The 142,641-nt window shown below is 37.0% G+C and overlaps 12 protein-coding genes and 3 long non-coding RNA genes across 36 annotated transcripts; 7 read left to right on the top strand and 8 right to left on the bottom strand.

Annotated features, from left to right (window-relative positions):
* The first annotated feature begins 10,529 nt into the window (after positions 1-10,529).
* LOC124303053 (segmentation protein paired-like) lies at positions 10,530-21,201 on the top strand. 3 transcript variants are annotated; one of them, XM_046759792.1, is made up of 5 exons: positions 10,530-10,607; positions 11,362-11,651; positions 15,562-15,996; positions 18,951-19,536; positions 19,618-21,201. In XM_046759792.1, coding segments are annotated over exons 1-5 (1,329 nt in total). In that variant the 5' UTR covers positions 10,530-10,590; the 3' UTR covers positions 19,619-21,201. The 3 variants fall into 3 exon arrangements, with proteins under 3 accessions (XP_046615748.1, XP_046615746.1, XP_046615747.1); XM_046759790.1 differs by having other exon boundaries at positions 18,941-19,536; XM_046759791.1 differs by lacking the exon at positions 19,618-21,201 and having other exon boundaries at positions 18,951-19,605.
* A 6,586-nt stretch (positions 21,202-27,787) lies between these two features.
* LOC124303047 (chromatin assembly factor 1 subunit A-like) lies at positions 27,788-56,004 on the bottom strand. Its single transcript, XM_046759774.1, has 10 exons — positions 55,896-56,004; positions 55,447-55,538; positions 54,240-55,225; positions 54,009-54,139; positions 53,474-53,853; positions 52,571-52,740; positions 30,730-30,878; positions 30,585-30,636; positions 30,359-30,497; positions 27,788-29,860 (listed from the first exon to the last, which is right to left on the bottom strand). Exons 2-10 carry the CDS (start codon positions 55,526-55,528, stop codon positions 28,806-28,808), a joined length of 3,144 nt encoding a protein of 1,047 aa, XP_046615730.1. The 5' UTR covers positions 55,529-55,538; positions 55,896-56,004; the 3' UTR covers positions 27,788-28,805.
* LOC124303060 (zinc finger protein 76-like) lies at positions 32,346-47,265 on the top strand. Of its 4 annotated transcripts, none has more exons than XM_046759807.1 (5): positions 32,346-32,429; positions 41,519-41,789; positions 42,357-42,593; positions 43,206-43,351; positions 43,877-47,265. In XM_046759807.1, the coding sequence occupies exons 1-5, from the start codon at positions 32,406-32,408 to the stop codon at positions 44,180-44,182; spliced, it is 984 nt and encodes a 327-aa protein (XP_046615763.1). In that variant the 5' UTR covers positions 32,346-32,405; the 3' UTR covers positions 44,183-47,265. The 4 variants fall into 4 exon arrangements, with proteins under 4 accessions (XP_046615763.1, XP_046615764.1, XP_046615766.1 ...); XM_046759808.1 differs by lacking the exon at positions 32,346-32,429 and adding an exon at positions 32,568-32,586; XM_046759810.1 differs by lacking the exon at positions 32,346-32,429 and adding an exon at positions 33,920-33,938.
* A 237-nt stretch (positions 56,005-56,241) lies between the features above and the next one.
* On the top strand, positions 56,242-59,600 carry LOC124303054 (G-patch domain and KOW motifs-containing protein). 2 transcript variants are annotated; one of them, XM_046759794.1, is made up of 5 exons: positions 56,242-56,513; positions 56,598-56,982; positions 58,327-58,430; positions 58,558-58,868; positions 59,038-59,185. In XM_046759794.1, the coding sequence occupies exons 1-5, from the start codon at positions 56,374-56,376 to the stop codon at positions 59,058-59,060; spliced, it is 963 nt and encodes a 320-aa protein (XP_046615750.1). In that variant the 5' UTR covers positions 56,242-56,373; the 3' UTR covers positions 59,061-59,185. The 2 variants fall into 2 exon arrangements, with proteins under 2 accessions (XP_046615750.1, XP_046615749.1); XM_046759793.1 differs by having other exon boundaries at positions 56,245-56,513; positions 59,068-59,600.
* LOC124303072 (uncharacterized) lies at positions 59,526-61,312 on the bottom strand. Its single transcript, XR_006907823.1, has 2 exons — positions 61,204-61,312; positions 59,526-60,822 (listed from the first exon to the last, which is right to left on the bottom strand). It is a non-coding gene; the product is annotated as an uncharacterized LOC124303072 (long non-coding RNA).
* Positions 59,738-64,452, top strand: LOC124303061 (omega-amidase NIT2). Of its 2 annotated transcripts, XM_046759812.1 has the most exons (6): positions 59,738-60,568; positions 60,662-60,808; positions 62,322-62,506; positions 63,536-63,704; positions 63,781-64,014; positions 64,262-64,447. In XM_046759812.1, exons 1-6 carry the CDS (start codon positions 60,517-60,519, stop codon positions 64,351-64,353), a joined length of 879 nt encoding a protein of 292 aa, XP_046615768.1. In that variant the 5' UTR covers positions 59,738-60,516; the 3' UTR covers positions 64,354-64,447. The 2 variants fall into 2 exon arrangements, with proteins under 2 accessions (XP_046615768.1, XP_046615767.1); XM_046759811.1 differs by having other exon boundaries at positions 59,738-60,808; positions 64,262-64,452.
* A 1,549-nt stretch (positions 64,453-66,001) lies between these two features.
* On the top strand, positions 66,002-74,018 carry LOC124303063 (omega-amidase NIT2-like). Of its 3 annotated transcripts, XM_046759818.1 has the most exons (7): positions 66,003-66,297; positions 66,379-66,525; positions 67,292-67,476; positions 68,203-68,371; positions 68,453-68,689; positions 68,784-68,903; positions 73,830-74,018. In XM_046759818.1, exons 1-6 carry the CDS (start codon positions 66,291-66,293, stop codon positions 68,873-68,875), a joined length of 837 nt encoding a protein of 278 aa, XP_046615774.1. In that variant the 5' UTR covers positions 66,003-66,290; the 3' UTR covers positions 68,876-68,903; positions 73,830-74,018. The 3 variants fall into 3 exon arrangements, with proteins under 3 accessions (XP_046615776.1, XP_046615774.1, XP_046615773.1); XM_046759820.1 differs by lacking the exon at positions 73,830-74,018 and having other exon boundaries at positions 66,002-66,297; positions 67,352-67,476; positions 68,784-70,948; XM_046759817.1 differs by lacking the exon at positions 73,830-74,018 and having other exon boundaries at positions 68,784-70,948.
* Positions 74,019-77,408: 3,390 nt separating this feature from the next.
* On the bottom strand, positions 77,409-82,367 carry LOC124303071 (uncharacterized). The gene is made up of 3 exons (XR_006907822.1): positions 82,066-82,367; positions 80,422-80,712; positions 77,409-79,018 (listed from the first exon to the last, which is right to left on the bottom strand). It is a non-coding gene; the product is annotated as an uncharacterized LOC124303071 (long non-coding RNA).
* LOC124303051 (katanin p60 ATPase-containing subunit A-like 2) lies at positions 78,961-90,818 on the top strand. Of its 10 annotated transcripts, none has more exons than XM_046759780.1 (10): positions 82,578-82,919; positions 83,002-83,214; positions 84,921-85,006; positions 85,521-85,591; positions 86,154-86,345; positions 87,568-87,868; positions 87,980-88,148; positions 88,448-88,560; positions 89,176-89,381; positions 89,442-90,255. In XM_046759780.1, the coding sequence occupies exons 3-10, from the start codon at positions 84,947-84,949 to the stop codon at positions 89,827-89,829; spliced, it is 1,500 nt and encodes a 499-aa protein (XP_046615736.1). In that variant the 5' UTR covers positions 82,578-82,919; positions 83,002-83,214; positions 84,921-84,946; the 3' UTR covers positions 89,830-90,255. The 10 variants fall into 10 exon arrangements, 9 of the variants coding, with proteins under 9 accessions (XP_046615739.1, XP_046615744.1, XP_046615736.1 ...); XM_046759782.1 differs by lacking the exon at positions 84,921-85,006 and adding an exon at positions 84,379-84,736; XM_046759781.1 differs by lacking the exon at positions 84,921-85,006 and adding an exon at positions 84,379-84,736 and having other exon boundaries at positions 83,002-83,273.
* Positions 90,819-91,163: 345 nt separating this feature from the next.
* On the bottom strand, positions 91,164-94,004 carry LOC124303064 (survival motor neuron protein). 3 transcript variants are annotated; one of them, XM_046759822.1, is made up of 7 exons: positions 93,703-94,004; positions 93,500-93,587; positions 93,215-93,409; positions 93,031-93,145; positions 91,565-91,859; positions 91,415-91,485; positions 91,164-91,325 (listed from the first exon to the last, which is right to left on the bottom strand). In XM_046759822.1, the coding sequence occupies exons 2-7, from the start codon at positions 93,545-93,547 to the stop codon at positions 91,270-91,272; spliced, it is 780 nt and encodes a 259-aa protein (XP_046615778.1). In that variant the 5' UTR covers positions 93,548-93,587; positions 93,703-94,004; the 3' UTR covers positions 91,164-91,269. The 3 variants fall into 3 exon arrangements, with proteins under 3 accessions (XP_046615778.1, XP_046615779.1, XP_046615777.1); XM_046759823.1 differs by having other exon boundaries at positions 93,766-94,004; XM_046759821.1 differs by having other exon boundaries at positions 93,500-94,002.
* Positions 94,005-94,957: 953 nt separating this feature from the next.
* On the bottom strand, positions 94,958-97,680 carry LOC124303067 (60S ribosomal protein L17). The gene is made up of 5 exons (XM_046759826.1): positions 97,610-97,680; positions 97,281-97,367; positions 96,658-96,817; positions 95,486-95,656; positions 94,958-95,183 (listed from the first exon to the last, which is right to left on the bottom strand). The coding sequence occupies exons 2-5, from the start codon at positions 97,359-97,361 to the stop codon at positions 95,038-95,040; spliced, it is 558 nt and encodes a 185-aa protein (XP_046615782.1). The 5' UTR covers positions 97,362-97,367; positions 97,610-97,680; the 3' UTR covers positions 94,958-95,037.
* Positions 97,681-97,826: 146 nt separating this feature from the next.
* On the top strand, positions 97,827-108,104 carry LOC124303057 (dual specificity mitogen-activated protein kinase kinase dSOR1). The gene is made up of 8 exons (XM_046759796.1): positions 97,827-98,483; positions 100,218-100,443; positions 100,530-100,642; positions 100,719-100,830; positions 104,909-105,085; positions 105,340-105,553; positions 106,079-106,245; positions 106,381-108,104. Exons 1-8 carry the CDS (start codon positions 98,359-98,361, stop codon positions 106,495-106,497), a joined length of 1,251 nt encoding a protein of 416 aa, XP_046615752.1. The 5' UTR covers positions 97,827-98,358; the 3' UTR covers positions 106,498-108,104.
* Positions 101,418-104,503, bottom strand: LOC124303427 (sodium/potassium-transporting ATPase subunit alpha-like). Its single transcript, XM_046760611.1, has one exon. The coding sequence runs from the start codon at positions 104,501-104,503 to the stop codon at positions 101,426-101,428; it is 3,078 nt and encodes a 1,025-aa protein (XP_046616567.1). The 3' UTR covers positions 101,418-101,425.
* A 3,681-nt stretch (positions 108,105-111,785) lies between the features above and the next one.
* Positions 111,786-117,264, bottom strand: LOC124303048 (F-box/LRR-repeat protein 2-like). 2 transcript variants are annotated; one of them, XM_046759775.1, is made up of 7 exons: positions 116,908-117,264; positions 116,732-116,826; positions 116,111-116,238; positions 115,304-115,593; positions 113,871-114,388; positions 113,228-113,504; positions 111,786-113,132 (listed from the first exon to the last, which is right to left on the bottom strand). In XM_046759775.1, exons 1-7 carry the CDS (start codon positions 116,975-116,977, stop codon positions 112,597-112,599), a joined length of 1,914 nt encoding a protein of 637 aa, XP_046615731.1. In that variant the 5' UTR covers positions 116,978-117,264; the 3' UTR covers positions 111,786-112,596. The 2 variants fall into 2 exon arrangements, with proteins under 2 accessions (XP_046615731.1, XP_046615732.1); XM_046759776.1 differs by lacking the exons at positions 116,732-116,826; positions 116,908-117,264 and adding an exon at positions 116,516-116,685.
* Positions 117,265-127,579: 10,315 nt separating this feature from the next.
* Positions 127,580-129,350, bottom strand: LOC124303073 (uncharacterized). The gene is made up of 3 exons (XR_006907824.1): positions 128,547-129,350; positions 128,222-128,395; positions 127,580-127,732 (listed from the first exon to the last, which is right to left on the bottom strand). It is a non-coding gene; the product is annotated as an uncharacterized LOC124303073 (long non-coding RNA).
* Positions 129,351-142,641: the final 13,291 nt, after the last annotated feature.

Here is a 142,641-nt window from a genome sequence, read left to right as displayed (position 1 = left end):
AATTCTTGCGAATTATATATTTGCACAAAACGAGAACAATCCGAATGAAGGAATACTAGTATTTTTCTCAAGTTATTTTTGACACTTCGTTCCGTGTAAAAGTAGAGAATCAATATTTACAGTCCAGATGTAACAGAGTGATGTAGACGATAAGCAAGACTGGTTCGAAAATTTCCGTGGAAAAGCGATTGGTTCGGCACGAATTTGTCGAAGAAGAATAATCATCGTTGTACATTATGTACGATATACAGCGTTGCAGATAGTTATTGCAACAGTACGAAACCAGAAGAAATCAGCTATTTGTTGAGGCATTCGGAAACCGGTTCATCAGTCAATTAAATACTGAGAAAAATTTCGTTAAATATATATATATATTGATTTTCAGAGATTTTTTTTCGAATATATAAACCATTTGTTAATGTTCGGTGAATATGGGTTTGAAAGAGTACATATCCGGGCACCTTGTATAAAAAATGCAGAATTTTTTGATTCATCTGTTTCCGTTTATCAGTGATACACTGAATTTAATGCTAAAAATGGCGTTTTTAAACGTCCCACGCGCCCCCTATATATTGTCAAAAAATCTAACCATTGCACGGAGACCTTGATTTTGATGATATCTTTGATTTTTAAGGGTAGCCAAGAGTTTTTTAATTTTTCGATACACCCCAATACATGTATGTACGTGTAATCCCTGTACCAGAGAATTCCCGTAAAACGGATGAATCGTTAAAATAACTGTTCGAATATGAAAAATATCGTTGGTAACACTGAAAAACCTCATTCAAATTTTGAACGCAGGACTAAAGATTTTTCGTTCATCCTAAGAAATGAAAATTACAGTTCCCGGATTGTAAACACGACTCATAGATATATTTTTCTCAGTGATGAGGAGATGAAGACACCTTCTGAGCACACAAAGCTCCGAACGTCGAGGTAATTGTTTCACGGTTAAAACGGGGGATGAAAAGAGGGAAGATCTTTCGAAGGCTACCGTCGCAGAAGCGGCCCGGGTACAAGGATGTTGACAAGTTCACAGAGTCGGGGCGACGGGAGGTCGAAGGCAAAAGTCCAAATGTTGCCGGTCTTACGTCCAGGTTGCCGTTAGTCCCGGGTCAACGAGAAGACGGGGGTGGGTCTGACTGGCCCCGGGACGACTGTAAATCTGTGGGTCCCGGAGCGCATTGTTCGGGGGTCGATGGGCATCTCACGAAAAGTTGCAGTGAAGAAATGATGGCTATACGACCCCGTGCCGTAAACTCATCATGCCTGATATACGACTCGGCTGTTGGACTGCAGGCGCAAAATTAACGGAAGCGAGCAGCGCCCAGCTAGGTAATTACTATACAGCCTAGGCTGCAGTGCTCTTCTTGGAGCCGGGACAGTAGGCGGAATACCAACTGCACCGAATTATCACGTCACACTGCCGCAGTGTACCCTGGGATGGAATTCAAAAAAACTCGACTTGTCCACGACGAACTTTACTTTTTACATCGTGGCTGTTCGGGACCGGCTCAAGTCTTATAGTTTGTGAAATAGTCGATGCGGGAATCAAAGTATCGCCGAGGTCAATCGAGTTCATAGCGGATTACGAGCTGGCGTTCAAATATCGTAATTGGGGACCCAATTCGGTCGACATCGGTAATCAATGTCATCGAATTTCTAGTATTGAATGAACTTTCTTGGAAAACTTGCAAGATCCTTGTTTCGAACTGAGAAGAGTGAAAAACATTATCGCAATGAGTTTGGAACGCGATTACTCGATACGCCGATCCGAATTTCACTCTCTCGTAGATGGGAAAAGAGTCGGAAAAACGCGGTATTGAACTCTAGACGGTATTATTAGAAATCAATCTGACACTTGTGATATGTTGAAATTTCAGAATCGACCACAACAATTCTTTTGTACTAGTCCACACCGACCAGTTTCAGTCAATAAGGTAAGTGTACCAGTTACTGACCCTGTCCCAGTCATAGACCTTTTTTTGGTTGTACCTGTTTGATCCTTGGTTCTAAAATTACCAATAAATGAATTTGTAGCCTCTGACAATTTATAATTTTGGAAAGTAGAAGGGTCGATAATTGGGTCTAAACGTGTCGATAACTGGTACACTTATCTTAACTTTGAAAAAATGATCTTGACCTTGTGGTATACGTGTTGTTGCAGGATCTTGGAAATGTAGGTCATTAATTTAACAACAAGTTTTTGCTGTCAACGTTTCGACTCTGATCGGAGTCATCCTCAGGACAATTTAATGCATCTATTGAAAACATCTGATTGTAATACATTGCCGGTACTGGGTCGGAACAACATTATGATATAAATATAGGGGAAAGATAAATTACCACTGGAAAAACAATCAAACTTAGTGTATAAAATCTGTTGCAAAGATTGCAAAAAGCCATACATTGGACAAACTAGCCGTTGCTTAAATGTAAGAATCAATGAACATAAAAACAACTTCAAAGATTCAGACGACCATTATACGGCTTTAACAAAACATGCAATGTCCTCAAACCACAATTTTGACTTTGATAATGCTCAGATATTGCATAAAGAACCTCGATATTATAATAGACTAGTGTTAGAAATGTGTAACATCGCCGATCATACCAATTCTGTCAATCTTAGACAAGACATTGAAAATTGAAGCGAAATTTATATTAAATTAATCAAGGATATGAAGGCTTAGGCAGTTCAACGACCTCTTCATCGTACGGTTAAGGACGACCTTCTCAATTATCTCACACGTTTACACCTCTAATCACTCCTCTTTCTTATCTATGTTCAATCGGCGCAAGAAACGGTTTATCTTATTTACTCATGTCCTTCAACTTTCTTTCGTCAATGTTCGTAACAGAACGTTATTGTATTTTAAAAATTGACTGTTTATATTTTAATCATCAACAAGGTATTCGAACGACCTTCTTACTTGCGTGATGCGAAGGACCTCCCACTTAGCTCACACGTTTATACACATATTTGCTTACTTTCTTCTTATCATCCACACTCATTCTCTTATATATCATAACGTTGTTCCGACCCTGTACCAACAATGTACTACAATCGGATGTTTTCAATAGATGCATTAAATTGTCCCGAGGATGACTCCGATCAGAGTCGAAACGTTGACAGCAAAAACTTGTTGTTAAATTAATGACCTACATTTCCAAGATCCTACAACAACACTTATCCTAACATCGCCGTTCTTAGAGTGTACATCCTACTATCGGTAGTGACCATCGTCGCTCATGCTCGTGACGGATAATTGAAAGATCGACGACGAAGGAAAAGCCCGACGACATTGAGCCCTGATCCCGATCTTCTCCGAGTCTAGGAGTGCGGAATGTAACCAAGAGTGAAAAAAAGTAGAAAGGAATCGGTTATGCCGAGTGCTGCAACGTACCGGAAATAATCAATGTTTGTTACTGTACAACGTGTTTGAGACAACTAGGAGGAGAGATATGGCGTTGGAGAAGACTACGTGGGTCCCGGGGTGAAGAGAATGGGCCCGAGATGCGGGAAGCGGGGCGGCGCGTTATTCGGAGTCTGTAAATAAAATGGCGAGGCCACGCCGGCGAGCCCTTTCAGTCGAGCTTGCGCCCTGGGGCGCGCTAACGTGGCATCACGAGGAGGAACCCGGACCGTTGACATTACTCGAGATCCAAATGACCACCCGCCGAGTCGCCCGGTCAAACAAACTCGCTAATGTCTTCATGCTACTTCACTTACTCGCCGCCCCGGGTGAACAGGTAGCCACCACTCTCGGTTTTCGCTGCCTCCGTCTTGGAAGCCATGCTTCGCAGCTTCGCGGTCCTCAATAATTCCGGACTACCCTCTTGAAACGCTGGTGTTAAAATCTACGAAAATCGGCAGGTTTGGGGGACCGTAATATGAAGAACTTTTAATGGTCAGTTTCGGAATTAGACGCGTCAGGTGGCGTTAAATCGACATTGAATTCCGGTATTTATCTTGAATCTTGGAGCCTGGATACCGAATTACCGGTGATGCGGATCGAGGAAGAGGCAAAAGAGGAAAACACCGCGTGGTAGAAAGTCGCAAGCGTTCTCAGAGACGACGTTCAAGGGTGGAAACTAAACGCGGATGCATCGCGCTACCCGTTACGGTCGTAAATAACGTCAAGCAATGGTGACCGCATCGTAAATACCTGCACACTGCAGCGAGCGAGTGTCAATTGAAGTATGAAAACGAATTTACCATTAGATAAGACCGAGCAGAAAACTGCGGTCGGATGAACGCCGTAAATCTACCGTGCGCTTCAGGTAACAGTCAGGAAGCTCGTGACGCGACGAATCATTGTCCGTTTCAACCATGAATGCATCTTGCGGTCGGATCTTGGAAGATTCTTTATTTGCTCACCCAGCTGTGCTAATCTTTCGTTGCAACTTTTGGAAACAGTACTTTTCCAGGTTACACCGTTGTGATCGATCGATTAATCGTGCACTCGGCGCGGATTTACGATCGGATTGATTTAGTGCCGATTTGATCGACATTGCTAATCAGCATCGCTGCAGCTCATTGACCGGTCAGATTAATTACAGTGATTCACAGCGATCGCGACCTTCTAAAAACAAACCCCGCGACATGATTAATCGTGAATGTTTAACCTGGAAGAATTTTCACACGTCAATGACGATTTCCAATAGGATACGCAACGATATCTATTCTTCTATTTCTCTTTTCACTCCTCTGTCTTTCTTCTGTTTTGTTCTTTTATTCTTTTAGTTACCGAGTTTTAGTTTACACGAAGGAAATGACGCCGCAGTATATGCGGTAACTACACGCGCTTCGTATACCACCGTACAAAAATCGGTTTACACATACAACAGGATGCGAAGCAAGAGTACCGTGACCCAACAACATGGCGCAGAAACACGACTTCCCGTCTAATCGGAGCCAAATGGGACCCGTCAACTACCGTGCAGGTAATTTCGCCGATCAGAACCGAAAAAGCTTTGCTTTTATAGCAGGTTATCTGAAATCGGTAGGTACTCGGAAATTATCGAACAAGAGACGATGTCATCTTCCTTAAATTATTCGGAACACCTAGACACGGCGAATTAACTGAATACTGTGCTGTACCGAGTATTTGATTTCGTTGGATGGCGGTCAGGGTTGAAACGATGCGAATTAAGCATCCAATTTTATCGTTCCGTACGACGTTTCTCCAGGCCCTGCCTACCGTCATCAGGTTTCTTCAATATACAAAAAATCACAGATTTTTACATGAATTACATTTCATCACTAACTGTCACGTTAAAAACATCGAACAGTTAGGAAGTTATCGATATTGTGTTAAACTAATGTTCAATTTTGATATTGTACGTGAATGCCAAGTGTGAAAATTGATCGTATTATTTAAACTACAACGGAAAATTAACAAATTTTTCACTCACATAAATCGACATTCCTTAACACTTAACGTTTATTCCACAGTTTCCGAGAAGGAAGTGAATACCAACTTACATTTACTAAGCTACCTATTCTCTTAATATTTAAATTAACAACAAACTTTGAATATCATCTGCCTGTTTACATGTTTGTTGGTGGATTTGCCTAATTGTTTACGTAACAGTTTATGTCAATTTATAAAGACAATTTTAAATGATGTCCGAATAGAGGTGACTCATCGTCAGGTTTTGAACGTTAGTTCTTCCACTGACAGTATTGTTTTTGGGTATCATTTCTTTGATAAGCCTCAGGATCACGCGTTTTGAGATCATACTTATGATTTGTCATTCTTTTTTTGAAATGCTGTGAGAAATGACCTTTGCAACATTTGTCACAATCTTTACATTCAATTTTTCATAGAATGTTATTTTGTTCTAGTGTGACTGTTTTCGACTTTAAACATGTAAATATATTATTCAAAGTGTTAGTAATTTTACACGAAACATTAATGCACTCTTTCGATAGTATCTTTCTAATGTTTTGTGACAGGCCATCAATGAGAGGAATTGATCCACGACGTATTAAAGAAACCTGAGGATGGTAGGCAGGGCCTGCCGAAGCGTCGTATAGAACAATAAAACTGGTTCCTAATTCTGGTCATTTCAACTCTGACCCTCATCCAACGAAATCAAACAAACAGTCATAATTATCTACACGGTCACGAACTTCAACTCATTCCGCTGTTCACAGATTGAAATTGTGTGCCCAATATTGTACGTACATTGTGTGAATATGTTTATGTGAACTTCCGGAAAATATAATTTGCTAACACTAGACGACGTTAGTTCGATAGAATTGTCTTAGCTGAAATCTAACACTGTCTCATTACGTCAATCCAATACTCTCTTAGGTCATATCTAACATCATCTGTTGATAATCCAATACCGTCTTAGGTCAAATTAAACACCATCAGACGTCAGTCCAACGTTATCTGATACTGAACTTCACAATTGAGTACAAAAAGATCGACGCCACATTTTTGACAGTGTGCCATTCCCTGATCGAGTACATAATCGAAATGGTGACGAGTATGTTGCGACCATGCAAAGGACGGTAACGCAGGACGTAATCGAGGCTGACAGTGAAGAAGCGATGACAAAATGGAAGTCAGGAGGCACAGAACATGGCGGATGCAGCGCCAGGGTGCAGCGAAAGAGAGATTGACAGCGAAGGGGGGGAGCGATTGGAACTGCAGGATCAGAGAGAGAGAGAGAGAGAGAGAGAGAGAAAGAGTTAGTTGTGCATCGTTGTGGGCTTTTGAAGGGGGGCGGAGCTTGCGTGGCGTCAAGACTCGCGGCTGGGACGCCGGAAGAGGCGGCAAGGCCTCGCCCCTCCGAAATTGCCCCCGGAAGAAGAGGGGGCGGCAGCCACCGACGGCCGAGCGGCCGCGCAGAGTCGTGGCAAAGTTCAGTGAGAACGAGGGCGCCGATCTGCGAGGAGCAGAAATCGGTCGGACGGTGAAAGACCGCGAGTTTTACGGTTTCGTATTTGTGCTTGACAGTGATTATCGACCACCCCCCATTGGCAGTGTTCTCCGTGTGTATGTGACCCCTGTGATCAGCGCCTTGCTCTCTGTCACGGATCGCAACCGCGCTGATACCACGCATCATCCGATCATCGACGTGAGATGACGGTTACCACAAACTTCTCCATGATGCGACCCTGCTTCACTGGATATCCCTTTCAAGGTGCCTTGCATAATTTACCTCTTTGTCTCGTTGTCACTGTGATTACTCTGAACGAAATACCGGCTTGACTTTTGTTCACTGTCACTCCGTGCCAATGATATCGATCCGACAGTATATGGTCTTGGATGTACGAATGGACCACGGACACTGTTCCCTGATAACGAGCAGACTTTAACGCTGGTCGCTCTTGACACCGTCATTTTCTTTTTTACACCCTCCAATGTCTTGTCGTACTTTTCATGTACTACTCTGATACGTTCTCGCGCGTTAAAGAGGTAAAACATACCGTGTCGTCGCGATGTTGAAATCGATCGCAGGACGCAATAATTCGACTTCACGTTACAAGTTTTTGATCGGTAGCTTTTAGGCGTCAGTATATTCAAGGCCTGAAGTGATTTGATATACGGGAACCGGGATGAGGTCCTTCTGAGTTGTAAAATCCCTGCAGTTAGAATGATATATTACGGGTCCAAGGAGCCCGGAATTACCGGTCGTATATAATTTTCTAACTCGCGGTGGGTGTCGGGGAAAAATTTTCCGCCTCTTACCGTTTACAATGAGGGACAAACTGGCCGATTTCATGCCGATTTCTTGCCGTTCGCTATTCTTCTCCTATACTCTTTCTTTTTTTGCTTCTCTCCTCTTCGAGACACTGAAAAGGGAGAGAGAGAGAGAGAGAGAGAGAGAAACAGTGAGACAGATGTCGACCGTATTTCCGGTCTAATGACCCCGCTGGTTCGATCTACGGCTGATGTACCATACTCGCTAAAAATTTGCAAACCCTATATTATTATATTTTCTCCAAAATGGCAGCCGCGATAATTAAGCTCTGCATCTACTCGAGTTATGCAATGATTATTATATACGCGTACATTCACGCAAAGAATAATTGCAGGGAGCGCACGCAGAGCCTGAGAAGATTGGATTTTTATTATTCCCGATGGTTTATAGTTTGGTTTGAGCAATCAATCGCCCCCTTATCGTTACCACGTTCGTTATTCAACCTCTCCGTGAGTTTTACGAGCGCCTCGTTAATGAGCCGCAAGTCAATCAGCTGCGCCAAAATATCAACTGCGACAATTGCGTATTGGCTCTCTTCATTGCTCTCTTAATTGTTTTTTACTTTATGCAATATTTTATCTGCAGTATATCGAAGTTATTAATTACTTACGAGAGAGAGAGAGAGAGACAGAGAGAGAGAGAGAGAGAAATTGAATAGTAGCGCAAAATACGGAGTTCCCCAATAATTTGGGTATTTTTTTTTGGTCAGCGCGCGACCGGACAAGTGCATTTGAATTTTCTTTTTCAGACTTGGGCTCGATACCAGGTCAGGGCCGCGTTAATCAGCTGGGAGGAGTTTTCATTAACGGAAGACCGCTTCCTAATCACACACGTTTAAAGATCGTTGAAATGGCTGCCGCCGGTGTGAGACCCTGCGTTATATCGAGGTAAGATCAGCACGCAGTTTATGTATTGTAATATTTGAGTCCAGTCCTGAAAATGTAACCCATGTATCTCCTCGTTTTCTCTGAAGATCATTGAAATGAAAGAAAAATACAAGGCGGTGATTCTGCAAATGACATACCGTTAGTAAGAAATATTCGAAACCACGATGATCTTTGACGAGTGTCTGAAAATAAATTGACATTAATGATTCTCAAGTTTTCCGTGGAGCAAATTTCACTTGAAAATGCGTAAAAAACGATCATATCGCGTGGATAACACTCGGCAAAAATTCATTGATACTGTGAATCTTTGGTTCCCCGCAAAATAATTACGTACTTCACTTTGGCTTAAACTAACTTCATCTCACGAGAAGAATTTTCTCAGCGCTCCTGAAAAGCAATATAAATAATGTGATCAAATGCATCTGATTCTTATCAATTTTGCGAAAATTCTTTTTCACAATGATACGTATGGCATCTAGATAATTGTCTAATTAATTCTTCGACACGCCACTGTACGTGAAATGATTTTTTTAAATCGTTAAAACCCTGCATTTCGATTTAATCAGATTATTTAATAATACATGATCGTAGCAGTAATGAGCAATTTCTTTGCGTCACACAGATTTTTCTTCAGTCCGATCAAAATAAATTGTCTCGTATGTATAGAATCCAAGAATCACGTTTACATGTTGCTTGAGAAATATTGCCCTCAACGAATATCCTGAAATTCTTACGACTATTGAATCGAATGAATACGAGAATGTTTTTGAACATATGAATAAGTTGATGAATTGAAAATCAATGTCCATTTTATTACGAGATATATGGTCGCACATTTAGTACTATTATCCAAATTGATATATTAGCTAAAAGATGCTTCTAAACATGAGATTAAAAGCATCTAAGATTAACATGAACAAGGTGTAAGCCTTAAATAGGTGGCGATTTTTCATTTCGAATCGGTTTAGAATTGTGAAAAATATACTTTATTCGCTCAATTTAATTCCGAAAATTCTTCTCTACAATTCGTAGACATTATTTCATCATGTTCGTATGATCGTGTAATATTCAATTATTCAAGAGTAAGCGTGAATATTGATATTGTTGAAAAAATATAAATATTAAATAGATAATTCAAAAGAAAAAAAATATATATATTTTTCAATAAATTTGTGAAAAACATTTTTCCATACAAAATGACCAATCGTGGAGTGAAAACGAAAAAATTATTCTACTACTCTTCTATGTTCGCAATTATTTCAATGCTATTTGAAGTTGAAAAAACCGATGTATAAACTATCGTTCATTGTAACTTTAGTATTTCTTATTCTCCCTATTAACTTTAACTATCGATAATTTCGTCGGAGAAGGTCAATGAAGGAAATAATATTTAAGCAAAAGCTATCGAATTTCTAACACACTTAACAGCCTTTCCGCAACATTAAAATCTAAAACTTCAATTTCTGATCATATCAACACGGTATACAAAATTAATTGTAAAGATTGTCCAGAATGTTACGTTGACCAGTCATATCAACATCTTAAAACGAGAATTTCCAATCACAAATATAATATCAAATCACATCATCCCGACAAGTCTGCACTAGCTTTTCATTCGCTCACCGTAGTTCATACATTTAATTTTGATGGAGTTAAAATTATCGATAAAGGGGACAACTGGCTTAAACGTCTCGTTAAAAAAATTACACACATCTCGAAAAGTAATACAGTACATAACGGACGCACTGATATTCAAAGCCTTAGCCATTTGTACTCGAGGATCGTTTGATCACATATTTCGACCATTCTGGATTAATTTTTCAAAATTTTCGCGCCTTATGCAATGCTAGTCAAAATTGGTTCTATGATCAATTTCCTACTACGTAAGACGTAATGGATATACGAAAATCAGCCATTTCGATTTCGAAGCAAGGAGATCACTTCCACCTGGTTAGCCAGATAACCAACACCCCCAAGCAGGATGGATAGTCAACTATTGTAAGTCTTTGTTCGTTTAGATTATATTTTACAACCCATCGCAATGTACAATTCTCTTCAACTTAAACTGACCGTTCTATTATTATCAATTTGTAATTTCTGCATAAATTTAAATTGGCACAGTGCTGCACACACTTATAATCTCCAATAACGTTGTCGCTTTATCACCTGGCGTTATCGCATTAAATAATTGCCTGAAGTTTCGTCTCAAAAAATTGTACCCTGAATATGGCTAGCTGGGCCCAGCCGAAACGTCGATAGTTTTTGCTGGAACATCATGTCTTTCCCCGACGAAATTATCGATAATTATTCTCATCGTGTCACGAATCATCGATTCATTATCTATAACAAAAGCATGGAATCAGCTTACGAAGCGTTTAATTTTCATAAATACTTAATAACGCAATCGATGCACAAAAAAGTATAAATTTCCAACAGTGATCCAATCCCTCAAATATCAAAGTATAAATATCGCCGTTGACGCAAGAGAGGTGTGAAAGAAAAAAAAAAAATGTTTTGGTACAATGTGTTCCGTTGATTTGAGTAAATGTTGTGATTCCATTCAACAACCCAAATCATTGTACCGTTGACGTTTGTTCGTCGAATATTCGAATAATAAAAACGAAGAGATACTTTTCTCACCGCAGTTGGTGTGCGGAAAAAATCCTTTTTCCGCCGGTATAAAAATTTTATACTTTTTCTTTCTTTCTTCTTTTTTTTTTTTTATTCTTCTTTTGTTTTTCACGCGGAGCAGACAGCTGCGGGTGTCGCACGGATGCGTGTCGAAGATACTTAACCGGTACCAGGAGACCGGAAGTATACGTCCCGGAGTGATCGGGGGCAGCAAACCGAGAGTTGCGACCCCGGAGGTCGAGGCTCGGATCGAGGAGTACAAACGCGACAACCCCGGTATATTCTCATGGGAGATAAGAGACCGTCTGATAAAGGAGGGGATATGCGACAGGACAAGTGCCCCGAGTGTTTCGGCGATTTCCCGGCTCCTGAGGGGTCGGGACCCAGAGGATGAGGCGAAGCTGGGAGATGGTGAGTGAAAGAAATTGCATTTTACCGACTTATCGAAGCTCGCGGGACCACCGAGAAAGCCGGGCGGATCATCATCGTCTCGTGAAGATTATTATTATGATTTTGATGATGATGATGATGACGGTGATGGTAGTGGTGATGTTGATGATGATGTTTGGGGGGCGCGTGAGCTCGCGGGTTCAGATTTTTATCTGAATCGGTGAATGAACGAATTAAAAGCCTCCATTAATCAGTCGTATTGCTCCGGCTGAAAATGACTGGTCTTTGAAGCACCGAGTCGGTAGCCGCCTTCGGTCTACCCGGGTCTGTAATTTTCTCGCCGCTCATCCGCCCGAAAGAAACACTTAAATTGATCCGTTACGTCAGAATCGGTTGTGGATCAACAGAATAATTTTCAGTTTTCTTCGTCCTTCTTTTTTCTTTTTTTTCTTTTTCTCCTCTATGCCTATATTCCTCGTTTTTTATTACTCCCCGATATCACCGATTTTTATCACTACTACTACGTATCGTGCACTATGTGATTTCTCACGTTACGTGATATCGTAACGTATCCTTTCGTCGCAAAAATTTTATTATTACCCCCGTTCGATTTTCATACGCTTGGTGAAAAAATATCTTGCTTGTAAACTGTGCGTTGAAGATCAATTTGCGTGTTGCTATGTTCAACTGTGTCTATGTAAGAAACTGTAACGTATTTTCCCGCTTGTGTCCGAAACGGAGGTCATGGTTTGTGTATGATTCGAATGACACCAGAGAGGTGCCGGACGAAAAGAAGATTAGCACGATGCGGCGATGCGTGAATACGGAGAGAAAGCCGTTCGATATTTCATAGCATATGAATTTCTTTATTAAGCGCGATTTATATTATAAATGTTAGTCGAATTGGCGTTAGTGTGTTCCTTCGCTTGTCTACTTTGAAAAACGTTTGTTAGTCATAAATTCAAATGCCACCATTTTTCGTAATACATTTATTTATTTATTTATCTGTTCACATTTAATATATAATATTAAATATTATTTACAATCGCTCGAAATTCATACAATTAATTTTTCACTTCGGAAATATTTGAATCAATTATTAGCATCGTTTAATTTCTAATCATTCCTACATTACGAACCGTTCTTTTTTTCGAAGATTTAGCTTCTCGTATGTATATATATACACACACATTTCGGATATCGATCTATTATACACATACCTATGTAAGTTATACCGTTATAGATTATTGCATTTCTCAGAATTCAATTATCCAACTTACATACGATTACTTCGGGATTAAGTTATTAACGTTTATTTTCTTGTTGCTATAATAAAATCGCAGAGAAATGGAAGCGGATAAATCGAACTAACGATTGAATTGCGGCTTTCTGAGAGAACACAAGAAAAAACGAATTGAAAACTGGCGTCTAGAATAATAAAATTGATTGCGAGAATAGACAAGACTTAATTAATGATCGATACACTGTATAACCTGATAATATATTATGTGGTACGGTCGGGGAAACAAATGAACGACGCACGAGTGTATAGATTTTCGTGCGAAAAAAAAATTGAGAAAAAATAACGAGAAAAGGAAAATGAAAAAACAGAGCAGTGAAAAAAACGCCGAAAAAAAAAAACAAAAAGAAAATTGACGGCGTTGGCGAAGTGGGGTGGCAAAAAAAGAAAGAGCTTGGGAAAAAGTCATTGAGGGATCATCGAAAGCGGATCGAGCGGCTAAGATGAAAGAGGCGAAAAACAGCGAACCTTGTAAGCCGATAGCTTTGTGGTGGGACCGTAGGCAAAGGGACCGACCGATTGGAGGGTTCAAAATTCGGTAACAAACGCGCCCACCGCGGTGCGAGGCGTCAAAATGAAAATAAATACTCTGTGGGCCCCTGTGCCCAATTTAATTTCGCTCGAAATTCATGCGGGGGGCGCGTATTATCGCCTTCCGAATTCCCTGCGAAATATTTCATTCCCGGATCGAAAATCGAGAACAGGCAATTACGACGGAGCGAACTTTCATGTAACTCGCCGTTTGTACGAGTACTTTTACAACCGTTGCCCAATTTTTATTTTTTCATTTTATTTATTTTCTTTTTTTGTTTCTTCTCTATGCTCCTTTTAAAAAATATACCGCTGCACGCTTAGACGCGGAGATCACACAGCCAGCTGACCAAGAGGCGGGAACCGCGCGCGTAACGGCGAAATCGAATGATAGAAATTTAGGTGTCTCTGATATAACGCATGCGGAGATGAATGTATTTTTTTATTATAGGTATGTGCATGTGTAAATTGAAATACCGGCAATTATAATTTACCCGACCCGCGAGCGCGTTCTAAATTCTTATAACAGCTTCTTCATCTTCGCAAATGTATACCTGTATCTATTTATTTATACATCTACGTATATTGTGTATATACATATATATATATATATATAATATATATATAGATTTGAACCGATATTACACGGCAGTATTCCATTCCTGCGGCGCGGATCGACGCAGATCAACCGGTGGGAAAAATCGTCGGGAGAATTTATTATTACTCTCTTTTCTCTTCCTCTTCGTCTTCGTCTCAAGTTTTGAACCGCGACTAATCGCTCGGCGACGTCTGACGCCGCGACGCTTCGAACCAGCGCAAATTCGACACGCCGCTATTCCGGGAGCCGGAATTTTTTTAGTAAACCTAACCAGAGTTCCCGCCTGCCCGTCGTTTATCTACTTTACACGCAACTTGCAAGCACTACGGGACACGGAATTTACGCTGTTTCTTATACCTTTCCACAATCTCGAAAACTTCTGTCGTCCGTACGAAAAAAGCGTAAAGAAAATTCGACGATTTTTTTATACTCTTCGCGCGGTCCGTGAAAATTTACTTCTTCGCGATCAGCTGTCAAGGTGGGACAAACTGTTTTCAAACCGAGTAAAAATTTCGGAGAATCTACACCGAGAAATTGTCTTTCCTGAAATTCACTCTCGGATCTTTTTCTCGTCCTTTGCCCGCGTTCAAATTCCCCAAAATTCGTTATTTGATAAGACTCCTGGTCAATAAAATCAGAGTGAGAAATAGATCCCGAGTTGGTTGCAGCAGGTATCACGGTTTCTTTGACGTTGCCCGAGTCGGACGCGGGTCCAGAGTCGCATTTGCTATACAGTTGAGAGAGAGAGAGAGAAAGAGAGAGAGTGAAGAGGAGGGAGAACACCGGGAATTAAAAACTGTTATTATTGCCTTGTGTATTACGATGCATATGAACCCCGCACGACGTGGTCCACCGAACTTACACGGTCGTTAGGCGTTTCCATTCCTTTTGCACCTCGCGCTAACCCTTCGCTGCATTTGTGTATAAGCTCCGGTTCTGCTTTCGAACGGCTCTTGAGGCAAATACTGGTGAATAATCAGAGCTTGCTGCGAGATTCAGTGATTGTGAATTATACTTGGTACTTAATAACCGTTTTCTATGTGACAATCGGCAAAAGCGTGTAATTGCGATCCAAAGTATCGAAAGGCGCTACCAGACGGCAGGAAATGTAGGATATCGTATTTAATTACAAAAGTCATTTTTCACTCTATGTATATTCTACTTCTTATCGGCTCAACGTAACAAAAGAATAGTCTAACACCTCGGACGAACTTTTCTGTGTCCTTTGCAACGGCAAGATTTATGAATTTATAGAAGCTTGAACGATCAGCTGATAACCGAGGCCGATACTTCGGAATCCCGTATTATAAATACTGACGAACGTTGAACGATGACGACGATTTGACGAAATAAAAACACGATAATTTGGACCGTTTTATCGGTAACAACCAGAGTATAAACGACTCGTCTTCACCACGAATGAGAATCGTCGGAAAATCTTTCTTCGGTCAAGGTGAAAACCCGATTTCGATACAATCTGAAGCCTCGATTTTTTTCCGCAGGAAAGACGAGTTCCGGTTCGGACTGCGAGAGTGAGCCAGGTATTCCGCTGAAGCGAAAGCAGCGTCGTTGTCGGACGACCTTCACGGCCCACCAGCTCGACGAGCTGGAAAGAGCCTTCGAGAGGACGCAGTACCCGGACATTTACACGCGAGAGGAACTCGCCCAGAGGACGAAGCTGACGGAGGCCAGGATCCAGGTCTGGTTCAGCAACCGCCGGGCCCGTCTCCGGAAACAGCTCTCCTCCACCACGGCCGCCGGCTACGTCGGCTCCGTCGGCTCCGTCGCCTATCCCGCCGCCTCCTACGTTCTCCACCCCCCAGCAGCCCCCCACGCACATCCAGGGTCTGGCGTATCCGCGGGGCACCCGCACCCCCATCCTCACGGACACTCGCACCCTCAGACGATACCGGAAACAGCCTTCTCCTCGAGCCAAGGTAATAATCGAGAGGGAAATTGTGCACCGAGAAAAACTTCATTTGTTACAGTGACTTGAAAAATTCAGCAAAACAGGTATCGTTAAAAAAAACTGTTTCAACATTGTTGGAGTTACGAAAAACGAGGTACGCGTAACCATTTTGCAATATCGACGATCCTTTTTTGGTTATTGCAACGCAAAATCAGTTTGTGAGGTTTACTCTACTTTTTTAGTCAAACAAGGCTTTAACGTCAATTTATCGTTGCACATGCATTAAATTTTCGCAACAGTTGCAAGAAAATATAGTAACAGCGATCGTAATGAGCAAAGAATAGTAACGGATGGTAGACTTTCCGGCAACAGCTAGAAAACTAATTTTCATTTTTGACCTAGAACTGTATTTTTCGATTGTGGTAAAAAATGAAAATAGTTGAGGACTGGGCGGTAACCGTAACTAAAAATTTCTCTCAGTGTGGAGTTCGAGTCGTTACGTATGCTTCTTTCAGCGACCCCGAGTGTTCAGTTTCTTGAACACGTTGGCGTTCCTTCGTTTGTGTTTGGTTGTGATAAGGTCATAGCCAGTGACTGAAACCTCTTTATGGGGGCTCGTACTGTGAAACCTAGACCTTAATTATTCACTAGCCCGAATCTTCTGGTTTCTTGGAGAGTGATCGTTCCTTCATGACCGTGAACGGTTTTTACTATCACGAATTTTCGACGGTTGCGTCATGAAGCCTGAGCCTCGATTAAAACAAACTGTTGAATATTGTTAGCTTAATTGGAAAATCATCATTTCTCCATTTTTATGAACATACTCGTAGCTTTCGAACATTGTTGATGGTTGTGCCATCGAAGACTAAATTTTTATTCGGAATTGCAGAACTCCTCGATCTCCACGAGTAGTTTTGACTATTCCGAATGGACGATGATTCTGTCACAAATCCTAGCCGAACTACCAAATTGTCCGGTTTTCCTAACCATCCAATTTCCCGAAAAATGATCACACAGATTTCGGCAAAGTGTGATTGAACAGATATAGACACCGGTCTCGCATCCGGGTAACACGGAGTGCTTACGACGTAATCAACGTGTTTCGACGATCGGGATGAGAATTAAAGTTTCGAGGCGTTCGTCTCGACTCGAGACAATAACCGAGGTGTCTCTCACGTGGTTACACGGACACGTATGCACCGTTGTTACAGGTGTACCATGTACAGGTACAACAATTGCCGGAAGCGGGACGTCGAACAATCGATTCACAAGTCATTCCGTATCGCCGCAAGGATTGGGGGGGGGGGAGCAGTTGGTGCTCTCGAAAAGAGCGAGAAAGAGAGCGATAGACAGAGAGACAGAGAGAGAGAGAGAGAGGGAGGGAGGGAAAATTACCAGATGGATAAATGGGTGGCTGGACAGAGAGAGAGAGAGAGAGAGAGAGAGAGGTGAAAATAGTGTAAAAACCGTCCATTCGCAACGTCACCTGTGTGCAATATCCTGTCATATATCCGCGAATAGTTGCAGGACCGAGTTTACGGAGTGTCTGTTTATCGCCCGAGAAACGCTTCACGGATCAACGCGGAATTACATGAGCCACCGATCGACGTTTTCGTTACATATAACATTTCCACCGAACCGAACGCTCGATTCATCGATGATTCGACAAAGGAACGGATTTCAAATTAATTAACCGACGGTATCCACCGTTGCAGGTGTTCCGCAGCCTCGCGCACCGCGATCAGCCGCAGACTCGGCTGCACTCCGTGGGTATAAATAATTACACATCGAGCTCCTTGCGTGTTTAACGGTGTTTCTTTTTCTCTGCTTTCAGCCTACTCTTCTTTATTTGAATTATCGTTTCGATCTACGCGGGCTGTGTGTTTGAATGGGGGGGGGGGGGGGGGTTGTGCAGGAAACTGTTATTAGTAGGTACACGTTTTTTCCATAAATTTCATCAACCCGTTCGCTTATGTTATGTTGCGCCGCAGATTACAATGAGGAGACCGCTCTCTACGCTCAACGGTAGCGGTTTGTACACCGTTTTTCTCTCTAGAACAAATCTCGCTACTGTATAACTATTACACGTCATTCAAGAACATTACCGGGCTTGCTCCACTCTTTTTTCTATACCAGACGTATACTCGAGATAGTTGCCAGTCATTTTCACCATTTCTGTTCACCCATGTTGTGCAAGATTTACCGCTTCTCGACTAAAACCACACTTGTTCCCTATTATCTTTTCGCTATTCTTTCATTTATTACTTGTCTTTTCTGTTCGTAAGTACGGATTTTTAGGGTCAGTTACTGGACTATTTCCAATTTCTCTGACTTGTCTCACGGTTTAGTACATTCCTTACTACATCCACACTTATCCCCGAGTATTCTAAACTGATCCAGTCTATTCTCCGGTTTGACAGATAGTTCACGTTTGATTTAGGCTCTATTTTCGAGTCATTTTCACGGTTTCACCGATCACCTGGTGAAATATTATTAATCCCGATTGAAACCGGACTCATTCCTAATACATATTGAATACTATACCCCGATCTTGTCTTCGATTTAGAATGTCCCGAGCATCTGATACAAAAGTCAATAGAAATAAATTTAGACAGATACAGAGTAGCCGATGAAATTTCGGTATTCCCGATTACAATGCGAATTATTTTCTGCTTCCCATACCGGCCCAGACTTTTCCCTGAGTTGTTAAATCGTAGTCATCTGATTCAAGGCAAACGGACGATGAACTTCGGCGATATTACCGACTGTCCGATGAAATTCTATTATTTCCGATCAAAACCAACTCGTTCCCGAGTAATCTATGCTACTGCGGTATTTTCTTTCGTTAATAATACCGTAGATATCCGATAAAAAGTAAATTAAGAACAATTATCAAATTTAAAGATACAACCGGGCGAAATTTTGACGTTCCCGACTTAAGCCCGACTAATTCCCTACTAACCGATAATCAGTTACTCACAGTTCCAGAGCTCTACTCGTCTCACCATACGACGATGTCTCACCAGCTCGGAACGGAGTCGACGCGTTTGTCGTCGGGTTCGACTCCAACTTACTCGTTGCCGACGTCGGTGACATATCCGTCGCCGTTGCTGCCACCGACGTCGTCCTCCGCGGGTCATATGAGCCATCAGATATCGTCGGCGGGGCCAGCGCCTTCCACCTACCAGCAGACGACGACCCACCAATTGCCACCGACCCCGAATTCCATGGTGACGATGATGGGGCCCAACTCTGGAAACTCCAACCCCGCTTCGGATCAGCTGACAAGCTCCGAGCTTCCGATTGCTTCCGTCTCGCCCGTGAGTCACCAGCAGCAGCAGCAGCAGCAGCAACAACAGCAGCAGCAGCAAACAGAGGGAAGCTCGCCCTCCTGGAGCATCCCGATTCCCGGATCTGGACGCGTCGGGCTTTCCAGCCCACCCTCGAGCCTCCAGCAGGCCCATTCGCACCACCCTTCTCACGGGCATCAGGCCTTCGCCACTCATTACGCAACCCAGGGCTTCCAACAACCGCCCCGGCCAAATCCACACCAGCCGTTCTACAGCTGGTACTGATATCGGGTTTTACTTTTCGACGCTTTGTTCCTACTTTTTTTTTTATTTTTTTTTTTTTATTGTTTTCTTATTAGACGGTGGAGAAACCGAGACTGTCGGAGAATCGAAAGAACGCAATTATCTTGTTGGATGAACCTCGATTTTTCAAATGCTAAAGACATTGAGTGAATACGAAGTCTCGTTACGGCCAGTGCAAGAGCGTGTACGCAATAGTAATATACAATTTAAAACGTTATTATGTCGCGCATACGGGATATAATTTATAACCGTGTCCGCGTATGTTGAACTTTTTTTTCTTTTCCTGTTTTTTTTTTGTTTTTTTTTTTTTTTTTTTTTTTTTTTTGTGTGTCATTTAGTTTAAAAAAATAGCCTTCTGTACATTATTTTTTATCTTATAATTTGAAGCATCATAAATAGAGACGAGTAATTTTTGCATTTCTAAAGTCAACTCCTGCAATACTCTCTGTAGATCTTTTCAACGAGACGGAATAAAAATTGCACGTAGAATAATATTGCCTTAGAAATTTTCGAAACATTTTTTTGGCCTTATTTAATAGAACCTAGTTTAAAATGTACAAGTAGAAAGAAATATCAACTCTACTGTATCTTTCGGGGACATCTCCAGTGATTATGATTAGTTTATACTTATAAATGAGAAGAAGTAATTTTTTTTTCATTTTACAATTGTAAATACATGTATATAAAAACATGTTACAGAGAGAAAGACAAAAATATGTAGTTCAGCAGCACGGATTGACGGCAATTATTAGACCAGCTAAATGTTTTTCAATTAACTATACTTGAGCAATGCTGCCAATAACGGTAATGATAGTTTCAGCATGATACTAATCACAGTTCGCGAGAGCTAATCGCTAATATGTTTTATATTCCACCGAAAATAATACTATGGCGTTTCGCGATTCTTGCCTCCTAACGAAACGTTCCTATAATATCATACACGTGTTCCACCCAAATACAGGATAAATCAATTTCTTTTCAAGCCTTACGGTACAGAGACCAACAGTTATTGCTGGAAATTGTTTGCTGCTATATTTTTTTTTTTTCTTTTGTAGATAGAATTAATTAGTGATATTGGTTAGGTTGATAGTATAGCAATAATATTAAAATAGTAACAATAGTAATTATAACAATATTTGGAAATAAAATAAAAATAATTGTAAATATATATATACCATGATATTTTATGAAAGTTCCTGTAATTATATACCGTACCTCGATCATCGTCAAGCAGATACTCCCATGTAATGAATATGTCGATGAATCGGATCTGGATCACAAAAAAAAAAAAAAAAAAAAAAAAAAAACACCCAAAAAAACGTACAGATCGATTTAACGATTGATGTTTTTTCTCTTCTAATTATTATTATCCTTTACGCGATTTGTACTTTCCTGGTTTGAGAGTTCTTAATTTGATCAACGAATCCTGTATACATGTAACGTGTGAAATTAATGCCCAGATTGAAATATATCGAAGATAAACACGAAGAATAAAATAATAATTATACACAGCGTAGCCAAATGAGCTGATTCACGATTCATCGATATATCAAATGAGTTACTGCAAATTAGATTCAGTCGTTAGAATTTCATTGGACGTATAAGAAAAAGAAAAAAAAAAAAACTTGTACGATTTATTACAAATATTCAATATCTATATACGAATACAGATAAGTTGGACATGGTTGATAAATAAATTAAATAAATAATAAAGACTCGAAATTAACTGTTGCCTTGCATAGGATCTCCGCGATTTTGCCTCACGGTTATATCATGAGATCGGGATCTCAGTCCAGGTAATGATGAGACTCGAATGATTTCAAAAACTCTATTCATTGAGCCACTTTCGTGTCTGCAGAGCATTAATATAGCTGCTTATTCACTAATTTAATCGAAATTGTGAGAAAGCCCACCGAACGAGAGCAACCGAGAATATCGTTAATCGGTATGATGTTGCAGTAAAGATTCTTGACTTTCGGTAAAAGGAAAAGAAAAGTGACAAAAAAAGCTCTATTTTATACGAAGCGTAGTTTGAACGCATCATTGTTATTTAAGAAATATTAGCACCTGCTGCTTTACGTTTATCTGTACTAATCCACCGCAATTTATTTAACAATTACTACACGATGCGTGTCGTTTCTATTGTCTACGTGAAAAAATAAATTGAGGGCAAAAAGGACGGGAGAAACAGGTTGGAGAAAACTCGAGCTCAAAAAACGTGTCAATTTCAATTCAATAGTCGGTTGGCGGAATCTCTTCGTCACGTTGTTATGGATTTATGTAGTGCAGGTATACGTGTATGTTATATTGCGGGGAAATTAGAAAGGATTTTTTAATCAGCGGGCAGGAGGATTGGATAATGCGTAGTCACTACAGAACGTTAGATTGGAACAAATACTGCAAGGCAACAATTATACGGAGAATTAGGAAAAGAGATCTTCAGAAACGAACTGAAAATTACAAAACTGGTATCGATAGATCGGTCACAGATCGAAACAACTATTTGCTGGTGTTGATTTTGCTTGGATCACTGAAACGGGAAATTTACCTTGATAGACGTTTTCGACACTTTAGCAGATACTTAATTTCATGATCTTAGTCCCCCGTATCAGCGAGATTCGAGTCCCGTGGTACGTGGATAAAAGAGGGGACGAATAGAGGATTATATGATAAACCGGTTCAATTATCGCCGAAAATTTGAACAATTTGAATTTGACTCTTGCGAATACCTAATCGCCGAATTCAATCAAGGAAAACACATCGCGGGTGGAATTTTTGTCGAACGATTTTAAAGGTTGATGAAATATTACTGAAATCAATTACCACGTACTTTGTCTGTACGTGAATGTGGAAAATCTCTACAATTAATGACCCAAAAGTTACTGCAGTAAAATTGAAACAGCTTGTTGTATATTCCCATTTGTTAGTTCTACGATGTTTTAAATGCCTCTGCCTCTTCCGAGATCCTTAGGGTCAAATTAGTCAAGAACGATTCGTTCGAATCGGTTCTGATACGAAAAGTTTCCAAGTCTAAGAATAGCAATGGGAGACGGACTAATCGCACCGAATTTTTTTTTTTTGTCTTATTTGGGCCAATATTGAAAAATTTCAAAATTAATTCACGCAAAGGCTTCGTCAGTGTTATAATTTTACGAGACACAACGATCGCGCATGGCTCGAATGAGTTACTGCGACGAACAATAGTTTCAAATTTACCGAGGGGCTCTTCACTCAGATTTTTAGTATGCAAGTGATTTCATGACTCATAATGATTTCAAAGTGAATTTAATACCCATTCCAAATGTTTCTAATTGATTTTATTTGATTTCAGCGCTATTCGGATGATTTGATATACAATATACTGTTATTTCTTTCTCATTTCAAGCGACTTCCGACTGATTTCAAACTATGGCGAACAGCTGGTTTCATTCAAGGGTCAATATCCCTCGAAATTTGCAGCGCAAAAATACAGAAAACTCGCTGTTTTTCTTTTTCACCTCTTTTTATTTATCCTTTGCCTAATGTTCGACTACGTAATGAACACAACATTACGTATAACATAAATAACTGTTACAAGTGTTTTTACCCATCCCATCTAGGTAAAATGCATATCGGCTAATTTTTCAGGTCCGCAAGGATCGCCAGTATTTTGTTTCGCGAATTTTTTGTTCCTCAAGGCTTCTCTTTTCATCGCCATCCTCGCAGCTTCCGCATTACGCTTCATTATCCTGCCTCCCGTCCTTCCGTGAACATCCTGATATCCGGACAACGTCTCGTGGAGAAACTTCGGTCTCATGTATCCGAAAACTGAAAGAGCAGAGCAATTGCATCATTGAATTGGAAAACGGGCAAAAAAGGACTGAGCACTTGTACCAAGTACCTTTTCCTCGTATCCTTGCATCACCTTGGCATATTGAACTTACCTCTCCTTGCCGTCGGTGGAGGAGCCAGAATTTTTTCCTCGTGAGAATTGTTGAACAGTTTATCGATATTTGCGAGAAGCTCACTGCCAAGATTTGCTTCTTCGTCATTCGCGGGTATCGAAGAATTTTGAAACTCTTGACGAGGAATAGCCAATGATTGAATTGCCATACCGCTAAAAAATCGTTACTTACTTCGGTCAGTGAAATCGTTTCTGTAAACTGATCGTAAAGTGTCCAGAATCAGCCAATTCGCCTTTTTTCTAGCCTCGTCGTCAATTTCCGTGATCTTCGATGCTTTTTGAGGATCGATCTGCCAGGATTCATCTACGCGCTCTGCGAAACAGTCACTTTGCCGATTTCTGCTTGGCGGTATATTAAACGATCCCAGAGGTCCAAAATTGGCAACGGAAATGACATCGCAAAATTAATGGATTAAAAGTTACCGATTATGTCAACCGTGTTAATTGAGATACCCGATTTTGCGACGGTTGTTACATGTGCTTTTACTAATAAAGAAAGAAACACGGCCACAGAAAATTAATAACTTACATCTGCGCTCTACTCTGTACTTTTTCAACGTATTGGCTACGGTATTCGGTGGTAAAAAATTGACATGGATTTTCCGACATTTTCCGTAGTTTCTTTTCTATTCAAAATATTGCATGCTTAAGTGAAAGGATGATTCATAATTTTGATTGAACATTGTCCAACGAGCATTTAGGTAGGTATTTTTCGCTCCAACTGACGAAATCTTCGTGACATGTTGATTACCAGTTAGGTATTGAAGTAAGGAAGTATATTTTGCAGACATACGTTTGTAATTTGTTTATACGTCGATAGTCAATTGCGATTAATATTATACATTGATATACAAAGACTTGCAGCCTTGGGTTACTTTTCGTAACAGTTTGGCGCGTTTGAGCGGGTTTAGGTGTATTAATAATTTCACGTATTATCAACCAAGTAACTAATCACACCGTTAAAAGAAGTTCTTCATAACCGACAACTATCGTGTGCAAAATGTTGGTAACATACAGTTGTCATTGTGAAATAGAAAACTTCATAAAATCTCGCACAATAATCAATCGTGCAGTTTTTTGACTAATCATCATACATCATACATCATACATCATACATCATACATCATACATCACACATCATACATCATACATAGTATTAAAGTTCGAAACCAAAGTGTGGATCTTAGGATGTCAGAAAGTGCCGTCACAAAAATTTTTTTTTTCTCTCGACGACATCGATCAATAGTAATCGTAACGACCAAAATCAGCGAGCCGAATTCCTCAGTCTGGAAACATCCGCGCAGTAGAGCGGACGTATGAAAATCGCGCTCCGCAGATTTCGAGTACCGGGTTCTTTACCTTCTGGATCCCGCGCTCCAGGTCCGCTACCTGGTGAAACTCGACCTCCAGGACTCGTGCTCCGTAGTTTTGGCTGTCCAGGTCCTTGACCTGGTAACTTTTGATCTTTACGAGTAATTTTCTGTGGTTCTTGCGCTCCAGGTCCTCTATCTAGTGAAACTCGACTTCCAAAACAAGCGCTCCGTAGTTTTGGCTGCCGAAGTCGTTCATACTATAACATACTGACAATCTAGCTAATTCGACCGGGAGCCAATTTCCATAAAGATTCTGCGGGGTCCTTTTGAACTACTTCATTTTTAGTTCCAATCGTTTCAAGTATGTTCCTATGAAAAATTTTTTTTTTCATTTGTAGTGCACTTTTAAAATCATGAATTGGAAAAATTTAATGTCCCAAGTATTGAAAATATCCGAAAAAATTCTGTAGCACTTTTCACTTTGCTAGAAGCACGTTGAAGATATGACGAAGGTTGAACCTAATTCCTGAGTCTTTCTTAAAATTTAGAAACGGTAATTGGGTTTTGATTGAGAAAAATTTCGCAAGTGTTTGAATAGATCATACAAAAATGAATAATGAAAATAAATCTATCATGAGGTGCGTTGATAATTAACTGGAATGAAGAATAAAAACCTTGTGGATTTATTTTAAATTTTGATAGGATGTTAACATTGTCTTTCAATAACACAACTTTTTGGACATGTGACGTAAGCTAGCTAAAAAAAATTATTTGACCTTCTGCATAATATTGACTTACTTATCGAATCATATTTTTCTTCTCAATTGTTGAGAGGCTAAGTATTGACTATTGTCAGTCCATGGTTCTTCAAAGTGTTAAAGAAAGCAGGAAAAAACCTTGTTCTTATAGGGTAAATTTTGAAATGATCAGAATTCCACAAATAACATTATTTAAAAAACAGCGGTTGTTTTTTCACTAACTTATTTCCAAAGGGAATAATCCGTTGAGTTTCAAATCATTAAATCCTGTTTCCAACGCAACATTATCCGTAAAGTCAATTTTTATCGCTGATGATCCATGAACAAAAAGATATACTTTATTTGTGCGCACGATACGAAACGTATCACTAGAGATCTGAACGACTGCTGAGATTTTACAAATGCAACAAAATACACAGACGATACCCATAGAAGATACTAGGGGTGTGCGAGTACCCGAAATCTCGGCTACTGGAACTCGGGTTTGCATCGGGTTGGGTTTTTAGAAATCCCGAAATCTTTGGGTAGTCCGAAATCTTGGAGTACCCGAAATTTTCCGGTACCTGACCCGACCCCAAGAATTTCAGTACCCGCACACCCCCAGAAGATACATATTGAGCCGGTAGACAATACACTAAATACACAGCTGATATTTGTGTTTCGAGGCACGTCACGGACAAGAGGCAGGATTTGAGGTAGAGATGCCTAATGGGCAGGTAAAGTCTGCACGCGAGCGTGCGTAAATGTCCCGAGGACGACTCGAAGTACCGATTAACACGAAACTGTAATGAGCGGGAGATAATAGTTTCGCTTGAGCTGTTACATCGCCATAGAGGCTATAAACTCTGTGCACAATGTGTACATACATCGCTACTTTGCCAAAACACGCTAAGGTATAATCTGCTATTCCGCATCGAAGGAAGTTGAAGCGAGTATACAGTTACACCTTGCGCTGTCGCATATTTATTTAATTTCGAGAAGTGAAAACTGACTGTATTGTTACGCGTCCGAAAAGTGGGGTTGAAAGAGTTTAAGATGCTGGTCAAAAAGGAGATGTGTGGTTCGTAGCCACCTGCAAGAAAAAGAGTGATGATAACGGTAATCGAAAGCATTATAGCAAGAAGATAACCCGAGAATTTCTTTGAACGTATTTATAAAGGTTTGCCCTATTGCATTTAACGTATCGCCTGCCTTTTGTGGATAGTAATCCTGTGGGGTTATAATTTATTTAACATAAAGATCACTTTTTCACAAGCCATGATCATCCTTGCTGCATGCGATAACTTTTTACCCAATTTACGACATTCTACGGTAAAGAATACAAAGTGTAGAGGACCTGCGGAGGTCTCAGAGACGTCCTAATTTGAACCTAACCGTGAAAGAAATGGAAATATCTGCCAAGTTTAGACCTAGAATAGCATCTCTTTCTAATACAAGGATAGTCCTCCGTAGGTCCTATTTGGCCCCTCATTGAAAAACGAGATCTGTGATCGTTATATATATCTATCTACGTTGGGGCAAAATTTTTGCCTAGACCATTAATTATCATAGAAACATTTTGTGATAAATCAATTATACGTAACGCATGAGCAACTCGCTCCTTTTTTATGCTTTTCTCCTCTCCTTTTTTAATTAGGCCCAGATACATTGCACGAAATATTGTACGGCAATTGTATAAGTGAAAAGAATACTAAATCAAGTTATTTTATTCGCATTAAGTTGCCTCCCATATTGAGGGTAGTGCTGGAAAAGTCGCTGCTCAAATATGTTACGTACGTCATTATGAGGGAGAAAATTGAATCGAGTATAAGCACGATAAAAATTGTGCAAGTTTGGGTAAGGCAGAAGAAAAACGAAATGAAAGCAAAAATTCAGGACCTCCAGGATTCGCTCCTTTCTCGAAAAAGGGTTCATTTCACAAAACACACTTCAGAATACGGCCGACAGGGTGGGCGCTCGAAGGATATCTCTTTAACGAATGAAATAAGTTCGCGATACTAATTGACAAAAGTCTACGGGTCGGAAGCTTGTGGATAATACATCGCTCTAAATGCCAGTGGTTATGCCAAAGTTGCCAATTTCCTTGCGAGTCTAATGGATTACTACACTTTGCGAGGCTGTAACGACGAATCACGTGGGTGGTTTGGGAGATTGAGATTCTGGGTATAAGAGGTGCTTACCTAAGTGCGAACAAAATGTTAGGTAAAATAAATAAGGCACAGTTTATTTGTATCGTTTTTTTTTTCAACATTTTCCTAATAATCTTTTTCATTACGGCTTGCAATTGTGACAAAAAAATCCGTAAAGATAAAATAGTGAAAAACAAATTTACAAATACAAAATGCGTATGGAATATTACGTGTATGTAAACGAGTATAGTAGTAATATAAACCAGTGATACATGCGATGAATCGGAAACGTAAATGGAACGAAAATATGCTCACGCTGAGCTGATTTTTCATTACAACATGGCCAAAATTGGTTTCTCAAATTCTGAAATTTACTTTGACATAAATTTGTATAATATATCGTATACCAAGGATTATTCATCGTCCTTCTCTTCCATATTTCCATCCCCACACCGCTTCAAATACCATTTTCCGTTTACCAACCGAAAGTGAACTCATGAATTGTAAATGACAGGTATCGATGATCATTCAAATATGCTGCCAAGCTAGAAATCGTAATCTTTCAAATTTTAGCCCAGATTTTATTACATTACTCAATGCACACGGCATAAAAACTCGAATAGTATTGTTAAGTAGGACTACGAAAAAATTTTCTCTATAATTCAACATTTCTAGAAGGTATTTTCTAGAGGGATTCTGTCAAATTAGTATCGGCTTTTGTTTCGTATACAGCAAAACAGAAACCACGTAAAAACGGCTACTGAACTGCACGATTTTCACACGAAAAGCTGTTTTCGTACCAACGGCAAATTTCAATTGCACTCTTTCATTTTGCGATGTTTCTCTCATTACTTCATTTTCTCAATACGTGTATAAACTTAACTTCGATAATACTTTGATATGTCATATGTATGCGGTGTGTACTTAGTCTTAATAGATGCGTAAAAATAAAATCAATCGAATGAAACGGCCGCGAGCGAGTCACGGCCGACGATAAAAAGGCACTAGAATTCGTTACTCGTAATATACTGGGAGTATTGAACACCGAGGTGCGAGGGTCAGATTTTGGGCAGGGTAAGCAAAGTTCGTTACCGAATAAGCCTAATCTAATACAACTACGTTGTCTTCTGCGATGTCCATCGACTCTGGCACGGGGCTTTTGTTCTTCGCCTCAATCACCTCTGCGTCCTTGTTTTCCAAGTTCAGGGCTTCGCTTGTATTCATTTTTAGTCGGTCAGCTTCCGAGTTCTCGGCAATTTTGGAGTCTGCGGAAGTCTGCTCGGTCTCCGAAACAGCTTGCCGAACAACGTCTGAGACTTGAACATTGGCCTCTTGACATTTAGTTTCGTTCCGGTCTAAATTTTGAATTTCTCCTGTAGATTCGATAATTGAAACTTCCCGATCACCGTCAGCTTTGTCCTCTTGACATTCTACGCTCTTCGAAGAATCACCGCAAGTTGCGAACTTTGAGAACAAATTGTTTCTCGACAATTTTTGAAACTGCTCACTGCGTGGCAATGATATCAAAGCTGCTCTCTTCGGAGGTTTGCTCTGAGAAGGGGTCGACTTGCTGCCTAGCTGCTTCTGCATCTCCTCCTGGGTGATCTTCTTGGTGAATTGAGTGATCAGTGGTATTCTCTTCTTCTCCTTCTCCTTGTCGACTTTCTCCGTCTTTTCAATGTCGGGAAGCTCGCTTCGCCGGGCGGGCCGCAAAGTGTACTTCCACCGATTCGGTAACGTCACGTCAAGACAATCGTACTTCTTACGAATATCTTCGCGTACGTACCAGCAAGAGCGCGTGTGCATCGGTCCCTCCTCAGGACACGCTATCCAACTGGCGATTTCTCGCAACTTTTGAGAAAAGCTCAGTTTCGATATTTGCCTATCCCCGGTCTTGTTCTTCTCCCAAAACGCCATGAATTCTTTCATCAAGAATATCCTCCCGTTCGTGTTGCCGTGCACCAAACGTATCAGGTTTGGTATCGCCTCTTCCGGCACTTTCTTCTTCTTCGGCCCAGTCGACTGTGGCGTTGGACTCTGACGTTCTGCCATACTCGGAGCTAGATTTTCCGAAGCATGCAGCACGCTCAATGTGACTGGAATTTCGCGTACCCACGCCTGCCGAGACATAAGAGCTTCTATCACGTGCGGGGTAGCTGTAAAAATTGAAAGCTTAAATCATTATTCCGAAGCCTCCGAAGCTAACAGGTCTTAAATGTTCTGTCTTTTTTTATCAAGTTCAGGTTCTGCAAACCCTCCGTTTAATTTACCTACGTTTTATTTGAATGACGCACTTGAATCTTCGATTCTTCAAATAATATGCTGGATTCATAGCTGCGTCTATCATTTTTTTGTTATTTCAGTTTTGGATTTCGAGAGATGTGATAGAACCATTGCTTCATGTACTCAATTACTGATTCAGTACATCAGTAACACTACCTTTGCCACACTGCGTTTTGTAAGCGGAAAATTCCTTAAAAATATGCGTACTTAACGCTTTGTCTTATCGGTATAGCACGAGTATGTGGCAACACGATGCAACGCCTGTTGTATGCAGCTGGGATTACACGCACGTATTAGATTAGATTGGACGCGTAACGAACAGGCGGTGTAACGATATATTCACGCTACAGACTGCGAGGCAGATTACTTACTGTTTTCCGGAAAAGCGTTAATCGATCCTTGCCAAACACATCCTATGACCTTGGGCTTGATCTTGGACGTTTTAGTTTTTCTCTCAGCCTCAAACTGTTCGCCTAGTAGCTTCAATTTTAATTTTTGGGTCTCCGGCGACTGTGGGATAAAAAAATGATTCGTCTATATTTTGATTAACCTTGAAAACGTGTGTTCTTAACTGTTGGCTGCATAGCTTGCTCTTACCATATCTTCACCGTCCTCTTCATCCGCTTTGGCCTCTTCATCCGAAAGATATCTAAAATTAATTTAGAAATTATTCAACACCGACTTCTTAGCGATTGAATAAATGTCAATTCGATTGAAACGTCGAATTATGAAAGAAATTTACCCGTGGGGTACCATGAACTCATTGTCGACATCGTATTCATTTTCTTCCGGTCCTTCTTCCTCGCGCTCATCGTCCGAACCTCGAAGGGATTCGCCCGGTTCCTCTTCTTCCCATTCATCGTCGGAGTCGACGTCGTAGTCGAACCATTTCTGCAAATGAAAAGAAAAGAGAATGACGACATTAGTGAATATATAAATAAATACATACAATTCTGCAACATAAAAACAAGATTTGACTTCAATTTCATTTAGCAAACGCTGATAATACTTTTTTTTTGCCGGCCCGTTAAAACTGTGTGGTAGTTTTACGAGTCATCCGGTTGATAAGCCCATTCTGCGATTATATGCGAATAATTTGATCTTCCGTTGCACGAATTTAGTTATCTATTCTCTTCATACGTTTTATATATACATGAAATTAAAAATGATTTCTATACTGCTGCCATGCAATACGCATTTTTATAATTTTTTCATATACCTAAATATTTTGGATGAATCGTACTATTGATCAAAAATATTATGTATTAATTATTTTATTTAGAGGATTATAGACTTAATAATCTCCGGATGTTAGCCACTATACGAAACACAATGAACAAAAAAAAAGGTTTGTTACTTTGAAAAGTCACGCATTTTTGCAAATAACCGAATGTAAAAGTTATGTGTGTTTAAACGAGCGGGTCTAAATTAACGCGTGTTTTAAATTTCGTATATTCAATACTGAGATTTGATGTAACAATATGTTTTACTTTAATTTCAACAGAATATTCGCAATTTTCAACGCAACTTGAGGTGTCAAAATATTTTCTAAATTGAAAAATGTCAAATTTCTTTTCCGGTTTTGTTAATTTTTAATGCCAGAGATGCCCCCCTACATCAGAGTCAACATTTTTTAGTTCACAAAGTTGATAAAATATAATTATGAAACTTCTTCAAAAGTCACCACAAGTAAAATCAGTGTTATACATAGAATAATTATGTGAAAGGTATTGTTAAAATTATGAATCTACAAAAATATTGCAGATATTGATAAATCTGATTGAGGGAAGATTCTTCGACTTCAAAAATTGAACCTTTCTTCAATTAAATGCTTAATATTGAAATTGACGAAGAAGAGTTTATCAGTAATTATGGCATCATCTTGGCTTACATTGCAAAATACCTTGCTATCCGAAAGAGGTGTAAAACATGGGGTTAATTTTGTAAGTTATAGAAAAAACGTAGCCAATTATTCTCTTCCGAATTATTTTATAAATTTATCTTCACCAATATCAACACAGATCCTGACTCTGAGTTGCTTTTTAATCGATCGTCACTTTTTGTAAAACGCAAAAAGCTTTACTCAAATCTTCAGTTGTAGGGTAAACCAGTCGCTGATACGTAAGAAGTTTTGAAAACCGAGGGAAATCGAGCAACTAATAAATAATACGCGTAATTATCGACATGTGACGCATCAAGTTGTACTTGAAAGTCCTTATGTTACTATTATTCTACCGTGTTGCCGGGATATTTGATGTCTGCGTCAGACGAGGACATCGACAACCGCATTTGCTCGTGAATGAGCAGGACGTTCGTATCAGCGACACTTCCTCAGCGGTGGACAAGACGATAAGTCACCGAGCTGTGCGGGTCTACAGCAGTAGCTCGTTTAATCGGAGAAGAGGAGAGAGCTTAGCCATGAGTTTGAGTTGCGGCAAAAAAGTGAGTGACGTACGAATTATTTTTCTAAGCCTTCGAAATAACCGTGACGTGAGTACTGGCGAATTAAACAAATGAACAAATAAATAAAACGTGCATTCGTCGAGCCATGAGATGCGGATCTTTCCAATCTTCCGCTCGTTGATTATGTAGGTAGACGGTGAGACATATCTAAGTACACAAAATGCGATTGTTCTTGACCTGCATCTGGATTTGTAAATATCGCCTTGGGCATGTTTCGGGTGTGCAGTCAGGCCAAAAGTGGTAAAAACCAAAAAACAAGCAGCTTACATTCATCAAATTGATTTTTATTAAAACAATATTATCTGTGTGAATAAAAAATCCAGAACTTAAACCGATGACGGACTGTAGTAATTGTATTATTTATGGGGTTATAGTCAGTGACGTTAACGTAACGAAACATCGATCAAGAATTTCTATTTTAAAACCTTAGAATGACATAAAAATATAAGTATACGCTGTACTGAATTTCAGACAATCGTACAGCAGCAAAATAACAATTTTTATTAGAATTGCATGGTAACGTTAAGGTTACGGATCTCAACCTCATCATTTGACTATATACAAAGATCATTTTTTTTGTACGTTCTTTTGTTTCATTTGTTCGATATCAAAATCATATCGTTCGTCCGACTCAACAAATTACAGCTAATTAACCACATCACGTGCCCGCACGCATTCGCACAAGGAACAAGGAAAAATGCGAAAAACCTTGTCTGGGTTTATTTTTACCGAGTTCAAGCCTCGGCTTGTAAACAAAACGAATTACAAACCATCGAATTTTAACGACGCATATGTGTTTGGGCTTAAAAAAAACAGTACTTGCAAAACAATGCTATGATCTCTCTAAGCTGATGCGCACGACAACTAACCTTTTTTTTTTAATGAAAATTAATTTGGAACGACTTCATTAGTATACAGACGAATAAAAGTTATACCGCACAACGGCGTTGTGGCTAATATTGTGGATTACCGCATGTGTCTTATCGCAAAACACTCTACCGAGTGCGTGTTGAAACGGATGTCTACTTTAAGAAAAATTCCCTGAGTTGGACGCACGAGAAAAGAACTGTATAAATTTATATATCCCTTAATTACCAACGTGTGGTAAATAAAAAATTGTTTTTAGTCCGACATCTTCGTTGAGTATAAGAGAAAATCTCTCTCAAGCGAGACTCTCTACTGCGCACGGATCACCGATTCTTAAGGCACTCGTGATTTTTGTACATAACCGATGTCACAGGTTCCCGACCTCTAATAACACTGTATACAAAACTTGGCAAGAAGCGAATAAAAATATGTAGATATACACAATATCAGCAATATACTTTGCCAATTATTTCGCTGTTTTTGTTTTTTGGAATTACTCCTTTCAATGTGACTTATACCTTCAGTAAATACTACATGAACGGAGTGTTCAACTTCATAGATATGCATAAATAATACTTTGTTTTCAACATTGTACGCGCACGGTGATATGCGGTTTAAGAGGTGAAAGATATTAGAACTTCGTTTCACAAGAAAACAATAAAAAAAAAAAAACCAGAGTTACGATAAAAATTGCATGTTTCGTGACCATTGAAGCCCGTCGAATTGATATTTTTGGATCAATTAGGGGTAAACGTTTATCATTACTGCAAACTCATTGTGAGCTTGAAGTAAAATTTGTTCAAGTGATCGGTATTTGAATTCATGTGCAAGTTCAGACGTCGCAGATATCTGAAAATAAGTATTTTTTACATCGTTTTTAATTAAAGGCCGATATATAACATCACGTTCAAAAACCGATAGTTATACAGAGAAAATCCATGTTTATAGTTGAGTGATATTCGAAGGATAAAATATCTGCGATTCATTTTAGCACACGCATGCATTAAAATAATAAGAAAACCAATAGGTAAGTGACGTGATAAAATTGGTCCTGGTCCGATACATAAAAAATTCCTCAGAAAATCACAAATCAAAAAACCACCATTAAATTATGTCAGAGAGTTACATTTAATTAACAAATTCACGAGGCAAGAGTTTTCATCTCCAACATTAAGGCGCCGCTGACTTGGCTTGTAAATATCCATTTCGTGACGTCATAAGCACCGCAATTTCAACTAAGGCCGCTAATTCCATTTGTCATTTCCGTTAGATCCGACCAATGAAATCACTTACAAGTAGAGACAGACTTCTTTTGGATCATGAACGAGCTCCTGTCACCTGAAAATTTCCTTGTCGAATCGTGCCGTATTCACGGAAAGATAACCGATGTAATTGGTTTTCCCAGATTACGTGTGTGCTTTTATCCGTCTGTATCTCCCTGTCGAAAGTGAAAGAAATTCTCAAATCACAGAAGCGGTGAATATTCAACAAGTCGGTAGTTTCGATCGGGCACGTGTGATGTGATGTGACGTGATTTTATTTATTTTCATTACTATTCGTAATAAATGTTATCAGCGATCTACGTTAGCAATGACTGAGATACGGACGTGCATTTTTATTCAAGCTACGATTTAAAAAAATTTCCAGTCAGATTCGTACCCCCGTTTTCGCATACGAGAATTACCATATCAAAAACCACCCTGAATTGTAGAATTTCATTTTATCAAAGAATAAATTCACGTCCCTTGTAACAAATTATTATTTCATATAAATCTGCAATATAGTTGTTGGCACGATAAATTACGTACTGCGTTATGAAAAAGAGAATGATTGAAACAATAAAATATGGCATTACTTAATTCAACCGGACGTTTCTTTGGTTCGAACATTCTGCATGTTTGAATATTCCATATTCTATTAGATGCTCGTTAGATACGGCCTACCAAAGTTTATCAAATGAACTGTGACAGTAAATAGTTTTTTGTTCCTGGAATTTCGAATCATTTGTGATAAATACTTGTAGCTAAAGACAATGTGTAATGAATTTTTTTTTTTCAAACAAGAAAAGGGAATATCTCAACTATTTTACCGCACCAAAACGGTATGCATCATTCCACGAAATTCGACATGATCAAATTTTCAACAGTTAATTGATACTATTTGCATTACACTGATAAAGTGATAAGATATATATACATAATAAAGAGAGAGAGAAAGAAAGCGGGGAAGAGGGGGGTGTGACCGCGAATCTGCAAATCGAATATCTGCAAAAGATTTTAATCGTGACCAAATATATCGTAACCTAACAATGATCGCTAATTACCAGTTAATCACTGGTCATTATTCAGATGTGTTTTTAATCTAATCGTAATTTTATACGAGTAAAAAAAAAATGTGCTTGCGTTATATTGTACATTCGCATATACTTCTGCTCATATTGTGCAGCATTGATAAACATTTCGAAACAATACACGTTTATCTTTATCTTTTTAATCTCTGTTTATTGGACAGTTTTTGTAGGAGTAGAGAACAGATGAATATGTAACTATAATAGCGTATGAAATTTTATTTCGGTCAAAAAATTGTACAACGAATGTTTTGAAATTTCGAATATTATCTCTCGTTTCGCACACCACAGAGTTTGAACGACTGATTCTATATCAGAAAGCGGGTTTCCTGTCCTTATATCACAGAACCGAATGAATGAAAAGGTCCGAAGCTTCGAGTGCGGTTAACTTTCAACGTTTACTCGTAATTGCTCGTGAAATAATTTATCATTTTTTTCGTCTCCTGAAAAATTTTCTTACGCAAGAATGAGACGAAAGTTACGAGCAATCGCGAGCAAACGCGATTCGCGCCAAAAGAGTGTGAATTTCAAAACGAGAGACCAAGATCACGGAAGTGAAAACAAACCGGGATATTTCCGAAAAGTGAGTAACTCTAACGTCGACGAGTACAGATCTTAGCCGGTATAGTTTTCCTTATCTGCAGGGAACAGAAGTGGAATAGAACCGCTGACTACGTTTATGTAGCGGACTGTTAGGGCACGCATCGGTTGACAGATTGACAAATGAGAGTTGATAATGGCTCGCAGCCCTACTCTGCATTTAATTGAAGGATGCACGACGAGGTAATCGTACGAGGATGTTAATACCGTTCGAAAGTTCTCAAGTGTCGAGCTATTCACTATACGGCGTTGTCAACCTGCCGGGCCATCTGTAATGGCTGTTTAATACCCTGTACAGAGATTAACGGTTCCTCGGTTAGTTATAGATTACCGCAGTGCTCGGTTCGTCCGCTGATGATTTATACGAAAACATTACCAGTGCGACCTGGACTTTGTTAACGCGGAGTTTCTACTCTGCTCCAGGGACTCAGAACCCTTGGGGGTGCATACCCCCTGCATATGCGTGGCATAACCTATATGACATTATGGAGCCTGAACCTTAATACTGACTTTAAAATGATTTACCGCCATTACGGATGGTTTGATTGAAATTGGAGGAATCGCTGTTTAGATCACAGAAATCGAGAAATTCTTATTTCTTATAACTGACTATCCGTTATTACTGTTTTCACCGAAAGGTTGACCATCGTCGAAATATGGTGATGTCTCCTGAAACCTTGGAAAAATCTAGCGAAATTATCTGAAATTTTATGATAGATTTTGAAATCAATTGAAATTATTTGCATTCCTGTGAAATATCGTGAAATCATTGGCTATCAAAATAATCTGATTGCGAGATCTTGTGAAATTCTGTGAAATTATCTGCACTGAGAAAAATTTCATTTTTTACAGAAAAATTCAGTAAAACAGGTATTGTTAAAAAAGACTGTTTGAATATTGTTGGAATTACGAAAAACGAGGTACGCGTAACCATTTTGCGATATCGTCGATCCTTTTTTGGTAATTGCAGCGCGAAATCAGTTTGTTCGGTTTACTCGACTTTTTTAGTTAAATAAGGCTTTAACGTCAATTTATTGTTGCGCAAGCATTAAATTTTCGCAAAAGTTACAAGAAAGTATAGTAACAGATATCGTAATGAGAAAGAACAGTAACGGATACCAGACTTGCCGGTAACAGCTAGAAAACTAATATTCATTTTCTACCTAGAACTATTTTTCGATTGTGGTAAAAAATGAAAATAATTAAGGACTGAACGGTAACCGGAACTGAACAACCTGATGAGCGGTTAAACTCTCGACTGTTGTAGAGTAAATTGCATATGGGACCACCATATGAATAAATAAAAATCAAATTTTCCCCATATCTTTCTCGGTTCGCAAAATGCACAGGTCTTTATTATAGAGAGACATCGGAGACGCTAACGACTGTAATCAATTTCATACTTAATACTGTAAACATAAGTTGCAGCCTTGAAATTAGTTTTCGCCAGTATGCGAGCATATCTGTACGCAAATTGGTAGAAAGTGATAGCACATGCCACGAGTGAGATTTTCTTCTTCGGCACACCTCGTACGAGATCAATCGAGTCGAGTCGAAGAGAATGTTGTTGGCAGCGTTTCATCTTTTGCTTCACCACTGCAGATGATTATTATTGATTATTTTGTTGGTTTCTAAGGTCAAACAACCGTTGTTCGCAATCTCATTTCCATTTTTCAATTGTGTATTCTCCGTCAGTTGAACCCAACCTACCTCGTGCCGTACAAACCGTGAAAATATCGATAAACAAAACAAGCATCTCCTATTAAACGGCTTTCGGGACAAACAGCATGACGCGGAGTTACGTGGCGGAGATGAGAAATTTTCCCATACTGTCCGGGTTCAAAAATCATCTATAATCGCAACTTTGATAATAGACGTAGTAGTCGTACAAGCGATGCACTCAACGCGAGCGGATTTATCACGTTTATATGCCGGGCGATATCGCGCTCTGGAATATCGTTTTACATGGAACCGTGTTCCAACCATCGTCTGGTTTTTCGAGCCACGCTGAATACCGGCAGATACGTTTCGTTCTTTCGTGTGTATATATATATATATATACATATAAACTAGCCATTCCATTTCAGTCCATAATACGGTATGCAGCATGTTTTCCGCGTATACGCAAACTCATGCTCCGATCGGGTGCATTATCGATCAACAAGCCATATAATTTGTATGACGAAGTAGTAAAATCAGGAAAACAAATTGCACGGACAACACTGTAATACCTGAACCATAATCATTTTTCTTTAATTTTTTTCTCATTTGCACACACACACACACACACACGCACAAAGTAGGTTTAAGGTACGGACGTGCAATGGAAATTCCGATAATCGAACACACAGGCTGCAACTTGCAGAAGATCGAGGTATCACATACATGTTATACACATATAGTTATATTATCAGGCATATATTTTCGCGAGTATAATAAATCGCTCTACATAATCGGGTAATTATCCAATTAGCACCAGTGTGACGTGTCTGGACGTCGAAAGAGCAAAGCGAACACAGCTCGAGGAACTCCCTCGGGATTGGCGGGGACGGCGCCGAGTGGCACAAAACGCGCGACGATATCGCTTCGACGACGTCGCGTTTCGACGCGATCCTGCTGGCGCTCTGTCAGTTTCAAATCGTCCGAACGCGGACTCGCATGTGCAGTGTGACGTTGCGCACCGGGACCGGCTACTACGATGTGAATATGCAGATAGTCGGACAAACACACGCGATGCGATAAAACGTTACGGTTTGATCGGAGTATAATGGAGATTTTTATCCGTCGCCATTTGTTTTCGCTCGCGCGAGTCGACTTGGATACGGTTCGATTGATCCATTGAAAAAATTCAATCAGGTCTGATCTGGCAGTGATTTTTACTCTGACGGATCGAAGAAAATCGGTCAATACTTGACGACAATGCGCTTATAATTTTAACTGTACACCGAGACTGTTACCGATTTGTGATAATTATTAAACCGAACATTCGAGATATCGTGGTTTCAGTTATCCCATTATTTTTCACCGATCCGAGAGTAAACTATGGTGGCCGATACATCGACATTCGACGTGAGTAACTCAAAGAGATTATCAAATTTTCATGCGTTGAAAAGGCAGGAGAGCGGATGAAGAATCGGTAAAACGACCGAACGCTAAGGCGCGCTGAATACAAAGTTTCTAAAAATTGTCGAATAACTCAGGAATCGATGGGAAAGTTGATCGTATTTTTTCATCGTCTTCTTTGCTCGTCGAATCATCCGATTCGTACCGAAGGTGCATTGAGATCGGTAAGAGTGGTTTTAAAACCACGCGCATTACTGTGCGATATTCGCTTTATACCTGGGAATCTTTTTGTATATTTATATATCTGCATCGTTAAGCAAAGCCTCGTGCCGGTGGCGCTACTTCTCTTTATATTACAATGTTTACTTTAAGTATTAAAAAAAATGCAAGGTAGTACTTTGTATCTGTAACGGTATCCGCGGGAGTCAATGCATCAAGTGATTCGATGTAACAGGGATGTACGCGGTCAAAAGTTTATCGCTCAGTGGTAAATTAAACAACATGTCTGTGTTAATGAATAACAAAAGTGCAATGAAATTTTATACATCGTAATTAATTGATATAGTAATTTATAAATACGCACACGCGGAACGCGCATCGTTCTACAATAACTGCATAGAATAATCAGTTATAAATAGAGTTAATTAGTTGAATTATTATTTAAACGACAGAAATCCTTACGTATCCAATAAAAGAATCATTGTAATATAACACGCGTAATATATCCATCAGTATTTAAAAAACAACATTATTTTATTATTATTTGTTTGCGTCTTCTTCCACAATCAACATCCGGTGAATTATTCATCCGTCCAATCAAAATTACCGCTAAAAATATAAACGGTTTAATTATATACAGACGAAGCAGAGAAAGAAAATTTCGAGTACATTCTTGCAGAATTTAGAATAGTGCGATAAGCATTAGCTAAATAGATAGATAAGTAATTGGTTCCAGGCATTTATTCTACAAATGTGATTTGACTTATGACTTCAAATATGTCGTCCTATATACACGACATACATACGATACTGATATTATATTGTTCATAATTTAGTCATAATCGTCAACCGACGTATGAATCAACTTGCACGAAAATGACACGAAATTTTTAATTTTTACACATTCAATTATGATTATCACATCAAGATTATCAAAGTTTTTTTGATAAACGACTAACAATATCGTAAATAATACTTAGATCTAGCGTTTGGTCAATATGAATTGTACAAATTTACAAACATGGTGCACGCGAACTTGAAACGCTGTCAAGAATTCGGAATAGCATTCGTATATAGATCAAATCTGCGATCTAGAGTATAATATCCACTCAAATGTACCGATAAAAAAATGAATACATCATGCTCCTAGGTATTCAAGTCTTTTCGGCAGATTAATTCTCACCGTTCGAAATATGGAAGTCCATTATAGGCCTCAGAAACAAGCTGATAGATACAGGCATAATCTATGTTCGACTGTAACCATCTCAGTCAAGTCCTACCACGTGATTGAATAACTTTCAAAGGATACAGGTGGTTGTGACGTTTACGCTTGAGATACTTTTCATAGTCGGATGGAGATTTCCAGTTGAAGACAAATTTCTCCGTCAAAGTTCAATTGATTTCAAATTAACTGGGGCTGAAGTTCCGGGAAAATTTAGTCATGATATAAGATCATTTTTCAATTTTATTGCCTATTGCATGTTATACATATTATAATACTTGTACGAATAATTTTCTGATTTCTGAAATGAGCTGTTATTTATTAACATTGAACGAACAGAATACTTCTGGCATTGACAAGAAAATGATGCCCAAGTACATATTTGAGGCATCTAAGGGTGACATTTATGGATAATGCAGTGATTTCTCGTAGTTAAGCCGTTGTGGTCACACGGGGTCCTTTCAATTTAAAGTAGTAGGTTCCAAGCTACCTCTTACGGACCCGCCGGGACCACAACGGATTAGGACCCCATGATAGTTCATTTGAACTGTGCGTCTGTGAAGTTTAGGGAATATTAAATTGATCGAATCTAAATCTTGATCGACTGCGGTACATGGTGCCTGGACAAAGGTTTGATTTAACAAAATTCTGAGTAACCAGCCAGCACCCATGATGCATCCCTTATTCAGCGTGTTTCGCTTCGTTACTCCTTTCAAGATGTAATTGCTCGCTTGTTCACTGTTAACACAGATGACGGAGGAACTTCTTTTTTCGGCGTTGGGGTTCGCGACAGACCCAAGCACCGATAACCATCAGCTCCTAGAGTCGCCAACGTTCACGACGATGTCGTACGAATACGAGACCCCGTGTACAACACCGACGAGCGAAACGTCCGATCCGTCTGACTATACGCTGACGCCATTGAGGGAAACGCCGGAATATTACAACGGAAATTTATCCTCATCGCCGGAAATGGCGTGGAGCGACTGGTCCTGCACGAACGGTTCTACGTCATCCTCGGGTAGGCTGCACCCACGCGAAATGCGTGCAGTAGACATTATACCTAACATTTTCGCTGCTCAAAATAGCAAAGTAACCCCAAGTGTCTAGGTGCGCGTGTGTTTGCCGAGAGGAAATGGTGGAACTTGACGAATTGAACGGCCGACTGCGCATGCGCAGGCTTTCTCAATTTTTTAAGCAAGCCGGTTACACCTGTTAAACCCGACCTACGGAGATTACGTTGGTGATTCCAACCTTTGGCAAAGAACATCTCAATTATATTAGATATAGTGTTTCGGAAAGACTTGTCAAACTTTTATTGCCAGTTTCAATTCGTCACTAGACGCGGGAGAGTTTGACATCTCGTGTCCCGTTTCGAATAAGTTGGCTCCCCTGATCTGCAGACGAAAATATCACCGCGATACAACGACCTGACCAATCGATAGAGTTGTCATTCTGCACATGCGCAGTAGATCACCCTTTGTCGGCCTGCCAAGTTTCACAGTTTCCTCGCGGTAAAATGTGTAATTCAACACGATACAACGTGTTCAAAAATTCGCTACTTTTTTTTCGCTTTCTTTCGCTACAGGATACCTCAGCGAGTTCAGCGAGCTTAGCGAACTTGACTCCGAACTAGAATGGTGTTTGGATCGCAGCTGGAACGCCGGCCTACCGGAGAGAACCCCCCTCTGCACTCCTGGCTGCGAGGGATTCTTGCATCTTCCCTTACCACAGCCGCAAGTTCAGCAGCCTCACTTTCAGCACGACGAACCGCTACTTATATTAGGAATCGATCTTCGCGCGATCGAAGATTCGCTAGGCACCGGTAAGAGGTTTAAAAAAAAATATTTCAACCGATTTATGCACACTGCACGGCTGATTCACTCATCGCACGAGTCGAGGACAGATAATTCTTTCCCGCGAAATTTTATCAGCACCCATTGTTTACGTATAGAGAAATATGAACAATTTCCACATTTATTTTCTTCCCGCGAAGACACTTGGTTATATTTCATCGCGTCATGCTACTGCAGAGAATCAGGACTCAAAGCAACTCACTTCGATGCCTTAACGTATGGAAACGTACAGAATTCTGTTGGATTTTGCATTCTAGTTTCTCAATGATGTGTTTTTTCTGTCGTTTGATACATAAGTCGGGAAAAGAACAAGTTGGAACCGATATTGGTTCGTACGAAACGTGTGTAGATGGCGCGGTGAATAATTATCGTGACATCACACAACAGCAGCCAATGCGATACACCTTAGAAAAAGTTTCTCCGTTTATCCTTCTTGGTACAGAGAATTAGATATTTCATGCGCTGTGACAAACGGTCATTTGGCAATGATGGAAGAATATTGATAACCGTGCAACAACCGAATTAATATAGCCGGTAATTGTTTGAATATCATTATACATATACCTCCTCTCTCATTATAGATCAAAACAACAATCAAATAGAGGAGAACTTACTCGTACAATCCGCAGCTAACGCAGCTCTTGCCACTCACGACTACACAAACAGAAATCTAGCTAACGCCGCGGAAGATCGATGCTTTCCTTGCACTTATCAAGGTTGTGCAAAGGTACGTTCCATGCCAAAATTGAATTGAAAATCTTTCTTGGGTCTAAATTTCGATGCTTTTGTCGTTTTCACCGCTCATTGCAAAATCTAAAAGTTCACCAAATTTGAAAGCTTCAGGGTTTACCTTTTACGACAAATATCTAAATCGATCTATGTTCGAATCCTCAGCAGGTTAAATATTGGATTTCAATTATGATTTCATTCTTATCCCCACCAACGAAGGAATATAAGCCCATGTATTTTTTTAATAAAACCCGTCTGAAAGACAGCATAATAAATACTCATTTCTTTCTTGACAAACACATTTTTCATTGATCGGTATTTTTTACGACGAATTTAAAAATTCAACGGCCACGAGTTTCGAACAACGTGAACTTTCAGACATTAATGCAAGAGTCGCGACATTTATGTATCCATTATATCGTTTCCGAAGATATAAAAAATGTTGCTGCCAGAATATAATTGACAGAATGAGAAAAAAAATTTTTTTTTAAAAAAGACACGTAACATGTTTTCGTGTATTTAGATGTATGCAAAGGCGTCGCACTTGAAGGCCCATTTGCGGCGACACACGGGTGAAAAACCGTTCGCGTGTACCTGGGCCGGATGCGGTTGGCGTTTCAGTAGATCAGACGAGCTTGCCCGGCACCGCAGATCACATTCCGGCATAAAACCTTACTCCTGCGAAATGTGCCCGAAGAAGTTCGCGAGAAGCGACCACCTAGCCAAGCACCGTAAAGTCCACAGGAAGAACGCATCGCCGATATTCCCGGGTCCAGGAAATAGGTGTTTCCGCACGACAAAAATCAACCCCGTTTCCACAGAGGTGTGATCAGCATAAAATTATACATCGGTAAAAAATCTACCAGCTACGCGATTCGATGATGCATGTGCCTTACGAGTTTTACTTTTCGGTTGCTCGTGATCACGACGAGTATTACACGTATTGCGAGCTTCATTCGGCCCTCAAAAACAGATTCGCTGAACCGAGAAATGAAAAAGTTTTAATATTGTTTAAAGTTTTCGCTAGATAACTTTTGCGGTGCTGGCAAAAATTGTGCAATTTTAGCTGAAGATTTTATTAAGGTAACAAGTGTTTTACATGTTTAGAATGATAGTAGAAATAGCAAGCTTTTTATTCCGTGCAGCGTTTTAAAATTCCATTAACAAGAATTTCAAATTTTTTCAGACATACGTTATTACCTATTTTTGCGCTTACAGTGAAAACTTTGGATTGTTTTTCGGTCGTCGACCCAAGAAAAATAAATATTTTCTTGTCTTTTCAACTGCAGAGTGCAGCAGTTTTTATTTATGCATAAGGTATGTATTTATGTACGGTAAATTTTACCGTGTATATGCAGTTGTGCGTTGAATTCAAATTTAAATATATTTCGTTATAATTTGCATCCCTACAGCCGTTGCTAAATACTTACAATTAGCGATTAACATAATTGCTGCGATATTTTCGGTCATTTGCCTGAAGTTTTTGAGACGCTGAATACTCTGAAATGGTGTTTGAGTCGATTTAGAGCGATGGTTATATTATACTTGCGATTATAGGTATTATCAATGTAAATAATATGTGCAATGCACGCAGTTTGGCAAGGGCTATTATCACAGATGAGTATCGTGTATTGTTTTTTTGTATCATTTCTTTTCGACGTTTCAATCTCTATGCTAACGCCGACACATTCATTTTCCATATCCACAAAAAACTTTCATCTTTGCTCAATTTCAAATACAGATGGATAGCAACGGCTGCGAAAAAGACATATTGTCACATCACCTCGACCACAGCTCTTATTTTTAAGCCTCTAACACTCGTTGAACGTACCTTTCACAATCGAAACCTGTTATCTAGATAAGGGTGTTGAACTATACATCGATTCAACTTACACCTACGGGGCATACCGTGATAGTGTAAAAAAAACAGAAAAGCCAAATGCGCAAGCGTCAAATCGCGGCATTCCATTCATAGATTCAACTACAGTGAAACTTCAGTTATAAGTTTTTCATGGGGTATGGCAATACTGATGTATAAGTGAGATAGCTAAATATTCCAAAACTTCGTAATTGTAAAATTAAGAAGTTACGCTTGTCAGCGGTTTTATAGGTATCATCTTGTCATAGATGCATTTACCTGTAGCGAAATCGACTGATTATTAATTACAATATTTTACCGTAGCCCGCGCCCGGTCAAAGCTAATCCAGTGACAGTAAGTAAAGAATCTTCCTGTCGACGAGACACTGACCTGGACTTGCCAGAACGTATTTGGGACATGAATCGGCACATGTCTCAAGTTACGCCATTTAGCGGTAAAAAAGTAGACTAAACATCCGAACGCGCGCGCCACCTAGCGATAGGCAAGGTGAACGTCAAATCAAAAGTTTCGACTAAATAGTGAGCCGTCGCAACGTATAACCGAATACGTAACGTGTAATGGCGAAAAACGTACAAGTGAAATATTTTCACATTATTTGTAGGCAGAAATTTGCAGGGCCAAGAAAATTCAACGCAGAAACGAGAAAAATGTACAAGTGCGAAACGTATAACTGAGGTTCCACTGTAGTTCGCGCCGAGTATTTTTTCCACTGGTCAGGTTGACCAACGCAATTGCGACTAGACGATAGCTATCATAATACGCAAGGATATATAAGTTATATTGCTTTGAGAATTTGAGGCAGGCAAGATGTCACGGATCTGTATTTAAGTCAACATAACCTCGAAACGCTTGCGCGTATCGACTGTTCCCACTAGACCTAACGAGCCAGAGTTGGCTTGGTTGGCCAGCCTGTCTAACAATAAGCAAAGAAATTGGCGCATGTGTACTTGAGTTTCAAGTTTCCTGAGAGACCGTCGCGATATTGTATGATATGTATATTGTATACATATAATCGACATAAGTTTATCATGTGAATCGTACCGTAGATTAAGCCAAAGAATCATGTGCCAAATGTACTTTTCATTTCTTTATTTTTTAGCCTCTTTCGAAAGAACGAATGGCAAAAATCTCGTGCCATATTCAGATAATCAAAATATTTCCGCAAGGGATGACGGGTATAACAAATAGAAGAACGTTAAGTAGGAAAAAAATTATATATTTTGTGTGTGAAAGAATCAAGCGTTCGATTCGTATAATACATCCGTCGCTAATATGCATATATGTGTATACATACATATGTTATTACGCTTGTTATTGCAAGATACCTGAACGTCTGAACTTGACACGACAAATATATGTACATATACCGTATACGTATAATACATATATATTGTATATTATAAAATAATATATTTTATATGCAACAAACAATACTCTTTTATATAGACAATAAGTTACGCACTATAATATACCGTAAACTGTAGATTAGTGAATTGTTTAGTGATCGAATGAATGCAATAATTAATTAATTAATTAATATTTTTATCGAGTCAATTGATAGGCGTGTGAGAACAACTGTAAAAAACTGCGGATCGCGCAAAAATCAATCTGCGTTGATTGAAGAGGTGAGAAGGCGGTTTAGCCCGACGCGTAACATTGCCATACGTGTGCAACACCAATCTCTATATTTTTATTTTTTCCTTTCGAATATCTTGTACGTACATACTCTACACGCATAAGTCAAGCACATGTTATTATTTTTATACATGATAATTTGTTCACGATAACTTCAACGCGCGTAATGATTTCAATGATTCGAAAACGCGCTGTATAGCTATACTTGCGGCAGTTATACTTATATAAGTATGAATATAAGGATATATAATACATAATATCTTTACTTTTATTATTATTGTTGTTGTTATTGTTATTATTATTATTATTATTGTCATTACTACTATAAACTTTTTTCCAACAGCTATTAAACTATTTCCATGACATTTGAAAAAGTAATAATAAAGTGCAATTATCAATATTATTTGTCTGCATATCTCGTTTCTCAATTTAACGCTGAACAACCTATAGGGTATACGTGAACGAATACGAGTGCAAAGGTAGATATAAACTGTGGAGGGTCGTTCGTGTCATTTTGTTTCAAGCCGCTGTTCCAATATTTTTCCGATCGATTTTTACCTTCGTTTTCTCTATTTTTTTCCTTGCACCGTCGTGCAGCGTGACACGTTCGTCAGTTTTCAAGGATGTTGGAAATTTATGGAGAGTACAGTCTGGTCAGAAAATTGTCAAAACAACAAGAATTATGAAAGAACTGTCCAACAGGTGTTACTACAGAAATTGTTCAATATAAAAGTGGACTTACTGTGTTTTGTTTTTCATCGGTATAACAAATACAATTTTATTACACCTATAATAATTAAATGAAAACTTCGAGTTAATAAGTAACAACGAATCTGACAATAAAAGTGAATCATTATTGTACTTAGCTTCTGTGCGAATGGCGTACTATCGTTTTCAAGAAAAAATAACAATAATTAGTCATACTAAGATACACTTTTAACCAACTGCGGACTAGAAATAGGGTAACGGGTCAAAAAGGAAGCACATCTGACGGCACACTGTATTTCGCTGATAAAAAATGTCAGCGAGTTCGGACAGGAAGCATTTTCAAGATTGTGTTTTTTTTCTCATAGATCCTATACGTCGTATGAAGCCTTCATTGTGCAAAAATTATGACGCCAAATATCGCTCAAGATACGTCCAAAACACCATTTCATCTGCACACTTTTTGCCTGTTTCAAATTTAAATCGCCTCTATTTTTATACAAAGAACAGTACGGTAAAACAATGTTGGTGCAAGTGCGCTGCTCGAGTGTTCGATTTTACACACTAGGGCTTTTTTTGGCGTACGCGTACTTTCGAATAACTCAATTTTACGCATCGTGTCTTTGAGATTAAGTTACTTAACCCCAATTTTACGTGTTGTAAGTGGGACATTCGTGGCTTCTCAAATCAAACTTTCCTTCACATGTATTGGTCAAACAAGCGTATTACACGTGCGGGATGGGCGATATCTGACTCGTATGATTACAGCACGCGTTTTTACGGCTCACGCGGCCAACTTCACGCTCATCGAAAATCGCCCTACGCAATAAGGCATTTTACGCACGCTTCACAGGCTCCGAAAATCGAACTTTCCAAGTAAGTATTGGAAATTTTACATTTTAATTATCCTCGCTACATTCGATATTCTCCCATATGGTCATCTCGGAGGCGGGAAGTACGCACTGATGATACACAGACAGATCATGTACAAAATTATGCAAAACTATATTGTCCTGTATAAAATCATTCTACTCGAAGCGAATGTACGAAAAAAAATATTTTCAAAAACCAAACTTTATACGTGTAACATAAACTAGGAAAAAAAGTGTATGGCCGAGATTGCGTTTTCATACAATTATGGCCTTGTATAACTGATATAGGGAGGAAAACAACATGCTTGGAAATACTTCACATTCGAACTCACTGCTATGATTTGATTAGCTTTTAGTTCTAACGCTCGCCACGAGAGGGCAGATCTGGCGCCTATTGATAACGACGAGGACACGCGATTAGATCATTTAAGTTTCAGCAACGAGAGAACGCGGACTGTATCGTCGGTTGTTCGGGTTTCATAATTCGCCACATCTGTCCTCGGATGATCCCTTTATTTGAGCCGCTTTATATCAAGGCGAGACACAAGCGACCCTTGCAGAGGTGATCGCTTTATCACCTTCCCTGGTGCACCTTCCACGAGGTTATAATAAATAAACGAAGGGTTGTTCACTCGTATATCTAGAATAAGAGAGGTCACTTAAACTGACGAGAAATTGAGGTACAAATTAAAGTGTGACTTCTTGTAGTATTCACTCTTCGTTTAATCATACCTCATCTCACCGTTGTTCAATAAATTTACCATCACTAATTATTATAGCTTGCTCGAGCTTTTTCCTCTACACCGTGAGGATGTTTTACCCCCGTGCAAGCTATTATTTGCGTTTAGTTTAACCGAGAAATTACTATGTTGTTATTCAAACCCAGACTACTAGTTTCATCCCAAATTCCCCCCTTTTTTACGGTAGATTTTGAAAAACCTCGTTTACAAAAGAGCGATAAAAACTTAATTCGGTACTGTTGGTTGGTTTCAAATAACGGTATAATAATCGTAGCAAAGACACTGTAATTACTTCGTGTACTTATAAATAATTGTAATAAATAATCCTTTGTTCAATTATTTTGAGTTTCAATCAACGATTTTGAACATTATCAAAGGGTGTTGTTCAAACACGACGGGGCGGACTAGAGTGATCCACAAACTTGAGCGTGTGTTTTCAAGTAGGCTGAACTTTCGGCAAACCACCTTGGAGGATAGGGGCACAATTTTTCGAACCGAAGAAGTTAGTTAAATGCAAAAGCGCAACGGGTACGTCAAAAAGCACCGATCGAGCGAATAGCGTTTCATGAAAAAGAGTAAAATTAAAATCGAACTCTTCATCTAAATATTGCTTTTTTGAGTCAAATAAATTTTGATCAAATAAATAACTGGAGCCAATTTCAAAAAACTACGCTTACCTACTTCTAAGATCGTTGATATCAAAGTTTACTAAGAACACTCAAATATCAAGCGCAACAAAACACGACTGTTGACCAGTGTTATTAGCGATTTAAAGACTGTTTTAGTATTTTGTGCAGTTCTCACAGCCGTGTGTACGAAGACAAGCTGTGAAACTAGAAATTTGTACAATTTTTTTTCCGAAGTAAAGAACAACCTCTAGACTAAAGTTCCTAGCCTTGAAGTTTTCAACAATGCCGAGATTTGTCCAAATTTTTCTATTTTGTCAGCGAGTACAGGTCAAAGGAAATGAACAGTGTGTCGCACGCAGTCCATATTTTGAGAATTCATTTCCTTTCAAAAACTTTCAAGAATATTTATAATATTTTTGTCCGCTCTGGAGATAACTCATTGTAAAAAAACTTTCAATCTATCTCTAGATATCGCTATGGTGAACAAAACAAGCCCAAAACGTTATAATTGGATTAAAAAAACACCAGAGTTTGGTATTGCATTTTATACGTTTCAATTATACGCCTTTTCTCAAATTGTTAACATTTCAGTTTATCTTATTTTCATTTGCCCAGATTCATATCTACTAGATGGCGCGAAGATAATTCCAAACATTTTGTTCTCGTTCCCCAACTTTTGCTTCTGAGAGTGGGACCCATTTACCCTTAATACGAGTAGTTAGGAGGCACGTATTTCCATGATAAACATCTGCTGTATGTTCTTACAGTAATGCATTTCTTAAGCGTATCTTCGATCACAAAGGTGTTTATTACATCTCGAGGCAAACTAAAGCCGACCATCCGTCTGCTGCGTCATAGTTGAAATCGCAGCGCGATTCTAACACGGAATAGAGTTTCATTTTCGAAAATATGTTGCATTCAAACGCACGACGCGTTAATAATACTTTGACAATTGTATCTAGAGCGTATTCCGCGGCAATCAAACGATAGGGAGACTGTACATATGTTACGGATGCACATGTTAGAGATATATCAAATGTGTATATAAGCGAAAAACAGGAACGGAATTCTCTTATCTTTTCCTAGTTTGTAACCCAATCCATACAACATACCTATCGTTATCGGTTATTTTTTCTTTGCTTTATTTCTGTCTCTATCGCTCTCTGTTTCTTACTCAGTCAACACTGCTGAAAAAACATTTCACAAAATGTACTTGTATATATGTTGTGGTGGATCTTGGAAATACAACCTACAACACTTATACTACAAGGTCAAGATCATTTTCAAGTACTTGTATATATGTTGGCTTCGTCACAGAACCACTTTTTTTACAACCTCTTGAATGCATTTCATGATTTCCCAGATTGTAGCACTGGGCGGGAGAATCCCCAATGTCTTTTTTCAGATTTTTACAAACAATATGGGGATCAAGTAGAAACAGTATCATATACGAGATGCAATACAAGAAAATTCTATATAGATGTGAAATTTCTGATCGCAATCAAATTTCCATCCTATTAACCATGCTTGATTTTTGTCCAGCCAAATATTGTTTTTCTTATAGTTTGACATTAATGATTATCTATTTATAAAGTAACAGTTACACTAGTTTCCAAAATTAGAATGAAACAAATGCGAAATTGCAGAAAAAATAATCCAACATAAATGTTTTTGTATCAATTTTATGTATAATTCTTTTTGTCACTTTGAAAATTATCAGTACAATCATTCTATTAGTTTAGCTATGATTTTCCGGCAAAAACATACTCCCAACTAATTATTTTTCTGTCAATATTCCGCTCATTTTACTCTTTATACTTTGACACTGTGAAATTACAGTAACTAACATAATGTTTTTTTTTTATACATATATAATCATTTAGCCGTGAATTTCATTGGTTGAATTCTCTGACCTTACTTTTCACCATCGACTGCCAGAAATTTCTACCTTAAAACTTTAAAAAAAAAATATGGCTCTACGCGTTCGGTAATTGCATATTAAATCATTGATTTTCGAAATGAACCTATGATGTAATCTTTGTATAAAAATTCGATCTTCTTACCCCATGACGATACGAACCAAGGTAAAGGTTTTTTCCAACATTAGAAATAATTTCTGCACTAACGATTTAAGAATTACATTGTCGTAAAAATCGATGTCGCGAAATCCACTTATGGGTGCGTAAATTTTCCGACAAAAAGAAACATCAAACATTACCTATCGTTCATCCTTAAAAATAATAGCATTCTATCAATTATTGCAATTATATTCTATCAATAAAAACACGGGTTAGAATTGATATAAAAATCTGAAAGAATTAGGAAATTGTTTTTCAATTATTTATAGTTGATTTGGGGGGTAGTCTGAAAAAAAATCATCAACACCCTAAGTAAGGATCACCCTAATGTAGCCATCATTTTTTTTTTAATTCATCGTTCAAAAAGATGGTTTAACACCCGCAAGATAATTCTACCCATATCTTTTAGTTCTTTTTGTGATGGCAATTAAAAATTATTGGCATGGATGAATATAAAACCGATAGTTGCACGATTGACACTGACAAACATGTAATACACTTTTTGGGAACAATTCAATGCATTGAAATGTTAATCTTGTTCGTTTCTTCTCCACATTTTTTATTACATACGTTCTGTATTAAAGGTTAAACCATCGGTTCTGGTTTAACGTTCCGACTAAATGTCTGCCAGGCCAAAGCAAAAGCGCATAAATAAATGCAGAACTTGTAAGTACTTACCGGATCTTTAGCAAACGGTTTCCGTGGCTTTATATGCGTACTTTTCTTCCTCCACGTTCCCCAAAAGGGTGGTCGACGATTCTCGGCGAACATAAAGAACTTGGGATGATGCTTTTCTACAACTGCGGCATCCCCTTGGTCCACCGCATCAGAGGAACTATCTTCTTCATCTGTATAACATATTATCAAGATTACTTTGCATGGTACGAAATAGATAACCCTTACTTTATTATCTTTACTTATATATCTGAACTATAATTCGAATGAGTTTTGTAGTAACTGACGTAGACATTGTCCTTTGAAATTTGATAATCCATATACCATCCACTGTGAAAACAATTTTTTCAATTTGATCACTGATTACCTAGATAATTATTTTACAGCTTTTATTTACGTTTTCACTACTTTCAAATTGGTTTTTCTATACTATATACGTTTCTTTACGTTTTCTATACTGCACTTCTAATTAAGTTTAATTGAATGAATCGAATGTATTACATTTTTTTTACGCCACGGGTTTGACAATGCTCGTTTAACATTTTTTTCCAATGACAAAAATAAGTACTAAATAACCGCACAAATGAATTTTATTTAAAAAAAAAAAATATAAAACAAGCAACTCGAATAAACCCATGCCGAAATATAAAATAGGAAGTATTTGGCTGAAACTTTGCAAAATGAATGCTCATTCTTATTTTAGAGACTATTGGAAGTGGATTTGCGAAGCTATGTGGAAAAATTCTGAGAAAAATATTATTTCGATAGACACGAAATGGGAAATTAAAAACTCACGGTATTCCTTGCCACTGACAGTTCAGAATAAAAAATCGATGGAAAAGAATTGAAATTGGGTACTTCGTATTGAAATGCACCTAAGCCTATCGATACATAACAGTTAATTACCAATGATAACAACATCATCCTTGGTCTCACATGGCCAAGTTCTTCCGGATCTACCGACATCATTGCGATTTCGTTTGAGCTGATTGAGATATAATTCGTTTTTCAAGACTCCTTTGTTGAACAATCCATCGAAAGTTAATTTTGTTTCATTATTAAGATTCCTCCTGGTTATCGGAGCTACCTTCATATCTACTTTGACTTCAAATGGCATGAAGTTTTGGTCTTTAACTACACCGTCTTCTTCAAGAGCTTTTGTTTCCTGCTTTTTCGGAACAAAGAAGTTTGCAAAATTAGATGCAGCCTTTTGTTTTTTACGCTCAGCCTCTTCCTCTTTCTTCCGACGCTCCTCCTCCTTTGCCTCTTTCTCTTTCTGTTTTTGCCTGCAAAAATTAAGACTGGTTAAACTAATATAAGGTTAGCACAAAAAAATTGTTATAATCTTTACCATAATGTCTTGTAACACGAGTAGGTATATGTTATTTTTATTACAGTTCTGACATTCTAGATAGAAATTATACACGTATTTAGTACTCACTCATTTTCAATTTGCTTTTTCAACTCCTTCATTTCTTTCTCTTTCCGCTTTTGTTCTTTCTCAAGTTTCTCCTTCTCCTCCTTCTGTTTTCTACGATTCTCACGCTGCTCTTCTCGCTTTTTCTTTTTTTCCTGAGTGAACAAATTGAAAACTATAATACTGTTGTTACTACTTACTTGTCATAAAAGTCACAAAAGATACTTTGGGTGAAGTAAATATAAAGAAACATACCATTTTCAACTGCTGCTTCTCTTCGCGTTTCTTAGCACTCTGAAGTCGTCTTTCAATCTGTTTTGGAGTTAATTTTCTATTTTTGAATACACCCGACTTTTCACTTCTAGGTGTTTTGCTTCCGTCATTTTCTTCTAAAGTTTTATCCTTTTCTGTATTCTCATTACTAGACTTATCTGGGTCGTCGTCTACATCTTCGTCCGATGATGAACCACCAGTATCAGAATCCGATTCGTCATTCTTAGCATTAATGCTATCAGAATGTACGCTATCCTTTCGATGACAAGTTGAATCAGTGTCTGAATTTTTCGTCTCCTCAGGAAGGAGCTTCTTCTCCTCAGTACTGGTGTTCTGCTCAGTATTTTGAAGTGATTCGATATTATACTGAGATTCTGTAATGTTTGTCGAGACGGCACTATTCTCTTTGATCTGAGTTGTAGAATTTTTAGATTCTGAACTTTGTTCCGCAGTTTCTTCCGAACTTTGCTCTACGATTTTCTTGGAGCTTTGCTCGAGAACTTCCTTTGATGTTTGTAAGTCTAATTTTACTTTCAATGAAGCATCACTATCTTTGCTGCTGCCGCATTCATAATCGCTCATTGCTAAAAGTTGGAGATCATCCTTTGATTCTTTGCTCTGTGCTTTTTTTAAAAACCTGTTTAACGAACCGTAATCCTTACGTTTCTTGACATCACTTTCACTATCAATCGGATTTTTTTCAGCATGCTTGGCTGCACCTTCTTCTCTAAATTCCACTAACGCCTTAACATTGTCTTGATCACAAACATTTTCCACATCCGAAACATCCACTTCAATAATTTCAACTTCACTACTCTTGGCCCTTTTGGACGCATTTTGTTTCTTAACTATCTTCCCAGTCCTAGGACTTTTGCTTTCCACCGGTGATGGTGATTCTAGCTTCCTCTTCTTGTTTCCAATTGTATTGGGCGACCCCAATGAACTGACCATTTGAAATGGCAGTTGAGCTGAAAATTAACAAAGGATTTAAACAAATCTCTTGCTGAAATTTATTACAGACCTTAGGTTGTGTAATCAATTGCGTTGTGAATACAATGATTTGTAAAAATTTTTGGCTCATGTCAAATACTTGAAGATGTTGTTCACCAGAGTCCAAAACTTTAAAATTGTGAATTTGGCTCTTGTAATAGATAGAATCGCAAAATTAAATGAAAGTATTTAAAATTACCTTGCTTCATTTTTTTTCTGGGAGGTGTAACTATTTCGTTAGTGCAATCCTTTTCTTCAACGGAGACTTCCATAACTTTCATTGTAAAATACCTGCAATGATATTCGTATCCAGAGCACGTCAAGAATTTTTTACAATCTGACAAGAAAATTAGTTGCCCGGTCGAAAATATTAATAGATTTTTAAAGTAAATTTTTCACCTCTGATTGTTGCTAGTCAAACGATCCCCGGTCTTATAGAAGTATAAATGCTAACGAGGCAAATCATTACTGACTGCTCGCAATACTATAACCTCTTAAATTGACATGAAGTTGAATAAGCAATAGAGAATGAAAAAAATTAATAATATGTTCATGTCATTGAAAAAATGTTGCAGGTGAGATACCGATTAAACTTTGAAAATATTTACTTCAAATTGTTGAATCGTTTGATAAATAACACGATACTACCTCCCACATAAGAAATCGCGCGGGAATTCAACAGGTTTTCTGCCTTGTGATTTGAGAACTTTGTGTACGGCAATGTGTTCCGAAACTTCACTTCGAAGTGCTTTGAAGCCAAATCAAAACAAGATTGAGCATGGAGCTTTATGAGCCTGAAAAAAATACCACGTTCGCGTTATTCGGATTCTCGATTCATTAGCGCTTTCCTGATCATGGCGGTGACGGAAGATATATTATAAATATAAAATTACTGACAGGCTGACTTTGGTACGCCAGACAACTACTAGCGCCACTAGTGGTGGAGATTGGCGGCAGAATCGAGGGACATTTTGCGAACCACTTTTAGCAGCGTGTGTCAGGGGGCTGGGTGAGACACATTTGTTGTCTAGAGAAACAGTCCATGCTCACTGCCTATGGTTGCAATTCGGATTTATATGATTCGTAGACCAGTCTAAAGCCACGATCAGCTTGTCAAGTGTCAATCATGGCCGACGAGGTGAGGAAAATTTCGTTCGGCTTTTCAAAATCGGTAAAAAAGCCAGTTTTGAAAAATACAGTGCAAAACGAAAAAAAGAAGATTGATTATATTGAGTGTCTGGATGAAAAAGCGATAAAGGTTATTGGGTAAGCCGCCACTTTAGCAGCACAGGAATATTTCATACCAATATTTGTAAACATAACCTTAAATTAAATATTTGGCTTTTGCAGTTTGGAAGATAAAAAAGAAGATGAACCGCTGGTGATACCTATGCGAGGATCAAAAACTTGGCATGATAGAATAGTTAATAAAATTGACGCAGATATCTTTGAGCCCAAAGTGAAAACAAATTCAAATGGAGATGTGGTTGATATTGTGGTTAAAAAGGAGCCAATTGGCGCAATGGACACTGACGAAGCTGACATAAAACCTGTACAATCTGCAACGATAAAACAGGAGGTCAAAGCTGAAGAATCCAAACTGCCTAACACATTGGAAGAGCAAGCGGCGCAAGAAATCCTACAAGATCTGCATAGCACAGAAACTAACGGCAACGACCCAAGTATTTTTTCCTTACCTGTTAAAGATGCCGCCTCCTTAGCTGGTGAACAAGAGGTAATTTATTATACTTAGTAATATTCACTTCTACACCAAATGCTTTGTAAAATTTATCTACCTCCCAAAGAGGCATTTTTAAAACTTATATTTTATCATACTGAGTTTTCCGTAAATCTGACTGCCTCGGAACTACAGTATTTCGAATCCACACATGAGTGCATAGAAATCGGCAAGAGGCTTAGCCTAGCAGGTTGTGCCAACAAAACCGTACCTCACGCTCATGGCACATGCTTGTATAACGGTCTCCTACAGTTGCCGAGCAGCCATTTATCACACATTACAAGTACGAATATTTTTAGTGGAGTTTCGAATGACAGTGTTAAATTATTGGGTTCAGTGAGTATAAAAAATTATACTTTCTGTCAAGCAAATCAGAAATATTCTAATGACCGTTGACGATTCTTTCAATATTTATGAAACGCAATGAATTTGGAAAAATGAGATCAGATCAGTACACTGCAAAAGTAATGGAATAGGAATATTTGATAGTCTGTCTAAATTTTTCTGGTGATATTTCCTTCTTGATAATTTCCCGAATACCTTATGACCACATCTTTTCAAATATTTATAGTAGGAGCTCGATAACTAGCTACTTCCTGAATCACCGTCTAAGTATCTTTCTTGACATGCATATATCCATGCATGCAAACAACATATCCCCTCTACTGTGAGTACTTTAGCAGTAAACAGTCGACAATATACGACTTTGCAGATGGACATTCAAACTTCTGTTAAACGTCGTTGGAAAATTTGTTGAGGCTAGGTCGATCAGAAATATTTCAAAAAGCGCATTTCTGGGTTGTTATAAACGTCATGGCAGTGCATTTCTGACTGGTCACATTTATGAAAACTTGTTTACAGAAGACTTGGTGCTACAAATGACAAATTCTTCACGATAAAAAGGTTTTACTTTCCTAAACATTACTTCTTATTAACAGCGCACCTTGCCAACTCTGCATCGAGATTCTTATCATCAATATGTATCATTTGTAATATTATATGTCGACTACAAGTTTTAATTAAATGTATAACAATTGCCCTTTTTTTCCAGTCACCATTTTAGAGTTACATTTTTTAATATTACTCATACCTGTAGTTGCGTGGTCAAGTTTTTCATGAACATTTTCGAACAAAAGCTATTAGGTTCGATGTTGAACTTGATCTATTCTATTGCAAAGTTATCAAACTTCTACTGTACGGATAAAATGAGTTCTTTCAAGTCAGAGACCTTAGGTTCCACTGAAAATTACCAAAAAAAAATTACCAATCCATGGTTTTGGTCACTTCTGGATACAAAAAATGGAACTAAATATCCTTCATAGAGCTAATTTGTTATTTCAGTCAACCTTGGAGGACTATGAGAGCATTCCAATCGACGCTTATGGAATGGCTATGCTACGTGGCATGGGTTGGAAACCTGGTAAAGGAATTGGTAAAAATGAGAAGTACGAATATTTACAAATAACACTACATTGGAGTCAAACCTACTTTTCCCAGTTACTAATATAATAACATATTGAATGCGAAATGATTAGTTCACATAACAAAGTAAACATTGCATCTTTTTTTTAGATTAGTCGAAGCATCTATACCTGCCCTGAGGCCAAAAGGAATGGGACTTGGTGCAGATAAAGTAACAATGCAGAAACAAAACAGTAAACCAAGAACAAAGGAAGAAGAAGAACTGAAACTTATAAAAGGAGCTTTTGTCAAACTGATTGCTGGAAAGCAAAAGGATTCCTATGGGCAGATTGAAGGTCTCGACGACGACGCGGGTAGATTCATAGTGAAAATGGCACTAGGAGGAAACGTCGTGTCTGTAAATGAATCTGTCGTTCAAGCAGTGACAAAAGAAGAGTATCTGAAAAATGGCAAAGTCCTAAGTTGGTAGATTTTGACTAATTGTACGGGGTTTTTAAACTGGATTGTCGAACAATGTCTTATAAGTTACAAAATTGCGTATGATTTTCATTGCAAGTTGTTCCGAAATTATCCTTTTTAAAAACCCCTTTTAAAAACTTTTCGATGTCAAGTAAAAACTTGATGATTTAGTCTTTAATATATCGTTGAATTAATTTTCAGACTCTGCCAAGTATCAGGAGTACAAGGATAAAGATACAGATAACACAGGCATTGAGAGTCGTTTGCCTATCGTAGAATCATTGGATGGAGAACGAGAGGAAAGAAGAGGGAGAAAGGAAAATAAAGAACACGATGAAAGTATTACCAGTGGAAAGAGAAAAATGAAGAAATCCAGAAGACGGTCGAGCAGTGACGACAGTAGTCCCGATTGTACAAGAAAAAGAAATAATTCGGATAGTAGCGAGGTCGAAAAAAAGCCGAAAAAATCTAAAAAATCTAAGAAACACCGGAATCGCGATAGTTCGGCAGAACGATCGAGTAGAAAGAATCGAAAGAAGGATAAGGAGCGGGAGAAAAGAAAGGATAGAAGATGTTCTGAATCGCCAGAAAGAAGAAAGCGCAAAAAACATAAAAGGTCCAGATCTAGGTCACCTAGAAAATGACTTTCATTCATAACGTAATTTTATTTTATGACTACCCTGGACGAACAATTGTATCATAAACTTTTCTTAATAAAATTTGTCCATTTTTAATTTAGGAATCGCTGCTGTATCCTATACTTGACAGTGGACTTGACTTGAGCTTTATACTTGATACTTTTGCAGATTTGTACATAAGTATCACAGTACATACTCTTCATTAGGAAAAATTGTTACATTTTTTAAGATTCTACCTTGACTATAATGTAGTCAAAATATAAGTTTGCGACTATACTGTGCCTTCCAACATAATGAAACCGACGAGATGACCACTGACAATGAAAACAGAATAACAGTGGGATGAGAAAAATATTATTTTAGACACTTTGGATAGGCCAAACGAGCAGCTTTCGAATCCACAACCCACAACCATTCGCATAAACAATAATATTCATTGTCGAACTGATCATTGCAAAAGGCTGGATATGCTGGTGAGGAAATACTCGATGAAACCAAACATTTTCTTGTCTTTCTTTTTGAACTTATGCTTCAAATACATTCCATAACTTTGGATGGTGTACCTTATAGAAATGCATCTCTACCAAAATGACTGGTTATACATTGTACCTTATGATCAATACAATACACATATTTTTATTGGCTTTTCAAGTTAGAAAGAACGAATAAATACAACAGTGCCATTCTGATAAATGTTATATTTGATATTTCAGTTTTGGCAACATCTTGGTTCCTTCAACCTCAAATAACGTAAGAAAGTTGATGTTAACTGCATTTAAATTCTACTACATATCTAGCTGCAAACTTCTTTCCTTCCATGAGTTCTTTGAAATATATCTAAAATACTATAATACATCGATGTGTATTCCTAAAATTGGATTCCTCGTCTCTCAATGCTGCTTCACACACATCTCTTTCTTATCAGTAGCTACAAGTAGTTAGCATAAGTCGCATCATTCGGTTGTAGCACATAATATAGCCAATCGGACCTAACCTATCAGTTAGTATCTGCATGGCCATGGCATTGAGCAATATCGCTCGACAGTCAAGTAAAGCAATGGCAAGTACGTACGATGATTTTTGCCAATTTCATGGAAACAATTTTGTACTTTTGGCGATCGATGATGTCAATATATCTAATGCATATCTTATTAAAGGTCTTCGATTGGCCCTGGTACAACTTGCCGTAACTGACGATAAAGCGACAAACATCTCTCGAGCAATCTCTTTTGTCGAACGAGCAAAACAACAAGGCGCCGACGTCGTTGCACTGCCAGAGTGCTTCAATTCACCTTATGGAACTGGTAAAATCTGCACCCTCTAATTCAACAAACAGTGATCATGCATGAAATCGAGTTGACTATAATCATATCATGCATACATACATACTATAAATGCCCGAGTGACGATATTGAAGTTAGTAACGTTATCGTAACGACATATTGGGAAAAAATCACTATTTTCTTATTTTTACAATGACTTTGAAGGATCGAAGATTGAAAAATATGAGTATGTTTTGTTTTATTATGGTTTTGCTGAACTTGCGTCAAAAAATCCGAAGCTTTGTCTGACTAGTATGTATTCAAACACAAGAAAATACTAGTGAACAGGGATGAATTCTATGAGTACATTGTGTGCCGGTACACTTTTGAGTGAATGCAATACATGGTTTTTGTCGACCGAATAATATTCCACTTACTTTGGCTAGACTCCCCAAATTTTGACTATTAACACAGCTCACTCATCGCTGACGTAAAATTGCCGAACAGCGCAATTCTACATGCAACGCGGAACAGAAATAGCCGGAGAACTAGTGTCAAAAACGTGTCATTTCAGTAGGGAAATTTTTTATTTTACTACAGGTATACTGTCTAAAATTGAAATCGAAAGTCTGCTTATCTCTATAGCATCTTGTAGTTGAGAGTTATGGTGTTATTGACGATGTAACAAAACCGCGACAATTTTTCGTAATTTTTTATTTTTTTTTTTTGTCTATTTTCTTTTCAATCAAATCAAATAATAGGTTTGCAACTAATATTATGTGAACAAAAATTAGAAATTCAAAATTTATTGTAATCTTCAGTTCAATACATTTCAATTTTCACATAGCAATTCATAAATATAAACTGTATTGTTACGTATTGTATCTCTATGAGTCTATGTATATTATTATACTTATCATAATAATATGTGACGTTGGTCTATATGATTCGAACTATAAAAGCAACACTTATTCTCAACGTCTGATAACCTTTTTTTTTTTGTATTAATCCTACACGTTTTACTTCTTTATTCGGTTTAATTACTGTCTTTAATGGTTTAGATATTGCATTTATTTTAATTTTTCTGATTAGATTCCTTATACATGATGCCACAATTTTTTGTGTACATACTTGTTAATATACCATATGTTGAGTGCTTCCAGTTCGTTTTTCGCTTCCTACTATTTTAATACAGCTTCAATTATCTTCATAATAGCTTCTTATTTCGAGATCTTTTCCGTCTATATCTTTCACAACTCCTTCTAATTAATGCCTTTTTTGATGACAAGTCTGTGACAAAATAACGATAAGACTACCCGGTAGTAACGATCGCACATAAGTACGGAAAGCAATTAATAATTTTGCCTAACTTATTACAGACATTCTTACCATATTCTTTTTACAGGGCTGTATGAAAAAGACAAAAACTTTTATGAAATTTATCAACATTATGCCTATACATATTCTTAGCGGGTCAATTAATCTCACGACCGACAGGCCCGGTTACCGTCTTGCAGAGACAAATTCAATGACATTATTTTATTTCACAAAATAGCACATTTTCCAAATTACGCTGAAAATGTTCCCGCGGGTGAAACAAGTCTTGCGCTATCAGCTGCAGCTAAAAAAAATGGAATTTATGTAATCGGTGGTTCGATTCCGGAAAGAGATGGGGAAAAGTTTTTCAACACTTGCACGGTCTGGGATTCCGAAGGAAAATTCATCGGAAAATATAGAAAGGTATTTTTGCCAATTTTTTCGGATTACCCGAATCTTTCGGATTACCCGAAAAACTCGTATTACTCAAATTCCCGAATTCCTGAAAAATGTTGGGTTTGCCGAAAATTGCGAAGTTTTCGAAAATTTTGCTCGTGGCTGTTTTCGCTTCTCCAAAAATACCGGGATTTCTAAAGCGAACAGAGATTTTCGAAAATTTCGGACTACCCGAAGATTTCGGGCTTGCCAAGAAACCCGACCCAATGCAAACCCGACCCGAACCCGAGTTAAAGTACCCGAAATTTCGGGTACCCGCACACCCCTATCAATCACATCTGAGATAGCGATGGTCAGAGTTTCATCCACTTGGCAAAGAACACCAAATATAAACGCACTTTCTAATCATTGTCGAAATCGGATATTTTACAACAACTACATGGAAATTCCGATTTTCGAAGTCTGTGGAGCGTGCGTAACGTTTTCAAACACTGCGGAAAATGTTTTTCATTCTTTTTCACCTATAATACATTGTTTCTAGATCATAAAAATTTCGGATTTTATTGGACATTGAACGAAGAATACGATAGTGTTTTTTTCCAGAATTTTTGGTCGTGCAGATCGTGGTGAAAAATCCATTTCAATATTTATACCAGTGAGAAAAAATGTTTCGTTGCGAGAAAAATAAAATTTAAAAATCTATGGTTTGACGTGGAATGACTCATTGGACGTGTCACACACGTACTTTACTTTTTGGAATATCCGCGCAGATAGTTCGATTTGGGAAGCATTGACGATGCCACTGGCAGTTCGATAAATTGAAGTAACTTACGATCAATAATACAGTGCGTAAAATTGAGTTAATCGAAATAGCCCATTAATCAAAGAATGCCGTAATGTGAAAAATACCGCATTTTAATTGTGCGCATGCGCCGACGTCGTTTTACCGCACTGTTCGGAAATGGGGCGCCTTACGCAGGCCCCGCAGGCTGCGGAAATTCAACTTTGAACCCAAATGTTGATAAGACCTGATTTTCAACTAATAACTTTGTACAGGTGCACTTGTTCGACATTGACGTAAAAGGAAAAATGACATTCAAAGAAAGTGACATCCTCACCGCTGGCAATGAACTTCTTACGTTTCACATCAAGAACTGGAAGATTGGTTTAGGAATCTGCTACGACATTCGGTTTGAAGAGTTGGCTCGTCTGTACCGTAACTTAGGTAATCCGCAATCAATCCAAACATCTTACCGCGTACCCGCCTTCCCGTAGTTACTCTGCTGTTCATCCTTTGTCAGGGTGCCAATTGATGTTTTATCCTGGTGCTTTTAACATGACTACCGGACCTTTGCATTGGTCTCTTCTGCAACGCGCTCGTGCCAATGACGCCCAGCTTTATGTTGCCGGCGTATCTCCGGCCAAAGTAGACGGTTCTGGTTACGTAGCTTATGGCCACACGCAGCTAACGGATCCCTGGGGAAAAGTGCTTAAGGAGTTGGAGTTCGCGGAAGATATGATTGTCGCTGATATTGGTAACGAACGCATTTCGTCTAATTCTATGAATCCGGTCATTTCATTCAACCGCCTTTCAATTCATAACTCGACTTCACTTTTCTTCTGCAAACAAAGCAAGATAGTCAGAATAATACAAGATGAGATCAGTTTAAATTTTCCGACAGTGCAGCGGGATTTGTATAATAATCGTTTTTTTTTTTTTTTATCATTTGAAAAGGCCATCATTTCCATGAGATTCTTAATAATCATGATTCAATTTTTTAGATATGACAGTCGTTGATGAGGTCAGAGCCCAGATTCCAATTTTTGGCCAACGTCGTACCGACTTGTATGAAACTTGTTGGAAGAAAAATTAGCACAAACAGCGACAAAGTTTGTATCTACCTTAAAATGGATTTTGAAATTGAAAAAATCGAACTTTTTTTACTCACCAAACCCATTAAACCATATACATATTTTTTCAACGAGTGGTTTTCAACAGTCGCCTGAAGCTTATTTTTTATTCGAAATTGCGTCAGAATTTTGCCGTGCGTGAAAATCCAGCCACGGCGCTGCATGATGCATATTATGTTATGTACGCGAGCACAGACGATTACTCGATAATACATATCTGCCATCGAAACTTCAGACTGGATTTTCACAGGCGTCAAATTGAAACGGCAGCGTTACGCCGTCGGCGGCAAGAAGATGCTCATGGAAATGAGTACCGACGGCAGAATGCTGCACGTTGAAACCTACGTGTTAGGTCAGTGGATCTCAATCACATTTTTATGCGAAGAATTTAAAAATCTAGGATTGCTTGTTGGAAGTGTGAAAAAATGGAGAAAACGAAGAAGCGAGATGAAGTAACTGATAGTGTAATCGGACTGCGCGCAATCGATTCCTCTCGCAAGATTACGTCGATGCAGTGCATCAAAGAATTGTTTTAAGTACTTTTCAAAATCGGCCATATTTGGAATGAAAAAATCCAAAGATAGCCTTCCTTTGTTTGCGATTCTCAGAGCTCGAAAGCTTTTCGTCTCAGAATCATTTTTGCAGGACTCTTTCTACTAATTAGACCCTCAGAGAAATGACTGAATATATCTAAGGTCAACGTATTTTCTTAGGCTGTAAGTCGCCAGAAAATTTCAAATGAAGCCCGATGCCGCGTGCAATGGAAATTTTTCAAATATCTGACCGCGTTCTGCGCAATTCGCATGGCGATTCTTCTGATCGCCATGTATTCGGGACATTGCCAAGCACCGATACTTTATGATTGAAACAACGGCTGTGTAACGTGAATCGTTCAGTGTATTCCCACGAAACTCATTTGTGAATAATATACAAACGACAAGCCGCGTGTGGTCCAAAAAAGAACGGAGTTACTGAAATAAAAACAGCCTGTGACATCGAAGGTGAGTTTAGTTTATCAAATTTTCATTGCTTGTGCAACTTCAGCTTTTAGTGATTTCGATACTCGACTCTATGCGTCGGGTGTCGTTTGTTATTGTTTGTGGTGCGGCTGACTTTCTGTCAGTGCGTAGTTGCATTGTTAGCAAGTTTAACTCAATCCGTTTAGGCAGCCAACTGTAACACGAAAAGTGTTAACGGGCTTCAAATATCGAGTGTAATTATTACGCTGCAGTTTGCTGAACATGTTATTAACAGGTTGAAATTGCTCTCGGGCAGAGTTTTGACTAGTCACAAGCGTTCTGTGCCAAGAAAATGGCCCGATAATCTTCCGTTGTGATTTTTTTTCTAACATTCTGGAAAATCGGGTCTTGCGGAAGGTGACCTTCCTGCGAGTTGCGTCTCGGATTTCGATTCGCGGATCAAGTATTTCCAACTAACTTCTGTTACCAACATTAGTTGAAGTGTTTTGAGTATTATTGTGTAATATAATGATGCGATCGGTTTATTCGTCGCATATGGAAAATCGCTTGTATGTACGTACAGTGATAACCAATGCAAATTTTGCAAATTTTGCATATATTTGTGATTCATTTCGTTACTTCCCATTAAAAATCGTGCATTTTTTAATTCTTACGTTGAAAACGCATCTGAGAACCACTGACTCAACCACGTATTTTGACGTACGGCATTTTGCCGTTGCGTCGCGTCGGTACTCACTTTCAACGTATTATCAATGCATTTGTTGCAGCGTAAATTTGCCGTCGGGCCAATTAGACGCCCGTGAAAATCCAACTTGACAAAAAAAAAAAAAAAATATAAACGAATTTCATCTGTCAAGCTGCCGTCGTATCGCCTTCATTTTTTTACAACGTGGCACTGAGGAATAGCGCCAAGTAAAGCGATGACAAGTAGGTGTTGATTTTATTAATACAATTTCTAACTGTGGGTCACTAATTACTTGAATATACAGAAAAAAAAATTGATTGAAGCTCTCCGATTGGCCCTGGTACAACTTGCCGTAACCGACGATAAAGCAATAAACATTTCCCGAGCAATCTCCTTTGTCGAACAAGCAAAACAACGCGATGCCGACGTCGTTGCACTGCCAGAGTGCTTCAACTCACCTTATGGAACTGGTAAAATCTACTCGATCTGTTTTTAAAAATATCGATTACACACAAATATTGATAATCCGTGAATAACTTATCACGTATAGTATGTTCGTGAGAATGGTGATTTTGTTTTTTTTCTTAGCACAGGCTACAAGTATTAATATTGTATAATTGGTAAATTTATTCACAGTCAGCGGTATTACATCGGATATTACGGTCGATTAATACAGAAAATTAAGGCTGAAACCTATTTTGACGGTTTTTAGCCACGTTTGAATTAAAATCCTATTTTCACTTCTCAACTTCAGGTGTGACGATCGCTTATACAGATTCAACTCGCCGTTGAGTATACGACGCAATTGTCTCATGCCGAATTCAACTTACGGAAAAATTTTGCACTCATAGTAAATTAATTGCAGATTCCCTAGTTTTCAGATACGGAAATGGGTATATAAACGATTAATAAAATCACTCTAATTGTGAATTCAGTTTTTTTCTATAAGTTCGAATTAATACTAAATTGAAAAAAAAAAAATTTTGCAATAATGCTGTCCTATTAGGTAAAAAAAAATTCAGTCGTATGTTTATCAAAAAGTATTAAATTTAAACGAAGCATATGCATAATCATGTTAGGTAGGTACAGGTGAATAATATGGTGTCCCTTACACACGTGATATATTCTTAAATGCTTGGCGAATCTCATAATGGAAACGGTGAAAAAATCTAATTATGTTTCGGTTTTGCTTTCACAAAAATCACATACCTAATATCATTTTATTTCACAAAATAGTACATTTTCGAAATTTCGCTGAAAATATTCCCGCGGGTGAGACAAGCCTCGCTTTATCAGCTGCAGCTAAAACGAATGAAATTTGTTTGATCGGTGGTTCGATCCCGGAAAGAGATGGGGAGCAATTGTTCAACACTTGTACGGTCTGGGATTCCAACGGAACATTCATCGGGAAATACAGAAAGGTATTTGTCAATAATAAACATCGAAGCGGAACATCGATTGCAATAGTAATATTATTACAATAGAATAAAAAATTGTCATTAGATGCAAGATGATTTAATTCACGTAAACTGCACTATATTAGATACATGAGGCATTCCTTGCAATCACGATGATTTTTTTTTGTTTTTATACTATTGCCCCGACTCTAAAATGCGATCATATTTTTTGATTAGATTTTCACACTGAAGTATCGTTTACGTATGATTTTTGAAGCTTCGGGAAAAAGTCTCATTTAGCCAATACCGAAAAAAATATCTCTAAATTTCTGTGTCAGGTAACGATAAATTATGCTTGTTTAAACGTGGGTAAGTTATTTGAAGATGGTAATTTTTAAATTTATTTTATCGGCTGCTAACGTCCAAACTTCTTTAAATAAAAATGTACAAATAATCACACATTATACTTTTATAAACTAATGAAAACACTTCGCAAAGCTTGAACAAGTTGCGAGAAGGTTAGATTTTTCCAGGTGGAATACCCCGAATACTATTTTGAACGCCTTCAAAGTCTACACCAATATGAAAATTTACTGACTCTATGTACAAAAATATGTGGGCTAATTAGATCTGAAGAGTGCTGAGCGAATTGACTTGAATTGAGTTAAATTAGCATGAAATAGTCAGTTGTACACATAGTTTCCAATCAGCAGTGACGACATTATTATCATGCGATATAACTTTACACAGATGCATTTGTTCGACGTAGACGTTGAAGGAAAAATATCATTCAAAGAAAGTGACACCATCACAGCTGGCAATGAGCTACTCACGTTTCGAGTCAAAGGCTGGAAAATCGGTTTAGGAATCTGTCACGACATCCGGTTCGAAGAGTTGGCTCGTCTTTACCGTAATTTAGGTAATCCGATTCACAATTAAAGCACCTTACCGCACACCCTCCCCTACACTCACAGTTTCTCTGCTGTTCATCCATCGACAGGGTGTCAATTGATGTTTTACCCCGGTGCTTTTGAATCGACCGTAACCGGACCGTTGCATTGGTCTCTTCTCCAACGAGCCCGTGCCAATGACGCCCAGCTTTACGTTGCCGGTGTATCTTCGGCCAAAGTAGACGGTTTCGGGTACGAATCTTATGGCCACACGCAGCTGACGGATCCCTGGGGAAGAGTGCTCAAGGAGTTGGAGTTCGCGGAAGATATGATTGTTGCTGATATTGGTGACGAATTCGTTTCATCGAAATTAAAGAACTTGTTTCAATCGTTCGACAGCCGTTCAATTAACAGCTCATTCTCACTTTTCATTCTCTTCAGACATGACAGTTGTTGATGAGGTGAGAACCCAGATTCCGATTTTTGGTCAACGACGTGAGGACTTGTATGAGACTGGTTGGATAAAAAATTAATACGAACGCCGGAGAAGTTTTCGTCAATGTATATTTTTTTTTTTTATTATACAGCTAATGTAAATTATATTATTGCCCGTATCCTTCAAATTGACAGTTGAAAATGCGCACTATAAGTAATGGAAAAATATCATCCATTTGCATAGTTAAACTTTCGAAGCTGTTCAATTTGTTCGCAAGTTATTGTACCTTAATTAGCACGCTTTGTTTTAATTTCAGATCACTGAATATAATACAATGAATTTAGAATGTTTATTTATACATAAAAGGCCCCTTGATGATCCTCAACAAATCTCAATCAAACTTAATAGTTCATGTTTTAACATGTTATTACATTCCTGTGCATATTACATAATGTTATTATTATTTTTATATTTACATTGATAGAATAATAAATTTATACGTGTATAAATATTAGTTAAAAATGTAAGCCTAGGAGAAATTGGTCAATTAATAAGACTTCTAAGTATGAATCTAAGGAATAGCGAAAAAGCTTTGATTTTCAGTCGATATGAGTTGGGCTGAAGTAATCCGAACAATATGAAATCGTGGTAATATATCACTATATTGATTTGATTTCCGGTGAAAGCTTGCTTCTGAAAATACATTGAAAACAAGTTTTCAGATAAACTTGAAACACGACTTTTGTCAAAACATCCAAACGTTTTCCATAAAGTTTTTATACGTCAGAATTTCATATAAAATCTTTAAAGTAGTTATCCCGTTAAAAATACAAGCGTTTTTAAACGCCCAACTCACTTGAATAGATTTTGCTTTTCCCAAAATTTACTTACACAATTAACAAGGATGAACAGAAGAGACAAAATATCGCAATAATATTCCAAGAATTGGTATTACAAGCTTGTTAAAATTTTTTAGTAAGAAGTTGTTCATCAGGTTTGAAATCAAGATCTCAAAATTTTGCATTCATTTTAAAAGCAGCGCTCTTCAAATTTGTCTCATGTTCTGAAATTACTTTATCCTAACAATAACTAATTTCACATATTCCTTTTTTCATTCCATACAAATCTGCAACAACGATGTACGAAATTTTGATTTGTGCAATGCGAGGCGGTATAATTTTTTTAAGTAATTTATTTTTGCATCTTTCAAATTGTTTGCGAGAAGAATTGGGAAAAAATGTATCGATGCAAAATGTGATATTATAGCATGCGATAGCGTGGAATGAAATATGGTTTGATATTAAATATTATCTTACGTCAAAAGTCAACGCGACAAAACATAGAGAAACATAAGTTGATGCAGAAATTATTTTTAAACTGCTTAAAATTCACCCTACTTTCAACATTCGATAATATTACGTACCTTACATCTAAAAAGACGTCAATTCGCTAAGAAGTATTCAAGAAACCATTTATTTCAGTAATTTCTAGCTGATACTTCGCAAGCATTTTCATGCTTACGATGATCGCTTGTGATGATAAAAAAATTATTTATATAACGCATGTCTGGTTTATGCGTCTTTTTTTATCTGCGTTTCGTACGGACAAGTTTTCATAAAGAGCAAAAACCGACTTGATATTTATGCAAAAGTTATTATATACATGTTTTCAATGATATGTGATTACAGACATAAATTCTTATTCGAATGGATGGATTTAACGTATCTTGATACTGGCTCTTGTCGATTGGAATGACGAAACGATAATATGGATTACGTCTACAAATTGAAGAGGTAGATTTGAAAAAACTGTAAGTACCTGCAAACCAAAAACTAAAAAAAAGATAACAACCAAAACTGTTTTTTCTTCACTGCGTGGTTATTTATCGCTCGGTTATTATTATTGTTATTATGTAAATGGCACTTACAACTTTTATCATTTCTTCTTTTCAATTATTTGCCCGGTTTCGCGCTATAGTTTTTTACACCGATATGCATATGGGACATTCCATGTCAACTAGACCAGGTCCTAATCCTGATCTTTTAGTGTCTCCCAAAAATTTCAAAAGCACTTGAATTAATGTTTTTACTTTTTTCTAAAAAATCCTCTACGACCAATAACTGTCGAAAGTTGTGAAAAAACGTTCCACTTTTAAAATTGCAAAGAAGTATTCCATAAAAAAAAGGTAAAATGGGAGTTTAGGAGATGCTAGTATCAACGGAAAAAGTGTCAGCAAAATAAGAAAAACGGGAAGTCAAAACTGCAGGTCAATTTTACACGAAATGTTCCATATTTGCATATTTTTTGAACCTAATAGGTTTTCTGTTTTTTGACCTATAAATAATTAGATCTTAATACGTCAGATAAGTATGGGGGCATACATTCTTTTCGGTTTTTATTGAAAATATGGATGTGATATCGATCTCACGGCAAATTGATTACGCTTTACCATCAATCTTTTTTCGAGTGTATTACCTGTATATATGTTTTATTGTTTGAAACTCGTGTGCACTGGCTCCAGCTTTAGATCTTAATTCGACGCACATGAGTCACCGACACGTTGTTTTTATTATTTTTCTTAAATTTGTAGCATTGACCGAATAATAACAAGTCGAGAGAATTTTTATTACAAAACATTCCTCATTTCTCACACTTACTTCGCTTCGAAACACGAGGTACTATTCTTTTTATATGTTGCAGAGCTACTCGACTAAATAAGCGCATGTGCAAAAAATTTGCGATCATATAATGGATCAAAATAGCCGTCAAATAATGGCAAGTTTTCCCGTCAATCAAACTTTGCTTCTACGTTCAGTAGTTTACAATATATGTGGGAAAAACGAAAAATTTACCAATTTTTGAGGACTATTCTGACACATCAAAGATTCATATGGCTCGCCAATTTCTTTGCAAACGCTCTTAGTTTCAAAAAATATAAAAAGAATACCGTATTTTTTCGGAGTGTCAATCGAGGTGGCTTCACTTCTAGTTTCTCACGATTATGTTTCATGCGAATTTGTCACACGATGAAAATGTGACAAAATTAACTATTATTAGCAACTATTGAAAAATTTCGAATTTTCTCTCGTCAGATTTTTATACCTACTCGATATTTCCCACGAATTCTCGTGATTTTTGAGAATCTTTCGGAAAGATATGTCTCCAAAAAAATCGAAAAGAAACGTGGGTTTTCCAATTAAAAAGAGAATTAATAAAAATAACTCCGAGTTTAAGTATAACGTCATTTTCTTATCACTATTTATATAAATGATCCAACGAAATTGCTTTCTAATTTCAGTTCCATCCTGCCTACGTTTAGGTTACATAGATTTATCTATTGCTATAACGTTTCGGTTAAGATTTAGTAACTTTTGCAGGGATGAAAAGATTTTTTTGCGATCATACATCCGTTTTTCCATATCGAATGAAACACCAAGTATCTTAAAAAGGATCTACTAATACTCTGAATGCTGTAGTTGAAGGGCGGCACGCCAAAACGGTGCAAGTGCCAAAATACCAAAAATACGTCATTTTTTTAAATACAATTTGCAAAAATCCAAATACACACGTCCCTGCCAAACGATATGGCTAGCAAAAATTTATTCGCGTAATTATAAAAAGTTGGTATATATGGGAAAACTATGTAAATACCATCGTTATGATTTTTCAGGAGAGCAAAACACTTTCTCAAAATTGCATCGATTAATTTAAAACAGTAATCGAAAAGTACTTTTTAGATTTATTCAAACTCTTTCAAACGGCCCGAACTTTGATTCAACATTGCAATCTGTCTCCGAGAGATGACTTGCGAAAATCTATTTTTTTCATGCCAGTATAAGACCGTGATTCGTGCCAACTTTTTTTCTCTACTTCAGGCGATGATTAAAAATAAATTTACCAAACAGATACAAATCGGTGTTTCTCAGTTCAAAGTTCGCAAAAAAGGACCTCGCCGATATGGTTTTTCATGCCTCCGCAGACCAGATTGTACTATCAGGATTTACATCGATCAAATTTATTTATTTGATTTTGATTTTTTGCGCTGTTCTACCGTTTTTCAGTAAAATTTGACAATTTTGCTAGCAAACTATATTCATTTTGGCACTTACACCGTTGTCGATCCCTCCCTAGCCCATCATTTTGCTATGTAATACTTGAAAATTTGTACAAATTTGAAAATACAACAACGGATTTTATTCGTTAAGGTTCAACCTTCGGATTCATAACTGTTTCATAATGCTCGTATCGCAAGTGTGTTCTTAATCAGAATCCAAAGTTGAAAAAAAAACAACATATTTTCGCAAGTCATTTCCTCGAAGGTGAATTGCTGTATATCTATAGGATCGGGGTGCAGGCCACTTGAAAGAGCTTGAAAAACTCTGGAAAGTACTGTTTTGATTTTTTCTTTTAAATTAATTAAACAAATTTTTCAACAGTTTTCTTTTTTGCTCTCCCGAAAGATCATAACGATAGCACTTGCACCGTTTTGTCGCGACACCGCTCAATTATGAACCCTCAGAGATAAAACATACTTTGTATAACCGCGATGTTACCAAACTTTCATCCTGTTCTGAAAAGAACCTACAAGCGTCGTGCTTATATCTCAAATATAAAAAATACTATTCATCTACTCTTACAGGTAATTACGAACGGGTTGTGAATTATCAAACTCCAAGCATATTACGTTTGTCCAAAAGCTATCGAATCGCACCAAAGCGAAGCTTTCAAAAGACCTGATTTATTCTGCCTTGCAGATAAAAATTCGAATATTGAAACTCGTAAATTGGCTCGGACATCTTCATCCTTGTAAAACAAAAGTTATTGAGCCCATCAGTGCAGATTGGTGTATTTTCATTCAATACATATAAAACCAAGCACTGCATTTTCCACAGTATAAAATGTTCATCTCGAATAAGACGTCAACGAATTTCTTGTCCGCAGTGATGTTTGACTGGCGATATAAAAGCGATTCTTCAAATATCGAGATGCGACCCATACGATGTAAACAGTCACATGCGGGGGATGCTGTCTAAGATATGCGATACTTTCAGGTTCGGATGGCAGCTCTCGGAGATCTTAAAACATAGAAGATTTCTATTTACCACTTCGCCTTGACAACCAACGGACCCGTAAACCCCGGAAACCATACTTCAAATTCTAGCCTTCGGCAATGTGCTGCCAAAAGTACGGACATGGTTTTCCACATATTCCTCAATTTCACAATAAATTTTTCGAGAGGATATGGTTTACTGGCGTGTTTCTATAGAGAATCGAAGTGCCTATTTTTATGATTTAAATTTTTACAGCAAACTCGCAGTTTTACTGACGTACCTGAGCAATATTTTGGAGTACGCGATTCTGCGGATGATCAAAAGTTAGGAATTTCAAACTTTGGAACAGTTGTAAGTAATGCAATGGAAATAGTTATTGCACAAACTCAGATTACAAACTTTTACAATCCATCACGTATGAGTTATTATCGATATTCTTTTACGCAGCAGTTGGTTTGAACCCGTAATAAAAAATTGGTTTAATTTAGATGAGTGTATTGGGAAATTACTCAACGTAATCTATCGAAAATTCCAACGATTATACTGTTACGGAAATTAGTAGACGAAAAAGTTGATTTACATCGTTGGCCTACATAAACCTTCACTTTCTTCCGCATTTCTCGAGATTTATATAATTTATACTCTCTTTCACAGCCTTAAAGGACGTACTCCAGGTGCATGGCTTCCAAGATAAATTAATACAACACGGGTAGCATAACGAAGAAAAAAAGATGCTGCTGCTTATACACTCAATGCGTTATGTACTTGTAATATCGAGTTCTCTGAAATAGCGAACGCGTCGATCATCAAACTTCCAACGATGCGATTTGTAGCGGTTAAGGCTCGATCAGGGCTGCCAGAAGCGTTGCAACGAAGAGCAAGACTCCTTCGTCTAAGTTGGAAGCCCCGGATGCAATAATGAGATCGGGGCTGCTCCAGTCAGCATCAGTGCCGTCCAAACACTCGAATTCACAGCATCGCTCGCCGACGCGAAACCGCTTGCATTTCTGTTGGGATTAATTTTCTTGATTAATTTTCAAGCTTGTTCGAACACTGTTCGCAGCTAATTGTAACCTCGAGGTTAAGGGGATGCCACTTGACCTAATTTTCAATTCCAGTTTACCAACACCCTCAGGGCGTTCTCCAATTTTTCCTACAAGTATGGCGGATTATCACGTAAAAGCGTCAAACGTGAAATAATAAAGTTGTATTTTAATGCGAGGGTTACCTGACTGAAGTGTTTTGGAGAACAAATTTTTCCTTGGGAATTATTATTCAGAAAGGACTCATAATTGATTTTCGTTCCTTGTAATTTTCATAAGGTTAAAAAACAAAAATCATCAAACCGAATTCTTCTCGTTTACGAAAACGTTAAAAACCATCACGTACACGTGCGAGGTGCTAGGCAGAATGTCTTTTATACATTCTACGTTTTTCATTTAGATATTCAATCACGTAATTTTATTCGCACAACAAGGTCACCCGTTTGCACTGTATCAAGATATTTGTGCATAGCCACAAGTCGGGACTTCATTGATCAATGACGCAAATGAATCGAGGGTGTGAACGCGTAAAAAAAACAGTTGGAAAATAGAAGGGGATGTTTTTGACGGCTTTATCTTGGGAAGAAAATCAGCGAATGATTATTTCACTGGAAACCCTCAACTTGCAGATTTCCATCCAGCTTTCAAAAGAACGCCTGTAGGCCAGTACGAGCGTTTTACAATATCTTTACATTTTTTTAGATTGAATCAAAAAAATTTGTCGCCAATGAGGACAAAATAACAATTATGCCGTAAAAAATTTACATTTCTGTTACCTTCAGATTGAAAATTTGAAGCTTTTTACTAATAACGAAATACCAAAATTACGTCAGTCTCATCTATTCCCATATTTTCAAAATTTGAAAATTTTTATATTACTTACAATTGTACAAGCCATAACTTTAATATGTAATCGTTAGAAAAATTGAAATTGTAATTTCCTGCCCAATATTTGAATACAGTCAATCAAATCTCTGGTAGGCCGATTTTATAAACTTATATACATTGGTATCAACATGCATACTTTTCTTATTAGTAACCAGTTTGCCTCACGTGTTACGGAAAACTTCTGAATCAAATATACTAATTATCGGACTAGTTTTCAATTATTTTCGGTACCCAGAGTTCTGATTTTTTTGTTTTTTGCCAGTTATTTGGAACATTGGTCCACTTTTCCGCAAATTGTAGCAACGGTAACGTTCCAAACAATATACGTTTAAAAAAAATAACAGGAATGTAGATGAAGGATGGTACAACTGAAATTTTACACCTCCTAATTTTTTCAACTATCAGACTAATTGTATTAGAATAAATCTCCAGGAGTGAAAGTATAACGAGAAAAAAACGTATTAGGCAATCTAAATTTATTGAAAGTACTACAACATTGAAATGAACATGTTTTCAATTTCATTCTTTTTACGGCAATGCGTCTATTGCATTATCAGCTTACATCCACAAATCTAAAGAAAACCTCTGAATAATTATGCCTGGCATCGTGATATAATTGCAGAAAAAGCCTCTCAGCATATCGCTTTAAACATCGCGTACCACGCAAATTACACCTCGCAGGTCAAGCCTCTGGGGAAAATGCTGCACTCACTGCAAATTCTAAAGAGAATTTATGGTATGTTGTTTACCGTGACTCATTGCATAAAATACGATATTATAAGTATGTTGACCAAATTTTCCAGAACAACTACCTATTATTGGATTAAGTTAACTTACACTCAATGACACGATGCGTAAAATTGCATTATTGGAAAGTGAGCATGCGCCGAACAAGGCCCGAGAGTGTAAAATATAGCATTTCAATTGTGCGCATGCGCTAACGTGCTTAATTTCCAAGCAATTGTTGGAAAAAAGACTGTTTTTACAGCTCTTTATTCAACCCAACCACGATGCAGCAATCGTGTTACCGAGTTACGATGAAAAGAAAAGTTTTCTGTTGCCTATATGTGCTATTGCATCTAATACGAACAACCTTCCCACAATCATATTACCTGGTGAGCGCGTGAAGTTTGTGCGGCATGTGTGTGTGCTGGGTGGGGGGGGAGTGGGGGGAGTAAGCGAGCAGCGCGCATGCGCAGAGGGAGAAGCGCAAAGCGAGCGATTAGCGCGCGAGAAAGACGGAGGTGAGAGCAGTCCGACTTGAGCTATCACGTCCGATTAGTCGCACACCGACAGCGAGCGTAGTAAGTGATAAAACAAACCCTCGTAAGGATCAAAACCCTTTTACCCTTATGAATCATTACCGTACTTTTGAACTTGGTTTATTACTTGTCCCTGAGGAAGTAAAACTATCAAATCACTTAAAAGGGGCTATTTTTTTAGACCTTGTGTACGTACGATCGGTTGAATAGTGAAAGATAGAGTTTTTCACAAAGTTTCTTGGCTATTTCAATAATTTCAAGGAACTTTGAATATCGACAAACCTTTGAAAAAATAATTGAGTAATTAATAGCAAGAAGTTAATTGCCAAGTATTTTATAGAGAGAACGAAGTGTGTGTGAGAAGAAAACTAATTGCCACATTGATGTAGACTTCACTTTACAAATATTTATTTCAGACAGCGTTGTTCAAGTATTTACATTGTAAAATTTTCTCATAACATCGACTCTGTGAGAAGAAGACTGGCAAAAATAACTAGTTTTCATTCTAATTGCATCGTACTCTATTAGTATCATACAGATCACATCAGAATTTGACTAAATGCCGAGACGTCCTGATTTGATCTCTGATGTGTTCTAAGTTTCATTCTAATTCTAGTGTTGATTCAATTACCAGTAATTCGAAAGGAATAAGCGTCTCACAAGCTTCAAAACACACTGGAATCTTATTTGATTGTTCTCTGCTTCTATAACGTCCAACTGGCCATTTTTTTCTAAATTCTTTAAAAAAATTAATGACTAATTCTGATATTGGGTGGTAATTACCAGCCTTGCAAAGTAGCTGTTCACAAACTGGTGAAAAAAAAAAAAATTGGCGATCAGAGAAATCGTGGTCTGTAGTAAAACTCCTCTGAATAAATAATCAAATTGAAACTCATTGGATGTAAAGGTGTTTTGACAATAAAATTTTGCCGAGAGATCACTGCAGACTGCAGCATATTGCAAAACGTAAATTTCAACTTTAACCATGGCACAATTGAATAATTAGTAAAAACTATAGTTATAAGTCTCAGTGAAGATTTAAGAGAGTTGAAGATAAAAAATATAAAAGTAAAAAATGTATCCAAGGATATTTTTAAAAAGTTACGTGAACGAACATTTTTGAGTAGTTCAATTTACGCGTCGATCGAGTAGCTGTAGTCTGAATTACGTGTAGGATTGAACACATGTGATAGAAATTACACCCACTCATGAAGGAGTTATAAATCAGATGTTAGGGATTCCGAATGATGTGGAGAATTATCCAGTAAAGCTTTGGCTTTTCGAAACCAGTTTCGCCGGATTCCACACGCTTCAAAACTCTGTTCGTAAATATAAATCGTCGTTCCCTTTGAGTGGAGACGAGAGAACCTCTGCATATTGTGTAAACATTACCCTTGGCCTAATCCTCTTCATCTTGACACGACAAACCACGAAAGGGCTTCGCTAACAAGTATAGCTATAAGAAGAATCATACACGCTCGCCTTCGTGTACCAACAACAATTGCGCATTATTTTTTCACCAGGTGGTGTTTGTAATTTGGAACTACTATCGCATTGTTTTTGGTGTTTTAGCAATTGCATTTTATAGATTAAAATCAATTTTGTTATTTTTTAAATTGGTAACTTTAAAAGTTAATTTTGGACGTAATGGTTCTTTAATTACGTTGTAGTTCAGTAACCCTCAAGTACATTCGCTATTCCTCCGACATCGCGACATTCCGAAAAAGGAAAAGAAGTTTACAACGAAATGCGGTGGTAACCTGTCGACTATGCTAAATAAAAATGATGACGTTTCTGTCGGTTGTTACAGGTGGCGTAGTATCAGAGCTCACTTACGTATGGTGGGGTGCAGTAAATGGCCTTGCACCACATCGGCTCGGAATGGTAGCAAACGCACAAGCTGCATACCGCAGGACCTGGTACGTAGAGGAGGCCATGTCTAACTGTGCCACCCTGGAAGTCGGTGCAGTTTTCTTCCAGTGCATCTGAAACGATACTGACCCTGCTGTATTCGCCAAGTTTCCAGCTCGTTGGCAACGGTGGGTGAAAACACAAGGGATAAACGAGCAGCGAGGGGTGAGTTTGAAATAAAAAGTGTTGCCGGTATGCACGTATTGAAATAAGCTTGGCGTTTCAACTTTAAGGTGAATAATTGTCTGTAAGCGAAAATCATTGAACGTCAATTTTCATCTTCATCAACTTTTACGGACTCCGTTAGGTCAGACGTGATTACATGATTTTATTTGATGCTATCGATCGATGGAAGAAGCAGCTGGAAGATTTCGTTATGGGACCGGAACATCGCGTTTTATGGAAAATCAATTGCAATTTAGTTAATCACGAACGGTTATTACTTACGCCGCGACTTTACCGCTATAATTTTATCATCGCCCGCCGCCCGAGTTGTAGACTATATATTCGTGAAAGGTTGCGGTAAATTGTGTATGCTTTTAATGTGTACATATCATGAGGTAAAATACCTAGTGCTTTATGTTGTCGCTATTTTGACAGGGACTTATCCGTTCGTGAACAAAGTTCATTTATACAACTGTATGAAAAGTGACGAGGATTGTGCGGCTATAAGTTTTGTACTAATTTCTCTTCGGAAGACTACTTTGTTAAAATAACTTTCTACACGCAAGAGTTACGTCGTATTATTAACGGGCGAGAGTCCGTTAAGTTGCATTACCTTTATAAATTGTCGATATCGAAAGTACACCCGACTTTTCTGTATAATAATTTTGAAACTTTGAGTCTTAGAAAATAACCCATTCGAATTGAAAAAGCTAATTAATTTGCCTGGATGCTTAGCTGTTGAAAATAATGTATTATACAGCGAGAATGAAGATTTAATCTAACTTTTTTCCCGGCCAATCGACACGCCAAAACCTCGCACGAAAGTATGCCCTTGAAAATAAAGAGCTTTGCTGATACGAAATACACGTTCAGTCAAATGTGTAAATGCTTTGACCATCCAGCTAACTTATTTTCAAACCGAAAGAAACTGCGAGTTTAATTCCATACGAATTACGTGACAATGACTGCCGATGCAGCTGACCTGAGAAAATGTGATGAATTGTCACATGATTCGCATTTTGTTTATATATATCAGGATAGTGCAAAATTGTTTTCGGACCGCCTCCAGATCAACTTTAAGTAATTAAAAAAAAATCTGCCAAATGTTTTCAGTATTTTATCTCAGCTCTAGCACGTGCCCCAAAAATGGTGGATTTCCCCATTAAAAATTTACGTGTTTCGGACACATTCTTAGCATTTATTTTATCGTAAGAGTAATAATGGTAAAAAAAAAAATGTTTTTGACTGCGAGATTTTAGCGGGCATTAGTGCTACGCTAATATATTTGCGTTATTTATGTCGAGTGTCGACGAAATAGCTCACCTGCTTCAGAGACTAGAAATGCAGCGATAGACAATACAGCTGCAGCCAGTCGCGTTATTGAATTCACCATGGCGATAATCTTTTTCCTTGACCGTTGACCGTTGGCCTGACTCGGGTCACGGAAAAATTTGCGAATAACGCTCCCAACGTCGAGGAAAACTCTTGTTGTTAAACGTTCAGCGTTCTAACAACGCGACGTTAAGTCCGGCTACGTCTAGCCGAAGAACTGATGCGAAAACTCTTCAGTCGAACAGCTTCTTGCCACACACTGATGCCGCAGGAGCATGACTCCTAACATTCAAGGCATTAAGACACGTTTGTCATCGTTACCAGCAGCGTGGGTTTGACTGATGCGCAAATTAGGTAATTGCCAAGAAATCTACTTCGTTGCAGAAGGTGATAAATTCCCGCATCATCTTTGTTCCAAATAGTTATAATAATTAAATGTAAGTGATTGTTGAGCAGCCAATCGGACGAATCAATTTCACACGAGCTTCATTATATTCGAGGATTTTTCAAATGGACTCGCATGTTTTGATATAAGTACGTCTAAGTATGGAAACTCAAACACCCCGCTTCGTTGAAGAGGAATTTCTCAAGCCATAATCTTACAACTATTTTCGTAACAGGAATCGAAAGGATAACTATAATTCACTCTAAAAAGTAAGAAAGCAACTGACTATTTGAAATTATGCGATATAATATATCATACATGGATTGCAATAAGAATGATAATTCACCAAATTACACATACACAGAAAAATGTCAAATTTGATAATAATAAAAATCGCAATAATACTTATATTGTGATTACAGAGTTTGAATATAAGATGAATCGAATCATTTTCGAACGACGAAGGTAGTGCTAAAAGGTTTATTATAAAGTATACGGACTACATGGTTCATCGGATACCATTGAAATTTTATAAGAATAGTTTGCAATCGCGAAAATTTCTATACTTTTTCCGTGCTTATTAATATATAGCAGTGTTCCATAATAACCACAGAGCGAATGAGAGGCAACTGCAAGTACATTTATATAGCGTTTTCGTCAATTTTCCAAACTTTCCTTAAACACCGCACAAGCGTAATCATTGCGAACTGTATAATTTTTCAAAGTTCGTGTCGATTGAATTTATCACGAGTGAACGAAAAGTGAAATACAATTTGCACAATCAGTCGGTATCGCGACGTTGTTGCATTCGTAACTGAAACTATATCACATGGTTCGTAAAAAGAAAACCAATCAATATTCTATACAGTGTTTTCCATAGTTTCTTGACTGCATTCCATATTTATTTTTAAATAGTTCGATAAAACAAGTATATTGTCTTCTTGTTGCACCTCCTACATTTCAAACATAACTTAGTAACAAATTAAAGTGCGTTTTACAGTAGATATCGTTTTTGGAAAGTTGAAACATTTTTCTGTGTCATTTCGTGAGAATTCGAAATTCGTGGACTTTTTATAGAATTATCAGATGACTCTTGGATTCAGAATTCTCAAGTATGAATCACTCGTTCTCTGAAAATATTTACAAATTCAGTCAAAACGCACGAGTCTTTTATGTTATAATCAGTGATAACAATATATCACGTGTGATTCTGTACTAACAACAAAATAAGAGGGACATGTATCGCATACCTACGTGTGGTACACGTGAATATCATGTGTCATTGACGTGCCGATCTTGATATTCCGTACAGCGACTTGAATAATTCAACACTATTATACGCACACCTTACATCCGTACAGAAACGATGAAATTGAACAAAGTAAAAGAACCAGACGTTCAAACTCCCAAGGTCAACAAGCATCCCTATCTGACAATAAATCGCGACTGAAAGTAATCACGTCGCGACGCATGAACGGTTCACTTTATTATTAACAAAAGGAAAAAATTATCATCAACATATCGTTTCAACGGCACAATTGCAGGCGAGCCGGTCACCGAGTTGGGTTGTCGAAGAATATGGAGAAGAAGACGACGGCGCACCCTTCACCGAGTCAATCGCGCCCGACGGGTCTAGACTGGGTCTGAACCAGTACCCAGTGTGCGAAATGGTGCAAATTCACAATCAGTGTTCACAGCCCGACCACGCGAGGTGCCGGACCAACGAAGCCGACTGTCGCAGTGAGCGCCGCACGCTGCGTAGTGACCGGGTCGATCGAACGCAACCTGTGCACCCCAAGGCACGACTCGGAGACCACCCTTATCCCCGACCCCCACTTCCAACTCCCACCCTTCCAGCTCGAAGAGCTTGGCGCAAGCTTTTAGAACCCCCAGCTACCAACGACTCAGGCGGGACCAGCCTCCTCGTGTATTTACCCAGAATCGGGTATACCTGTACGTATAACCGTATTGCTCCGCACGTAACCCGTACACGTGGTGATGATCTTGCGGTATACTTGCGGACGTTGGGGTCGGCGATTGACAATCAAAACTGGAACCGCGATCTTGCTGCAGAGTGAAAAGACCATTTGGCAAAACACCAAGGGTAGGTTAGGATCTGGTTCAGTGAGGGATGACCGAAAATAAAATACCAACAGCCCCATGTTCTTATAAAACTGTCCGCACAGAAAAATCCTGCTTCTTCCCGATGGCAAACTTTTAGAACCAAAGGAGTGAAAGTTACTCGAGAGTAAGAAGTTACGAGAACTGCCCAACCGGTGGCTGGTAGTTGTCCCAACTCCGAAGATCAGGGTGGAGCAAACCCATAGTACAGTCGAAGAGTTGTAAATACGTAAGTATGATTTAACGAAGGTTTGAAAGTACAACTGAAAGGACTTGAGGTAATTGTAGTCGAAACAATATTCCCTTGACAGAAAGCTTGAAAAATCATAAAATACAGGTACAATTATAGCGCAATTATTGACCACTTTGAAATAATCACGATTCGATGTCGAGATTTTAGATTTGCTCCAGAATTTTCTTACATAATAGTATTCGTCGAAAATAGAGCTCGATTATTTTTATCTTATTAAGAATCTCTATCTGAGTAATGATTTAATTTGCTGGTTCTCAAGCGCCGATTTTCTGAAATCTAAAATTTTCAGAAACACCTAGTAAAACATAATAAATGTAAAACTCTTTTTTTCTTTTTGGATACCAAAAATTCATTCTGTTATTGCTTGAAATTTTAATTATTTTCTCAAATTTACATTCCTACTGCTGTTATGAAATCTTCATTTTCGACAAGGGCTCAAAAATTTCGTTATATTATTAATTCTTGGCAAATTAGTACTTCAAAAATAGGAAATTAAATCGTATCTCAGACAAGGATGGCGTTTACTTAAAATCTGCTTTTCTAAATTCTGTCTTCCATTTAATACTTTCATGCAAAAACTAATAGAACAAATCTCAAATCGGGACCTCCGATCTTAATCGATACCTCCTATGATACGACATTAAAATTTTTTACAAAACCCTACTGCTTGAATCCGTAGGTATAATAATATACCCATGTCGTATGCAATATCAGATTAACTTTCCACAAAAAAAACCCAGCTCTCGGTGTTAACCCTCAACGCTTCCCGGTACTTTAACAATTACATCCAAGTTTCAAGTTTATACCCAAGTTTAATGATTAGATTCAGGCTCAATGATTACACTGAAATGTTTTCAAGGAGAATAAGTCCTCTAATGTTGAGGGTAACCTCCAACCCCCAAATATGTTCTAATTAACGGTTAACGCTCAATTTTAGATAACCCTCTAGTAGTGACTGCGAATTTACCCTTAAACTTGAGAGTAAATTTAGGGTTTTTCCCAACAGAGGAATGCACTGCCGACTATTTTATCGAGCCTCTACCGCCCTCGGTTTGAAAACTAGAATACAATAACTGTTTGAAAATTCACAGTCTGTTACCAGATACACGTAATTTCTACTATTTTTTCTTAAATTACATTTTTTATTTCTATTTTTTCTTCCTTCATCGCCAAAACCTTGGATTCGAAGCCAAACGAATTTCAGGCAACTAGAGAGATATCCCGCAACCACTTATTGCTCAAGGTTATTGGCAACGCTTGGAGAACTTTCTGCGTATTAAGTGAAATAGTGGACTAGACACACATTCATGTATTATATGTATGTACGATGCAATATGTATGTCCATACATACATACATATTATGTTGGTGGATCTTCTTAATTAACTACACGAAGCAAATGGTTGCATCGTGTACCACTGTGCAGTCTCGCGCATTGGCATTGTTTCAAGAATACTTTGCTTGAACAGCTTCGCCCATTATCGGCAACAATTACCAATCACTAATTGTGTATTCAAAGTCTACGTTTACCGAATGATAAATAAAGATGTAAGTAGCAGGTAACGATCGAACGTTCTGTTCATTGTAGGGGTAACTTCCCTGTCGCTGTGGTAACGGAAACAAGTTCGTTCCTCCAAAACAATTTTGTTCTCCTGGCAGTATCCTCCGCAGCCACAGTCAACTTGTACACAGTTTTATCAATTTTATTAATTATCCTTTACCCGACACCCAGCAACGGAGTGAACCCGATTTTACCTAATGGCTGACTATTTGTCATCTTACTCGAGCAGCAAAATAGCTCACGTAGCCAGAGAAAAGGTATGCAATCTCAGCTTTGTTGTTAAACATTCGTAAACGAATAGTTTCTGTTATCTGTCACTTTCGTTTCTCATACACTTTAAATTGGTGAAGCTTTATCGATTGTTCTTAATTGGCCGCCGCACACAAATTTGAAATCGACGAACGAACGAATGTGTTTTGCCATGAAGCGCTATAACTTTTCAGTCATAGGCATTAAAGTCAAACTCTCGTAACGTGAAAATCTGTTCCTTTTCATACGCCGCTCGGCATAATACGTGCAAGCTTCAGAATTGTCCAATTAAAAATTCTACCGATTGTTAGGCCCAAACATTGTTGAGAATAAACGTTAAAATCATGGGTTGGGAAAAATCTAAATGACCATGACGCAATAATTAAAAACCACGATTTCCTTGCAACTACAATCGTTTCCCCACGTACGACGTCAACGTTTTCGCCTTTACCCTGTGATGTGCGAGTTACCTACATATAGTGAAAAACTCACGTGCAAAAAGTTGAGTACAATATTTTTTAGGAGGAAAAACGCTCCCAAGAGAGGCGGAGAAGTCTGATGTATCTGATCGCGGAGTTTCTGCGGGAACAAGGGTGGGTTACGAAGCGTAAATTCTGATACATACATATTTTAATGAAAGAAGATCATGTGCTTGACGTTCATCAACTTGCTGATTGCCAATTCATTGCATAGATTGCAGCTGAATAACAATTCCATAATCGCCTACAATAGCGCCGTCATGTAATTATTAATTTCAAAGAAAATCGCTGATCACGATTCATGTCACAGAGATATTGAGCGTTAGTATATACGCCATTTTAACAAAGGGGCCTTTTTAATTTGTTGGAAATTCGAAGTGTTAGATGTGAAACTTGTGGGGCTACGAATGGAAAAGACGGTGTTAATATGATTTGAATTTTACGCGTTACCGCTTCGGATATTTTTTGAACGGCATTTATTTGAAACAAGGAAAAAACATTGCAGTTCTAAATGACTTGTAACGAATATCAAGATGAATTCAACGAGGCCAGTAATAATACATTGTGTCAGTGCGGAAGTAGGCGATTTCAGCAAGATATTGATTCATGGCATCGAAAACAGACCACCCTGTATACGAGCGTGTAGCGCTGATGTGTGATGCATTTTTTAACACAGATGTATAGATACGGTCGAATCGCTGGTCAAAGAGGCTCAACTCTCGGGAGACTATCAAGTCTGCGACAACATCGATTTGGACACCGTCCTCGTTGAATTTTCTGACTACCACTACGCCAAGTACAACAAATACCCGAAGATATGTAAAAAAATTGAGCCAACAGCCTGCAATAACGCTGTCAACATTAATCCGTGAGTACGATATAGTTTTTTCGATCGAAAATTCATACATTGCCGTCACGACTCTGTATTAATATACCGTAGGGTTTTATACATTCGTCGCACAAGAACATGACACACTTTTTCACCGATCAATATTTTCAGCCAATGTGGTACGTGCGTTTGCAAATATACTTCAAAAAGTAAAAGTGTTCGCTTATTTTCACCCCAAATTATATGCACGCCGTATATACTCTGGACATTCGAATCTTATTCGGTTCTGCCACGCATTTCCGCCCTTGTAGTACCATCATTTCATCTTACTACATTTATCCCCTCTAATCTTTTAAACTTTTACAACCCATGAGAAATCATAAAGTAAGAAGCACACCCACTTTTTTGTCCATGATTTTATAATACATTACATACCGTCAAAGTGCAAAAATGAAGTTTCATGTGTATATATATATATATTATATATATATGTATTAAAATTGCTCTAATTTGTGCTTTGCGCATACACTTTCGCTTTGAAAATCAAAAAAAAAATAAAAATAACACTAGTCAACTGTAATTTTATGATATAAAGTATCGCGTGCAACATGAAGGCTGCGAGATCATTTTACACCTCGCGTACTTGCAACATTCGTTACTCTATAGCTCAACATAAAAAGACGTACTTTGCCTCCTTAATGCACAACCTAATATTGTTTAGTAGTTTGAAAAAGATGCGTTTTAAAGTGCAGATATTCAATTTTATATCGTTAAGATGATTATTTCTGCACAGTTATATCAGGTTTGGCGATAAGTTAGATATTTTTACACTCATGTGTGGTGAACCAATAAATCGATTGAGGTTACTCTTGTATAGTTATAAACTTCAAGCAGAGCTTAAATTTCCAGAATGTTGAACTCAGAATGGGTTAGTCAAGAGAACAGCGTTCAAGGCTGGAATACCGAATATGAATAGAAATTTATCGAATTTTTTTAGACATTGTGAATCAGATATCAAAAATTGAGATGTCCCTACGCTGTGGCGATAAGTTTTGTGATACGACGAAATTACAAGCATGTCATGTAATGTGAGATTCCTTCTCTGCTATAAGGTAGAATTCCAGAAAAATCGTTTGACGATATCAGTAAAGATTCGATACAGAGTATTTAAGTATTGATTAACAAACTTCTTCGGAAGTTAACTAGAGCTTGACCTGGACCATCGTAATTTCACGACCTCTGCAGACATTTACTTGCACAGGATTAAGAAGGAGAAGATCAACAGAAACTTGCGGAAACCAGCAGACGTGCGGCCGACCGAGCTGGCTAAAGGTAAACCATTACCGAAAGTGAATAATGTGCAAGCCGCGGCCGACAATGAGCCAAACTTGGGTATCACTGTGACTCCAGTCTTCCAATCTTCCGGAAATGCAGAGCACGTTAATGTATCAGCCGTCAACGAGGAGGTCGCACACTTTGCCAAAGAACGAATTCTGAAACCAATTGGTAACTTGTACCAACTCGGCACAGAATGGAGGGATATGGCTGATACGATATCCAGGGTGAACCTAAATCCTAACTTCTCCGCATCTTTGTTGCATGTAGAGCTAGTGTCCAGGAAAAGGGTAAACCTCTGACCTCTGATTAATGTCGTAAATCGTATAAATTTACAGGATATCGTAATGACGGACTTGAACGTTCATTGGGACGACATCGAAGGCTTGAAGGAGTGCAAGAGTCTACTGAAAGAGGCTACGGTGTACCCAATGAAATATCCCGAGCTTTTTGGTGGCAAGCTAGCTCCATGGCAAGGAATCCTTTTGTACGGCCCTCCAGGAACCGGTAGCGCCCTTTTAAAATTATCATCATCACGTGTCGGGGGAGGTTTTGAAAACCGCCAAGCCAAAGTCCCAAATCTAATATCCAATTCGTGGCTCGCTGGCTAGGAACTAACTTCCCTTTGTCCATCAACCAATAATAAACACGACCTTTAACCTTCGACCACCATTCACCGACAACCTTCTTCGCAGGTGCAAAGCATGAAATTTATGCGAAATCCGGGTTCAATCTATTTGGACAACCAGCGTTTTGCTCAAATTAAAGGCTGATATTTTTGTCTTTTCTGGTTTTATGCGACGTAGGTAAAACCATGCTGGCTAAAGCTGTTGCCACTGAGTGCAAGATTACATTTTTCAACATTTCGTCAACTTCGATCGTCAGCAAATGGAGAGGAGACTCGGAAAAGCTAGTTCGAGTAAGTGCATTGTGTTAATTTTGCCGAAAATACTATCTGCATTACACAGCTCTTGAGATTTTAATGGAAAAGATCGTATTCGTCCTAATAGAAGAAGGCCGTGTCAGAAAAGCCTGTGTCCAATAATACCCGTGTGGAATACATTTTTTTTTTTTTTTTTGCAAGGTGGTCTGAGGCGGATCAGGCCTTTCCCATAAAAATCTCAAGAGATATTCAAGATGTGGCGCAAAGGAACCCTCTTGATTTTTGTTGAAAACTTTGCCGACATCTCTTTAAGAGACGAAACATAAAATCGTTCTAATTTATTTATTTATTTTTGTTTTTTGTCAAGTGGAAAATCTCAGATTTTCGGTAATTGATGTCTGTTTTTGTTTCATTCTTTCAATTTCTTGAATCACGGAGAAAATGAGTCATTCTTTGAATAAATAGAATCTGGCAGAATTTTAAGAATTTGTGAAAAAGCAAAATGAGTTTATACAGAAGAGTTGAAAAATTTGAACAAGTTTCTCCAGTACCCAAGAAGAAATCTTCAGTGTCGTAGGGTCATTTATATGGTCTTCGTTTTGCTCGTGCATGTGAAAATTAAGTCTTTTAGCTCAACCTTGAACTTCACAGATCCTTTTCGACCTGGCAGAACATCATGCCCCAGCGGTAATATTCATCGACGAAGCTGACTGGGTGGTTGGTAGTCACGCGGATGTGACATCTTCGAACTGCACAGACCCAGCCAGACGTTTTCGAGCGGAACTGCTGGCCAGAATGGACGGACTTGTTTCATCGAAGAATCGAATTCTACTTCTGGCCGCCACAAATTCGCCCTGGTGAGTCAATTTTCGGTTCAGTCTCGAAGAATTGAACTGAGGTGTTTGATTTCGGCGCAGGGAACTGGATGCCGCGCTTCTTCGTCGACTCGAGAAACGTATTCTCGTTGACCTTCCGGATGTGAGGAGTCGTTTTGAATTTCTTCGATCATACGTCCACGTCGACCTCCTCCAAGACAAAGACTTCTTCGAATTGGTACAAAAAACCGAGGGTTACTCCTGCGCCGACTTAAAGTTGATATGCAAAGAAGCATGGATGATGCAGTTACGCCCGATTTGGCAAATGCTTGAGGAAAACAAAATCGTACGCGGGGAAATTGGAAAAATTCATCATGGAACCATTAGTAAATTGAACTACCTCCAGATAGCCTTTGATCGAATTAAGCCTACATCGAAGCACATAGCCGACATGTACAAACAGTGGAAAGAAAAATTTGGTGCATCCTAATTATAATAATGTTCTAAACTGACCAAACAGAGTAGTTCGAGGTCAGACGTATATTGATCGAAACCAAACATTCACACTGTTGGACATTTTTCTCCCGAAATACGCTCTATGTGGAGGTGCATCATCGGATCGTATTTCACCTCAAGATCGCTATTCGTAGAAAATGTTCACTTGTTCGCCGCATCGAAAAATGGGATATGAATACTACAAAGTAGAAAACCAAGTAAGTTCGGCGCACGGAAGATGAAAATGCACTGCGATCAAATTAATATTACGCAACTTCGAAATAATTATAGTATCATGCATATTGAATGAAAGCCATGTAACGTAGAGCCTGAACAAGACGTGACCATTTTAAAATTGAACTTTCAAAATAACAAATATATGTACACCTTTGCGATTTCTATAAAGTTAACACTTCGCTAATGTTTTATGCATTGATTTGTATAAAAATTAGGAATTGAACTGCCAGAATACACTTAGGAGTATGGGTCGTTCCATGCCAAATTGGCCAGCCTTCGACCCTGACAATTTTCTATTCATTTAGGGGATTTGTATAAATTTGAAATTTCAAAACCGACAACCTCATCTATCGAACCGAACGAAGAAAGGCCCAATGAATGGATCTAAACGTTAAAAATCCGATTTGATGTGGCAAAGAAACAGCCCTGGTAGTTTCAACAAAATCCGTGATCTAAAGGTCTGATATATACTCTCTTTGTCAGTGCCGTACGCTAATTAATCGTATGTTTCGGTCCCCGCGCAGGATCTAAGCTCTGCAAATTGAATACATGGCAAAAACATTGTAAATTTTTAAAAATTCCACAAAGTACGTATTTTTAAATTTAGATGAGCAGAAAATTGTACGGGAAAACTAATCACAAGTTTCTCTCTTGAAATGAAAAAATAGAGCCAAGCACTGTACATCCGCCTCTTTTAAACTAATTAATTATTTGCAAGCTTTTTTTTCTTGATAGCGTTTCAAAGGGCGTAGCAGAAGCGACGAGAATTACCGAAAAATATTGATCTGTCTACTAAAAAATCCCTTGTTCCTTTAGATGAACATTAAAATTGATATGTTATTGTCAAATTGACCCGAGTCTATTCGGTTGTGACACTTCTTGAATTAATGAACTCCGGTAATATGCAGCTCGAAATCAACTGAACTCTAATTTCATCACTACCATATTCTCTGTAGGAGTAACTACAATTCTAAAAATAACTGCCACATAGTAAATTTTATTGCACATTAAGATTTGGTTTCTTGTTCTTCATAGAATCCGTTGCTCGTCGTTAAGAAACCATCGGAATTATGAGTGAAAATTGACAACTGGTTCTTCAAAATTTGACTTACTTTTATTATGAATTTCGTATAAATAGATCATTTTTCTTTACAAAAATCAATCAATTCAATTTAATAATGAGAAATTATAAATTGTGTCACTTTTTCCGTCTCTCTTGATTCTCCTTGGCTTGTTTTATACCATGATAATATCCTGTAATAATCAATTTTGAATTAAACGAAATGCCAACAAATAGATTAATAGGCAATGGAAAAATCGGCAACCAAAACCAATCATATTACCAGTATGAAATCCACTGATATACCAAGACATCAACATGCTCGAAAGCGCATCGCCATCGCTTTCCGGTAGCCTGTGCAACATGAAAGATAGAACGATAATTATAATGAAAAATATTTCATGAAATCAAAAAAAGTCTTCTCAAACATTACCTGGTCATTAATTGTGGCGGTAAAGGGGGTGCAGGAGGTACAATGCCAGATGGCCAACCAAGAGATGTTCCAGTGGTAAAATTTGTCTTGGGTAATTTTTGATCATCGGTGTCTAACTCCATCTTATCCTCGCTAGCCATGTTTATCATCTCAGGATTATTGGCAGAATCAGATTCTCCAATATCTATGAAGCTAGTTTTTTCTGCATTTGCCTCTTTAGTTTGAGCTATTTGACTACCGAGACCCAGAGACTCAGTAAGAGAACTGATATCGACCTTAGCTGAATTTTCGTAACCTGAGAGTAATAATATGTAGCTGACTAAATTTGATGGCGCGCTAGACAGGATATAGCTGGCTACCAGCATTTACACTTGCAAGACCGTTTTTGGAAGGACTCGAGCATCTCAATAGAATTTTATATAACTCAGCTGTGTTGCAGCAGTATTATACCAATTGCAGGGCATATGATTATGAAAGTTTAAAAATTAGCAAGATCTTTTCTCTCATAACTGTATGCAATCAAACATGATAATCTAGTTCTTTTCACCACATTTCCAGGTTTTCAAGACGAGAATACAATTTTTCTTCCGTCATTAGTTGCAAGGCTCCAGAAGAGTTCAAGGAAATAACTGTGACCCAGCAAATGAATTAAAAGTGCGACTAAACGCTGAAGGAATGTTTCAGGAATATCGTTTCAATTTTCTGATTGTGGCTCAAATATCGCAGACATATTGCCCAGCATATTGCAGTAATATTACAAAGCTATGTTACTTCACTTTGGGTTTAGCTTGAAATTAAAACATCTTCGGTACATCCTACCAAATACTATATTTATAAAGTACAGTTGTTATTGTAATCATACCGGGTGATTGATTCCTTGCTGAAGACAAATGCGATTGCCGCAGTGGCTCTCCGTCACTCGGGCATCACGTTCAGCAAGGAATAAGTGACCGTGTATATCCACAACTTACACTCAACTTTGATTGTTTCAATAATTCAACACATAGGATGTGTTCAGCATAGGTGTGTTTCATTTAGTCTTTGGTGGAACAATAAAACAGTTAAAGCAATGGATGAGTGAAACTCAAATAAAATCGCATCCACGATATTGATAACACGACAATTTCATATTGCTAAAACATTACGTTTCAGCAGCAGCAGCATTAACAGCAGTAAAAGTTTGCTGCTGAATATATGCAACATTCAAGAAGGATTGTCAATCTATCTGTAGCATTTTGAACTTTGAAAAGTTACGTCACTACAATATTTCTGAAAGATTACATACTGCATGGAGTAGCTGTGACTTACATAGATTACATTTACTTTGAATCTTGAACACGTAAGACCCGACTGATACTTGACAGCACTAGTCAAAGACTTGGAACATGGATTTTAAATACATGCGTTTCAGATGCTCGAGTCTATCCAGGATCTATAAGCTCAAAGACAAACAGGTAAAATATTACCTATAAATTTGACGATGCAAGTAGCGCTACTTTCATAAATTTTCTGTATCACTGCTTCATAAACTTCTCCATCCTCAGACCATACAGCTCGACAAGGAGAGCCTACGACCCATTTCTAAGAAGAAGCGAGATTACTTTGCCAATTTTTAAAGTCAATGTTCCTTACTTATTGAAATTTTTATACCTTGTAAGGCTTGGCTGTTTGTCGATTCGGTTTGTGATTATGCGCTTTGCTCTGTTTGCCGTGCGATGTGGATTGTGCTTCAACACCCATGCGTCTTGCTACTTCATCTTTGGCTAAATTTACCGCTTTGTCATAGGCCTTGATGAGAGCTGTGTCATCCCAGTCATCGTCAATAGCGTCAGTTACAGCAGATCTCTGAGATCAATCATTCAAAGGATGTAAAAACATAACCTCACAACGTACCACCAACGATCGTACGAATAATAAGGAATCATTCGATCATACCTGTTTAGAGTTTTTTCTCACAAACAAAACGTTATCCTCATCTGCCATTTTAAAATTATTTGAATTTCAATAATTCAAAAGTCTCGTGCTGTGGAACCAAATTTTATTTTTGTATTAAATTCAATTACTTCGCGTCGCCGACATGCCGATAAATAAATAACCTCTTGAAATCTCGTTTATATCTATATGCTGATGAACATTACGTTTTCAAATAGCATACGCCTGTTTGTTTATTATTCGAAATTATTTTTCCATTTTATAATTACGTTTTAAATTTATGTGTACATCGAAAACTTTGTTTTAATAGTCAACAATTGTTTTTCAATGTTATTCCCGAGTTTATTTAGTTTGGCCATGGTTGACCAATCAAAGAGCTTTCATTTTTTGGACTAAAGCGTGAAGTTGACAGCTAATCCAATACGTTGTCCAATACAAAGTGCTATCGACTCATATCTCTAACTTTTTAATTTACTTTATAAATAACCCCCGGACTGCCGTCAGGCATTTCATAAGCTATAATCAAACAAGCTCAGAACAAGTACTCAACGATCTTGATGAATGTGTAAAAGTCCGCATCAAAATCTTGCATACAAACTATTTTTCCCGTAGACAAAAGAATATCGATCCAATAATAAAATGAAAAATATCACTCATCGAATAAGTATTGGTTTGTATTAGGGACCCTAATTTGTATATCATTACGGGTCACTCTAGCGTCTTTTTCTCTCATATATTTACGTACTGATCTCTACAATACAACATAGAGATGAGTCTACATCTTCAATTTTAATATCGATATAATATTATACCGTATTCAACAATAATTTTTGCTCAAAATACGTTTGCCTACGTACGAGTTTTTGCTGCATATTATAGCAAGAATGAAAATCACGATTGAATTAAATATACACATTTTGAGAAGAATGTTCATTGAAATAATTCGTGAACGTTTCGGCTGATTATCGTGAACATACTAAAATTTCTTTCAAAGCATGAATGAAATTGAAAAACATTCGCTAATTACGAAACCAATAATAGTATTCAAAAATTTTCACAAACTAATGTTGACCTTCAAAACTACTATACGGTGTAGTTTTGAGGATGTAAAACAATTCATACCACTCTGCGTATGAAAAGCTGAAAACTTATAACAGCAGTCTTTTTAACTGTGCGCATAGCAGTGTTTGAATTCAGCAGTAAAATATCTAAAATCCATTTTATCTTTACTTTAAACAACATGGGCAATCCTACAAACATTTCACTTGACTTTTATTTATGAAAGATTACCTACGCGAATATAGTCACATACGAATAATCTTTGTGTTAATATGGGGTCTATTATGTTTATGCGATTATTCCTCAAGTGTCTCAACTTACGAAAAGGTATTAAAACAGTAGAATTTGATGCATTGCTGTAGATTCTGAAATGACAAGTATACATCCAAATGTAATCAAAAATGAGAACAAAGTAAGATTTTATTGTACCAAAGGTAGTGTACATTTGATCTCGTATTGTAAAGTCGATAATGCTATTTTATTTATTCCCTCATCATCTTCTCTTTTTGACGGGCAAGCTTCTTCTTGCTCAACTTCTTCTTGGATGGTTCCTCCTCAGTGGCTTTCGCAACCACGTCTTCTTTTTCAGTGAGCACAACCTCTATGTGGCAAGGAGAGCTCATGTAAGCTGGAAAAAACAATTTATTTTTCACGTGTTATGCTGCAACTTGGGTGTTTATTCGTCCGGTACAGTCTTACTCATATTTTTTTTACATAATATTTTCCTAATTACATGCTGAGTCGATATTTGTGATTCTCAGATACTTCCTCAATATAACGTTAATGTCCTGTACTGTATGTATGGTACTGCGTTCAATTTTCAAATGGAATATAATAGCTTTAAAGAAGTTTTTAGATGATGATACACTGAAAGGAATGGAACTTGATACGTCGTACAGATAGAATTCAAGTAAAACATGGGATACTCACGATTGATACGACCATGCGCTCTGTAAGTTCTTCTGCGAAGGCATGGGGCTCGATTCACCTGAATGTGTTCAACAACCAATCGATCTACATCAACACCTTTGAAATCAGCGTTACTCTCGGCATTCTTTAAGAGTTGTAGCAAAAATTCTGCTGACTTTTTCGGCCAACGACCTAAGTAAAAAGGTAAATCATATATATTCTGCTTTCAATACTATGTATAAACACGTGTTTAAATCCAGTAACATTATAGTGCGGATACATTTTCGAAAGAAAATTAGTTATTTCGTAATAATAGCTTTGTCAAAAAATTCCCAATTATTGACAAACAATGAAGTTCTGAAATTTCGATTTGAATTTTTGTGTTTCAATACAGTGATATTTATATTGTGATGAAAAAACAATAGCAGAGCTTAACGCCCCCAAAGCTGTGAAATTTCACAAATTACCCTTGATTTAATTGATAATAAGATTTTATTCCATAGTTTCAATCTCTTAAATGGTATCTACTGTCAATAATAGTTAAAATTCCGCGTAAATTCCAGTTTCTAGGATTCAATTAATTTTACTGTTAGTGAATATGATTCTTTAAACTCCTAAGCATACGGATAGTTTAACATTGATGAATAAGTAAAGCTTGCACAGCATATACACAGGCTGCTTTGTTTTATAATGCAATCAAGTTTCAAGAATAAATATGCTGTATTTCCTAAATAAATGAATGCTCAATGAATTATCAAGTTTGCGTGCTTGATACCAACAGAATAAGAGTACATGATTTTCTTACATCAATTAGAAAGTCTTAGAATTCTAGAAATCGTGCGTAATTTCTGGAACTTCACAAAAAAAACTCAAACTATACATTTTTCTTTCTAACTTCTTCGACATTACATACCTTTCTTCTATAGTTGAATTAAAATGGCAGTGAGAAAAATTGAGATTTAAATTAGTAATGATGTAACAGACAATTTACTAAAGTTCATCATTTTGCAGCTTTTAATGAATTTGAAGGAGTTGAATTTGCAGTATACATATGTATGTGTTACTCCATTGCAGTTCGTTAAATTTCAGATAGTGCTGTTATTGCCGACTAATGAGTTTTGTTCAAATAAATTTTTACACTACTTCGAAATTAAAAGGAGTTGAAAAACATGCGTGTTTGCAAACATACAAACCTTGAGTGGTGCCAAACTGTTTAGCCTGAGCACACCTTCCAACACCACCGTTGAATCTGCGGAATGGTACGCATTCTTTGTGTTCAATGACACTCTTCAGATACCTCTGGGCACGACGCAGAGCCATACCCTTGATAGCACGAGCAGTTTCATGAGTGTTCTGAAAGAATTTTAACAACTTTATTAACGAAGTATATTTCGAGTACATAATATTCTTTCAAAGGCCTATAAGTAAAGTGCCAGAAATATGAGGAAAGGTAAATAAAAAGCATAAGAAAATGCAACTGTACTAATATTTCACTTATACATCAGGCGAGCTTACACGCATTTTCAGAAACAAATAATAGCAGTTTGAAATACTATATTCTCTCATATCTTTGCAAGTTGGAAATTTGAAATTTCAATACGTATAAAATACACATTGCACACGATTTCCATAAGACACCACACAAACTCTTGAAAATTACCTAATGCATGGAATGTGCAATACGATCGAACGCTCAATTGTAATAAAAATACGATTGTCAGAATCTTGGCAAAATTTACACCACGAGCAGAAGAACCCGCAGATTGTAAATTTCTAGGTTATTCTCAAATAATGAAAGAAGCGTGAAATTGTTTACCTTGAAGTGCACCCGAAGGTTCGAACCGCGTGCTTTGCACGACTTGGTCGCATTATCAGGCTCACGAGAATACCGTCCCATTTTGCCCTGAAATAAAACGAATACAGTTTAAATTATTCCGAAATGTGGAAAACATCAGGCGGCGCCATGAAGCTGGCACGTATGTTTTACAGACAATAATTGTAACTTGAAACACAAAATCACAAAACTTCGCCACTTGAATTGTAGACCAGAGTTTAGCGTACGTAATTGATAGGTTCAATACTCGATAACTTGAATTATATTTCAGATGCACACAGATTCGTAAAATAACAAGGCTCGGCTCATACCTCTTCGCGGAACGATATTACAGGAAAAGACGTCACAATGTTTGAAGCTTCGCGACATGTCCGCAAGACGATTCCCGTTGGTGGCGCTGCTTTACCATCTCACAGCAAATTTCCACCAATTTCTACACAACTACTATACTCGGCTCAGCCTAGGGGCATTTGTGCTAAACTCGGCTCCCGGCAATTGTCAGCGTACATATATCGTAAACGGTTCCCAGTAAGTCGAGAACTTGGGACGCGGGAAGTACGTATGTTCACCCCAAGCCGATTTCCGTGTAACAGTGCCCTGCAACTTGCAAGAGGATCCGTATAACCGATATAACCTTCTTTCACTCCCTTCATACGTTTTCTCGATCATAACCCCGTCGAAAGTTTTTTTACAGTTCTCCGGCTCACCTCCGAAACCTTATTCACGTAATTCCGGAACTTTTGTTGTCCCAATCCGGTTATACCGCACGGAAAGGGAGTTGAAACATATTTGACAGTTCGACGTTTGACAGCTTAGCCTCGTCATCAAGTTGAATACACATATGTGTGCACAGCTATTTGATTGCTTTGAGCTTTTAGCTATTGAATATTGATGATAATGCGCGACTAACTAATACTCCAATAAATCGAGATTTCGAGTAGATAATAAAGTGCCACCAACTAACGGGAGATACTCAACGTTCTGCAGTGTTCCTGACTTTCATTCTTACCTTTCAAAGAAGACTTCTTGATTTTCAAAGGCTTTCAACACACCGTAACAAATGTCAAAGAACAAATTGAACCTGACTCTACCTCCAGGTTCTATAGAACCTGTAGCAGCAGTTTCACCTTCGCCACCGGTCCCGCCGTTGCCTGTTTACACCGAACCTGCAGTACCCATTCCAGAGTAAGTTTACTCTTTTATAATAATACCTCGTATGTAATACCTTTTGGAAGAGTTGATTAGGCTGTAATTAATCGTTCAACCATCATTGTTTACACTTCAATGTTTTTTAAATTCACTATCCTATACACCGTGCTTAGTCGCGCCACAGCGGTTCTATTTGGATGCAATTTGTACGCTAGTCACATAGTAAATGATGGAATAAGTTCGGCCTCCGTTATACTGTCATTAGAAGTTTTGCAAATTACTGTATTTTGTTATTATCTACAACCGCAACACACATGTGAGATGATAACTGCGCTGCCAGTGAATGTTATCCCTGGAGGATTAAGAAAAGTAAGAAACTTGACATTGTCTTACAGTCATTGTTACCGTGCAAATATGAAGAGCGATTTTGATACTGATGATAGTAAAAGTTTATTCCATGAGAAAAATTCAGTTTTTGCAATAAATGGTTTTCCACTTTACATTCCAGTGTGAATAGTTATCAGTAGAAGAAATAGTACTGTTTCTAAGCAAAATACATTTTTCTGTTTCCTTAATAGTCTGCATGAGTTATGTGAACAAATTCGAAAAGCTTGAGATTCCAATTCTGGATATTTTTATTTAACTAGTCTATATTCTTTCTATGGAAATTGTTAACCTAAATTGATTTTTGAACCTGCACTTTGTAGTAAATTTTTTTGAATATGCTTTACAGATGCAACTAATAGATATGCTTAAAGTTTTCATTGATTACTAGATAATTTAGACAATCTGGTTCAATTTTAAAACCTGTTATACAAATGTATGAGATACTAGTCTGCATATCATGTCTAATTAAAAGTGTCTTGATTGATATCTAATCTATTTTGTCAATCACAACTTATAAAACTGCAATTTGAAATGTGATTGAAGTTCGAACCTCAAAATAACAAAATACCAACATAAATAATTCAATCAATTCACCAATTGACAATTCAGGAAATCGCAAATAAAGGAAAATCATATACACATAGCAAACCTTAAGTATAGTTTTTCACTGCAATCCGGTGAACCTTCTATACTCGTATTTGTTATGTTGCCTTTACTTGCAAACTTGAACCTGAAAATTCGAGTCACTTATGTTTGTCACTTATGTAACCCACTTATAATTGTACAGTTCATTACTTTAGCTGTCAAAACTATAGTTGTCACTAATACTGAATTTGAATGATAAATGGATGCAATATTTAGCCCTAAGTTCATCAGGTCGTGCTTCCCGATAGCTCACCAAGTTTCATTTACTCCTCAAGAATTTAATAGAGTTTACAAGATAAGCTCGATCAACCGAAGTTTCAGATATAATATTCAACATTTTCTCCAAAATACTGGTACATATTGAACTTCGAAACATATTGTTTACCCCGAATAAGCAAGTATCATTTATTATTTACAGCAAATTTGATCAATTGTTGTTTCCATCACTGTAAATATACTTTAAATTCGTCAAGGAATGTACTCTATGCAATTTATTAGTGACTGATATCACAACATACACATTCCAAGAATTGCGTAATATCGATATATTTCTACCTTCCGTTTTATTGTCACTATTAATTTTGTGGAGACGTTCATGTGTTGAAATTTCGGTGGATTTATTCCTGTGAAATAACAACATAGATGTTTAAATTGTTTCTGCGTAACTAACAGCCTCAATACAGTTGCCACGAAATCTGTGGGTGTGTTTACATTTATTAATTTAATAAAATGATGCAGTGGTGTGATGGGAAAAATGAGTATCGACGCTCTCCAAGAGCGATTGGAAGAACTAGAAATGGATGAAGAACAACGCAAAAGATTGGAAAGTTTTCTTGGTCAAAAAGAAAAAGTTGGTGAATTATGTGATGAGGATTTTGAAAAATTAGGAGAGCTGGGCGCAGGAAATGGTGGCGTTGTTATGAAAGTCAGGCACAAAAAGTACGGTCTCATCATGGCTAGAAAGGTATGTTGGAATTTATCACTGCTGAATGTAAACTATAATTCAGAATATTTATATATCAACTTGTATTTCTTTCGTTGTAATTTCAGCTGATCCACCTGGAGGTAAAACCAGCCATCAAAAAACAAATAATAAGGGAACTCAAAGTTCTCCACGAGTGTAATTTCGCACACATCGTAGGCTTCTACGGAGCATTTTACAGGTATAATTTTGCTAATCTCGTCAATTTGCTTATTGTGTAAAACTTCAGCTTTTTTCAATGGTTATTGCTGTTTTAGCGATGGCGAAATTAGCATATGCATGGAATACATGGACGGCGGATCGCTGGATCTGATTTTAAAAAAAGCTGGCAGAATACCTGAATCGATATTGGGTACCATCACAGCTGCGGTAAGCAATATTTATCTAAACTTATTTGCTTCCTAAAGGTATATTATTGCGGACTCTTACATCGTTTTATGAAAAATGAATTGCGACTTGAAGGGCACACTTTCCAATTAAAGCCCTTCTATCTAAATGATCGCAATATTATTTGAAAGCTGACACCTTTAAACACGTATATTCTATAAACTTATATCCGTCATTTTCTTGTTCGAAAGAAGTTCAACGCCTTTGACTGATAACTACACGTTCATCAACATTGTGTAGTTTTGCTTATTTTGAAATCTTATTATTAACCATTTTATTATTTACGTAGATATCTAGTCACGTACATTATTAATATTTTCAGTTGTGGAAAAAATTCTATAAAACAAGGGTTTTCTTTAAAAACAAATTTATTGATGCTCAGCACTCTGATATTCACATTTTTGAGTAATTCATAGATTAAAAATACTACTCCCAAAGCAGGGATCCTATTAATTCTTAGTCTAAAGAAACATTACACAGCTTAAATAGTTCATCTCAAATTACACTACAGATAATACATCATACTGTAGGAAAGCTTTGTTATCAATTGCTCTATAGAAAGAAAGCACGCGCAATGTTAATAGTACGTTTCAGTTTCAACAAAACCTCCTGGCCACGTACGAATACACAGTCTTCGTAATTCGTCATATATCCAAAGCAAAATCGCAAAAGGTAAACATGGCAGGAACCAAATTGGATCTAAACTAACTGTCTGAAATATAATCTCCGTCCCAGGTACATATAACAGTATTGCCGTTAGAGCCATCTCGAAGAAAAATGAAAAGTTCAAAAACCAGTTACCCATACCTTGTTGAAAAATTGAATTTCGACGTGTTTTACATATTACTAAGTCTACCATCTGAGTTATTACTATAGAAATAAAATAGCCAGTTCGTGCTGTGTGTAGTAGAGACATTCTGTCTTGGTAATTCCATTGTTGGCCAAATGAATCTGTCAAATTATTGATAGTCTGAGATTCCCATTGCGATCGCAATCCAATTAAGTCACGGGGGAAAAATCCGTAAAAACTAAGGATAGTAAAATAAGTGTAAAATCCCGCCAGTGATTGTATCATACCAATTTGACCATAAGTCATAGAAATCAAACGCTTGTTTACCAGTTTGTCACGCTGGGGATTCCTCGGTGCGCGACGCATTATATCAGATTCGGCTTTTTCGTAAGCTAGTGCAATCGCTGGTAATAAGTCCGTTCCTATGTCAACACACAGTACCATTTCAATGACAAATGGAAGTGGTATGTCGAATACTATTGTACTCAACAGGGGCAGCATTTCGGGAACACTCGATGTCAATGTATAAGCAATTGATTTTTTCAAATTGTCAAATATTAATCGGCCTTCTTCGATTCCAATCACAATAGAGGCAAAGTTATCATCCATTAGTATCATGTCAGCAGCGTTCTTTGCCACATCCGATCCAGTGATACCCATAGCAATCCCAATATCAGCCTTTCTTAGAGCCGGCGAATCGTTTACTCCATCTCCAGTGACAGCAACAATCTCTCCCAAACGTTGACAGCTTTCTACGATAAGTAATTTTTGTTGAGGAGATGTACGGGCAAATACAATTTCCTCATAGTCCCTTATGAGCAAGTCCAATTGATGCGTCTCCATGTTTCTGAGTTCATTACCGGTAACCACGATGGCAACACTTTCTGCGCCCTCGAACTGCGAGATGGATATATTGCGAATCATAGCAGCTTCATACTTTGTTTCATGACCTTCTCCTATTATGCCAACTTTTTTAGCAATAGCCATAGCCGTGACTGGATGATCACCTGTAACCATTATTACCTTAATTCCAGCGCTTCGGCATTTTCTTACAGCATCTGGAACTGTTGGTCTAGGCGGATCGATCAAGCTGATCAATCCGAGAAATCTGTAACCATCGTGCGGATAATTTTGTTGCTTTGAATCATTTGTGTTGAATACAAAGTCAAGCCCATACTGGCTCTCTGGTAGATGTAAATCACAGTAGGCTAAAACTCGTTCTCCTAAATATCCTAGATCAGTGCAGGCTTTTCGTACAGTTGACTTGACTGTACCACTCATTGCACCAGAGCTTCCACCAATTTCCAATATCGTACTGCATAATTCTATTATTATCTCTGGAGCTCCCTTCAGTATCATTATGTATCCACCTTTCTCCTCTCTATGTATAGACATTTGGAATTTTGTTGACGAGTCAAACGGGACTTCAGCTACTTTAGGGAATTGGGTACGAAACTTTGTAGTGTGATGAATGTGCTCGCAAAATTTGAGAATGCCTGTCTCTGAGGCATCACCTATAACTTCCCAGTCGTCAATCGGCAGCACAATAGCATCTGGAGTCAACCTCATTTTAAACTCTGCGCGCAGACAAAGAGTAGCAGCCTTAACGAGCATGTTGAATGCTGGTTTTTCGAGCAGAAGATCTCTTTCCGCCCCTAAATTTGGATTGGCAACAATCTGATGGGTCTCATTTGCAAACCACAAATGGGATACAGTCATTTTATTTTGTGTCAAAGTTCCTGTTTTATCCGAGCAAATGGTTGATGTTGATCCCAGAGTTTCTACTGCTTCCAAATTTTTGACCAAACAATTTTTTGTTGCCATTTTTTTAGCTGTTAGCGTCAGACTTGTCGTTACTGTTACAAGTAACACTTCTGGTACATTAGCAATGACGATGCCTAACAAATAGGTAAACGACTTTACAAGATTGTAACCCAAAAGTAATGCTAATATGAAAAATAAGAAACCAGAAATAATAGCTACAACAGTAATTATGTGTACAAAATGTCTGATTTCCTTGGCTATAGGTGTTTCTACCTTCTTGAGGTTTGTTGTAAGGCCAGCCAACCGTCCAATCATTGTACGGTCCCCAGTAGCAATAACGATACCTCTTGCTTCACCGGCGACGGCATAAGATGAGAAGAATGCTACGTTTTGTGATTCCAGAGGGTTGCGGTCAGTTGGCTTGTCAGATCGTGACTGAGGTTCGCTTTCTCCTGTTATGCTAGAGTTTTCGACTCTAAGTCCTACGCAATCTATAATTCTAATATCAGCTGGAACTTTATCTCCAAGTTTTATTTTCACCAAATCACCTACAACAACTTCTTCTGTAGGTACTTCAAGCATCACTCCTTCTCTGATAACCAGGGCACAGGTTGGAACCATCTTTGAAAAAGAATCCATAATCTTCGAATTCTTACTCTCTTGATAGTAAGCGAATAAACCTGATATAATGCAAATAGTAACAATGATCACTCCGAACCACTGTATGCCATCATCATCTGTATCAAGCGCGTATAATACGAAACACAGGGCTGCACATGTCCATAATAAAGTAGCAAAACCGCCGCACATGCATTTTAAGAATTTAATATATTCGGGCGTTATTTTTGGTGGGGAGATAGCATTAGGACCATCTCTTTCTAACACATTTTTAGCTCTTTCGTTATTTAAACCAAACTCTATGTTTGTATTGTATTTCTCGCAAAGCCTTTGTAAGTCTATCGTGTGATCAACAGTCTCCAGTTCGTGATGTAAATTTTCAATTTCATGTTCCGTTAATCTTTTCCTTTGTATGTGCAAGGCAGACTTTGTACTCCCACTTGCTAAATTGGTAATTGAGAAATTATTAGCTCGCCGAGCCATTTTTACAATATCTAAATTAGTATTACTACAAAGTGAATTTTCTTGTATAACAATATTGGTTATGTTTTTTCTGAGTGATATGAAGACTCATTGTTCCATAGCAATCTCAGATCATGCTAATATTTATTATTTTACAAGAAAAATGTACTTATTTGTTTCAAATTTAATGCATGTCCGGACACATATGACAGAATTGGCATTCATGTGTCATTGTATTATTTTTCAGACTGTTGTTGCTGCACTTTCTATTTTGTTACTTCATCACAGGAATAGTGATTATCAAAAAATGCCTCTATAAAATTTTAGGCACGATTTAACAGGAAATATAATTGTTCATAATTTGAATTGATATTAACTCTTGGTGAACTTAATATAGCTATGGTGACCTAACTTTGTCTTTTACAGGTTCTCAAGGGATTGAGCTACTTGAGAGACAAGCATGCTATTATGCATCGTGATGTAAAACCGAGCAACATTTTAGTTAACAGTGCTGGAGAAATAAAAATTTGTGATTTCGGTGTTTCGGGTCAGCTCATTGACTCAATGGCTAATTCCTTTGTCGGCACCAGAAGTTACATGTCTGTAAGTACATGCGTAGAGAAGTTTCACTCATTACAAAAAGATTGTTAGTAAGATTCAAATTTCACTAATAACCCTAATTCGTACTTCAACATCATAAGCTTTATAATAGATTGACATCCTGTATTACAGAAACATTAGACATTTTATAATTCACTGGAACAGAAATTTTTTCACCTAAAGTTAAATAAATTTAAGTATGGTTTCAAAGCAGTACAATTATACTCCATAACATAAAAAATATCCCAAACTTTCAGCCAGAAAGACTTCAGGGTACACACTACTCGGTCCAAAGTGACATATGGTCTCTCGGCTTGTCATTAGTTGAAATGGCTATTGGAATGTATCCGATTCCATCTCCAGATGCAAGAACTTTAGCTTCAATATTTGGCCCACAGCAAAATCAATCACCTGCCGAAAATGCCCCTGCTAATAACGTTTCTACGCCAACGTCACAGTCGCCTGCTCATAGTAAGTATTCACTGTATTCATATAGAATTTTACGAGATCCTCTTTACGTGATATACACTGGACACACTGCAGGGAGTACATATCTTACCCTTCCCAACAGCTACTAAGCTGTATACCCAATTAAATCCAAAAACATTTGGAAAGCTCGTCTCGAAACGTTTCGAATTTATTCAAAATTGAAAAATACCAACTTCTGAAACTATCAACTTATGAAAGAAGTTCGTGACCAGGAGGTAGATTGAAGATGAAATTAGTCGAAATTCCGGTCAGGAGAAGACGTTTAATAATTTGTAAAACGTGAACATAATAATCGACGTTTCGGCCTTCGAAATTTCATCTTCAAACTATTAACTTATACAAACGAATTGCAATATAGGTCATACGAAATATTTTATCTTTGGTACTTGTGTTTGCATGTGTTCAGCTTGAACGGTTTCTTTTATATTATCCCAAAAAGTATAGAAGTTAAGAAAACTAATATTAAAAGTGGACGGCATTAATGAATGATTTCCTGTTGTATGAAAGATGCTAGTAGCCCGAGACCAATGGCGATTTTTGAGTTATTGGACTATATTGTAAATGAACCACCTCCAAAGCTTCCACCCGGCATTTTCACCAACTCATTTACGGATTTCGTTGACCGTTGTTTGAAGAAAAATCCTGCTGAAAGGGCAGATTTGAAAACGTTAATGGTATGTCCTAATTATTTATTGAAAGACTTCGTATTTCCATATTGGCGAGAGTCTATATAAAAGTTGTCACCATGGCAATCATACGTTATTTACTATAAACATAGAGCAAATATTACTTTGAAGAATAACTTGTAGAACCACGAATGGATACGAAAAGCGGAATTAGAGAATGTGGATATCGCGGGATGGGTATGTCGCACTATGGATCTTCAACCGACCACTCCAACGCGCCTAGCGAACGTACAGTCCTGAATAAATGTCACTCTTACATACTTGACCACATACATTCGTGTTCAGTACTCTTAAGTAATTCTGAGTTTCTTTCATTTTAATCAATTATAAGCAGTGGCATTTTCTCGTTTGACGTTTCTCTGTATATGCTCATTCCCACGTAAACAATTTTGAGAATAGACAGTAACGTATGGACATCAGCCATTCACTCAAACTATATATAGATTCATTATCTTCATTATCACATGCTAAAAAACATTAACATTGACATAGCATCAAATTTACATGAAATACACACTCGTCTTGGTTTTTAATGTATTCACATCATGATTGGTCATGATGTCATATGAGTTATGGAACTCCCCATCATTTTAACAACAGAATCCTAGAAGTATATAAGTCACATAGTTGATGTTAATAGCAAAGTGGGATGCATTTAAAATGTTAGTTGAACTTGAAGTGAAATTTTTATTAAATGGGAATAAATAATATGTGCTTAAGTAAGCTAGAAATTTTAAAAAGTGTTGTAAAAATAAGTAGCATTGATTAAATGTTTATTACTGTCTATATTTCAAAATTGTCGAGGAAATTTTGATGAATTAAACTTCGATAAGAAATTTGGATAAACGGACGTACGTGTATTCGTATCCAGCATAGTTTAACCTATTTCAAAAAATAAGTTGTTACAATCCAGAAATCATACGCCACTGTACTGCAATTAACATTATTTATGTTTCATTGAGTTCACTTAGTTTTGTCAAAAAGTATGTAAGATAAAAAAATTGTAGCATAGTTTTAGTGACGTTGTACACGCAAATGAAATGTATATTCTCTGTATCGAAAGTGATATATCACAAAATGCAAAATCGAACTAAGCAAGTAATTCATTGACAAAGATGAGCTATATGAACTATAAGTGTGTATATATCTGTACTGAAAAGTCACAGAGCACAGCCAGTCATTTAAGACAATACTGCTTTTAGCGATTAGTTTTACCATTGTAAATGTAATTGAAAAGTCTTTTACTGAATATAGAAAAATTCAAAGATCACAGGTATGCTTATGAAAATGTATACCTATGTATGCTTATATTGACTTAGAAATACATTGCTTTCTTATTTGTGCCCCAACATATTATTACTATTCCATATTTGCAATCGTTAATTAATATATGAATAAGCGAATTTTTGAAACATGATGGAGCTCTGGTGACTTTTTGGTTTAGAACTTCATCGTATATGTCAATAGGCCAGTAATTACTAGATTTGAAGAAAATAAAATGTTATTTTCTTTTGACATTGGTTGAAATTTAGTTTCAAAATAATTCCTTCTAGAGAACAATCATTTGATATAGCTAGGTTCAGCCACTTCTGGTTTGGCTTAAAACTTACCGGAGTTTTCAACCAATACTTTTTTATGCCAGATAATGAAGATAAGTTTGATTGCCTAATATGTCAGTCAAATGAATTCGTCGAATTCGTCGGTCCTGATACTTGTTAACGATACATGCACATTCCGGAGTATGATATTGTGCATAATTAATATTACCACGAAGTGATATAGTATAGCCTAATTATTAAGCTATGTATTGTATAAAAATCGATAACATTTATTAAATGTGAACTCAAGTTCGGACTTTAGAAATTATACACTAAGCAAGATCTAATAAAACTCGAAGAATTTTTACGAAAGTTCGATGATTATGAAGGTATAAGTATCTTTTTTAATAAATTGAAAGTCTGAAATAAGCAACTCGACATATATTCTTGATTGCATAATTACAAAAGTTACATCTTTGTCAAATTACTATTAATTATTATACGACAAAGTATGTTTAATAATCGCAACTAAAAGCAACCCCGAAAAGCCTACCCCTGCAGTTGGGACATTATGACGCCAATTCATAGATAGATCCAATTTTGAAAATTGCATGCAACTGTTTTTGAAACGATTCGTATAATTAAACTGGATTTAAATCATTCTTACAGTCGCAATGTGTTTTATATTTGTAAAAAAAGTATTCCCAGTTGTCTCGCTTTGCTTAGCTTAAGACTATAAATCATGTGCAATGTATACGCGACATGTTTAGATAATTCTTGTAAATTAATTGTTTATTCCTTCGTATACATATTAAAAACTATAATACCAGTGGTACTTATAACAAATATAATATTTTGTGTTAACAAAATACAGTCAACAATATATTGTTACGTGTAAATCAAATTTTTATCACTCACTCAACTATCAGAAAACTGTTTATATCTCAGAGGTTGTGGTGTGCCTTTCTTACCACTGAATATATAATGGCACATCGTCGGGATAGTGGAGTAAAGAGCCACCTTGGTTTTGAAGGTGAAAATCGAAACGACCTGTCCCCTTTTACATGTTTAAAAGCGAGTTGTCCTGTTTTTTACTTCAAACCCGCCGAGGTGTCACATTTTTGAAACTCAAAACTGACGTGTCACTTTCTTGAACTTCAAAATCTGTGTGTCTCTTTTTCTAATATGAAAACGACGTGTCTCTGTATTCCACTAACCCGACGATATTATGAAATGAAAGAAGTAGTGACGCGATGCTGGGATTCAGGAAAATAAGAAGAAAGACCACGTTTCGAGAATACTGATAACACATTGAAATTGATGCGGTCTCGTGCTCAAGCACGTGATTCAAACCAGTGATGGGGTGGGATTGGTATAACAGTTACACTTGCCTCTATTTTGCCTAAAATTAGTGTGATTAGTGTGCTCACTTGTCAATTCAGACATTCACATGATTCTGGGAATTAATGCAAAAATTATTGAAGTTTTGTTATCAAGTTATTGTAAAACTTTTTTTGATAGAAAGTAGAATTAAGTAAATAGTAAACACGCTTGCCCATGGCTTTTACATCACTTAGTTACTAAAATTTTTCTATCGAAAATTAAAGAAATATACAATATTGATAGGACGTTTAATATTAAATTGAATGAAACTTGTTATATCAATAAAAACTATCTAGCGTGAGATTTGCACCATGTTACGTTCCATGTACAGGACAATGAAACTCATCTGTGAGAAATCGTTTTCAGAAATAATTTTCGAAAACGCAATTTAATATCATCAAATAAGTCATTACTTATCGTGAATTCAATAATAGTTTCTCAATGGTCTCCAAAACGGTTGAGAATAGAGATAAAAATTTTTCAAAGTGTATTAGGATACTGACCGAGATGGCAACCATCCATTTTGGATCTAATTCAGCACATGGTGTCACCACAAGTGACTCATTCTTAGATTAACCAAAAGTCAGATCGGACCAAACTTGACAAGTTCTTATCTTAACCTACTATACCCTGAAGATAATCAAGTGTCTGACGAACAGTACGACGGACCGACATTATGCTAAATTTTTTTTTTTGTTTTGGTTCATGTAAATTACGAAACGCTAATATATATCCAAATAATAACAGTCGTTTTTTGGCCATAACGAATACTTTTTGTTTCACTTAATTATGAATGACGAAAATTATTTTTTTTTTTTTTATTGTACTTAGTGTTACGGTAGTTAAGTTCTTGGCATCAAACCGAACCTTTCGTATAGATTCACCTTTGGATTTCTTCAATGCAATGTCCACAACTATGTAGAAGTTGATTAAATTTCCAACGATAGTATGTTGATTATTGGAATATACAAAACTTACCACACAAACACAATAAATATCATGTATCATATTCTCCTGCCATCGAATCAACCTAAGTAAATATTCGTAACAAAGGCATAAGTTCATTAAGGACAATGCTACGAATTACTATATTGATAACTTGTGAATTTTCTCGAAAATAAAACTTGACTTTAGTGACTTGTAAAAAATATATGACACTATGTCCCCTATTATTGGCATATACCCATTATTTTGTACATTGTGAACACCAGTTCAAATCATTTATTTGATAGCTGCATTGCATCCAAGGTGTTCACTCCAAATCTCTTGACCCGAATACCCGAGTTTATATGTATACTAGGGTGCTATCGTTTGAGACTACTATTTTTTTTTTTACGATCCATTCACGGAATATCACTCTAAACATCCAAAAAAGAATTCTCACCAAAGATGAGCTCTTAATTTTAATTCTAAGTACTCGTTAAATGAATTTGAAATTTCCCCATTTATTTAACACGTAAATTTTAATATTTTTTTTCAATTATCTATAGCAACGCGGCATTTTACGATATTCAATTGGCAATAGGTGGAAATTACAAAGGAATCTTTGCTCTTTAAAAGCACCGTTTTATGAACCGCCTTGCCAGTAAAAAATTTTAAAGCCGATTTTTTCTCTAATTTCATGCTTTTTTTCATTTTTCTCTTAAACCACTAACTTCACAGCAAAATTGTATTGAATTTCTTTGTATGAAATTCAATTATCTACAAAAAAGGTCATCTAAGCCAAAGCCGTAGAGCTTTATTGGCTAAGATTTTTTACTGGCGAAGCGGTTCATAAAACATAGATTGGCTATAGGTGCTTTTAAAGAGCAGATTCCTCTGTAATTTCCACCTATTGCCAATTGAATATCGTAAAATGCCGCGTTGCTATAGATAACTGAAAAAAATTGAAATTTACGTGTTAAATAAATGGGGAAATTTCAAGCTCCAATGGTCCCATTTCTAATGCTTTCTACATAATAAACACATTATTATTAATTAGATGTGTTTATTGCGAAAAAATGAAATTTGTACTCGTGATTAAGTCTCCTTAAGTTATTGAATAGTAAACATTTATTGGCACTGTAAATTGGTAACAACCTTAACCATTTTCTATCATGGTGTTTCCTATTTAGCTATCCTTTGGATTTTCAGAATCACACTTTTCACTGACTATTATTATTGGACTGTCTCATGTACGAATATTAACACACCATATTTAAGATTCTTCCAATTTGACTGGGTTGACGTCAAACGTTTTTTTTGTCGCCCAAGTTTGATAGAGTTACAACTTTTGATACATAAACCAACTGTCAATTCGGCCCAAAAATCAGTCATTATCTAAGGATTTAAGAAAAGAAAAGAGAGGAGGTGAAGATATTTATGAGAAGTTGAAATAGGTGTATATTTTTATTGATGTCAGTCGGAAGAAAATAAATTATATTAATTTTACGTTCGTGATATTCTGTATGCATTAAATAATAAAAATTAATAAGTGTTACACACAATTGTTACTCGTTATTTACACGATATTCCGAAACACCGATTTTAATGCATTACTAATGCACAAAACAAAATGAAAATATTTATATAATAGATTTTAATTTTAGAAATAAAATAACCCACATCTAGTACAGTGACTCTTTTATTCATAAATTTTTTTTCTCGTAGTAATAAAAATAAGTCGCACTCAGAAATATACATGTAAGAAAAATGACAATATTAATTATGAATCTTCTGTTATTACCACCAAGTTTGTGAACTCAAATAAACAACTGTCAGGGTCGAGTATAATACAAACTTAAGTTATGAATCAAATTGGCTTTACATATAGAATTTCTAGAATGTTGTTGAAGACTATTATGAAATCAACTTGTTTACCGGAGTGTAATATATTAGAATGTCACTTTAAAGTGTATGAGAACGAAAATGAGGTATATAAAATTTTGGACAATTTTCATTTATGTAATCACTGACATGTGACAAACAGGTAATGAGACTGAAGAAATAGTTTTCAATATTTGTATCAACATTGTTGTAAAAATTCCATTGAATAGGTATTCCTGTACATGAAGAAATTTAAAGTTGTCAAGATTGGAATATTGATTGTATAGACGGCCAGGTAGTACACTTCTTTTAGTACAATTTGCTATAATTGTGTTTGAAATAATATAACTATGTAAATGGGAATAATGCACGTAACTTAAGCACACTTGAAGACACAAATCGTATTCGCGCTCGTCTATTTCACCGTTATAGTAGTAAATTTTGCTACAAAAAACGGTTAATTATAACACTAGCGAAATTAATTGAATAATTTTGCGTAGTGCAGAATGTTCGAACTATTCAGCTGTCTACATTTTGCCTCTACACTTTACGTAAGTAGAACATGTTTAGAAACTTGCTATACTCAACAGTTTTAACTAATTTTCTCTTCTCCTCAGATATCGCAGTCATCAAAAAATTCATCGTTCTGATCATCCCAAGCATTTCTATCGTCTGCTAAATCAAAAAAAAAATCGTCTTTGTCGCTATCATCATCCTCCGAAGGAAAGTAGCGACCATGATCAAAGTCGGGCCTCATATGAGTATGAGACAGATCAACATTTACGATTTGTAACAATGGAGATATCTCAATCAACTCATCAAGATCGGTGCCAGTGCCTCCGACTATAATTTTGAGTATCGAGTTGTTTGTTCGCACCTTAGTAGCTTTAACAGCTACTTCTAAAGTTGAGTTTGTAATGCAATCACATCCCGATAAGTCAAGCAGTTCAAGTTGTGGGCAGACTTGAATCAGAGCCGATGTGCCAGAATCGGTAAGACGAGGACACCCTCGACATTCAAGATGTTTCAACTGATGCATGTGAGGTAGGGCATCATCAGACACGTGCCCCATATAGCTTATCAACAATTCATTTAACTTGGGTAGCGATGCGATTGCAGCAATACCCTCATCCGTTACAGTGTTACAGCCTGTGTCAACATAACAATATTCAGTTGGAAGGTTCTTAATTGATGATAAAACAAACCTAAAAGAGAATTTTCAACAAATCGTTCACTCATCTTACCAGTTAAGTCAATGCGTTTGAGTAACACGCACTGAGCAGCAACAGCTAGGAGGAAGTTATTTGTTACTACAGGATTCCATCCAACATTCAACCTTTCCAGATTAACCAGGTTAGCCACGTGTGACATTGCATTTGTAGTCAGTAACGGAAAGTACCCCCACAGTTCGAGGTCCTTCAAGCTGTCCACACGAGAAGCAATTGCCCAAATTGCATAATCGCAAAGACTTACACATCTGTTGAGCGACAACGAACTCAGGTTGGAGAACTTGGCAATGGCCTAATAACAAGAGGACAAAAATAATTCCATCATTAAAGGTATGGTTTATTATATGTATTTGAGAACGAGTTATATTCCATCCAGGGGTGAATAAAACTCAATAATTTTTGCTTTCATGTCTTAATATTTTAAAAATCTTTACCAAATGTGAATCCGATCAAATGACATTCAGGACAAAGTAATATTTCCTCACATAGTAATACTGTTTTGACAAAAATGTTATGTAAAAGGATGAATATTGGGTGTATGTGGCTTTATAGATTATATTTAATCATCTTGTTAAAATTTGTACTTGAGAAATCATTGATACTATTAACGAACTTTCAACCGCCCTTTTAACTACTAAGTAAAAATTAAAGAACTTACGTTGGAAAAACTACATGATGAGACAGCATTGCACTGAGCCAAAGAAATTTCTTCAATTCCATCAGCCGGTAGGTGCACCAAGCATTTGCCGGTGAGTAAAGAATTTTGGACTATTTTGAGAGACTTTAATTTTTTATTTTTAGAAAACAATTTAATCAAATCATTGTCGCACGAACTTGTGCACGATCCTAGAACCAGTTTTCTTATATCTCCACAATTTTTAGTCAACGAGTCGATGCCTGCTGATGAAACATTCAGTGACGTAGTATCTATAGTTTGTAGATTAGGGCAGAACTTGCCAATGATAGTCAGTGTACTTTGACGTAGTCTGTGCGATATTTGGGACAAATCAATGTGATTCAAGAAATGACCACATCGTAATAGCACTTTGCGTAAAGTTGGAGTATCGATGCTTGGATCCCTTTTACCCGGAATATACCCCCAAGCAGATAGTGATAAATCTAATCTTTTCACTGCCCGCCAAGATTCTAGGCTCACAGCATGCCACCGCTTGCAAACTACAATGAAAAAATCAAGGAATAAGGAATGCAACTCAGATGTGATACCGATGTGATACCGAATAGAAATGTTCACTCCAGAACCACTATGTGATATAATGAGATTGGAATATAGATTTTCATTCCAAAAGTTATTATTTTTTTGGATTCCAAAAGTTACTGAAACGCCTGATCAACCTCTAAATATTGTATCTCGAAGCATAATTTCAACTAGTGAGATACCTGAATATTCTTTGATCATCATTTCCTTGAAGAATGTACAATATGTCACCAGAAATAAAAAGATGCGTCTGTGAAATACAGAAAAGCCAGGGAGGCGGCTGACTGGGAAAAGCAGGAATAGTCAAGGATTTTCATAATTCAAGGAAAGTCTAAGAATTATGATGTCCGACAGGGAAAAATGTATTTTGTCTTTGTTTTTTCCCTAAACTTATATAAATGATGGACGCTATGATAAGGTTCTGCAAAATTGATGCTAATTTACGGCATACTTGTTTTCAATCTAGCCTGTTATTCAAGAAGAGCGTATGATGATCCCGTATATTTGAATTACAAGTTGCAATAGATTTTATAGATAACTTTTACAGTAAATTTTTGCAAGTTTTAAATGCTCTAAACATGTTACAGTGAATTTGGGACACACGCTATGATAGGAATGTGTGCTGTCATTGTTACGATACTAAATAGGTATATACTGTATTGTTCCAAGTATAAGCCAACCCTGCATATAAAACATCCTTCAATTCTGAGACAGTATTTGAGGGTGTTGTTTTTTAGTAACACACAAATAATACAGGCCTGCGTATAAGATGAGGATGATTTCAGCGGGTACTGTCAACGACGAAGAACTTCGACTTATATTTGGTATAATACAGTACATTAAGTCAAAAAGTAGTGAGAAATGTGAAGAAATACCTCTCTCAATTCTTACTCTATCAGTAATTGGCAGGTGAAGAAACACATGGATTAGGCAGTCATCGTTTAATTTATGTATTGGAGCATCATCTTCTAATGAATCTTTAGTTGGTATGTATGGTTGGAAGAGACAGTCATTGGTTTCTGTGTGTTGCTGTGTTTTATCTTTTCTAGCTGCAACTTTTCGTTGGTTTTCGACACTATCTGGCTGATGCCATGAGTCAGCTGGCATGACTCTTAGATCTCGATTGTGTAAATGAATTTCTTTCCGACTGCCATCTCGTCTGGCTCTGAAAGGTGCAACAAAAAACTTTCATAAACATTATGCTGTGCTGAAGAAATCAGTGTGGATTAACTTTGCATGGGTAAGGAAAATTGTAAATATCGTTACATGATAATTATTTTCTAAAAAGTAGAATTTTTGGGGTTAACAAAACCATCCGTTTTTTTTTTCAAATTCAGATTATCATCAAAAATTGCTGATGATAAAATTCCACTTCCTACTATCATAGATAGTAGTTCTAGCAGACATAAATTTTTACGATCAAACTAGTTTAATCTGCAAAGATGTGTCAGAAATGTTAAATAACGGTTCATTCAAGTAGATTCTTTATAAAAATCAATAGAACTTTTGTAGATCATTGACTCATTTGCAGCAGTTTCTGATATAACCACTCACCACCACATTGGCGGTAATCTCAGCTTTGAAAATGATGGTCCCTTACAATACATATTAGAATTAACTTACTAAAATGATACATAATAATTTCTTAAAATTTAGAATAAAAAAAGACTTGAGAAACTTACTTCATGGCATCGTCAACGGTGCTGAATGTAACGAAAGCGTAATTACTTTTTCCACTGTTTCGTTTGAGGTAGCAGCTGTCAACTTTGCCATATTTTGAAAAGACATTCTGCAGATCTTTTACAGTAGTCTGTAAAGTAATGTATAAAATATTGTCAGTATAACATTATATTAGCTGACTAACTCCTATGTACTGCTTGACGTTTGTGAAGTCGCTTAATCGTGCATTTAGATGCAACCTCCACACTTAGAAAAATACTATGCGTTCTTTTCATCGGATCAAATATATTATTGGAGATTATGTTACTAAGATTAATTGAAAATTAAAAATCTTAAGGCAATGAAATCAATTTGCTCTTTCCCTTTGTATATTATTTCAAAATTCTTGAATTCAATGTACAGTTTACCGTATTGTTCAGACTGTAGGACGACTCCGCGTATTAGACGGTACCTTTAACCGATGCCATCAATCACTAACCACAACAAAAATCCTCAGCTTATATTTGGAACAATATGGTACTTACCCTACAAGCGACCTTTGATATAAATATATGCATGTATGCAACGTTACATAGCATGTGCATACATACAATGGAATTAAAAATGCTAAAACGTGTACTAACTCTTTGTGCCAAATTGCCGATGAAGAGTTTTCGGATTGGCACCCCGTCCTCCGTCGCCGAAAGGTAACACTCGTCTTCGGAATCATTAAGTTCGTCTAGAATTGATGTAAGATTGAAAGCTAACGTCATATCAGAGCAACGTCAAACATAAATTTTTAGAAGGTTACGAAACACACCTTTATACGAATATACGTAAACCCTTGTCATTACTTCGCAAACGTGACGCAATATTTCGTCTCTATCCATGATCACAGTTAATTATTTAGAATGTTATGCTAATAACCCAGCTGATTTTGTGTCACTTTATCAATATTTATCAGATATCTTCTCAACAGTGGATATCACCAGAAGATTTTGGCAACACACAATTCCCATCTTGAATCTTTGTATAGTTGAACCGGTCTTAGGCTACGGTAACTGCGGTTACTTCAGTCAGTGTTCACAAGCGAATTGTACACTAATTGTACACTGAGGTCATGGTGACAGCAGTTACTTGAGTCAATGTTCACAACCGAATTGTACTATGGTATATAAGTACCATATATTTGAAGAGATAGGCTGCGCGCTGTGCACCAAGATGAAACCGTAATAAGAGACAGAGAGCAGCAGCTCGGGCCTGCGTTCTCACTCTAATCGGTGACTTTCGGAAGAACCATTATATTGGCAAGCACATCGGCTGGAATTTCACGGGCAGTAAAATACCGCGAGACCAAGCAGCGTGACCATGCGACAGCGAACAACCGCGAAATTTCAGAATCGCGAAAATTTTCGCCAAAAATGGAAAGGGGTTAGCCTTACTTTTTCTTCATTTTTCGACCGAAAATTTTTGGTCTCAGATTCGATTTGTACGATCCCTTCCTGACTAATTGGATCCCCAGGAACTCAGAGAACGCAGCGAAAAGAGCGTGGGATCATCAGGAAAGAAGTTACGAAGGAAAATGCGCCTGCTGAAAAATGTCGAAAACACGGGTTCTCATTTTTTGGCTGTAACTTTTTATCCGCTGCTCGCAGCGTATCGGGACTGCGCTTAATCGATTTGTCTCGCAAAATTGCGTCCGAATAGTGCCAGAAAAAATTTATTCCAGCACTTTTCAAATATTAATCCTCACGTAATATTTTTGATGTGTTCTGATACTGAAAATATTTATTGCTATTCCAGGTACAACCCGAGGTGGTTATCGGTGGTTGTTCGAGGTGGTTGGCGATTGTTGGAGGTGGTCGGAGGTGGACGAGGAGGAGGAGGAACTGAACTGAGTCTCAAAGCCCTGTTGACATAAAAGCAGCTATTCGATAGAAATTATAGATTATAGTTTACACAGCCCATTGCATGATATTTCATTATAAATACATATGTTTCAATGTATTTAGGAATAATTTATCAAATATACAGAGGTCATGTGCAAATAATAAATGAATTGATTCGACCGCAGTTTGATGTATTCATTAGAGCTTTAACAATAAATTTAAGCTTTGTTACTTCTTTTATTTTATTATGGATAATCGAAAACATTTCCGACTAATCGTGCTGTGGAAGCATGGGGATTAAACCAAATGTAGCAAAAGATTAGAAACAGTGTATGTAGAGTACGGGTATTTTTCTAATAATGCAAATAGAATAGAATACCACGCCTTGCGAATTAGCTTTCCAGTCAGAGATGAATGATGAATTTTAAGGACTGCATTATCGTTGTTGAATACTCTATGCCTCATGGGAAAAGAAAATCTGTAACGACAAACTTGATGCACCGGATCATCGTCGACTTTAACTTTTGAAATGTCCTACCATTTCCGAACACCTCCAACCATCCTATTTACCTATATTACCAGATTAGCTATGTTATGAAAAGAGAAGAATTATTCATTTCGAAATGGGATTCTATTCGACGCGCGCTCGATGTATTCCATCACATTAGTATTCATAATTATTCCAACAACTTTTCATTTGCTCTCTCGATCTCGAATTTTCATAGGCATAGAATCGAAACGTTGTTTTAGCTGGTCGCAAGTGAAGTATCTGCGTTGGGTGGAGGAGCAGAATTGTTTTTCGAAAAGTATTCGGATGGAAAAAAATTCAGAGTAACTGTAATACATCACGAATGCGTTAATTTTGAACGAGATGAAACGGATGCTTCGTATATGAGACAGTATGTAACGCCGCGTAGTGATTTAAAGACCTAAAAAGTTGATAGGGAGAGAAAGAACGAAGCTTCTTAACACTTCGAGTGTATTTCAACACACATTTGAAAGGTACGAGCAAAATTTTTCATCGTCCAACTGTCGCAGAACGACAGCGTTATTAGCCGAGCCGTTCACTGAAGAATATATCCTCAATCAACGGCTGACCATCGAAGGGCCTGGCCGCTTGAGTCTGGAATCGGCAGGAGAGATGAAGTGCGTATTTCTTCTATGAAACGTGAAAACTAAAAGCATTATACATCATATCATATCATCATACATCATACATCATACATCGTACATCATACATCATCATACATAGTATCAAAGTTCGAAACCATAGTTTGGATGTCGGACGTTCAGAAAGTGACGTCACCAATTCAAAATCAGCTAGCCGAATTTCTCAGTCGGGAAACAACCGCGCAGTAGAGCGGACGTATGAGAGTCGCGCTCCGCAAATTTCGAGTATCGGGTTCTCAACCTCCCGGATCCCGCGCTTCGGCTCCGCTACGTATTTCGAGTACCGGGTTCTCAACCTCCCGGATCCCGCGCTTCGGGTCCGCTACGCGGTGAAACTCGACTTCCAGGATAAGCGCTCCGTGGTTCCTGGTTCATGTTTACAATAAATTATTTCAATTCGTTTTTCGCGCAACCCCAAATTCGGTAGCTGTCAGTCCGCTAATAAAATTTCTCGACTTCAAGGATAAGCGCTCCGTGGTTCCTCGTTCATGTTTACAATAAATTATTTCAATTCGTTTTTCGCGCAACCCCAAATTCGGTAGCTGTCAGTCCGCTGATAAAATTTCTCGACTTCCAGGATAAGCGCTCCGTGGTTCCTCGTTCATGTTTACAATAAATTATTTCAATTCGTTTTTCGCGCAGCCCCAAATTCGGTAGCTGTCAGTCCGCTGATAAAATTTCTCGACTTCCAGGATAAGCGCTCCGTGGTTCCTCGTTCATGTTTACAATAAATTATTTCAATTCGTTTTTCGCGCAACCCCAAATTCGGTAGCTGTCAGTCCGCTAATAAAATTTCTCGACTTCCAGGATAAGCGCTCCGTGGTTCCTGGTTCATGTTTACAATAAATTATTTCAATTCGTTTTTCGCGCAACCCCAAATTCGGTAGCTGTCAGTCCGCTAATAAAATTTCTCGACTTCCAGGATAAGCGCTCCGTGGTTCCTGGTTCATGTTTACAATAAATTATTTCAATTCGTTTTTCGCGCAACCCCAAATTCGGTAGCTGTCAGTCCGCTGATAAAATTTCTCGACTTCCAGGATAAGCGCTCCGTGGTTCCTCGTTCATGTTTACAATAAATTATTTCAATTCGTTTTTCGCGCAGCCCCAAATTCGGTAGCTGTCAGTCCGCTGATAAAATTTCTCGACTTCCAGGATAAGCGCTCCGTGGTTCCTCGTTCATGTTTACAATAAATTATTTCAATTCGTTTTTCGCGCAACCCCAAATTCGGTAGCTGTCAGTCCGCTGATAAAATTTCTCGACTTCCAGGATAAGCGCTCCGTGGTTCCTGGTTCATGTTTACAATAAATTATTTCAATTCGTTTTTCGCGCAACCCCAAATTCGGTAGCTGTCAGTCCGCTGATAAAATTTCTCGACTTCCAGGATAAGCGCTCCGTGGTTCCTGGTTCATGTTTACAATAAATTATTTCAATTCGTTTTTCGCGCAACCCCAAATTCGGTAGCTGTCAGTCCGCTAATAAAATTTCTCGACTTCCAGGATAAGCGCTCCGTGGTTCCTGGTTCACGTTTACAATAAATTATTTCAATTCGTTTTTCGCGCAACCCCAAATTCGGTAGCTGTCAGTCCGCTGATAAAATTTCTCGACTTCCAGGATAAGCGCTCTGTGGTTCCTGGTTCATGTTTACAATAAATTATTTCAATTCGTTTTTCGCGCAACCCCAAATTCGGTAGCTGTCAGTCCGCTGATAAAATTTCTCGACTTCCAGGATAAGCGCTCCGTGGTTCCTGGTTCATGTTTACAATAAATTATTTCAATTCGTTTTTCGCGCAACCACAAATTCGGTAGCTGTCAGTACGCTAATGAAATTTCTATAACTTTATAATCTTCTCATAATCTTTCTGGTAGATTATATCGATAAAAAAATTATATCAAACCTTACACATTATTTTTGATTTGTTCTCATGCTGAAAATATTTTCATCAGTATTCGAGGTATAACTCGAGGTGGTTGAAGGTGGTCGGAGGTGGACGAGGAGGAGGACGAGGAGGACGAGGATTTGTGCTGGGTGAGTAAAACACTTTTATAATATTTGATGGCAATTGTAATTATATTTCATCTGAAATATTACAAACTTGTCACGTTTACAATAAATTATTTCAATTCATTTTTCGTGCAAGCACATATTCAGTAGCTATGAATAATCTTATACAATTTGTTATATTGTTAATTAATTAATTAATATTCTTATAATATTTGATGGCAATTGTAATTATATTTCATCTGAAATATTACAAACTTGTCACCTTTACAATAAATTATTTCAATTCATTTTTCGTGCAAGCACATATTCAGTAGCTATGAATAATCTTGTACAATTTGTTATATTATTAATTAATTGAATAATTACATTAATCCTTACACAATATTTTTGATGTGTTCCTATACTAAAAATATTCATTACTATTCCAGGTATTACCCGAGGTGGTCGGAGGTGACCGAGGAACGAGGAGGAGGACGAGCTGGACGAGGAGGAGGACCAGGTGGACGAGGAGGAGGACGAGGTGGACGAGGAGGAGGCGGGGTGGGTCGTGGGAGAGGACCTCTCCTCTCCTCAGAGGAGGGGAGGGGGAGGGGCAGGGAAGGGGGAGAGGTGGGCGGGGAGGGGGAAGGGAAGGGAAGGGAAGGGAAGGGGGGGAGGGAAGGGGCGAGGGGAGGGGGCTGGGAGGGAGGGAGGGAGGGTGGGTGGGAGGGAGGGAGGGAGGGAGGGTGGGTGGGTGGGCGGGAGGGAGGGAGAGGGAAGGGGCGGGCGGGGGGGTGTTTTGCTCTATTAACTTTAACTCGCATCGACATCCGTCCTCCACTCTCTCTCCCTCCCGCCCACCCACCCACCCGCCCACCCTCCCTCCCTCCCTCCCTCCCACCCACCCTCCCTCCCTCCCTCCCAGCCCCCTCCCCTCGCCCCTTCCCTCCCCCCCTTCCCTTCCCTTCCCTTCCCTTCCCTTCCCCCTCCCCGCCCACCTCTCCCTCTTCCCTGCCCCTCCCCCTCCCCTCCTCTGAGGAGAGGAGAGGTCCTCTCCCACGACCCACCCCGCCTCCTCCTCGTCCACCTCGTCCTCCTCCTCGTCCACCTGGTCCTCCTCCTCGTCCAGCTCGTCCTCCTCCTCGTTCCTCGGTCACCTCCGACCACCTCGGGTAATACCTGGAATAGTAATGAATATTTTTAGTATAGGAACACATCAAAAATATTGTGTAAGGATTAATGTAATTAATCAATTGATTAATAATATCATGAATTGTACAAGTTTATCCATAGCTACTGAATATGTGCTTGCACGAAAAATGAATTGAAATAATTTATTGTAAAGGTGACAAGTTTGTAATATTTCAGATGAAATATAATTACAATTGCCATCAAATATTATAAGAATATTAATTAATTAATTAACAATATAACAAATTGTATAAGATTATTCATAGCTACTGAATATGTGCTTGCACGAAAAATGAATTGAAATAATTTATTGTAAACGTGACAAGTTTGTAATATTTCAGATGAAATATAATTACAATTGCCATCAAATATTATAAAAGTGTTTTACTCACCCAGCACAAATCCTCGTCCTCCTCGTCCTCCTCCTCGTCCACCTCCGACCACCTTCAACCACCTCGAGTTATACCTCGAATACTGATGAAAATATTTTCAGCATGAGAACAAATCAAAAATAATGTGTAAGGTTTGATATAATTTTTTTATCGATATAATCTACCAGAAAGATTATGAGAAGATTATAAAGTTATAGAAATTTCATTAGCGTACTGACAGCTACCGAATTTGTGGTTGCGCGAAAAACGAATTGAAATAATTTATTGTAAACATGAACGAGGAACCACGGAGCGCTTATCCTGGAAGTCGAGAAATTTTATCAGCGGACTGACAGCTACCGAATTTGGGGTTGCGCGAAAAACGAATTGAAATAATTTATTGTAAACATGAACCAGGAACCACGGAGCGCTTATCCTGGAAGTCGAGAAATTTTATCAGCGGACTGACAGCTACCGAATTTGGGGTTGCGCGAAAAACGAATTGAAATAATTTATTGTAAACATGAACCAGGAACCACGGAGCGCTTATCCTGGAAGTCGAGAAATTTTATTAGCGGACTGACAGCTACCGAATTTGGGGTTGCGCGAAAAACGAATTGAAATAATTTATTGTAAACGTGAACCAGGAACCACGGAGCGCTTATCCTGGAAGTCGAGAAATTTTATTAGCGGACTGACAGCTACCGAATTTGGGGTTGCGCGAAAAACGAATTGAAATAATTTATTGTAAACATGAACCAGGAACCACGGAGCGCTTATCCTGGAAGTCGAGAAATTTTATCAGCGGACTGACAGCTACCGAATTTGGGGTTGCGCGAAAAACGAATTGAAATAATTTATTGTAAACATGAACCAGGAACCACGGAGCGCTTATCCTGGAAGTCGAGAAATTTTATCAGCGGACTGACAGCTACCGAATTTGGGGCTGCGCGAAAAACGAATTGAAATAATTTATTGTAAACATGAACCAGGAACCACGGAGCGCTTATCCTGGAAGTCGAGAAATTTTATCAGCGGACTGACAGCTACCGAATTTGGGGTTGCGCGAAAAACGAATTGAAATAATTTATTGTAAACATGAACCAGGAACCACGGAGCGCTTATCCTGGAAGTCGAGAAATTTTATCAGCGGACTGACAGCTACCGAATTTGGGGTTGCGCGAAAAACGAATTGAAATAATTTATTGTAAACATGAACCAGGAACCACGGAGCGCTTATCCTGGAAGTCGAGAAATTTTATTAGCGGACTGACAGCTACCGAATTTGGGGTTGCGCGAAAAACGAATTGAAATAATTTATTGTAAACATGAACCAGGAACCACGGAGCGCTTATCCTGGAAGTCGAGAAATTTTATTAGCGGACTGACAGCTACCGAATTTGGGGTTGCGCGAAAAACGAATTGAAATAATTTATTGTAAACATGAACGAGGAACCACGGAGCGCTTATCCTGGAAGTCGAGAAATTTTATTAGCGGACTGACAGCTACCGAATTTGGGGTTGCGCGAAAAACGAATTGAAATAATTTATTGTAAACATGAACCAGGAACCACGGAGCGCTTATCCTGGAAGTCGAGAAATTTTATCAGCGGACTGACAGCTACCGAATTTGGGGTTGCGCGAAAAACGAATTGAAATAATTTATTGTAAACATGAACCAGGAACCACGGAGCGCTTATCCTGGAAGTCGAGAAATTTTATTAGCGGACTGACAGCTACCGAATTTGGGGTTGCGCGAAAAACGAATTGAAATAATTTATTGTAAACATGAACGAGGAACCACGGAGCGCTTATCCTTGAAGTCGAGAAATTTTATTAGCGGACTGACAGCTACCGAATTTGGGGTTGCGCGAAAAACGAATTGAAATAATTTATTGTAAACATGAACGAGGAACCACGGAGCGCTTATCCTGGAAGTCGAGAAATTTTATTAGCGGACTGACAGCTACCGAATTTGGGGTTGCGCGAAAAACGAATTGAAATAATTTATTGTAAACATGAACGAGGAACCACGGAGCGCTTATCCTTGAAGTCGAGAAATTTTATTAGCGGACTGACAGCTACCGAATTTGGGGTTGCGCGAAAAACGAATTGAAATAATTTATTGTAAACATGAACCAGGAACCACGGAGCGCTTATCCTGGAAGTCGAGTTTCACCGCGTAGCGGACCCGAAGCGCGGGATCCGGGAGGTTGAGAACCCGGTACTCGAAATACGTAGCGGAGCCGAAGCGCGGGATCCGGGAGGTTGAGAACCCGATACTCGAAATTTGCGGAGCGCGACTCTCATACGTCCGCTCTACTGCGCGGTTGTTTCCCGACTGAGAAATTCGGCTAGCTGATTTTGAATTGGTGACGTCACTTTCTGAACGTCCGACATCCAAACTATGGTTTCGAACTTTGATACTATGTATGATGATGTATGATGTACGATGTATGATGTATGATGTATGATGATATGATATGATGTATAATGCTTTTAGTTTTCACGTTTCATAGAAGAAATACGCACTTCATCTCTCCTGCCGATTCCAGACTCAAGCGGCCAGGCCCTTCGATGGTCAGCCGTTGATTGAGGATATATTCTTCAGTGAACGGCTCGGCTAATAACGCTGTCGTTCTGCGACAGTTGGACGATGAAAAATTTTGCTCGTACCTTTCAAATGTGTGTTGAAATACACTCGAAGTGTTAAGAAGCTTCGTTCTTTCTCTCCCTATCAACTTTTTAGGTCTTTAAATCACTACGCGGCGTTACATACTGTCTCATATACGAAGCATCCGTTTCATCTCGTTCAAAATTAACGCATTCGTGATGTATTACAGTTACTCTGAATTTTTTTCCATCCGAATACTTTTCGAAAAACAATTCTGCTCCTCCACCCAACGCAGATACTTCACTTGCGACCAGCTAAAACAACGTTTCGATTCTATGCCTATGAAAATTCGAGATCGAGAGAGCAAATGAAAAGTTGTTGGAATAATTATGAATACTAATGTGATGGAATACATCGAGCGCGCGTCGAATAGAATCCCATTTCGAAATGAATAATTCTTCTCTTTTCATAACATAGCTAATCTGGTAATATAGGTAAATAGGATGGTTGGAGGTGTTCGGAAATGGTAGGACATTTCAAAAGTTAAAGTCGACGATGATCCGGTGCATCAAGTTTGTCGTTACAGATTTTCTTTTCCCATGAGGCATAGAGTATTCAACAACGATAATGCAGTCCTTAAAATTCATCATTCATCTCTGACTGGAAAGCTAATTCGCAAGGCGTGGTATTCTATTCTATTTGCATTATTAGAAAAATACCCGTACTCTACATACACTGTTTCTAATCTTTTGCTACATTTGGTTTAATCCCCATGCTTCCACAGCACGATTAGTCGGAAATGTTTTCGATTATCCATAATAAAATAAAAGAAGTAACAAAGCTTAAATTTATTGTTAAAGCTCTAATGAATACATCAAACTGCGGTCGAATCAATTCATTTATTATTTGCACATGACCTCTGTATATTTGATAAATTATTCCTAAATACATTGAAACATATGTATTTATAATGAAATATCATGCAATGGGCTGTGTAAACTATAATCTATAATTTCTATCGAATAGCTGCTTTTATGTCAACAGGGCTTTGAGACTCAGTTCAGTTCCTCCTCCTCCTCGTCCACCTCCGACCACCTCCAATAATCGCCAACCACCTCGAACAACCACCGATAACCACCTCGGGTTGTACCTGGAATAGCAATAAATATTTTCAGTATCAGAACACATCAAAAATATTACGTGAGGATTAATATTTGAAAAGTGCTGGAATAAATTTTTTCTGGCACTATTCGGACGCAATTTTGCGAGACAAATCGATTAAGCGCAGTCCCGATACGCTGCGAGCAGCGGATAAAAAGTTACAGCCAAAAAATGAGAACCCGTGTTTTCGACATTTTTCAGCAGGCGCATTTTCCTTCGTAACTTCTTTCCTGATGATCCCACGCTCTTTTCGCTGCGTTCTCTGAGTTCCTGGGGATCCAATTAGTCAGGAAGGGATCGTACAAATCGAATCTGAGACCAAAAATTTTCGGTCGAAAAATGAAGAAAAAGTAAGGCTAACCCCTTTCCATTTTTGGCGAAAATTTTCGAGATTTTGAAAAGTGCTGGCATAAATTCTTGCATGCCTTATTCTGACGTAATTTTGCGAGAGAAATCGATTGGGCGAAGTCCCAATGCGCTGCGATCGACGCATCGAAAGTTGCAGCCAAAAAATGAGAACCATTGTTTTCGACATATTTTAGCAGGTGCTTTTTCCTTCATATATTCTCTCCCGTTGATCCGACGCTCTTTTCGCTGCGTTTTCTGAGTTCCTGGGGGTCCCTTCAATCAGGAAAGGGTCATACAAATCGAATCGGAGACTAAAAGTTTTTCGCTCAAAAAAACAGCAAGGCCCTAGGTAACCCCTTAGTATTTTTTGTGAAAAATTTGGCGATTTTGAAAAGTGCTGGAATAAATTCGTTTATGCACTTTATTGACGTAATTTTGACGAATCGATCGGGCGCAGTCCCAATGCGATGCGAGCAACGGATCAGAAGTCACAGTGAAAAACCAGAACCTGTGTTTTTGATATTTTTCAGCTTGTGTTCCTTCCTTTGTAACTTCTTCGCTGTTGATCCCAGGCTCTTTTCGTGCATTTTTTGAGTTCCTGGGGGTCTACTCAGTCGGATAACGATCATACAAATCGAATCTCAGACGAAAAATGTTTTGCACAAAAAAACAGTGAGCTTCAGGGGGGAGCCTTCTTTAGAGGCTTCAAAAAATCGGTATTTTCTAGGATTTTTTGGGGAAGGAAAGAAATATCCGATTAAAACGAAACTTTCAGGGTTTATTGTTATGTATTTCAACAGTCTTCTCGAATTTTTTCATTAGGATACATGTCATATTATGCCCGGTACAAGCATTTCACCGAGGCGTCTCGAGTATGCATTTGTCGTGCGGCGGGAAAGTTGCAGGTCGCAATTTCCATCTGAAACAAAGAAACCAAAAAAATTTTTACTTCTCAATAGTATAGCTTCTAGTTAAACCAAGAAAATTCCACAAAAAGTGAAAAATTCAACAATTTTCCGCAAAAAAAAAATAAAATTCATTCTTCTTGGGAAAAGAATTCACTTTAGATTGTTTAAAAAGTAGGTTAATCTTTACGCTTCGCGATAGCAAACTATAATAAGATAATTGAATGTCAGCGAGAATCGTCAAGAGTCGTTTATCGCGTTTCTTGTTGTTTTTCGCGCTGAGTAACGATCAGCATCCGCACAAAACAGCCCACCAGGCACTGCTCGCGAGGGCCAAGAAATGCTTCAATGGCAAGAATCATTGTTTGCAACATCCCATTGGTAAACGATGATAATTATTAGAGAAATGTCAAAAGCATTGGGGCCTTTTACAGTATTGCAGGATTCATTTTTTCTTTCGTTTGCAAAAGAATCAAGATAAATAAACAAATGTGGTAAAATACCGGAACGTGGCTGGGTCCGGTCTCTTGAGTGGCGCAGCTTAAATTTTCCGGTTCAACCGCGCCCCGAATCGTGCAAGCGATCAAAAACAGGTTGTAAGCAGAGAGCCAAAAACACTATTGGCTGTTCCAGGTAGCGAAATCTAGACGGTTCGATCCAGAACGTTAGCAGGTTATCTGAAATTATTTTAAATTAAGACAAGATGAATAATTAATTAATTAGTCAATCACTTCAAGCTTTACAGTCGTTGCGTGGTTTCCAAATGTCATCCGTGGTAATACTATTCATCATTGTGACATCACTTCAACTGGTAGTAAAATAAATTACCATTTTGACGTCAGACGTTTGAACGAAGTGAGACGGGTACTGATGATGGTGCAGGTTGTTCCCTCAAACTGGTATTATCGGCTAAGGTGCTTGCACCAGCTGCAACGTGGTCCACTGCTGGGGAATCTTGGATCAATGGCTAGAGAGGCGGTATCGATGCCGATACTTGATCAGCCGACGTTAAAATCTCGTCCGTAATTGACTGCACGCAGAGCGTAGATCAGCAAGGGTTGACGGAAGTTGTCAAATATTCCTAGCGCATATTTCTGTGACGATATTTCATAGATTAAAATATTAACAGAGTGTAGTTATACCGTCGGGAATTCTTTCGCAATCTAGCACGTGCGGCCAAGGAAAACTAAGGCTGGACAAACGCGAACTTGCAATCTCTACGAACGGTGAGACAGACTGGCTTGCAGGCTGGTATCTGCATCGCTACTTTCTCCGTAAAAACTAGATCGAATACCGAAAACAGGAAGAACTTGAGATGACGAGAGCAGTTGGAATAAGTGGAATAAGTGCATAAGCGCGGTTAGGTGAAAGAAAAGGCGGACATAATAGATGAATTACATTGCAGGGAGTGGGAATGAGAAATTCGAATACGATATTCTAACAATTACGCCGTCACCTAAAATCTCAGTGTAAAAATTTTGGTAATTTCAAGCGCGAGATAAACTAACAATAAGAATAAAAGGAAACCAAATGAAATCGCAACGCAACGCTTATATATCTCAAGATACTGGAATGAAGAAAAAGAAGGAGGAAGGCTGAAATGCAACACATCACAAAAATTGATAACATGAATCTGTCGTTACATTTTATATTATCATATTCGTACAATAAATTATTTGTGAGTAATTATTATTATTATTATTATTGTTGTTGTTGTTGTTGTTGTTGTTGTTGTTGTTATTATAATACATAGTTCAAATATGCATTTTTCATTCCAATAACCAATATTGTGACAAAAGGCAACATTTATTTTGTAGTAATATACAATTGTTATAGGTATGTATGTATAATAGGTAGTTTAGGTATCGTTATATAATTATTATCAATTTATATAATTGTAATAATTGCAATAATATAGTGATTCTTTATTTAATAATATTTTACGTTTCTTCGTGTTTTGCTTTAATTTCTTTTTCTTTAAATTTATTTGTGAACAATATTTGTTATCCGTAAGAAGTACCTATTGTATTTCATGGGCGAATATAATATGTATAGATAAAGTAACAGTTGAATAATATTCATTTCTTGTTTGATTTTTTTTGTTAACTAAAGTTTTTTCTCTCGCACAAGATAGTGACCAATTCCCCGTTCACACGAAGAATGAAACCGCAAAGCAAAAGAAGAAACTGATTAAATATCATTAGTGAGCTAAGAAATAAAAAATTGCTGAAAGATACGTGTTATTAACGGAGAATTGTTCTCTTTAAAAAATTGTAATTGGTAAGTATATGTTTTCATTTTTGTGTATTTTTATAATAAAAAATACGATAAAATACGAAAATTCTATGTACGTATGCACGTTTACGCGCCCAAAAGCCTTCACAGATTTATATTATATTGTAGAATAATGATAGCCTCGTTCTAGACGGTATATCGTTACTTAAGGACGTTATAACATTATTTAATTAGCGTCCATTTATAACTGACATTTACTCAATGACTTTATTCGCCTATTTAAATATGTTTAATTTTATTATTTTACACACAAAACGATTAGAAAGTGATATACGCAAATATCTATTATCCCGGCATACCCATATTTTTTGTAAATACTGAAAACGAGGGTCCACCGATTGGATATAATAAAAGATTACATAGTATTACATAGCTCTATATAATAACCGCGAATTTCCGTATACACTATGTGTCTATTGTTTAAAAATTTCATTATACACACAGTACAATAAATAGGTATGCGTTATATGTATATAGGTATGTATATGGCTGTAGATTATTCAGGTACTTAATTATACACTAATATATTCAAAGCGAGCGACCCTTTGATTGTTACGCTGAAATTTCATCTACACGTATGTTAATTATGATGAGAAAATTGCAAGCTGACAAACTCTGTAAATTTATATTGAGTGTAATTCTCCTGTAAATTATTCCTGCGTCCGTAAAAAAAATACGCAATATCTTTTTGCAGTCGTGTATTAAAACAGAAACGGGAAACGAAAGCAAAACTATAATTACGTTGAAATGGTTCATCGAATAAATATCACCACATCCAATTTTATATGTGTGTATATACCTATACTATACACATATTGAAGTGTATTGAAAAAGGTTTGAAAAATTATTACATACATACATACATGACAATTAGTTTGGCAAGTGCTCACAACGACTTGGTCCGACGTGTTATACTATATATTACTAATATTATTATTGTTGTTGTGTTTTAGTTACTGGTGTTGTTAACACTAAGATAATACAGTCAAGATTAAAGAGAGGCAGGAACGCAACAGTACTGTTAACTTTACTACGTTTCACTAAAATTATCGTACATAAACATTAATTTTATTTAGTATTTATGCAACGATGTTTTATTCTAATAACATCTATCGATCCAGGTTAAGACTCTACACTTTGTTATTACATATGCATGTGTATACAATTTGCGTGTATTCTTCTTCTTCTTCTTATTATTATTATTATTATAACAATAATAATTATTCGTACAATGACCTACAGTTGCATTAATTTTGATAGTTAGTTTTCGCATTCGTATTCAGTGTATATGTTTATACGTACGCATAAGCGTAATGCATGCACGAGTTGTGCCGCTGGAAATACATTACTACATTATATTCAACACATTACCCTGCTTTTTATCAATATTAAATATGGTAAAATAACGATATATTGTAATAGTTTATAACTTACAATCGAACTTCTAATTTGATAATATATGTATATGTGTATATAATATACATACCAGCATAAGTTATTTTATACGTAACTGTATTAGTAGTACAATATTATAATATAATAGGTATAATAGTGTGGGTTGATTATTCAGTCGCATTATCATTATTATTATTATTGTTGTTGTTGTTGTTGTTGTTAATATTATGCCATGTAAGCCTATAATGTTTCAACCTTTCCAGATATAAATTTAATTAATTTCCCTTGTGAGCGTTCGCCAAATTTTTGGTTTCTTTAGTTATTATTCATATACTTATTTATTCATTTGTTTGTTTGTTTGTTATACCATATCAATTCATCACGCGGGTTTGCCTTATAATAATAAGTGCAGTAATAATATCATGCTAAATACGTAACGTGTATGTATATACATACCTACATTTAAAGTATTTCGATAGATGTCTGAATTATTTTTAATCACAAGTATTTTGGAACTTGATATGTTTATACTTTACACGTGTTTTATTATCATTTTAATTAATTGATAGATTATTTTGTATTTACTGAGAGACTCCAGGATTGCCGGTGAAATAATGGAATTCGATTTTCATTTCGAGTGTAGTATTATTTCGGGAGTAATTAATCAATAAGCGTTATTTGAAGCAAACGAAAACGACGGTAAGAATGATGTTCTGAAATTATTTGTGAAGTTTGGGCGTCGACGAACGCCTGAGGAAAACATACGGCATGCAGTTAACGAAATTCTTGTTGTATCATTAAATTTGACTTGATACACAAGATCGATTCCGTACAGAATCTGTTTCGTAGATAGAAAAAATAAAAAAAAAAAATGACAGGAATGAAGGGAAAATACTATCGGCTTATTTGAAAGGGCTTCAATATTGCAACTAGATCATATTAATTGAACGAATTTAAACGCACTCGAGAGCCTTGGCAGGTAAATTGAAATATACAACAAATCAAAGTTAATTTGAGTTAGTATAAAAAGAAAACCAATTAATAAGTATTCACTGAATAATGCTCGAAAATTTGAAAATCAATTTTTGCCATCGGCTTTGTCTCGATAGAATAAAAAAAATCTATCTGAATCTAGACGAATCTTTGCAAAAATTACTCTAATCAAAGAACAACGAACGAACGAGTTACATAAAAAATCTAGCGCAATTTGAATATATATAATTAAAGTTTATGAATATGGAAAACGTATCAATTTGGTTGCCAAATTGAATTTTCCTGAAGTATAATAACGACAGTAATTGTAATATACTAATATGCAAAAAAAAGGTAATTGAATTGAAACGCTATATCCATTATTTCGGAAATATTCGACAACAAATCCCGCAATTATATCCGTTCGGATAAAGGGTCAGAGTATGTATAAAGAGAAAGAGTTAGAGAAAAAGAGAAATTTTACATACTAAAGAATTATGATTATTTTTTTTTTAACAATTGTACATTCTATACGACGACTAGGTAAGTATATTTACAAACACATATATATATATATATGTATACATATACCAAGGAGACGGATCATGTCGTAATAATTATGTAGGTATATATATATATTTATACACGAAAGGCATGAGGAATTCGGTTATAATAAATACCGCGCAACGCTAAATTCGATTGACATTTACATTTACGTAAAATGCAATACGTGTATTATTCTGTATTCGGATGAACCAAATGATTCTTCAAACACTCACGTCATAGAATGGTAACTCTACAAAAGTTATTATAATGCTGTTTCGTTTCCTTTACTTTTCTCTCTTTTTTTTTTTTAACCCTTTTATCATTAACTTAGTTGCCGCATGTAATTTAATATCAAATAATAGTAACAATGAATATTTCATCCATTGACCATCGTTATTAACAATTATAGTTGGCATCAATCAGAATCAAATTAGAAAATGTAAGTGTGCGTTATACATAACGGAGGAAGATGAAAAAAGAATTATTAAAAGGATATATAAGGCGTGACATAAAATAATTGAAGATAATATTGTTGAAGATAAAATGTAATACGTTGAATAATTGCTGTTCAAAATGCCCGAATCGAGGAGTGAACCGCAGATCTGTTTATTTTATGCTGCAGCTTTCTTTTTCCGTCTTATAAATTGTTACGACGCATATTTCCGAGTTTAAGTAAAGAAGAACTTGTTAGATTTTCTCTACAATGTTATATATTCAACAATCAACAATCAAGCGGAACGACTTTTCTTCTTATTTACGCGTATTATGATTATTATTTATTATTAGTATTAATATTATTATCGTTATTACTTATTTGTGTAATTATATGCGTGTAATTGACCCGATTAACAAACGAACACGACCGATTATTGTTTGCTGAAAATTCAATCGTCTATCTAACGTAAAAAATAATATGTCAGAGGCATCGAGGGTGTAAATCTTGATTTTATTTCAACTACATCCAGTCCGAATCTCTTTTTACACATATATTTACTTTTTATCCGTTTCATCACTTCTTTTTTTCATTTTGACATTATCTTGGTAGCTTTGCTTTTGAACGACAATAACAAGTTGCTGAAGAGAATCCCAATTTCAGAAGCATGTCAATTTTTAATTTGTCATCGTTCACTGGTTGACTCTAAGAATAACGATAACTATAAATCTGCAGAGCTAATACTCTAAACTTCTTTCGACATTCTGTTTCTCTTTTCACGCGTTTCCAATTTCTCAAATTTACCTCTCAGGTTTCTACCATTGTCAAACTATAATGTATGAATAATCTGCGATACACGCGTGACATATGTGTGTGTATAAAGTATGGATACATAATTCCACGTATATTACTAATTGTACACAGTTATATGGTTTTATTATAATAATTATAATACTTTCGTGCGGGTTGATGACAATTTATTCACATTTTTGTGTTTCAAATTTCTTTTTATTACTATCGTATTTATTCGTTAGTTTGGAAAAATTCTCTCACAATTATTGTTCATTTTTTTATAGTAGCAGCAGTTATTTTATATACCTATAGTGTCTGTATGCATTTATATTTGTTGTATAATATGGTGTAACATTAATTTGAACAGCATTAATTAAATCCACTAATAATCCGCGATAATATATAATACAATTATTACAATAATAACTCCGCAGCCCCATAACGCGTATAGCCGACCAGTTGAAACCATATCTATATACAATATATTAACATAAAATTATACATATAATGTATGTGTGTACGTAGTTACATCTTTGTATGCAGTTCAATGAGTTGAAAATCGTCGTCAAGATGAAAAAAATGCCGTGTGAAAGCGACTGTCTGCGACAGGAAAAAAAAAAGAAGTAAAGATGAAGAAACACAAGTGTTTTTATACTTACTCACGATTGAAAATTTTAATTTTTTATCGCCGAATTAAGCCCGGAATTCTGTACGGATTATTGTTATTTAATATTGCATTAAGGATTTATGATTTCTTGATTTTCTTGATTTTCTCGACCTTTGTAGTCTCATTTAAGGAGAATGAAAAAAAATTTTTACACACAAACACAAAATTATATCGTTGTTAGAGAAATAAAAAAATGACGTAGTAATAAAAGTAATAATAAAATAGTAAAAAGCGTATACAAGTTATAATACAAGTATTAAAGTATATAAGATAATTCGTATTATATATAATATATATGTACAGAGTGAATTCCTAACGACTGCATGATCCGTAGTCTGCTAAAATTTAATGCGCACGCGCTACAATCCGAGAGCGGCTGTTCCCCAGGGCAACCAACCGTAATAAATTTAGACGACAATCCGCCGCGATGTATCTGACACAAAAATAATTTCAGTCGACTTATTACGGTTTTTTTCACTTTTCAAATTTCCGACCATCCAAGCATTCTGATTACTTTGCAAAGTTTGGTCAACCAATCAGAATGCTCAGACGGTGGGAAATGTTAAAAGTGAAAACCCGTAATGAGCCCGCAGTTGTCGGTGTTTAGCATAGCCGCCCTCGACAACTGTCAACATTTTTGATGCTGCATTTATGATCGTTAGTCAGCCGCTCTTGTATTGTAGCGGGTGCGCATTAAATTTTAGCTGTCGACCGACCATGCAGTCGTACGAAGTCACTGTATGCATACATTCGGTATTAATTTAGTTTCTTAGTTTTGTTTCCCCACATTTTTTATTTTTTTGTTCTTTTTGTTTTGTTTGTTCTCTTTGTCCATTCTTCACTTATTAATATATTCGTCAGTATACGGCATAACGTTAACATTATTCTACATATTATATTATATATAAAACACCAGTCAATTATATTTTAAGAATTTCTCTACAACTGTACACGCATAATTTATTATATGTATGTATAGTAGAATTACAATTTCCTTCTCATTATTTTGTTTTCTCTTACTGATTTCATAATCATTACTAACGCGCATATATTTTATAAGTATGTATATTCGGATCAATTACTTCTTTCGTGCAATCGCTAGGAGAATTGAATGAATAATTTTTCTCTCAGTTACAAACCGCGTAGTTTTTCGTACATTTATAATGACAGTTAATAATAATAAATAATAATGATAATAATGTTTGGTGCGGTTAAACGGTGAAAATTTAATAGGTACTCCGTTACACTGTTGTTTTATCATCATCATCATCATCATCATCATCATCATCACCATCATCATCGTCATCGTCATCGCCATCGTCATCGTCATCGTCATCGTCATCATCATCATCATCACTATCATCATTATTATTAAAGTCGAAAGTTTTTTATATTCACGTATGTATGTATGTACGTATGCACGATAAAGCGTTTTAAAAGCGTATGTGAAAAAATAATTCTACGTATATTATACGGGATTGGTGGTCGCGATCAAATGCCGCGTTTAATTGAGCGGTTCAAGATTGTTTTCATTTATTTCTATGTTTTTTTAATAACGAGCTTGTATAAGATTAGCTTTTCCAGAATCGTTAACAAAAAAAAAGCAAAAAAAGAGAAGAAAAATCGAATAAAAATAAACGATCGATGATTGCAACCGAATATAATTGAAAAACCTAACATCCCTTCCGTCCCACTTGTACTAATTTAATTATTCAAAGAAACATTATGTGTATAGTATTAGATAGAGGTAAATATTTAAACCACCGTACGTTGCGACAGGTAAAATTAACTATCGTAGATAATTGCAATAATAACAACGACGGACCTGTACATACATATAAATAATATCGTTGTAGAATAGAATGAGAGAAAAAAAAAAGACAGAACAATTGTATAATAAGAAGAGAATGTTAATGTTCTCTAACATACAGAATAACAATGTACAGATATAATATTATTTATGTGTAATAGTAATTGTAGTAGTATTATTAGTAGTAGTAGTACGTTGATAGTAATTATAATTATAGGATACGTTGGCGTTAATACATACACACTCACACGTGTATATATATATATACACACCTATGTCAAGCATTATTGTGTATTTTCATCGTAGCGATAATAGCATCAATGAACATTAAAGAGGAGACATCGAAAAACAGTCAAGACAGTTGAATTACCCTAACCTAGTTATTCTATCCGCTAAATTATATCCTGCGTCCGTTGCCTATGAGACCTAAGATATTCTTCTGCTCTCCGTTCGCAACAAATTTTGTTTCAATTTTCATAATATCGTTACAATAACTGTTTTTTCCCCTTGCTACTATGAAGAAATTGAGATTGAGAAGAAAAAGATGCGCGTTTTATGCTAGTTTGTGTAAACTTTAGAAAGTCTTCGATAAATTGTTAAAGTGATAAAATTAGTGGTATTTTCTCTTCCTTCTTGTCCTTCCTTTTCTCATTTACGTTCTAACGACGGAGAGCAGTCCTAAATTAACCCAAGCCAACATTACGTATTATAAGAACTCACAACTGTCACCCTATGATTAACTTTAAAAATATTCTTTTCATCTCTTCGTCTATATATACACATATAATATGGTCATCATCATCATCATCACCATCATTATCATCATCATCATCATCATCATCATCATTATTATTATTATTATTATTATTATCGTTATTATCATCATCATTTATTCCTATGTTATATATAATACAACGCGACGAACATCGAACGCCATTACACAGTATGCTACATATAACAGTTATACATACGTAATTCATGATTAATTAATATTTCCTTATATCAATAAACCACATCAGCTAGATTATTATCCACCACCCTAATGAAATTCAAACACAGTCAACTTCCCCTGACTTTACTTTTTTGATTTCATTCCGCAAAGTTTCTCCATAAAAAGGAAAAGACGAGAGTTATTGAAAAAAAAAAAAAAAAAAAAGGAAAAATTATCACATTTTCTATTTACTCTTACTATTATGCGTGTGAAAAGACCTATATTTGTGTATGAAAATTACCGTCAAATATTCATTTATTTTTTCATTTGAATTCAATCTGTTCAAAACAGACTGAAAATTTTTCAATTTCATAATCGTGATAATTAAGGATAAGCAGAATATGTGTATATTATCTATATATTGCTCGGTTGGCTGACGGAATAAAACGCAATAATTAACGCACAATTCAATCAGATTTATTACTTTTTATCGGTGCTCATTCCCTTTGTCCCCATCTTTTTGTTTTTCATTGTGAATTAATTATTACTACCGGCACTAAAGGATACCAATTCTTCAAGCTGGTAACGAATACAGAAGAACATTCTTTGTATTGCATACATTGAGAACAATTATCAACTATTCATTCGGCATCGTTACAGTATAATATGTATATATTAATACACTGTAATAATCTATATAAAAACTAATCTGTTATCAATCAAAGAATATTCCATCCCTCTTGTTACAATTAACGTTATATTGTTTTATAATATATACGTATATTAGTAATTAATTAATATATTAATAAAATATCACAACTAGAACCATCGATATAAGTATATTTTGTGTATGTGTGTGTGTATGTATATATATATCACGTTATTTATGTTATTTAGTTTGTCATTCGGTTGAAATATCAATATTCTTACTGTTATTCGTGTTACCTATCCCACTATATTATAATCGTTTTATTCGCGACTGACTTGAAAACTTCAACCCATTTCAAGCAACGTTACACGTATAAAATACGCTGATTCAATCTCAAATCAGCAAATGTGTTTTAGGACCGAAGAATGTAAAGAGTGAAAATCTGAATCATTGAAAATTATATTAAAAAAACACAAAGAAATCGAGTGTTCTATTGGCTAGTGGAAAAACAAAGGAAAAACAAAAATTGAATGGTTCGTTGAGAGGATTTTTACGTATTGTCTAATAGTTGTATACATGTTCTATACATAAATATATAAATACTACCAGTAACCAATCAACACAACCAGAATTATATTGCAGCAATTTGATAATAAACGAGTAAATGAGTAAACCGACTTAGATTATTGCGTCAACAAGCATGTGTCGAGTGAATGATCGCTGAATGTAACACGGACGTAGTCATATGAATTCTGCCAGACGTGAGAATAGTGCAAAATAAGTTTGAGGAAAAAAGAAAAAAACTGATTCAAGTATACAGTGTCGAAATGATGAGAGATATTATTATACTTTGAAGCGTAATAATTAACGTCGTCGGCAAACATGTAAAACCCATTTGATTCAATTAATTTTTTGCAATATAATATGTACTTTTGCATCCATGAATATTAAAGACTACCATAATTTGTTTATCTTGTGTTTGAGTCAGTTTTTCAACGTTAACGGATAATCTAGTACATTATACATTTAGTAGTATATTATACATAATATTAATAATAATGATAATATTGTATCTACGTACATACGATTATAATAGTTTTTATTTATTCCTATTTAATTTTTTTTTTTTTTTTTTCTTTCTTAAACAGGCACATCGACTTGGTTATATATATACATATGTTTGTGTGCGTGTATATATGGGACATTCCACGTCAGCTCAGTAAACGGTCGAGCATGGTATTTTTTTATTTCAACAAGAAGTTTCCTTATGTTAGTAAAATCCCAGAAGAGCCTCCAAATAAAAAAATTCAAATTTTTCTGATCACTCGTCTTTACTATATGAATTTTTAAACTCATCTCAAAACATGACAATTGATTTTTAACAGGTTATAAAAAAAAAATTCGTTTTCGATATTAAATATTTCCACGCAGGATCCAGAATGTAAAGACGTTGTGTCTATTTTTTAATAAGTTTGTTCTATTTCTTCAAATTATTGAACGAGTGTGTTTTAGGACTAGAGAAAGAATCGAAAAACTCACGTCATCAAATCGGAGATGCGATATGTATTATAGTAATTAATTTGAGTGTTTTTTAGATGGGTTTAAAAACTCATAAGTTAGAGACGAGCGAATAAAAAGAAATTTGAAACTTCATTTTGAAAGGTTTTCATGGGTCGTACTAACATAGGAAAAATACTTGGTGAAATTAAAAAATGTCATGGTGCAACCGTTTACTGATATGGCATGGAATGCCCCGTATATAAATATATATATACATATATATATACATATATATATACATATACATATACATATATATATATATATATATATATATATATATATATATATATATATTTACGTTTATGTATAGTGTATTATTGTAATTCATCGTAGGTATTCACAGTCGGGGTAAATGTAGATATAAATATATACACAACATTTCTATAGGGTGATTTAAAGATAATTCGTAATAACACTCGTAAATTGCATTTGCCAGGAATTCCACATCTTGTGTATTACACAATCGATGATATTAGCGACATCGCACAGCATCGAATACACTTGGCAAAGCGACGAGATGACTTTAGGAATCTACTATTATGCTAAAACGAGTTCGACTACGAGGCTTTCTCAAGCGTTGGTTAACAGAAAAGTCTACCTCAATTGGATCAAATTCCTAAATCCCTGACACATTACTCTTATTAATTAATGATTTACCGATATCGAGGCAATTACGATTCATTATCATGGTTTAAAGTTTCAAAATGTCTGGTGTCGTAGATAATGATACTAATAATAATAATAATAATAATAATATTAATAGTATTGATAATAATAATACCATAGACAAGTTTTGTTAGTCTACATTTAAATTTGTTATACAAAACTTTGATCGATGCATGCTGAAATTTGCTGTCAGTATCAATTCAATTAAGTGATAAAATCGAAACGGACATCCATGATTAAAACACAAAAAATATTTCGAATATGTACAAATAACAGTTCGCTGAATATTGAAAGAGTAAACGGGGAATAACAGGCAAGTTGAGTGGCGTATTTCATGTTACAAGTTTAAAATTTCACGTGTCGAGCGAAGGAACGTCAATTAATTATAAACTCATAACGCAAGTTGTTTTAATATTATTACCTATGTGCAAAAAGAAAAATTTTCAAATCAAATGTAACACTGTAGCAAAAAATGAACATACACACGCGCACGCACACATTGAATTTTCATTGTTTAAATAGCTAAAGTAACTGCACAAATTCGAAATATCATCATTACAGAAAACAATAATATGATCTCTGATACGTATGTGACAATATTCGTCGAAATCGCACTCCAACAAAATTATATATATGTACAGAATAAACACGTTTATGCATATGTAATAAATGAAAAACCTCCGTGCGCTTGATACAATAATTTTTATACTTTTCCATGTTTTTTAAATTTATTTTTTCGTCGTTCTTTTTTCCTTGTTCTTTTTTTTCCCGTATCTTTTCTTTAGCAGGTATCGAAGTTTTTGAATGAAAAAAAATTGTCTATCTCTGAAAGTTAGAATACATATTAGGTAATTGAATGAAGATGGCGGCGTATCAAAAAAATGGCTCGCTATACGATTAACAAGTGAGTTGCACACATACACAAGCGCAGAGAGGAATGAAATAAAATAAAAAAAACTAATATTGTTCCGATAGTTATCGTTCACTAAGTAGCTCCAATTTTAAAATTACCATGATTTGGAAATGTCTGTGTGTTTCAATTGTTGCTGTCGCTTTTTTTCTTCATTAATAAATACCTAATCAATAATAATAGATAGTGATAATTAACGATAACAACGATTATGCAGTGTGCTGCATCACGTTTCCACAAATTTACTAATAATATAAATACCCCGTTATTGTATGCTAATAATAATAATAAGAATGATAAAATTAATGACAACTGTACACCTCTGATTATTAAGAGGTACAATAAAATGGTGTGTTGTGGATCGATTAATATTGTTATGAATACGCCGCGAAATGAATTGGCTAAAAAAGAACGTCAAACATATAGATAAAATTCTTCGTATTTTCATCTTTCGAGAAAACACTTTTGGTATTTGCGTACAATTTTCATTGCGTGTACAGTGTAGAAGCGCGAAAATCACTCGAATACTTTGTGTAAGAATTCTACTCACGTGTAATAATTAACTAATACAGTCAATATTATTATTGATCGTTTCGAAACGAGGATGCGAAGTAATAAAAGCGCGAAAACCCACAAGTATCATCGTTCTCTTTATCAATTTCTTTTGTTAAACATGCCTTATATTTCGTATTTTGAAAACAAATATCAAGCTAGCCTCGTGTGCTTTAGTATCAACTCTTGGATTTAGACAACAATTTTTTTTTTTAAATACTTTTTTTAATTTTTAGTCCTCATTTACCACTTAGACTTATAGATTTTTATCGTTAATTCACAATCAATTTTTGCATAACTTATTCTATTTAAATTCAAATATTCTTCGAACATTTCCCGTTTTTTTTTTAACTCTTATAATTTTTCTGAAATTATAATTACTATATGTACATACATACATAGGTCTGATTCTTCAATTTTCTTACTAAATTAAACGAGCTGCATTTACTGCAACTAGGAAAAATATATATATACACACACGATACAGAAAGACGGAAAGAGAAAAAAGGCCGTCACTAGAATATCCCTTTTTTCATTCTCATTAATTCTTTCAATATCCATTATACTGTCTTCCTATATTTAAAATAACGATGTGATTTTCGCTACAATTGTTATTTAGCTATTATGCTCGGATCTCGTAGTGTTAATCATAATAATGATAATAATATTAGGTGTATACCTGACACATGTATGTATATTTACAAGACACACATATATATATATGCATGGATTTTTGTTTATA

This window comes from Neodiprion virginianus, chromosome 4 (assembly GCF_021901495.1).
Source record: "Neodiprion virginianus isolate iyNeoVirg1 chromosome 4, iyNeoVirg1.1, whole genome shotgun sequence".
Lineage (NCBI taxonomy): Eukaryota > Metazoa > Arthropoda > Insecta > Hymenoptera > Diprionidae > Neodiprion > Neodiprion virginianus.
Note: the sequence above shows the minus strand (reverse complement) of the source record. Positions and strands in the feature narration are given on the sequence as shown.

Excerpts from the sequence above, each read along its gene's own strand:
- LOC124303057 (XM_046759796.1), top strand. The coding sequence starts at position 98,359 with ATGTCAAAGAACAAATTGAACCTGACTCTACCTCCAGGTTCTATAGAA. Across the intron at positions 100,444-100,529 it reads GTCTCATCATGGCTAGAAAG|CTGATCCACCTGGAGGTAAA; the intron begins GTATGTTGGAAT and ends TTGTAATTTCAG. Across the intron at positions 100,831-104,908 it reads TGGGTACCATCACAGCTGCG|GTTCTCAAGGGATTGAGCTA; the intron begins GTAAGCAATATT and ends TGTCTTTTACAG.
- LOC124303048 (XM_046759775.1), bottom strand. The coding sequence starts at position 116,977 with ATGGATAGAGACGAAATATTGCGTCACGTTTGCGAAGTAATGACAAGG. Across the intron at positions 115,594-116,110 it reads ACCGTTGACGATGCCATGAA|AGCCAGACGAGATGGCAGTC; the intron begins GTAAGTTTCTCA and ends TGCACCTTTCAG. Across the intron at positions 113,133-113,227 it reads CAAACGCATTGACTTAACTG|GCTGTAACACTGTAACGGAT; the intron begins GTAAGATGAGTG and ends ATGTTGACACAG.
- LOC124303063 (XM_046759818.1), top strand. Across the intron at positions 66,526-67,291 it reads CAACTCACCTTATGGAACTG|TACATTTTCGAAATTTCGCT; the intron begins GTAAAATCTACT and ends TTCACAAAATAG. Across the intron at positions 67,477-68,202 it reads TCATCGGGAAATACAGAAAG|ATGCATTTGTTCGACGTAGA; the intron begins GTATTTGTCAAT and ends AACTTTACACAG.
- LOC124303051 (XM_046759780.1), top strand. The coding sequence starts at position 84,947 with ATGGCTGACTATTTGTCATCTTACTCGAGCAGCAAAATAGCTCACGTA. Across the intron at positions 85,592-86,153 it reads GAGTTTCTGCGGGAACAAGG|ATGTATAGATACGGTCGAAT; the intron begins GTGGGTTACGAA and ends TTTTTAACACAG. Across the intron at positions 87,869-87,979 it reads TGGCTGATACGATATCCAGG|GATATCGTAATGACGGACTT; the intron begins GTGAACCTAAAT and ends ATAAATTTACAG.
- LOC124303067 (XM_046759826.1), bottom strand. The coding sequence starts at position 97,361 with ATGGGACGGTATTCTCGTGAGCCTGATAATGCGACCAAGTCGTGCAAA. Across the intron at positions 95,657-96,657 it reads ACAGTTTGGCACCACTCAAG|GTCGTTGGCCGAAAAAGTCA; the intron begins GTTTGTATGTTT and ends CTTTTTACTTAG. Across the intron at positions 95,184-95,485 it reads AGCGCATGGTCGTATCAATC|CTTACATGAGCTCTCCTTGC; the intron begins GTGAGTATCCCA and ends TGTTTTTTCCAG.
- LOC124303060 (XM_046759806.1), top strand. The coding sequence starts at position 39,307 with ATGGTGGCCGATACATCGACATTCGAC. Across the intron at positions 39,334-41,518 it reads CCGATACATCGACATTCGAC|ATGACGGAGGAACTTCTTTT; the intron begins GTGAGTAACTCA and ends CTGTTAACACAG. Across the intron at positions 41,790-42,356 it reads CGGTTCTACGTCATCCTCGG|GATACCTCAGCGAGTTCAGC; the intron begins GTAGGCTGCACC and ends CTTTCGCTACAG.
- LOC124303061 (XM_046759811.1), top strand. The coding sequence starts at position 60,517 with ATGGCCATGGCATTGAGCAATATCGCTCGACAGTCAAGTAAAGCAATG. Across the intron at positions 60,809-62,321 it reads CAATTCACCTTATGGAACTG|CACATTTTCCAAATTACGCT; the intron begins GTAAAATCTGCA and ends TTCACAAAATAG. Across the intron at positions 64,015-64,261 it reads TATGATTGTCGCTGATATTG|ATATGACAGTCGTTGATGAG; the intron begins GTAACGAACGCA and ends TCAATTTTTTAG.
- LOC124303427 (XM_046760611.1), bottom strand. The coding sequence starts at position 104,503 with ATGGCTCGGCGAGCTAATAATTTCTCAATTACCAATTTAGCAAGTGGG.
- LOC124303047 (XM_046759774.1), bottom strand. The coding sequence starts at position 55,528 with ATGAAAGTTATGGAAGTCTCCGTTGAAGAAAAGGATTGCACTAACGAA. Across the intron at positions 53,854-54,008 it reads AAAAAGCAAATTGAAAATGA|GCAAAAACAGAAAGAGAAAG; the intron begins GTGAGTACTAAA and ends TAATTTTTGCAG. Across the intron at positions 30,637-30,729 it reads GAGTTCATGGTACCCCACGG|ATATCTTTCGGATGAAGAGG; the intron begins GTAAATTTCTTT and ends AATTAATTTTAG.
- LOC124303053 (XM_046759790.1), top strand. Across the intron at positions 11,652-15,561 it reads TGAGGCGAAGCTGGGAGATG|GAAAGACGAGTTCCGGTTCG; the intron begins GTGAGTGAAAGA and ends TTTTTTCCGCAG. Across the intron at positions 19,537-19,617 it reads CACCAGCCGTTCTACAGCTG|ACGGTGGAGAAACCGAGACT; the intron begins GTACTGATATCG and ends TTTTCTTATTAG.
- LOC124303064 (XM_046759822.1), bottom strand. The coding sequence starts at position 93,547 with ATGGCAGATGAGGATAACGTTTTGTTTGTGAGAAAAAACTCTAAACAG. Across the intron at positions 91,486-91,564 it reads CCGCCACAATTAATGACCAG|GCTACCGGAAAGCGATGGCG; the intron begins GTAATGTTTGAG and ends CATGTTGCACAG. Across the intron at positions 91,326-91,414 it reads TATCAGTGGATTTCATACTG|GATATTATCATGGTATAAAA; the intron begins GTAATATGATTG and ends TGATTATTACAG.
- LOC124303054 (XM_046759793.1), top strand. The coding sequence starts at position 56,374 with ATGGCCGACGAGGTGAGGAAAATTTCGTTCGGCTTTTCAAAATCGGTA. Across the intron at positions 56,983-58,326 it reads CCTTAGCTGGTGAACAAGAG|TCAACCTTGGAGGACTATGA; the intron begins GTAATTTATTAT and ends TTGTTATTTCAG. Across the intron at positions 58,869-59,067 it reads GAAAAATGGCAAAGTCCTAA|ACTCTGCCAAGTATCAGGAG; the intron begins GTTGGTAGATTT and ends ATTAATTTTCAG.